The sequence below is a fragment of the Natrix helvetica genome (assembly GCF_964273705.1).
Source record: "Natrix helvetica genome assembly, chromosome: 1".
Taxonomy (NCBI): Eukaryota; Metazoa; Chordata; class Lepidosauria; order Squamata; family Natricidae; genus Natrix; species Natrix helvetica.
In genome coordinates this window covers 269059304-269169772 of record NC_138548.1, presented here as the reverse complement: position 1 = coordinate 269169772, position 110469 = coordinate 269059304, and the positions used below count along the sequence as shown (strand labels likewise).

The window sequence follows — 110469 nt, the reverse complement described above, 5'->3', positions numbered from 1 at the left end:
TTTGATCTGGTAAACTAGATTAAACCCACTTGTACCTATTATTTCTATCAGTTATATTGTTTGTGTGTATATGTACGTCCATATACACACACACATATACACATATACATACATATATATGTGTATGCATACGTATATAGACATAGAGACATACATATATACTGCCCTCATAAGTTCATTAACACTTTTTCTCTGATAAAGAGGTAGGCAAAACCAAACCCAGAAACTGGAGAACTCTGCTATTTCATACAGAAAGGAAAGAAACTTAGTATGAATCTTGTGTATTAATTCAAGAAAGATTAATGTTCCTTCCCTGAGGTACATGATGTGATCCTTTTTTTCCTCTCCAAAATGAGAGGATAAATGAATAATGAAGTGAAAGCTCTTCAGAAATTTTCAAAAGGGATATTTATAGTGCTTTTTGGATACATCCCTTATGATTCATGGAACAATGCAACCACTATTTATACATGTACATATAATTATCCCTAAGATTTTATATGGCTAACAAAATAAAACCACAAACAATAAAACATTGAAAATGGACAGGATAAAACATACAAGTAGTCCTCAGCTTAAAATCGCAATTGAGCCCCAAATTTCTATTGCTGAGTGAAACATTTGTTAAATGAATTGTGCCCCATTTTACAACCTTCCTCGTCACAGTTGTTAAGTGAATCGCTGCAGTTATTCATTTAGTGACACAGTTGTTAAGTGAATCTGACTTCCCCAATGACTTTGCGTGTCAGAAAGTTGCAAGAAGTGATCACGTGACATCAGGAAACTACAACCGTCATGAGTCATTTGCCAAGTATCTGAAGTTTGATCATGGGACCATGGGGATGCTGAACTGGTCGTAAGTATGAAAAATGCCCATAAGTCACTTTTCCCAGTGCCGCTTGAAGGTTACTAAATGAACTGTTGCAAGTCAAGGACTGCTGTAGGTAGTCTCTGAAGGAAAATAGTCCCTGGGTCAGCCGCTCCCAATTAAATTGTACTTTTTGGCCTAAAGTTTACATAAAAACACTTTTATCTTTTTCCCCAGAAAAGAAGACCTCATACTAACCTGGGATGGAACAAAGTGTTCCAAAATAAAGGGACTGATTCTTTTCCCCTTAACATCTTTCAGGAGAGGATTTTTAGCCTGCATAGAGTGGAAATACAGGCCATGTTTCCAAAGTTTCCGTTCTGGGTAAAGATTGTGTTAGACTTTTGTGTCACTGCAAATCAGGGAAGGTATGCATGCGTCTGTTGTTCAGAGATGTTTGCATAGCTGTTGCGTTTACATTTCTGCAAATGTTAACGTTCTGGCTAGGGGGCGCTCAAACAGCAAAGCACCAACACAACGTTGGATGAACCAATCAGCATTCAGGACATGCATACAGGTAGTTGAGATTTGGGGGTTGTACACATCACTCCATCTGCAACTTTTTGCAACCTATGTTTACCTATCAACCCTTCACAGCATACATATGTGGGTATATGACCCTATGCGTAGGTCACACAGTTGTGGACAAGTCTAGATCAAACATTAGGCATACTAGAAGCTAGTCAAGTGAGGAAGATGTGTGAAAAAGACACATCACTATGGTTTTGCAGTAACTGGGACTGGAAATGAGTCTGTGACAAAGCCATGGATTGTTTAACTATAGAATGAGCTACGCATGGTTGGGTTTAGATAGCATACACCACAGTTTGCATAATAGCTGGTTTATGCCACCCAGACCCTTTGGGAGAGGGTGGGTTATAAGTACTGCAACATAAATACCCATGACCATTCCAAGAAGACTTTATTATGCATATAGCATGCCCAGTGACGTGCGGTGAGGTTTATGACTGGTGAGGCACTGACACAGTGCTGAGTTTCAAATATTTTTAGACTTTAAACATATCGCTCCTGACGGGTTTTTACTGGGTATTTTAATTATATTTAATTATCTAGGGGTTTTTAAATACTGTATTTTAATTGTTTTATTTATCAGCCGACCTCCTCCTTGTGTATGTCTCGGTATATGTCTCTGTTATATGTTTGTTTTGTCCACATATTTATTTCATATGTTTCATTGTACGCCGCCCCGAGTCCTTCGGGAGAGGGTGCGGCTAAGAAATAAATATTTATTATTATTATTATTATTACTTGTGGACTTCAACTCCCAGAATTCCACAGCCAGCATTTGTTTTTCTCCTTTGCTCCTTCTTTCTTTTTCTTTTTCTTCTCCTTCCCCTCCTTCCTCCCTCTCTCCCTTCCTCCCCCTCTCTCAAACACACACACACACACACACACACACAGAAGTTGGATTGGACTATCTCTCCTACCCCTTCCCTCTCTCACTCACTCTCAAGCAACCCCCCCCACACACACAAAAGTTGGGTTGGATATCTTTTCCAGTGGCTTGAAAGCAGCTCCTCTGCCATCCCCCCCCCCATTCCCCTGCTGCCTTTCCCAAACACCTCCACCATTGCAAATGCAGCCTGCTGTCTGGGTGGGAAATGCCTGGAACACAATAAAGCCCACCCACCACCTCCTGCTGGCAGGCTGGGGTGAGAGGAGAGGCAGAGAAGCCGGAGGGGAACCAATCTGAGCCTTCCAAAAGAAAGAGGCTGGGGGGAAGTGTGTGTACTACAGCATGGCTCTTTGCCTGGCTTCCTGCCTCCTCCTGTGGTCTCCTCAGTGCTCGCTTGTGCTCTCCCTCCCCAAGTGTAGTTTGATTGCAGGCGGAGCCACGTTGCCTTTTCAAACTTGTAATCAGTGAAGCTGGGCTAGATTTTTATATAGTTTTATCCAGCTGTGTGTGTGAGAGAGAGAAATGAATGGGGGCCTGGGGAGGAAGTCACTACACTTGGGGAGGGAGAGCACCAGTGAGGTTAAGCAGAGTCATCCACGGTGAGGCAGCAACTAGCTCAGCTTTTTCCTTTTACTTTTTTTTTTCATGATGAGAGTGGTGAGGCTGTGCCTCACTTGCCTCACCTGACTGCACGTCACTGAGCATGCCGCAAGCAAGGCATGCTATACTGAGAATTACTGAGGAAAGAATGCAAAGAATTATGGAGGAAAAAATGCAAAGAGCAACAAGCATGACGCAAAATCCTAAGAAGAATAATTAAAATGCCTGAATAAATTTAGCTTAAGAAAGAGAAGGCTAAGGAGAGACATGATAGTGGTCTTCCAGTACTTTAGGGCTGCAGTGCTTATGGGTAGGACAAGAAGTAATAGGTGCAAGCATTATCGAGAGATTCAAAATGAGGAGGAATTTCCTGCTTCCTAGATTTGCAGGTGCTCCATTCCTGGAGGTTTTCAAACAAAGGTTGAAAATGTTTGTTTCAATGATCTGAGGATTTATGCCTTTAAATTGGTTGTCCTACCCTGTTTCCATGAAAATAAGACCTCTCCAGATAATAAGCTCAATCCGGCTTTTGAGCACATGCACTAAAATAAGCCCTCCCTGAAAATATTGCAACACAGCAGCAGCCAAGATGTGACCATGCTTGCCGCCTCCTGCACATCAAAAATAATAAGGCCTCCCCGAAAAGGCCAAGTGCTTATTTCGGGGGTCAAAGAAAATAAGAACCTATCTTATTTTCGGGAAAACACGGTACTAAACCTATGATTCTAAAGAAACTCAACATGTATGTGTTTCTTGTCACATAACATGCTTTAACTAAGCTTTATAACTTACCATATTGTCTCAATCCAGTTTGGCTGCCATTTGTCCTTTCTAGAACCTGGGATTTCTGACCTCTGGAATTCAGCTGTATAGGAGTAATATACTCCTCAGTATGTTCAGCAAAATTGCAGTACTACTACTGAGCAAAAGATTTTCAAAGCGGTTCTACAGAATAAAGCTAACCAACAACAAAATTAAGAACAGCTTAATTCTAATACATTTATTAAGTCATTAGTATTTCTGTGAAACTACTTCAAAGTGAAGGTATTTTATTATTTTACATTTATTTTCTTTGCAAAGCTTTTTGAGGTGGACATATCAATGTACATTTAATTTTTTTCTTAACCTATCTCATGTTGTCAATATGCATACATGACAAAATGGCTGAGATACATTTTGTGTTTTGTTTCATTTTGTTTTGTTTTTCTTCTCAATAAAACAAAATCTTACTTTCTAGATGTGATTCTTATTCCGTTTTCAATTTATTTACTTCCTAATATTTTGGTAACCAATGAATAGTAAACATATTTTGAAAACTTTGAAAGAAAATAAATAGAGCTACTGTATGTATAGCTGCAAAAGTCTGTTCATCCCTTTAAGGTCACCAAAGAAATAATGAAAAATCTCAGATTTTTAAAACTCTGATAGGGTAGCTCAAGAAAGAAGATGTTTATCACCTCAAAAAATAAAATGGGAAATTATCGTTCTTTCTCTACAAGAAGATTCATTCTTGAGGCTGAAGTCACTTCCCAAATGTCTTCATTGCTCCAGGATTGGCTGTGATTTCATACTGTAACGTCATTTCCTCTTCTACAATTCAGTCAATTATTGAAACTGCTGGAAAAGTCATTTGTTTTTGCAACTCTGTGGTGTTTCCCTACTTTTGCTTACCCCACATCCTACTAAAGCCACATTAACCAAAACTGCAAGATGAAATATGGTTTGACAACTCTTCATAAAAGTTGATCAGAGTATTATGCGTAGAGGTAGGCAATATAAAGAAAGAGTCTGTATGGACTAATTAATTTGTTTTTCTTTCTTTTAGCAACGAATAGATATGTTTTTGTTGCTGCAGTGCCTGTGACAACTTGGGACAGGATGCTGATTTTATTTTCTTAATAGTGAAGACTATGATAGTGACTTTGAGGATTAGGGGGTGAAACTCAGAGGTAGTATTCAGCTGGTTCTGACCAGTTTTGGAGAACCAGTACGGAAATTTTGAGTAGTTCAGAAAACCGGAAAATAGGCTGGCCCACCACCCCCACTGCCTCCAAGCTGATCTTCTTATGTTGCCCTGAACAGGAGAATGAAGCTGGAAAGTAGGTTAGTGAGGTGGGGAGGGAATGAGTTTTTTGCAGTAATCTTCCCCCAGGAGTGGGAAGGGAATGGGATTTTGCAGTATTCTTCTCCTGCCATGCCCACAAAGCCACACCCAAAAAGTCATGCCACACCCATAGAACCAGTAGTAAAAAAATTTGAATCCCACCACTGGTGAGATTCATTTCATAAACAAAGTAGAGATGAAGAAATATTTTGTATAAAGAGTTGCTATCAATATACTCTTGTACCACAACATAACTTTGAGCTGCTTGTATCAATTAATTCCAATTTAATTTTTGAGATTGGACTTCCAAGGATGCATGGGAAGAATGGAGATGAGAAAATGTGGTACAACATAGAAGGATGACAGTTGTGTAGGATATTAAGAAAAAAAATAATATGCAGCATTGCTTTTATGTAAAATGTTATTGTTATTTTCCTGAGGTGGGCAGCATATAAATTTAATAAAATAAATAAACTAACAATCAGAGCAACTTGACTGTTAAGAAAGTACAGAATGGGAATAAAGCAATTAAAATCCTAATAATTAACAATTAAAAGCTTGACAGAAAGATGTATTGGGTGGACAACCTAAAGACTTAGAAGAGTAGGAGCTATTCGTCCGTGGTATGGACACCACATAGGAGGTCTTTTCATATATCCTTGGAAGGGCTGCTCCTGCTGATATGAATAGTTGGGTTCATAGTGGGAACAGCAGTCTTACAAGTAGACACTTGTAAGGACTTGTTTAGGATTTTTTAACTCAATAACAACATTTTGAACAGTAGCCAATTGAATAGTCAATTGATAGCCAGTGGAAATATTTCAGGAAAGGAACCATACAATACCTGTAGCCTGCACCAGCAGCCTAGCTGCTGCAGTTTGTATTATTTTCAAGTTATGGGCACTTTCAGTTATGTTCCCATATAAGCAATAGTTCAGGTGGGTTGTAACTTGTAACGAAGTATAGGTAACTATTGCTGAGTTATGATTGTACAAATGTGCTCCTTGTCACAGTGGCATTTCCAAGTGCAAGTTAGGTATCAAAAAACTAAACTGCTAAATTCTCAACTCAGCCTCTGAGTCCAGGTTTTTCCTTATTAAGATCACCTCCATTTTATCTTGATTTAATTTGTGCTCTCTGATCCAGCCCATTATTGAGATTAGGCAGCTTTGTACTGTACTGATTGCTTCCTTGGAGTTAGAGGGTAAGGATCAGTAGCACTGAATGCCACCAGTTTACTAATGGTACCTAACTCTTAAACTCCAAATGGCCTCTCCCACACATTTTCATTTATATGTTAAAAACTGTAGAGATAAAATAGAGACCTAGGGAAAGCACAAGCCACTGACATAGAAATTGTAATTCTCTAGCATGACTTTTTGAATATGACCTTATAGGAAGGATTAGAACTACATCAAAACAGGGCCTCCAAGAATACCATGATTGATGGTATTGAAAGGTACTGAGTGGTCCATGAGAACTGGTGGGATTGCATTCCCTCTTCCAATTTCCAGAATATGGCAGACCAAATCAGCCTCAGTACCATATCCCAGATGAATCGTGTCTCCAGAAAAATCAGTTTAATCCAATTACAGTCTATAGCTTTGAGGCCACTGCATTCTCAATCACCTCGCCTCAAAATAGAATATGTGAGATTGAACTATAATTAGGTTTTCTGGGTCAAAATGGCTTTTAAAATAAAAGGATATTGTAATTTTTTTTATGTCTAGTGGTTTATAGGAATACACCCTGTGCTTCCTTAACTATGGGCTAGTCTCAACTGGGCTGATTTAATCATCCAATAAGGCAAGGATCAAATAAATAAGTAATGGCTCTTATTTCTCCACCTGTCTACATTCTGTCTACCTCAAGCTCTACAAGTTGAAAGGAAACCACTTGAACCTGACAAGGACTTTACTTCCCTAAAGGTTGCCTCAGTACAGGAGTCCAAATTAAGGTGAATCAGATCAACTTTGTGCACTAAGAAAATTCTCACAGTTACCATCAGTTCCTTCTCACAATCTCTTGACAGAAAACAGACTAATGTGGCATAGCATCACTGGCCTATTGTGTATAGGTGCAGAGGAAGAAGAAATGTAAGTCTCCTGGGTATACTCACTACCACAAAATGTGTTCTCAAGCCAGCCTGAAGAAGGAACGTATTCCATGTTCAAACCAATTCATTGCGAAAGTTCTTCCATTTGCATTCCAACCTACTCATGCATTTCATTGCACTTGTTTGCTTGGTAAACCAAGAAGCGAATGATTGAGCTCTACTGAAAGGAAGAGGGTACTTAGAAATGACAACTTGCTTCCAGAAGTCATGAATGCTCCAACACTGGAAGTTTTTAAGAAGATGTTGGATAACCATTTGTCTGAAGTAGTGTAGGGGTTCCTGCCTAAGCGGAGGGTTGGACTAGAAGACCTCCAAGGTCACTTCCAACTCTGTTATTTTATTCTATCCTATAGTGTCAAGCAATCAATCCATTTCAATATTCTACAGATTAACCAGAGCTTCAGCAATATCAACTGCTGAAGCTTTCCAAATGCATTAAAAAAGATGTCCAGATCCATCAGATACCTAGGTTAACTAACTCATCATTTCTGCAGTAGTTACTTGCAATTGCAGTCTAAAACTGCCCAGAAAGCAATCTGGCAATGATAACATAGAGCTTTGCTATCTCAAAATACCATCATCAGCCAGAATACCAAATTCAGCAGATGTCGTGTTGCACGCATGGAGCCAAATACAGATTGCCAAAGCTCTATGACCATCATAGCAGATGAACTTCCGAACCACTCCTGATTCAGTAACTGTGGTATGGAAAATGAAATCTTCCAGGACAAAAGCTCTAGAATTGTGAGACATTACAGCTCTAGAGTTGTAAGGGATTATGGCTAGCTAAGCAATAGTGTTTGTTGAGTAAGGTGACAGTACACTAACAGAATCCATATATATATTCTGGCCACCAAAATACAGCAAGAAGCACGCTGCATTGGCAGATTTTAGACTAAGCTTCTGGCCTGTCAGATACAGATGGAATTCCTATAAACCAGAGTTTACCAACAGACAGAAAAAAATATTAACTAATACTTAGTGGGATAACATCCTAAGGATCTCTCAAAGCAGGAATGTCAAACTCATGGTGACATGTTGTCATGTGACGTATCACAACTTTTTCCCCCTTCGCTAAACCAGGGTGGGGAGTGGCCAGCGCGCGACTCATTCGGCCCTGCGGGCCACGAGTTTAACACCCTTGTCTCAAAGGGACAAACATCTTATATAGGAATTTATCCTACTATCCCAAAGTGGCAATTGTTTTATCTCAGAGAAAAGGGCGATGCAACTTCTCCAGTTGGGTAAATTTAGAAATCTAATCCTGAAAACATTCTCATAGCTTTTTTCCTCCAAATGGATACTGAAAAATAGCCACATTTAAACACATTGATTTGAATTATAGAAATGTAAATCTGCAGAGTCAAACAGACTTCCTTATCAGAAATAGAGGTGGGAAATATACACATTGTTCTTTCCTACTCATAAACTTTGAAATATGTGACATCTTTATTTCTTTGTGTCCATGCTGACATTTATACCAACAACCTAGATAAATTAAACATCTGCAGTTGTTTTTAACAACCTTCTTTAGACAAGTAAATAACATGAAATCAATGTAATAATGCGAGTATATGGATGGGGCTGAGTGAAGCGGTTTTTGAGTTCACATATTTTATAGTAACAAATGCATCAGCAAAATATACTGCATATTTTGTTTTACTTTACTAACTCACGATTTATCTATTTGTGCCCTCAGCTTTTTTGTATTGTAAGTAAAGAAAATTGTATACAATTCATTGTAGTCTGTATTTTTTTCTCATATTTATTGTGTTTCTAGACTAAAAAGTGAGCTCTTGGTTTTATTTTCTTGTCCTTCTGCTTTTCTCTGTCTCTCATAACACAAGAAACAGGAAGCATCTGGTTAACAAATCAGTCCATAATTGAACAATATACATACAAAAACAATTTGCATCAACTGCATGTTTTTAAAAGTGGCTGGCTTCAATCTAGTTTTTTACTTGTATCAAAAGTGCCTTACTCAGTTTTAAGTAAAATTAAAATCTCCTGACATTTAGAAGACAAAAGGTAAGGTACTAGGCATTGTAAATTTGATCTGTGGAATAGTAAAACAAGGAATCTATTTAATCTTTTCTTGTGAAGTATTTTGTTGTTGTTGTAGTGATCATTATCTGAAGTTTTTGATCTGAAGGTCATTATATGAAGACTTGGTGGCAAAGACAGCCATGCATCTGGACCAATGACGTGCGGTGAGGTTTATGGCTGGTGGGGCACTGACCCAGTAGTGGGTTTCAATTTTTTTTAGATTTGTGGACTTCAATTCCCAGAATTCCACAGCCAGGCATGCTCAGTTCCGATTTAAAGTGACAGCATTTGTTTTTCTCCTTTGCAAAAGAAATTTCCTTCTTTCTTTTTCTTTTTCTTCTCCCTTCCCCTCCTTCCTCCCTCTCTCCTTCCCTCCCTCCTCTCTAAAGCGCACGCACACACACACAGAAGTTGGATTGGATTACACACACTTTCCCCCAGTCCCAGAAGGATCCAGCCCAGCTTCTCTCATTACAGGTTTGAAAAGGCAATGTGGTTCTGCCTGCAATCAAACCCTAACCCTTCCCTCCAGCCTTTGCCCAAAGCCCCGCACCAGGAGGATGAAGTTTGAATTCCTCCCCCTCCCTCCGACCCACACGTACCTTTCCCAGCTGTTTCAGAGAGGATTTCAACTCTGCTCTTGCCTTGGGTCCTCTGAAGAAGCCCTGCACAAACGAGCGCCGTCTACTATGAGGCAGGAGAACTGCGTGCCTCACCTATGTTAGGAATTTTTAGGCATTTAACCCTTGCTTAACTCTGCTCGAGTGATCATAAAACGCTTGAAGTCAGACTAGATGAGGCATGCAGTTTTTCTGCCTCATAGTAGAGGGTGCTATTTGGAGGCTTTTTTAAACAGTTAAGCAGAGTCATCCACGGTGAGGCAGCAAGTAACTCAGCCTGACCTCAGCTCTCGCCTTTTTCCTTTTACATTTTTTTTTTCTTTTCATGATGACAGTGGTGAGGCTGTGCCTTCCCTGCCTCCCCTGACTGCACATCACTGATCTGGACCCTGATGGCCAGTGACCCCATGGCAGACCCCCCAAAAATGTGGATGAAGAGGACATGAAATACATGGGTGTCACCCCGAAGAGGTCTTAGAGCGACCCAGGTGGAGATGGCTTGTCGACAACTGGATCCTGCCATAGCGCAGGAATAACACTAGGAAGAAGTTCATTATCTGAAATTTTCTATTTTTTTCCTTTGATGTTTTGAGTAAAAAAAAAAATACACATGCTAATATTGCAGGACTTTCAAAAAAACAAAAACCCTCCTAAAAATGATGTACAGTATATGATCTGTGGTGCCAAGTCCATATTTTATCCCACTAAACCAAGATTTGATGACCTACCCTGAGATCTTCCCACAGACATCCAGATATAAGTCTATACTGGATATTTACTAAAACTTTGAAATCTCTAAAAGCTTCTTGGAAAGATGGGTATATATGCAGATCTCTAGATTGACATCTTTATCCCATCTTATACTTCCCAGAGAATAGCTTATGAAAAGGTTTTCAAAATACTATCTCTCTAAAATAATAGTAAATCAGAAACAATGGTGTTTATATGGATTCAGCATTATTCAGGAAAGATTTCCTGCCCTTGTCCTTATTTTTTCTGAGTGTTGTTCCAGACAGCAGCACACGAGAAATAAAATCTAAGTTTGGGGAAACCTTTCCTATACAATTAAACCATTGGCTAAGACATGGCAGGAAATCCAGGAAGAATTTATCAAACCAATAGGATCAGATTTACTCGGAAGTTCTTTATTTCGAGTGAGACCTTTGTTTTTTGGCAATGGAAAAGATGGGAATGTGAGCAAACTGTTTCAGCAGCAAATGCAAAATAGAGAAGAATTCTTCCAGGTATATTGATCAATGCTCACTATTGTGCCTATGATCCGATAAATAAAGATGTCCTATTGAGAGTTGCTAACCAATTTATGTTTGCCAAAATCAATAATATTTCTAAACCATCTATGTGAAGTAGGAACAACTTAAAAACCTTTTTTTGAATACACTTGCAAATTAAAAGTGACCGTTAAAAAAAAAATCATTTAAATTAAGCACTAAGTACTATAAAACCCGAAAATGAAATGATCAAGGAGACATATTAATTTGCCATATCTTTTTTTGCCAGTAATTGTCCTGTTTCAAGGTTGCTGACATGCACACACATTGTCAGATTCCAGATCAGTGCTAGACCCTGAATCATGGCTTATAACAGTAATCTAAGCACAATCCTTTTAATAAATTGGTGTCGTCGTCCCCCCCCCCCCGGATAACGATACTCAATATCAGTATGCAGGGCATCATTCAGAGAGATAAATGTGTATGTAATGAAGCACATCTGTTTGTGGAAGGGGCTACTTTTGTTTTTGTTCGTTGTCAAATATGGCGACTTGATTAAGTCAACTGCTTAATCAAGGAATCTCAGGTTGGCATTGTCTGCACATTTATCTGGAAGCATGACCCTTTCAGTTGCACCACCCCCTGCAAACTTCAACCAACCCTGGGAGCTCAGTCCAACTATAGAGTCAGCTGTGACCCCTACATAGCACGGAAGTCTGACAACAGCCAATAGAATACATGTTTTTGCACAGGAACAGGAAGCTCAAATACAAAGCCCAAGAGAAGGTATAACACACACACACACACACACTCAACTCCATGTGATCAGCTCCCCAGAACCCAGGTGCTTCTGCTCCATCATTAAACCATCTTTCCAAGCAGCCTCCATTTTTCCAGTGTCTTTCTCCCCAGCTTGGAACTGAACCAGATGGGTGTTTCTTCCCACAGGATTGTACAGATAATTCATTCTTTACAGATAGTCCTCGAGTTACGATCACAATTGAACTCAAAATTTCTATTGCTAAGCAAGACATTTGTTAAGTGAATTTTGCCTCACCTTTTCCTGCCACAGTTAAGTGAATCACTGCAGTTGTTAAGTTAGTAACACTGTTGTTAAATGAATCTGGCTTCCCCATTGACTTTGTTTGTCAGAGGGGGGGGGGCGCAAAAAATGATCACGTGACGGTGTGGATGCTGCAATGGTTGTAAGTGTGAAAAACGGTCATAAGTCACTTTTTTCAGTAACATTGTAACTTTTATTAGTCACTAAATGAATTGTTGTAAGTCGAGGTCTACCTGAAGTTGCTCTTAAAACTCACCCACATTAGCACCTCTAATTCACTACTATTTTTGAACTCTGTGAGTTATATTTTCCCCTCTTGGTTTTCTTAGCACTTAGTATTAAAATAGCATTATACATTTGGGCCCATCCAGGCCAGTGTAATTAAATCCCCCTCCTCTTCTTGATCAACTCCTGACTGTTTTAAATTTCCCTTGCAATACGTATGCAGCATTTCCCCCTCCTGGAGATGTTTTTTTTAATGCACTCCTATTGGACTGTAAGCTGCTCTAATTTAGCAGTGCTTTGTGAACCTGATGTGTTCACACCATGTTGCTTATATTCTTTTTGGAAAGATTTCTGTTATTTTTCCAAAGCTGTTTTCTTGCAGCATTCAGAAAATTGCCTGCTTTTGGGTTCTTTTTTCCCTGAATGTTTGAGCCTCTTTTTGCTTCACACCTCTACTAAATTTCTCTTAAGTTGCAAAATACTGCTGACACAAGACTCAATTATATCTGTGAAGAGCTATCTGAAAAAGGTTTCAGGAATAGTTGATGTTTCTAATTAAAAAAAAAGAGAGAGTCATGATTAAGTCAAAAGATATTTTGTGTTAGTTTGTTTATTCCTTGGATCATTATGTACAGGTCTTCAATAACTTTTAGAAAAAGCAAACAAAGCACTTCCTATCTCTCTTTATGAATGCTCTTTATGAGATTTGGGCTATTTGGGAGCTGTTTTAACTTGACTAATACCTGCTTGCAGAATCAAGAAAAACTGGTCTCCATCTCTTGGGTTGCAGGTAGACCATATATGGTGTGGAAGAGCAAAGGCCCACATTCTAGTTTTAAATTTACAATGTTATATAATAATACTGCCACCTAATGGATACCTGCATTATTGTTTAAATCTTAATGTTGATAGTTGCTATCACAAATAAAAAGAAAAACAAAACAAAACAGATAATTACAGAATGACAGAGTTGGAAGGGACCTTGCAGGTCTTCTAGTCCAACCTCCTGCTCAAGCAGGAGACCTTATACCATTGCAGACAAATGGTCCAGTCCCTTCTTTAAAATGTCCAATGATAGACCTTTCTATCCTTGCTACAAAGCTGCTAAAACCTCAAAGAAAAAAATTGCATGGCTTTGCTTATTTCTTAAGACAATATTATTTCAGAATTGGAAACGTGTTTTAATTCAAAATAAGGTAACATTTCTAAAGAAGCTAAAAAATTCCAACCTTTACATATATTGCGGCTTTGACTTCCGGATCATATTCATCTCAACAGTTATTGCTTTTTCATAATGTTTTTATTCAATTTTTAAGGAAAAGGGGAAAAAAGGAACAAGAGAGGAAAAGGGGAAAATAAGAGTACAAATAAGAAATTTACAAACATGAAATTAGGCTAAAATGCTCAATCTTTCATTGATTTTTTAAAGTAACTGAATAAACTATATTGTTTTAAAAACTACAAATGTTAAAATCTAATATCTGAATATGAACAGTATTAATAACAGTAGAAATCATACGGTGAAGCTTTGAAGTATAGTCATTTCTGAGGAATTAAAGATGTAATGTAATAGAAGTATAAATTTTAGAATTGGTTACAGATCAAACTGGCAAACGTGCCCACCATCATCCCATGTAATGCCAGCCTGAATCTTCCTCTGGTGCTACTTACCACTCTACCTTAATTTAGCCTTATTATCTGGAGCGGTGGGCATATTTTCAAGCAAAATACTGAGTAGCATCTAATTATACACTAATACAGTACTCAATTTAATAGGAGAATGGTTTTCATCTGTTCTCCAGCTTCCTTGTGAGTAATACCAGGCATAGAAATCAATAATTGGTTATATGTTACCCTTCTCTTTTGTCTGTTTCTTGCAGTAGGAGCCACAAAATACTTAATTATTCTAAGTAAGAAACTTTTATAAAATATTACTTCCAACTGCTTTCCTTAGATGCAACTAAGATGCAACTAAGTCTAGGTGTGTACATGTTACAAGAAAATTAGTCAGGAGGAGAGCTAAATTGTTCTTAAGAGTTTCAGAATGAATATCCAAATTATAGTTCTGAACTATAGGAATAATTGTATTAAACAAATGTATGGCTAGAGAAAAGCAAGAAAACTGTTAGATTTGGGCAACGAGAGAACAGACTCCGGACACATAGTGACTTAACAGCTCTTTATTAATAGTAATAGTGATCCAGCTTGCTCTGTGGTCTGAGGGTTCCCCTTTTATAGGGATCGGGTACGCCTCTCGACCAATCAGACTGATACCTGGTTCCCGCCCTAGCGGCGGACCTGAGTGGAGACTTGTTGCGATATATGTTAATATCTAACACCCCTCTCTTCTTAGATGGAGCGTTCCTGTTAGTAACAAAGTCTTTTAAGTATGTTGGTTTTTGTCTTACACGAGTGGATCGTCGTAGTTCGGGTTGAACTGGAGTGGTTTCGGGATCGGCGTGTTCTGCTCTCCCTGTTTCGCAGTTGGGGGTCTGAAGGCTTTCCTCGTTTGGAAGCTGTTCCGATTCGCCATCGACCGCTGGTTCTACCCTGGGTTCCAATGTGTTGTGTTCTTCTATGTTTGGGCTCTCGGGTTGCTGACTTTGCGCTGGCAAATAGTCCTCATTTCCGGATCGAAGTTCTGAGTGTCCAAGGCGACCCCGGAGTTGATCTATGTGCCTTTTCCAGTTCCTTCCATCTTCTAGCTCCAGCAAATATGATCGTGGACCTGTGATACCAATTACCGTTGCCGGCATCCACAATGTTCCCCCTGCATAGTTGTGGGCGTATACCGAATCCCCTATGCTAAAACTCCGAATTTTGCTTGTAGAGTCTGGGGGCGATGTGGCAGAGTAATTTGGGTGAAGACGGTCCAGGTGAGACCGTAGACGGCGGCCCATGAGCAATTCAGCGGGGCTCCTACCCGTCGTTGCGCTGGGGGTAATGTGCTGAATTAAGAGGTAATGATCAATGCGTGTTTGCCAATCACCTGGACCCATCCTAGCGAGGGCCTCTTTTGCAGATCGCACCATTCTCTCCGCCTTTCCGTTCGATGCCGGATGGAATGGCGCGACGAGGGCATGCCGAATTCCCTGACTTGCTAAATATGTTTCAAATTGCATGGCCGTGAATTGAGGCCCGTTATCGGAAACCAGGAGGTCGGGCAGGCCATGAGTGGCGAAAAGTCGCCGTAGTACCTTAATGACTGCCTCTGCCGTGATTGAAGTCATTAGGACTACTTCTAGCCATTTGGAGTATGCATCCACAACTATAAGGAATGTTTGTCCCTGGACTGGCCCTGCGAAATCAATGTGTATTCGCGACCAGGGTGCTTTCGGCTTCTCCCATTCCATGGCGGTTGCTTCAGGGGGTGCTGGTCTAGACTCTTGGCACGGATTACAAGTGGCCACCCATTCCTCTATCTCTTTGTCCATATTTGGCCACCAAACGTAACTCCTTGCTAACGTCTGCATTCTAACGATTCCCGGATGCCCAACATGTAACGCTTCTAAAACATTTCTTCTCAAAGCATATGGAATAACAACTCGATCCCCCCACAACAAACAACCCTGTAACACTGATAGCTCATCACGTTTCGCCCAAAACAGTTTAAATTCCGGCCCCATGTTTCCCTTGGGCCACCCCCTCCAAACCCAAGTTTGAACTTGTTTTATTACATTGTCCCTAGAAGAGAATCTGGCAACATCGCAGGAAGAAACAGGTCCTGAGTCCAAACAGTCAATTAATAAAACCGGTACCTCGGGAGTGGGGTCTGGCAAAAGTTCTGGAAGTGGGCAACGGCTGAGTGCGTCTGCATGCCCTAGAGTGGAACCCGGTCGATGTATCAATTTGTAGGAATACGCTGCCAGGAAAACAGTCCACCTGGTCATGCGTGGAGAGAGTGAAACTGGTGTGGGGCGGTTTCCCGCCAAAAGTCCCAACAGCGGTTTATGATCCGTAATGAGTTCGAAATTGCGGCCGTAGAGGTATTCGTGAAAGCGTTTGACTCCAGCTACAGCGCTAACGCTTCTCTGTCCATCTGGCTGTAGTTCCTCTCGGCTGATGAAAGAGTCCTTGAATAGAAGGCGATGGGTGCTTCGTTCCCGTTTGGCATGCGGTGGCTGAGAACTGCGCCAACGCCGAATGGTGATGCATCGCAGGTCAATACCAGTGGTAACGTCTGGCTGTATTGCACTAGTAGCGAGTTGGTGGTGAGCAGGCGCTTTACTGCGGCAAAAGCGGCTGCTTCGGAACATCCCCATCTCCATGTTGCGTTCTTGGCAAGGAGTCGATGTAGTGGTTCAGCAACAGTCGCTTTCTGTCTCAGAAAAACGCTGTAGAAGTTAAGTAGTCCGAGGAAGGCCTGCAACTCAGTCTGATTTCGTGGTGTGTGGGGGGGTCCTGGATCACCTTAATTTTCTTCGATGTAGGGTGTATGCCCAGACCATCGATCCTATATCCCAGGAATTCTACGCTAGGCACGTTAATTTGGCATTTCTCTTTTTTGAGGCGGAGACCCTTCTCTCTGATTCTGGCCAAAACACTTCTGACTCTTTTTAATAGTTGCTCCTCGTTTGCAGCGGACACCAAAATGTCGTCAAAATATGGGACGACTCCTGGTATCCCTTGCAATAACCGTTCCATGACGCTCTGGAACAGACCGGGGGCAATACTCACACCGAATTGTAACCGGTTACATTTTAATGCGCCTCTGTGCGTCACTATAGTTTGGGCCTCTGCCGTGGCGCTATCCGCAGGCAGCTGCTGATACGCTTGTGCCATGTCTAATTTTGCAAATATCTTTCCTGGCCCCAACGAGTGCAATAAGTGTTGGACTACTGGCACAGGATATGCGCTTTGTTGTAGCGCGACATTAATTGTGCATTTATAGTCCACGCAGATGCGGACTGACCCGTCTGGTTTAACTGGGGTCACGATGGGGGTTTCCCAGCGCGCGTGATCCACCAGTTCAAGGATCCCTTGCTCTACTAGTTTGTCGATTTCTTTGTCTATTTTGGGGCGGAGCGCAAAAGGCACTCTTCTTGGTTTAAGTCGGATTGGCGCCACGTTTGGGTCTAGATTGAATGAAATAGGTTTACCCACATACTTACCAAGACCGGGGCTGAACACATCCTCGAACTCCTTAAAAATCTGTTCAGCGCTGCTGTTCTCCACGGCGTTGATTCCGGTGACTTCCAACCCCAGGGTTCCAAACCAATCCAATCCTAGAAGGTTTTGTAATGGCACGCTGGCGACGGTTACTGGCAGCTGGGCTACGATGTCCTTGAACTGTATTCGGAACGTGCCTTGGCCCACGATGGGGACCCTGTTCCCCTGGTAGTCTCGTAGCAGGATTTCTGGTGTGCGTAGTTGGCTCTTTTTGAGGCTAGGGATAGACTTTTTCATGGCGGACCATGAAATGATCGTTAGGGACGATCCTGTATCAACTTCCAGCTCGCAAGGAGAGTCCTCCAGGAGGACGGTGACTTTCAGCTTTTTAGGCCGCTTGGTGCGGACCTGACCTATCGTGGTGAGATAGGTTCGCAATTGCTCTCTCTGGGTCAACTCTATCTCAGCATCGGTATCCAGGAAATACTCTCGCTCAGCGTTCTGGTAATACGCTCGCTCAGCTCTTTGTGTGTAATCTCTCTGGGAATATCCCCCTTCAGCTCTTTGTGGATATTCTCTCTGGGTAAACTCTCTTGGGGTTCTCTCTGGGCGCCCTTTTTGCTTTCGCCAAGCCCCTGGGTTGGGCTTCTGTTGGCGGTACATGGGAGGCTGCCGTTGTGAGGCAGGGACTTCGCTCCGGCACACCCTTGCGATGTGCCCAGGTTTGTCGCAGTGCGAATAAACAACGTTCCTAAACCGACAGGTAGACCGGGGGTGGTTCCCTCCGCAGCTTGTGCAGGGTGGCAAGCGGAATCCGGGTTTACCCCCAGGTCTCACGTGACTGCTCCTCATCAGGTGACTGTCCTCTACTTCGGGATCCTCAAACTCTGGTTCGGTGTCCTCATAGTGAACTCTGGCGTGTCTGGATCCCGATTGGATCGCGCTGAACCCACGTTGTATAGTCTCGGAAGAACTATCTGCTGACTCGGACGCCCTTGCTTCATTTAGCGCTATTTGTAGGGTTAAATTGGGATTTGCCAACAGCCGTTTTTGTAGAGAAATGTCCTTTAACCCACAAACGAGTCTTGCCAGGATTTGTTCGTCCAGATCCCTGAACTCGCAGTGAGTCGCTGCTTTCCGTAGTGCTGCAACATATTGGTTGATTGATTCTCCTGGCTTCTGGTTCCTCGTGTTGAACTCTTGTCGGCAAACATGGCGGGAAAGTTTGGGCGCGTAGTGTGTTTGCAAAGTCTGTTGTAGTGCCGTCCATGATACCGCTTGAATTGGTGTTGGTTCGGAGAGGTCTCTGGTCGTCTTGAAAACCTCTCGCCCACAGTAGCTGAGGAAAATGTTTTTCTTACTGGAGTCTGTTATTCCTGTGTATTCGTTCGCTTCGAGAAAACACTCGAACCGGATCATGTAGGACTCCCAATGGTCGCTCATTGGGTCGAATGGAGCAGGAGGAGTGTGCATCGCCATCTTCTCTGCGTTGAATTTCCCGTGCTGCGATGTCGTGAGATGGCTGCCGGAATTTCTGCCGAATTCCTGGGCTGGATCGAATCCTGGGATTCTGGAGGTAGCTTCGTCCTATCTGTCTCTCGATCCCACCCTCGTCGCCAATGTTAGATTTGGGCAACGAGAGAACAGACTCCGGACACGTAGTGACTTAACAGCTCTTTATTAATAGTAATAGTGATCCAGCTTGCTCTGTGGTCTGAGGGTTCCCCTTTTATAGGGATCGGGTATGCCTCTTGACCAATCAGACTGATACCTGGTTCCCGCCCTAGCGGCGGACCTGAGTGGAGACTTGCTGCGATATATGTTAATATCTAACAAAAACAAAATCAAACATGCAAATGGAAATAACACAACACTTTTACTGTATATACAGCATTAGAATAAGATTCACATTGCTCTTAGAATCATCCAAAAAGCATACTCAAAATGATTTACGTAAGATTTACACAAGATTCCACTTGACCACTTTTCTATCATTTCAAAACAACACATATTATGAAGTTTATAGAAATGTAAAACATATGAATAAATAAGATACTGGAGAGGTTTACGTCACAAACATAATTTTAATCATGTTTTGTTTTAAAAGGTATGCTTTAAAATTATTTTACCAAAATTTAACAGCTTTCTAATCATTACAGATAGCTTTGCTCTCCAAAGAATGTAATCCTAAATAAAGATGGCAGATATGCATTGCAGATAATAAATCATCTCAAAATATTTTCTATTGATTTAATAAATTGAAATTAGAAATGGGTCTCAATAATTATCATTAAATTCAAAACGCCTAAATAATTTCTCCAAATCAACATTAATGGTTTCTATTGGCTTTTCAATATACATTTTTTTAAAAAAGCAAGTTGCACTGTTTACAAGCTTAAAGCTATGTTGTCTATTATCCTTAATATATTTCTGGATGGAAAGAATGATAATTTTATACTCGAATTCTCAATATTGTATCTAGTCAATCATCGTTATTCCCATTTTAGCTCTGTTATTTGCTGTTGTGCCTCTCTCTGGCTGCAGTGCAATCCCACCCAGTTCTGATCAATATAGGATTGAATTGTCTTTAGCTGTAGAATTATATTTTCATCAAGATAAAAATCTGATTGCCCCACATAATCATACAGTCAGTGAAATAGAGGCATCGTTTCTTTACTCTCTTTCTTGTAGATGTTCAGTAAAATCATTTAATATAGAAGTAAACACCACTGACTTTAATAAAAAAGTATGCCCAGTAAGTTTGCTGAAAACTGGAGAAGTCCAAGTCTATTTAACATTCAATGAATATAGTTGCCGTCACTTCTAGATAAAAATGCTAGAAATAGGTTGTAAGCTTAGTTTTTAGATATAACATTTCCTATTCACAGATATACATAGTAAAGCAACAGATCAGCATAGAAAGCTCAACATGAAAACATGAAGAAAACAAGTGTTTTTTAAAATTCTGTTTTTCTACTATTTCTCAATGAAAGGGAAAAAAAACCTGCATAAGAAACAAAGACAAATAACCGATAGGAATATTTGTACAGGTAATTCTCGACTTATAACAGTTCATTTAAGGGCCATACGAAGTTACAACACCACTGAAAAAAGTGGTTTATGACTGTTTTTCACTTTTCACATTTATGACCTATGCAGCATCCCCACAGTCATGTGATCAAAATTCGGACGTTTGGCAATTGATTAATATTTATGACGGTTGCAGTGGCTCAGAGTCACAAGATCCTTTTTAGCGACCTCCTGACAAGCAAAATCAATGGGAAAGCCAGATTCCCTTAACAACCGTGTGACTAACTTAACAACTGCAGTGACGCACTTAATAACTGTGACAAGAAGGGTCATAAAAGATGATTCACTTAACAAATGTTCCGCTTAGCAACAGAAATTTTAGGCTGAATTGTGGTCAGTAGTAGAGGACTACCTATAATGATACTTTTTTTTTTTTAAACAAAGTTTTATTGGTTTTTTGGTGTTTTGCAAAAGGAAAAGGTATGGGGAAAGTTACAAATTGTGGCAGCCGCAAACTGCGGTAGGTATACGCCCCCTCCATACTCATGGTGTACATTTGCATAGCATTCAAATATAACATAATAACATATAGTCAGTGTGGTAAATTCAAAGATAATTTCAATCAATTTGTATCATGTGGATTTTCTTACTTATTTGTGTGATCTGAGCTTTCTTGATGTCGCCCCATCTCCCCCTGTTGGCAGTGCTCCGGCCCCTCCCGTGTCTTGTGTATCTACTGGGATGTCTTCTGGTTTTTCTAGGAGTAATTTATTTTTTTCCATAAAGGCCTGCGTCTCTATGGGTGTGTTAATTCTGACCCTTGTCTCCTCCCAGAATATTAACATACCTTCAGGCAGCAACCAACGAAACCACACCCCCTTCTGGTATAATTTATTCGCCAATTGCGAATAATGTTTTCTTTTCTCCCTCACTTTCTTGGGGACCTGTTTCAGTATGGTTATCTCTTTATCTTTGTATATCAGGGCTTGTCCCCTTTGTGTATTCAGGATTTCATCTCTTGTGTTTTTCCTAAGAAATTTAATGTGCTCCTCCCTAGGGACATTGTGTGTTCTAGCATATGTGGAGTTCACTCTATAGACCAGGTCTATTTCCCACCCCATCTGTTGTTTTTCTTTCTGGGTATACTCAGCCAAGATAGTTGTCATGATGTCCCTAATGTTTTCATCATCTGTCTCCATCACATTCTGAAATCTAAGATAAAAGGACATTCTCTCAAACTCTATTTTCATTTGTTGGGTATCAAGCTCTTTGTTTCCCTTTTGCACGCCCTCCACCCCCCCCCCCTCATCTCAGCCGCCCCCTGCTCCAAGAGATCCAGTCTCTGTGAGTTCTTATCAATTTTTTCCTGGTTCCTTCTAATTTCTTCTTTCATCTCCTTCAGCTGTTTCTTAATTTGCTCTTGTCCCTGTAGAATTTGCTGAAACATTCGATGAAACTCCAAGTCTGTAGTTTTAACTTGTTTAAAAGCTGTCAATGTTGATTGTGTGCTCGGACTTGAGGTAGCAGATGTCGGGGCAGAGGCAGCAAAGCCGGACTTTCCAGGAGGTGGTCTTTTAGATGTCATTGTTAGTAATAAGGAGTCCAGTCAGTATAGAGAAGAATCAGTCAGAGTGGTAGAGCAGCCAAGGGAGTTCAGGGGGGTAGAGAGACCAGGCACAAGGGAACTCTCTAATCACCCTGGCAGGGAACAGACGTTTTTCACTCCAGAAAGTTCAAAAGTAAACAATCCACAAGAGAAGTATCCAAATAACACGGAGACAAAGACCGGAAGCCTGAAGCTAAAAGGTGGAGTCAAGTTCAGCTTTCATGAAGACAACGGAAGTGTGCCATCTTGCCCTGCCAACTTCGAGTACTGAGGCAACAAATAAAGTTTTCAGAATTCAAAGTTCCCAAAGATCACATTTTCTTAAAGCCTAAGGGTTTAGGTCTGAAGATCCATTTAGTTGGAGTGTGACCTCTTTGGTTTGGCTCTCCCCCTCCTCCTTCCCTGGGGCTATGAGCACTTTTGTTTCTAGCCGCTTGTCCAAGGGGGGGGGGAAATCCCCCTCCCCTCCAGCCGCACTTCTCCAAATTAAACAAAGGTTCCAATTAACACAACTGACAAGTTTTAGGATTGGTAATAGGTATGAAGGGAGTCTACGCCTCACCGCACCACCGCTGCATCCTTCAACTATCTTTTTTTCTTCCGGACAGCCTCACAGCGAAGACGCTTCAGCGCGCCTCCCCTTTGCGCTCCTCGGTGCCTGGAGCGAAGCGAGAGCCCCCCAACGGCCGCCGCCGATGCAGGGGTCCTCCCGCCATGCCGCTCCTCCGGCAGAATGCCTCTCCAGGGCGTCCTGTGCCCCCCAAGGGGTGGGGAGCCCACCGGGGATGCGCGGGGCGAGCAGTCTCTGCCCGTCGCCGTCAGCCGCCGGAACCGGAAGTCTCAATAATGATACTTTGTAAAGACATATGTTGATTAAGCATTCTGTAGCTATTCTTTGTGAGGAATGGAGTCTTTATGGAATTTCATCGGGAACAAATCCAGCCAAAACAGGATTTTCATCCTGTTTTCCATCTCCTGTTTTCATAGCCATATTGAGCTTGTGCCAAAACAATGGAATTTCCTGCTCATCCTCTGGCCATTTGAGGTAAGTTTTTGTCTTTAGCAATTTCCTCATTCTGTGATAGGGGGAAAGGTATTCTGTAGGAATGTCTTCCAGTAAGATAAGAACCAGGACATCCTTATGGTCATCAAAGATGCGAAAGCTTGCTACTTGTATCTCCTTGGAGCACCACTCGCTCTCCAGATAGTGATGACTTATTATACAAATTGTCTTCCTGCTTGCGTAGATATTATCTACAATGTTTTCAAGGATGGACCGTCCTGGCTCGAAGTCCCGGTGATGCAAACAAACTTTCCAGCCATATTGGCTTTCTAGCACTGGAAGTAGGTCATCCTCTACCCATTTCTCATCATGGGTGTTGTAGGAAAGGAATGCATCATAATCGTATCCTGTACCTTGCCCCTTCCTTTTTTGTTTCTTGTCAATATAATAAGCAAGCAACAGATGAAACATATAGACCATGTGCAATTTCCATTGATACAAGAAACAGGCAAGCATAAGTAAAAAAACTGCTGTTGCGTTTGCAATAAACAGGATAAATTCATAATCAATAAAGCAAGAAGATGTGTTAAAAGTCCATAGCAGATTTCCCTTATATACTGGAGGGAAAGCGCAAGTGTACTTATAGAAATGGAGCACCTGAGTTTTAGGATTCTGCAATGACCATTGAATAAACATTTGGTTGCTACATGTACAGATGAAATTGTTTTCCCTGAGATCTAGGAAAAGAAGGGAAGGTAAAGTGCTTAATTGCTCTTCTGTGATAACGTCTATAACATTTCCAGTTGCTCTGAAGAGAGTCAGTCTTGAAAGGTTGGCATTGAGAAAAAAATTGAGAGAATTCAACTTATTTCTATTCAGGTGCAGTTCTTTCAGCTTTGATATGGGGTGGAATAAAGTATTGCTTAGTGAAATAAAGTTATTGTTGCTCAAATCAAGCTCTTGAAGAGTAGGCGTAAAGGTGAATGTCTCTGGCTCTAAAGAAGAGATGGCTAAATTTCCTGCGTGGAGCTGCACAATGGATTCCAAACCGTCTAAAAAATTCACTGGGAAATATTTAAGTCCCAGGCCACCCTGGCTGTTTATTGTTAGTTTCTTTAAAGATCTCAAAAGTTTAAAGGGTGGATTGGCAAGCATTTTTGAGGATTCATAGCTGATATAATTATTAAAAAGATCAAGGTCTGTTAAAGAGCTTGCCCCTTGAAAAAAGTCTCCCCGAAAAGGTTTTGTACCTATACTGTTATGCCCAAGAATAAGAATCTGTAGGTTGCTCAGACCTTCAAAGGCTCCTGGTACTATTGTGTCAATCCTATTGTCTGCCAGATTAAGAAACCGAAGAGAAGAAAGATTCTTAAAAATTCCCTTCTCTATAGTTTCCAAATTATTGTGCCTGAGCACCAACACTTCCAGTTTATTTAGGCTTCCTGAGAAAGGTTGTGTGATTGTTGTTAAATAATTTTGCCCTAGATTTAGTTCTTGCAAATTGTTTAGATTATCAAAATTATGTGAAGAGACAAAATCAATCTGGTTTCCATTGATGTAGAAGGCTTTTAAATTATTTAAATATCTGAAGTCATCAGAAGTAATTTTTTTGATTTCATTAAAGCTAAGATCTAGGCTTTCTAATAATGATACATTAGGGGTAATAATTGGAACAAGAGTGGATATGTTGTTTGTCCAAGAAATGAAATGCAGCAAATTCAGTGACTGAAAAGATGCCATTGGTAGCCTTGTCAACATATTAAATGACATATTCAAAAGCTTTAAATGTGTGCAATTTTCAAAAGCCCCCACCTTAATGCTTGTGAACTTATTGCCTTGAAAGTTAAGACTTTGCACTTGCTGGTGCCATTGGCATACCTTTTCTATAAGATTATCTGATTCGTTTATATTTAACTGGTTTAGGTGGATAATCTCTAACTGAGAACAATTCAGCATTTGGATCACTTTTGAGATTTCAGATGGCTTCATTGCTATCCCTCCTAAATATAATGCTTTTAAGCCTTCCAGAAAGCAAGAATCTTCTATTTCCCATAAAATAGAGTCATTGGCAATGGCAAAAGATAAATCAAGTGAAAAAAGTCTTTGTAGAACTGGAGTTGTAATATTAATGAGGGAAATTGGATTATGGGATACATCTAGCTCAAGCAATGAAGTTGCACTAATAATTTCTTTGGTTGAGAAGTTCTGCAAGCCATTGTCTTTGATGTGCAACTCTCTTAAAGATCCCATATTAAAGACAGCATGCATAGCACTTAGGGTATACAGTTTGTTTGAAGACAAATCAATTACCTTTAAATTCTCCAAGTTGGCAAAGGCAGAAGGGTTGATCCTGTATATTTTATTGCTGGCAAGTAGTAAGGTGGTAAGTTTCATGAGTCCATCAAACATAGAACTGGAGAGAAGCTGCAGATGATTTGCACTAAGATTCAAAAATTCCAAGTGGCTTGTATGAATGAAAGCACCATCTTCAATTTTACTTATTTTATTTTGGGAAATGTTGAGAGCTTGCAAACGGCTGAAGTTCTTGAAGTCATTCTTCTCCAGACTTGGGATACTGTTCTGAGATAAATCCAAAAACACAAGTTTAGTTGGTAGATAGGTTGGAACTTCTAACAATTTCTGATTGTAGCATAGAACTTTTGTTTCGTTCCCAAAGGCATTATGGATCTCACACTTGTTAAATGTGTAAGAAGTTACTGTTTGATCTTGATTAAACACAAAAAGCCACATTGATAGAACTGTCTGAAAAAACATATTCTAGACAGTTTTTACAGCTCTGTGAGTTTGAGAGTCTGAAATGGTTGTTACGGGTGTGAAATATTTGTAGCTTGATTGTGTAACGAGAGGAATGTCCTGGATGAGGAACATCAAAAATAAAATTTGACTTCTTTTTTTTGAGCATGACATTTTCTTATTTTGCCTTCCTTGTATTTATTAGAGAAAAAGGAAGCAAAACTGGTGGATATGAATTTGCAATTTAATTTCTATATGTTCTGGGTTTGGTTTAGCAAGTATGTAGATACTTAGAGTGGTTTAGATTGGAAATTCAATGTAACTATCTGTAAAAAAATCTTTCTTCTTTCTTTCTTTCTTTCTTTCTTTCTTTCTTTCTTTCTTTCTTTCTTTCTTTCTTTCTTATGCTTTCATTATTTGATAATACAATTACCATATTATTTTTTTTCCAAATAGTTAATGAACTTTCTTGAGAAATACAGGATGATTCCTTGTTGAAAGATGACAAGTATTAAGCTGCTTCTTAGTATGCTTGCCCTGAATCTCACAGAGATGGCCAGCTTGTGACCTATCATGATTAGGTGAAATGACTGAGAGAGTGATGCTTGGAAGGAGGAAATCCTGGAAAAGGATTAATTTGAACAATCTGAGCTGGATTTCAGGATAGGTTAGAGGGCTGAGATTGCCTTAACCGTCCTAAACATTGAAGGAGGCAATATGGCACTGTTGGTTCTTGATCTCTCTGTGACTTTTGATACTCTTGAGCAGAATACAGTTCTGGACAACACAGAGATTCAGATCTAGGGCTACAACTTTACAGGAGTTCCATTCTTATCTGTCTGGTAGAATTCCAATGATATTACTTGGAAACAGGTTTGTTTGTTTTTTGAAAATGGAAACAATTATTCTATGCCTAAAGTGTTTCATCATCTGAATGAAACCACTGAGAGGGATCAGGAGATTTGGGAACTGGGAGCTTTTAGTATGCTAATGATACCCAGATCTATTTTTCTATGCAGAAACATGGCTCCCTGAATATTTGCCTGCAGCCAGTGAAGGACTGGATGGAGATTATAAATAAAAAATGAACCAGGTAAGATGAAGGTGCTTCTTAGGGCCCTAATTACAAAGCAGATAGGCCTTGAGAAGTGTCAGCTAACTAGTGCCCTAATAGAAGCAGGTTACCTGGAGCCCTTTCAGTCAGGGTTCAGACCTCACTGAGGGATTGATTATTCTTGTGATTGATTTTTGGACCTGGATGGGAGGGGTGGATAGAAGAGGTGGATGGGAGGGGTGGAACACTCTTTGGTCTTATTTAACTTCACGGTACCATTCTATATTGTTTACTTACTGCCTACTAGAATTAATAAGAGGGCGGTACTGCAGAGTCCAGAGTCAGTTTTCTTAACAACCACATGAAATAACTGGAGAGGTCATTTCAGGCACCATCATTTATTTACTAACAGTATTTAAAGGCTGCTCGATCTATATGGATTCAGGATGGCAGCAACAGTTCCAGTATATAATTAAAGCAATCAATAGTAATAATAAGAAACTATCGGTGATGGCCATTCAAATGCAACTAGAGGCTGAAAGCCTAATAAGGTAAAGATAAAAGTTCCCCTCACACATATGTGCTAGTCGTTACCAATTCTAGGGAGCAGTGCTCATCTCCGTTTCAAAGCCAAAGAGCCAGCACTGTCTGAAAATATCTCTGTGGTCATGTGGCCAGCATGACTAAATGCTGAAGCTGCAGAGAACGCTGTTGCCTTCCCACCAAAGTGGTTCCTATTTTTCTACTTGTATTTTTACATGCTTTCTGCTAGGTTGGCAGAAGCTGGGACAAGTAACAGGAGCTCATTCCATTACGCGGCGCTAGGGATTTGTACCATCGAACTGCCGACCTTTCTGATCAACAAGCTCATCGTCTTAGCCACTGAGCCCCAAAAGCCTAATAGAAGAGTAGTAATTTCACTTGCTTCTAGAATGTAATGGAGATTGGAATCACTCATTCTTCTGGAAACAATATTCATTAAAGGCCACCACTGAGAAGATCTATCACCTGATCATCAGCCAATGTCCTTCACAAGGGAGTGTGGCCAACAGGCTCTCACTAGATGTCTCTGCACTGTGTGGGCAGATTCAGTTTTGACAAGGTGTTATTAGTTATATACAGTAATGTATCTTTGCCATGAAACCCTTGATCTAATATATGGAGGCTGGATAAGTCTGGATGGGTTAAAATAGACTGAAAATGAAGTCTGTCAAGATAGAATTACTGTTTGTTCATAAACATCTTTCTACATCTTTTTAATGCTAGATGAGATGCCAGAATTCCACAAGAAGAAGAATTCCACAAATATGGGATTTTCTTGGATTCACTGATACTGTGGGAGATTATGGAGACTATGGCTAATAGAACCTTCATCCATCTTTAGTTGGTGCACCAGTTAATGGTCTTGTATGGAACAGAAGGACCTGGCAATGGTAACACATGTCATCATTACTACAGGATGAGACTATAGCCATGCACTGCAACCAGCCTTTGAAAAAAAAAAACTACCTAGAAAATACATTTGGTGCAACCACTACAAGCATATAAAACCAACATTGCAGACACTATACTAGTTCTGATATGTTTCTATTTCAAAGTGCTGGGATTGATCTAAGCTCTACACTTGCATGTGTTTCAGTCATGTTACACATTGGGATATAGTATGGAGACAGCATTTATTGCTCTTGTTGATGATGTGTGGTGGTGCTGAGATAATGCAGCACACCAATGCTTGTGCTCCTTGATCTCTCAGGGGCTTTTGATAGCATTGTCCACAGAATCCTCCTGAATGGCTGTGGAATTGGGAGTCGGAGACACTAGTTACTTCTACACTCTCAGCTGTTGCTCAAAGAGCAAGTGGCAGCTGAGGCCAGGAAGATCTTTGTATGGGTTTACCTTGTGTAGCCTTTGTACCTTTTCCTGAATTGGAAAGTCCTTCAGACATTTATTGATGCTCTGGTTCATCTCACAACCGGATTGTTGTAATGTGCTCTGCATGGGTCTGCTTTTGAAGACCATTCAGAAGCTAGAGCTGGTTCAACATGGTGCAGCAGGTTTCAGTAGGCCCATGTGTCACTTCTGCTACCCAAACTGCATGGGTTGGCTTCCAGGTGCAATTCAAGGTGCTGGTTGTTACCCCTAAAGCTCTTTATAACATATCTTTATAGCCTATCTCCATACCATGCTTTGGTATGCTCTGGTAGAGTCTGTGCACTCCAGGTCTCCCCTATGAAATCTGAAGAAGCATGGCTTCTCTGTCACAGTCATTGGCATTTGAAACATTATCCCCAAATGGATGACACCTACTCTCCTTGAGGTCTTAAGATTAGACTTTGGCCCTAGGCCTGGAGTCAATATATTTTTGGAAGGCCTGTTATGGTTTATTGTTATTGTTTTAAACTGTATTGTTCTTAATTGTACATACTGCCTTTGGGATTTTGTAAGCTGGCCAAAGTGGAGTGAGTGGCAGTCATTATCGTTATCATACATGGTTGGGCTCCAAAGTATTTTCGGGACTGCCTTTTCCATCTAGAACAATTCTTATCTCAGATGGGGAAGCTCAAGGTCTGCTACATTTGTTTGGTGGGGAGATGGGAACCTGGAGACTAAGTTCTCCCTCTCCCCCCCCAGAAGTGGGTTGCTGCTGGTTCGGCCCAGTTCAGTAGTGGAATTCAGGCCTGGGTTGCAGAACTGGCAGTGACCCAGGCCTGACACGACACCAAACCAGTCCCCTTGCTGCCGCTGATGTCGCTGCCATGTTGGATTTTAGTGACTGCGCGTGCGCTGTTTACTGTAAATTTCCATTGAACTGTGCATGTGTGTTGTGTGTGGGTTCCGAACTGGTGGTAAAACTGGCAGCAACCCCCCCCTGCCCTCCCCATAGAACAGGCATTTACCATGATGCGTTTTATAAAGCTGTGAAATAGGATGGTGAAGAACTTGCCTTTAGCTTTTGCCTATGCTGACATAGGATCTTTATAAGTAACTTAGAATTTATAAAATTACTTAGTTGCTACTCTTGAGATTGTGATTAGGCACATATATTTGCTTATTATTACTTTTTTGAATATTTATTATATGCTTTTAATTTATATTTTAAACTGCTAGGAGGTATTTTTATTAAGGTGGCAGACTCCTCACATCCTATTGAAACATTTAAGGCCAACATTCCAACAGTAGGAAGGATTAAAAATAATAATCTGGTAAAAGAACCAGGGATACACTAAATCTTAGTTGTGAAAGGTGCAGAACCCTCCTTGTTTTGCATAAAGATTCTAGCAGAACTGGCACCGAGAAAATCATTGGAAACTCTGGGAGTAACAAGAACAAGCCGAGCATATCTCCTCAGAAAGCGCTTGACAGGGCAAGAGGACATCATGGAAACTGAGTAAAGAATATTATTTTAATTGGAGAGCTTTGTCTTTGTGTTTCCTGTGTTGCTATTTTGCAAGGCAGCAGGAAATGAGGCAGAATAAAGGAGAAAACAGTGATTTCTCAATAATAACAAGACATGTAGACTGCCAATTGCCCATGAGGTAAAGAATTCTTGAAGCTGCAGATGCAATGTATATGAGCCACCTTGGGGAAGCCTGCCCCCTCCTATGCCAATGATTTGGCCATGTTGCTAACTAGAAAATGTTTTATAGATGTAAAATACATCTTACGTATGGAATATAAAAGTTTTGATACTTTGAATGGATGGATGGATGGATGGATGCACCAATTTGTCCTGCTTTTATCTGTTTATATCTAGGCCTTTTCTTCCACCCTTAATAAGCCCATGGTGACTTTAACTCTTGTGTAAAATGTATATTCTAAGCAGCCATTGCAAACAGTAAGTCACAATTTCTGTCTATTTTATTGTTTAATCCTCCAGCATGAACTAACATTCTACAAGTTGAAATCATTCTGAGCTGCCTCCAAAGGCATAAAAAATCAGATAATGTGTAGAGCAAAGAGGATGCACAGTTCTGTGTTATAACATATAAATCCAAACAAACAAACAAACAAACAATAACAGATTAGGGAGATAAGAGTCCAAAAAGTTGGCACAAAATTAGCCAGCTGAGTATGATGATAATTTCCAATGCACTGAATTCAGTGGAAATTGCAAAATGCTCACCGTTTTCTTCCAGACTCCATTCAGGACAGATGCAGGCAATGTCATGTCAACTCAGGGAGTTGCCATTTCAGCCATTTAGGATTTGCTATATTAGAAGTTTTTAATCTGTGCAATTGGATTAGAAAGCCTTTTCTGGGTTTTTTTCTTGTTATTTTGTTATTAAAACAAAAAGACAAACTGTAGATATGCATGGATGTACTGGAATTTAGAGATGCATGTGATCAATGCATGCTAATAAGAACTGAATTAATTTCTCTGTCAAGGTAAATTTGCAGTCTTTAAATGTCTGTGGGGATGACTCCCATATTTTGTCTATATCTAGATACAGCATGCTGTAATATTCCATCCCACATTAAATAATTTAATGTTTTTGTATTGCAGTTTGTTGCTGGGATGCTTTTAGACTTATGTGATACAATCTTCCAAATGTGATGTTTACCTTGAAGTGATACTTCAAAGTAAACATATATACTGTAGCTTTGCAGCCAAAATAAACTAGTTTGTACAAGAAACATAATGAACGCATTTCTCAATAAGAACCAATAATTTCTATGTTGTGCCACTTGTGATCAAACAGGCTCAACAACATTTGTTTCTTTCCTTGTAATGTTTACTTTGCAATCTTTCCATTCCAGGCATTTTAACCAATCAAGACAAGCAAAGATGAAATTACATATTGTGAGCAGCTCAGGAGGCTGGCCTCCTTAGCAAATCTGATTCAAAATCCTTATGGTTAGCAAGCCAACATACTATCCGGATATACTTGGGTTTCCTAAAGATACCAGAAAGAAGGCACACACTAGGGTAAGCATATTCTTGTTTTTTTTCAAATCTTTGGCCATAAATACTTCAGATTTGTGACATGCATTGGTGACAAGCAAAGGCAAATCACGGGTATAAACTGAGACTGGGGATGATTAATCTGAATTTTAGAAAATCATATTGTCATAGTTGATACTTTCCCAACCATGATTTACACTGTGGAATTATCCTGGAATAGTTCGTTCCATATATCTGAAGTTTACCATGCAAATGTTATGGCTGGGAGAGATTTTTCTGTCAGAAAGGAACTACCTATTGCCTTGTATATTTCTGAAAGTGCAGGTATGTGTTTCAATTCTGAAACTAAGAAATTAGAACAATGGTAGATAATTTCTTGTTTGAGCACTAGATGGTATCATGAAACACTTGTAGAGCTTCTCAAATATTGCCTAAACAAGTAAGAACATTCACAAAATCAACATGGCTGAAGGAGAAGAATGTAGCCTTTCTGTCATTGGCACCTTATAAATAATATATATGAGTGTGTGTTTAATAGTTTTAATAGATTATGTGGGGATTTGCACTCCTATATGACACAACATCTAGGTTTATTACTTTCAAAGACTGTTGTTTAAACATCTATTTCAAACAAGCTGTCTTTATCAGACTTTGAGGGAAGCAAGATCAAGAAACAGACATGGTTGTGTGTCTTAAAATAGTGGTTCTCAACCTGTGGTCTGCATACCCCTGTGTGACTGTGATGTTGTCACAGGGGGTCTGTGACGGCTTGAAAAAATGTTATGATTTAAATGTTGAGTTGAGTTTTGGGAGTTTGTGGCCATGGTCACACAAAACAGCACAACAAGAATTTAAATGGGGTCCATGATAAAGAAAAGGCTGAGAACCATTGTCTTAGAACGGGGTGTTAAACTGGATTTCTTCAAGTGCCAGATCAGCATTGTAATTTGCCTCTTTGGGCTGGTGGGGGGCCATGGGGAGTGAGGGGAAGATGGGACGAACACCTCCTGCAGGACTTTGTCAGCCGGAAAAGGCCACATGGAGGCCCTGTGTGGCCCACTTTCTGCCTCCCTGGCCTCCAGTAGCACTCTGCTAGCCAAAATGGATCATGCAGAGGTCCAGCAAGCCCCTGCATGGGCCATTTTTGGTTGGCAAAGTGCTGCTGGAGGCCAAAAACGGGCCATGTGGGGCCTCGTAAGGTTCTGTGTGGCCCATTTTTGGCCGGCAGAGTGCTGCAGGAGGCCGTGGCCTGTTTTGGCCAGCAGAGGTATCACAGGCTGGTCCTTTGATAATCTGCCCAGCCATGCAGGCCAGATTTAAGCACCCCGTGGGCTGGATGTGGCCTGCGGGCCTTGAGTTTGATGCCCTTGCCTTAGAATATTCTTTATTGCGGTAGGGTAAAATAACATAATGTTAAAAACCTGTCAGAATTATTGTCTGTTCCATTTTACACAGAGTTAAATCACGGGGTGGGGGTGGGGGTGGGGGGGTTATTTTGTGTTTCTTTCTTTTGCTTTCATTTTTCTTAGGAATTACTAATCTTTTGTGCACCACCCCCCCCTTTTAATGGTCCATCCCTTCTTTCTCAAGGCCTGATTTACGTTCCTTCACACCACCTCTCCCATCAGAATCACTCCCCTTCCTCAGTTGCAAATGACCCAGCGTCTCACCAAGGTTAATCGACAAGTGTGAAAGGAAAGAGCTAGATAGACTTGGAAATCGTTTCTTCCCTTCCTGTTGCCTATCAACTGCAACTGGAGTGTCCAACATGGAAAGAAGCAAAGAGGCACTGAGGTCCGTCTTATCAGTATTGGTAGCAGTTCAAGGGAATGTGAAAATTTTCGATGGAAGTACTGAACACTTCCAGTGAGTAAGATTTTCTAATTGTCCCAGCTTGCCTCATCCAGAAGATTGATTAATCACAATAAAATCATCCCAAACCATGTTCTTGCCATACCCATAGAAATCAGGTACATATTCATGAATCTAGCTCTTTTTTTTGGTTCATTTTGCAGATTTCCCAGATTTGGTCCCCTTGGTCAGATGGTCAAATGCAGCTCTAAAACTTTGCATTATCATCTAGTAATTATTTGACAATGGATCATTTCCCTCTGGGATGGGCACTGCTCATCCTCACTTAATGACCTGTCTCTTAGCAACTGATCAAAGTTACAATGGACCTCCTTGTTTGAGAATTCTGACCTCTTTCCTAGTGGTTACATGACTGCATTTCATTTGCTTGGCAATCAGGTCACCTTTATGACCAATTGAAGTTTTCCATAGTTGCATGATTGCAATTTGTGATGTTTTTTGCCACTTTCCCGCCTTTGGGGGTGGTTTGCAACAAAACCCCACCCCACTAGTAATAAATTGATTTGCATTCACTAAATGACTGCTGTGTTCACTTAATGACCATAGCATCCACTTAACAACTGCTGCAAAAAAAGTTATAAACATTGGATCTGGTCATGTGATTGCCTGACTTATGACTTTCATAACTTATGATGAAAATTCTGGGCTCCATTACAGTCATAAATTGAAGCCTAGCTGTATGTGGTGACACTTCTTATCAAACTAGTGTTAAGTGCATTAATTTAGCCCATATGTTTCAAGCTGTGTTATAATTTACAATTTAGGTGAGAGCAATTTACCAGTTATAAGATTTTAATGCAGGAATATATAAACCTGATCTGCAGTAGAAGTTCCAACTTCATGACATAGCTATTGTTAGCGTTTCAGATAACTAGATTTCCACAATGCATAAAAAAGGAACCCATATTCATTACCCTGAACCATATCTAGATGATCTGACAATGGTTTACCAATATTTCTGAGATCAATTTCCTGTCTGTTTTTGCTGTCTCTTGCTTTTCAGTAAATTACCTTTATTTCCTATATTTTTATACCTTGCACTATGATTAGAGAAGAGTTCTTTTAACTCCTGCACTTGCACTCTCCTGTTTGTAAGTATTGCTTGTGGAAATTATTGTTGTGGGGTCTGAGGCAGGGGAGAGTGTTTCATTCCTCTTTATTTAGGAAAAAGGAAAGGAGTATTATGCTCAAAACCAACTACATTCCTTTCAGTGGTGATGGATGTGAACAGAGAAAGGGGGCCATGACCAAATGCTGCACTGGATAATGCAAACAAAAAAAAATCTATGAAACAATACAATACAATACAATACAATACAATACAATACAATACAATACAATACAATACAATAGTAAAGTTAGAAGGGACCTTGGAGGTCTTCTAGTCCAACCCCCTGCCTAGGCAGGAAACCCTATACCGTTTCAGACAAATGGCTATCCAACATCTTCTTAAAGACTCCCAGTGTTGGGGCATTCACAACTTCTGGAGGCAAGCTGTTCCACTGATTAATTGTTCTAACTGTCAGGAAATTTCTCCTCAGTTCTAAGTTGCTTCTCTCCTTGATTAGTTTTCACCCATTGCTTCTTGTTCTACCCTCAGGTGCCTTGGAGAATAGTTTGACTCCCTCTTCTTTGTGGCAACCCCTGAGATATTGGAACACTGCTATCATGTCTCCCCTAGTCCTTCTTTCTCTTAAGCTAAACATACCCAGTTCCTGCAACCGTTCTTCATATGTTTTAGTCTCCAGTCCCCTACTCATCTTTGTTGCTCTTCTCTGCACTCTTTCTAGAGTCTCCACATCTTTTTTACATCATGGCGACCAGAACTGAATGCAGTATTCCAAGTGTGGCCTTACCAAGGCCTTATAAAGTGGTATTAACACTTCACGTGATCTTGATTCTATCCCTCTGTTGATGCAGCCAAGGACTGTGTTGGCTTTTTTGGCAGCTGCTGCACACTGCTGGCTCATATTTAAATGGTTGTCCACTAGGACTCCAAGATCCCTTTCACAGTTACTACTACTGAGCAAGGTACCACCTATACTGTACCTGTGTATTTCGTTTTTGTTGCCTAAATGTAGAACCTTACTCTTTTCACCATTGAATTTCATTTTATTAGATAGTGACAAAGCAATGCTTTCTTTGGTAAAGTGAAGTTTAAGTCAGAAGTAATCTAGAGCAGGGTTTCTCAACCTTTGTGGTATCACAATCCCTTAAAATAATTAATGAGTTTATGTGACCTCCTCCCCCTCATCTTATTATACTTTGTTCAGAGCCTGTTCCGCATATGGAACTGATCATTTCTAGAAGTCACACCTGGGACCTGGGCTCTCCCTCTGTAACCTTTGTGCTCACAGTTACAACTCCTGCAACACACATTTGACACACCCCAGAGCTACCCAAGTAAGGCCAAGGCACTCTTTTCTGTCTCACGTTCCTTGCCTTTCAAGGCTTCTTCCAGTGGGGAAGGTCACCCTGAGTTCCTGATGCTGAGCATGTTGCAAGTCTACCCTTAGAAATGCAAACTCATTGGTTCCTACCTGTGAAAGGGTCCATGAAAAAAAATCTGGTCATTGCTAATTACAGTAAGGAACAGAAGCTGAATGGCCCTTTTGCACAAAAAAGAGTGAGTGAAGACTCTTTTCATAGGACGGGACTAAGAAAGAGGCAACAAAAGAGTTTGAATATTGTTTCTCTGCAAAGGGCTTGCTGTTGAAACACAGCATTAACTAGAATATTTTAATTATGACTTCTTAAATTTTCTTCAGTAAGGAATGACTTATCAGGAGTACTTGAACTCTTATGAGCTTTTCAAATGGCTAATAGTCCTGCCTCTAAGTGAAATCTGACATTTAAAAGGTATCATTCTCTTCTGAGAGATGCAAGGGAAGTAGTGATGCATTGTCCAGGATTGGGTGCACCGGAATCCAGCATAAAACTCCCCCAGAAAAGGCTCCAGGAAGAGTGATTGTTGGAAAAGGGAGAAGGTGGAACACCCTGGTCCTCTCTGGATCGCCTTAGGCAGTGCTTACAAGCAGCTTGGAATTGTCCCAGGAACTGTTCTGAAGAGTGCAAAAACTCATGAAAAAGAATTCTGGTATTTAGATCCTATGCAAAGCCTAGCCTAGTGTCAGCAGTCAACAAAGTCTCCCATTTCCACACTGAAGAACTCCTTCCTCAGTTTTGCTTCTGTGGCCCAGATTTACAATTTGAGGGCTTCTGGTCTTGCGAATGTGATGGCACATGATGCATGATGTCATTCAGAACAGAGCAGAATAACAGAGTTGAAAGAGATCTTGGGAGTCTTCTAGTCCAGCCCCGGCTCAAGCAGGAGATCATATATGATTCCAGGTGATGAGATGTGTATTGTGAAATCACAATGTAGGCCCTGCAATGTAGATATTTGTATCCAATGTTGGGCCAGAAGCACAAGCAAATAGAATTTGTCATAACATCACAAAGTACTTCTCACTATTTTTTTCATCACTGTAGTTAATAGCATACACCTAAGCTGTCTTTTATTAGCAGTTCTCCAAAATAACAATGAATGTAACTTAGATGAAAAATCTCTGTATAAAGCAGTGCTTCTCAATTATTTTCTGTCATGCCCCCCCTAGGAAGAAGAAAACATTTCGCGCCCCCCCCCCCCCGCGCGACTGTAAATAGTATCATTTGTCTATAAAATTGTTATAAGTACACCTCTGCATAACATAGCACACCGGTCTTTCCTCGTCTCCCACCGTAGTCACATGCTTTCTTTCCTCTTTCCCTCTTACTTGTCTATCCTTCCTTCCACCCTCCCTTCCTCCTTCCCTTCCTTCCTGCCTCCCTTCCAGTTCCCTCCTTCCTCTTTCCCCCTGCCTGCCTGCCTTCTTTCCCTCCTGCTTATCTATGCTTTCTTCCTTCCTTGCACCTCCCTCCCTTCTGCCTGCCTGCCTTCTTTCCTCTTTCCCTATTGTCCTATCCTTCCTTTCTCCCTCCCTCCTTCCCTGCCTCCCTTCCAGTTCCCTCCTTCCTCTTTCCTCCTGCCTGCCTGCCTTCTTTCCCTCCTGCTTATCTATGCTTCCTTCCTTCCTTGCACCTCCCTCCCTTCTGCCTGCCTGCCTTCTTTCCTCTTTCCCTATCCTCCTATCCTTCCTTTCTCCCTCCCTCCTTCCCTGCCTCCCTTCCAGTTCCCTCCTTCCTCTTTCCTCCTGCCTGCCTGCCTTCTTTCCCTCCTGCTTATCTATGCTTCCTTCCTTCCTTGCACCTCCCTCCCTTCTGCCTGCCTGCCTTCTTTCCTCTTTCCCTATCCTCCTATCCTTCCTTTCTCCCTCCCTCCTTCCCTGCCTCCCTTCCAGTTCCCTCCTTCCTCTTTCCTCCTGCCTGCCTGCCTTCTTTCCCTCCTGCTTATCTATGCTTTCTTCCTTCCTTGCACCTCCCTCCCTTCTGCCTGCCTTCTTTCCTGTTTCCCTATCCTCCTATCCTTCCTTTCTCCTTCCCTCCTTCCCTGCCTCCCTTCCAGTTCCATTCTTCCCTCCTTCCTTCTGCCTCCTTCCTGCCTGCTTGCCTTCTTTCCTCTTTCCCTCCGGCGTGTCTGCTTTTCTTTCCTTCCTTCCACCTCCCTTCTGCCCTTCTTCCCTCCCTCCCTGCCAGCAGCTCCTCCAGCATCCCAGCTGGAAGCAGCAGCACAACAGTTGCCGTTACCAGGGGCGAAGGGGTGGCGGTGGCAAGATCGGGCGACCGCCGCCCCTTTGTCCCTTCCCCAACAGCGGCTGTTGCGGTGGAGCTGCTGGCGGGGAGGCGAGCTATGCGGTGGCGAAGACGGGCGGTCCCATGCTTCCCTCCCTCCCACCCCCGCCCGAGCAGGCTTCTTGCACAGCTCCAGCCCGCGGCTCCAATGAAAATCCACAGTCCGAAGTGCTGCCACTTCCAGGCGGCATATATTATGCCTCGCCCACGCCTTCGCCGCCGTTGCACCCAGATGGAAAGGGAGCCTTCGCGCCCCCCTTTACGGAGCCTCGCGCCCCCCCAGGGGGGCGCGCCCCACTATTTGAGAACCGCTGGTATAAAGGAACATAGAGCAGGAAAGAGAAACATGACAAAAACATAAAAGGGCATGGCAGAGAAGAGAATGAAGATAGCAGGTCTGCGTAAATTCTGACGTGCTACTGAATGCACATGGTGCATAAATCTTTGAAGGCAAGAATACCTTATTCTCAGCTGAGACATCAATTCCATTTTGAATTGAATAAGAAGCAACTTCAAATGCAATGTCTTCCATTGAGCATGTTTTCAATTTAAAATTGTGTTGTTGAAGAACATTTCCATATCATCTTATCACTGCTTCGAACAGCAGGACCCAAACTAGGCATTTTGGCTTTGAGTCTACAATTTATAATAATAGCACATGAAGATCTAAAACGCTAATGAGAAGAATCCTCAATCCTTCAACAAAAGCAGACACCTGCATCTTAAGAGGAAGAAGGTCTGTTTTATTTAAACTTGCATTATTTAGCAGTTCCTAAAATGTAAAAACACAACTAAGCAGGTGCTGAAACTTGGCTGCAGTTTCTAAAAATTAGAACTCTTCTTTAAAACAGTGGAATGAACCAGAAATACATCAACTCAAGGAAGAAGTGGGAAAACATGTATTTCCTTTGTATAGCTGAATCCACCATACTTCTCTGTTTCCTTCTACATTAAACTCAGCTTGATGTTATTTCAGTTAGCCATACTATCTTATTGTTAATTAAATGCAAAACTGTAATTAAGTTTCTTGTGGTTTTTATTATAATTGGATAATGGGAAAAAAATCTGCATTTCTTCTAGTAAGGTTTTTACTAAAATCTAGATTATGTGGAAAGTTGCATTTCCAAATTATATTGATTTTTTTTGCCATTTTTAAATTGCAACTCTCAACTGTACATGGGTGTCAAACTCGCCGCATCACGTTGCAGTCATGTGATGTTTTGCAATGTTTCCCCCCTTCCTGGAGTTGCGCTGGGCATGGCCTGCATGTGGTGCATCCAGCCCGTGGGCCGCGTGATGCATATGGCCCATGGTTTAACATTTCTCTCTCACCAGTGTTTTTTGCCTGGAGTTGATAGGTCATTGATATCCTCAGTCACCTCCCAACATAGACCAGTTTCTCTCAAAAGAAGTATTATTTGTTGTCCATACATAAGTTTGTTGCTATGTGAAGACAAATTCTTTGGCTAGGTTTATTCCAATTTCAACCAAGAAACATAGAGTAAAGCCCTGTTGATCCAGTCATGAGATGGCTCCACTGTAGATGCCCTTCATTTGGAAACTGAAGCCATTGTCCAAGAAGAGTTACGCATGGGTCTTGTTGGAGGGGGGAAAATATCTGTGATCTCGGTTTGGCTTCCTCCCTCTTTATAAACTTGTACTACACTGATCTCTGGCTCTAATCATAGTTCACAATAACTATCTCTTGTGAGGACTATTTTAGGTATTTAAATACAATACAATACAATACAATAGTAGAGTTGGAAGGGATCTTGGAGGTCTTCTAGTCCAACCCCCTGCCTAGGCAGGAAACCCTATACCGTTTCAGACAGATGGCTATCCAACATCTTCTTAAAGACTTCCAGTGTTGGGGCATTCACAACTTCTGGAGGCAAGCTGTTCCACTGATTAATTGTTCTAACTGTCAGGAAATTTCTCCTCAGTTCTAAATTGCTTCTCTCCTTGATTAGTTTCCACCCATTGCTTCTTTTTCTACCCTCAGGTGCCTTGGAGAATAGTTTGACTCCCTCTTCTTTGTGGCAACCCCTGGTTATAACAATAGTAACAGCTCTCCTACTTAGTATGTTCTCAAATATTCTTCCACTGTTCTGCAGTAAGTACTCTGAGTTTTACTAACCATCTGTCTGTATTGTAGTTGGGAGAACTAAATAAATGTGGGATAAAGTGCATGGGATTTCACCTTTAGTTTATATTCTTTATTATTGGCATACCACACCTCGGCAGTAAACTTAGCTTATTGCAGTCAAACCACAGCTGATACTGATGCTGTCAGCTTCAAATAAAAAAAGTTCCTACCCAATACCAGTATTTATAGTACAAAATTTAAAATTATTACATGGAGCTTACATACGTGGAACCTCTTGTATTGTCATCTCACTTGGGTCTTTTTTATTCTTAATCGTAATACTATTTTGGTTATTATTTCATAATAATAATCTCAGTAAAGATAGGGTCCCTAAATAGGGATTGTCCTAAAACATTGTGTCCCCACTTTCTCTTACAAAATGTGTTTTCTGATACAGAGACAACTGTGCAGAGCATTTTTAAAAATCACTGCGGGAATCTTTCTTATTCCAGGAACAAGGGCCATTCTCTGTGATTCAGATTAACTGGATTCCACATTCAGATCTAACTACTGATTTATAGAATGGGTTTCTTATTATTTAAATATCACTTTCTTCCTTATCCATTTCTATTCCAACATACCTGCAGCCCTATGCAAAAAATTAAGGTTGTGTTCGTTTTCCCTCCCCCAGCCATATAAGATCCTCTTTATTGATTCTGTCTTCTTTGCATTGTCACAGCAGGGAATTTGTTAAATGGTGAATAGTGTTGCCACAGTTTTCTTATTTTTACAGTGATTTTCTCTTTGTTGCTAGCATTAGAATGACATTTTGCTGTTCTAATGCTTTAATGTCAGCATTCCCAACTACAGTGGCCAGCATGGCAGCATTTCTCTGGGCCTTACATCCCTCCCACCATCCTTCTAGATGTGCTATTTCCTATAATGATCTTCAAGAAATTGCAGGCTGAGGCCTGTGGCAGAGAAAAATGACAGAATAAAATAGAAGGAAGGCATTGGAGCTAATGGAAATGCAGAGAAGAAATTGATCTGAAATAAACAACCCTCAGCAAACATTTAGGTGAGATCAGCATGGTGAAATTAGATTTAAATCCTGAAAGATAATGTTCTGCTGAATACAGGTCATATGTGCAGTCATCAGAACAATAGAACCTATTCCTCCTTTGCCAACTATAAATAGATATCTTGAAGTTAAAACATTGATATTTAATATCTGCATTCTCTTGCCCTTATAGCTACTTACTTCCTCTTTTTCTTTCTTGCCATTCACACAATGAAAATGGCCATACAATCAAGAGGGTTGGGTTGACAATATGAAGTGGTATAGGATGCTCCTGGATAGATGGGAATAAAATAACTCATCCCTTTAAAACTATAGAGTGTTACTTAGGTAATTATTTCACTGAACTGCAGTAAAGCTGTTGTGCAGACTAATGCTAATTAATTTGGGAAATTGTGCTCAATTTAAATATTAAAAATTTAAACATTTTATAATCAATTACTTAATTTAAGGCTTAATTAGCTGCAAATTATTTAGCTGGCAGCTGGTATACTAATAACAACAAACAGCCCAAATGTACTGTATTAGATTATAGGTTCTGTCATTCTCCCACCATTTAGTACAATGAAACTCAGCAGTATCAGACCGGAAAGTATGATTTCGGCAAATAAGGAATTTTAGGACTGTAGACCCAACTGTCTAAGAATTCCTGGTGGTGAAGTCCCAGGAGATCTAAAGGGATTTAGTCAGGGAAGTGGTTAGTGATAACATAAAAGAGACAGAATGTGGGGGGGGGGGGAACTGTCCATCAGATATAAAAGTGGAGCAAATGTCCTGAGATCCATTTCAATTGAAATGCTGCTAAGATCGTGGCATGTATAATAAACTATTGTTGATAATTTCTGGAAGTTTCTCAATCCTGCTGGGTCATCTTAAGGATATGATATGGTAGGAATCACAATGCTTTGGGCATCCTCATCCGCGGGGGGGGGGGAGAGAAAGAGCGGTGGGGGGGGAGGGAATTGTATCATCAAGCTGAGAAACCGGTCTGTTTGCTTCTTGTTCCTGTGCCTTGGAGCAAGATTATAAAGATATGAAAATGTAATAAGCGTAAAGCTTACCTTTTCTACTTACCTACTGGAATAATTTGTGTACTTTCTCAATCAAAACTCTTTTAATTTAGGGCTATTATGGCACACAAAAAATGAGTAATCACTAAATGCTCAGAAAGCAGTCCTAGGCGATAGCTTATGTGTCCCCCCGCCCCCCAGTTAGATATGGAACGAATAATACAGCCCATTTATATTTGTAAGGAGATTTATGCCACACAGTTTGCTTGCTCGCAGCTGTCAGAAACCCCCTTTGTCCATAAAAGCAAAGAATGCTGTCCACGGATGTTGTGCCTGGAGCAAGCTGAGGGCTGCTTGTTAGCAAAGAGGCAACGAAAGTTCTTTGGACTTTGAAGTGAGTTTTTTGTGCTTTCAAAGTTCTTTGACCTTACCCTGTTCCCCCTGTCTCCAATTGTCCCTGGTTATTGATTCCCTGGCAGGCCACCTTCCATTTTCATCCAGCAAGCTCCAGAGCTGGCCAGCTGCCACTGAATTGGTTGCCTTGGCTGCGTTTAGCTGCATAGGGAGGGTACTGTACAGAACAGAAACTCTCAGCTGACACAGCCTACTTCTGCAGTAAACAGCCCACATGCTCTTAGCCGAGGGGGCTGGGCTACCAGCCTACGTAACAACTGGAGCGCGGGGGTTTATCATTAATTCTTTTAAAGAGCAACACAGCAGCTCGAACAAGCTTGAAGCTCTGGGCTAATTTGCAGGTAAGAATTAATAAGCCAGAAGAGAAAAGTGTTTTGCCGGTAGTGAAAATATTTTCCAACACAGCAGGTCAATTCAGATGTATACTTAGCAAAATCTACAGGATAGCCATTCATCAACACCAGGTAGGTTCTCTATTCTTGCCTGGGTGAATGGAAAGGTTACATAAACACATTCTAGATTCTTCTCATTCCACTATCTTCGGGAGAAGACAAGGCCAGGAAGAATTGAGGGGGAAAGCTACTCTTGCTATGATCTTCACCAATCTATTAAGTTTTCCACCATTAATTTTCTGACAAGGGCACTGCATATTAAGTAGAAATTAAGCAGGTTCAAGTTGAGACATGATGTTATGCCAACTGGCATTGGCTAAAGTTTGTTTGTTTTCTTGCCACTATTAATAACATAAGGCACAAGGGAGAGGGGTGGAAATAAAGGAAACCAAACATGTAGGGATGCTCTTTTTCCTGGGTTGTGGTATTTACATGTTTAGAAGGAGCATGTTTTAGAGTGCTGCTGCTGGGATTTGACAGTTCATTACTAAAGGCCTATTTCAATGGCTCTCCATTATTAAGAACAGTCAGAATATAGATATTTGAAAAAAGCAGAGGGTGTGTGTGAAGAAATTTTTGTTATTCTTACAGGTCATAAATATTTGCAGGCAGAGATTTTGCCCTTGTTGTTAATACAGTCAGTAAATTCTCCACGGACACTCTGAAGTGTTACAATCCCACTGAAGTTGTGCTATCCCCCCCCCCCCCCCCATGCTTATCTGTACTGTACTTCCATGTGATTCCTGGCAAAATACCAGCTTTCCTTCATTATTTACTGTTTTGTGCTTGCAACAGGACTTAGTGTTTTAAATATCTGGATGCTAACTGTACTGTAGACGGTTGGTTTGTAGCTACATAGCCAGTGATTGGCCCAAAATTAATTCTTCAGTTGTATATAAATATGCACACACTTTTATATGTGTGTATACATGTGTGTGAGTACAGGTAATCCTCAATTTACAACAGTTCATTTAGTGAGAATTCAAAGTTACAACGGCATTGAAGAAGTGATTTATGCCCATTTTTTACAGTTACAACCTTTGCAACATCCCCATGGTCATGTGATCAAAATTCAGATGCTTGATGTGTGTGTGTGTGTATGTGTGTATAAACCATATGTGTATTGTTGAGAAATATGACATCCACTTTCAAGTTTTCTGATTCAACTCCAAGGTTGAATTCTACCAAGGTTAAGCCCTTTTATTTCCACCTAGCATTCAGGGTAAGAACCTTCATACTCCTTGCTTTCTAGAGTCACATTGATGTACTAAGATTAAAAAGTACAACTTGCAGAATTCATCTGATATAAGAAAGTTACAGCAAATTTACACTTTGAATTTTAATGTAGACTCTAATATCTTTACATCTTTTTTTCTAATCCTCAAATCATCGCTTTAAAAATATCCACATCCTTCCTTTTTTATCTCTTTTTATCTCAAATATTAAGTAATATCTTATATACTTATTTTATATTATGATTATTATTAGCAATCTAAATTAGTGTGTTTCTTTTAGGAATTTTTATTTGTTTCTTCACAGGTTATTGCAAAACAAGCTAAATTCAGAGACTGAATTATGCATGTTTTTTAAAACTCTGTTTTCAGGACACTTAGGTGTTTCAATTAAATTCAAAAAAGTTACTCTGTCAACTAAGAACTGCATTTCAAAGAAATAATTTGGCTTTAGAGCTAACTTAATCATGACTTTCTGTAAAAATTGACCATAGCAATAGTAGACAAACCACCTCAGATAACCTCAAAGAAAGGAAGGATAAGAATTATAGATAAGAGAAATCTTCTCTAGTAATCTGGCTCTAAATGTAGCATTTTACACTTGTTTGGAAACAAATTGGTATGACTCCTTATATAATAACTATAATTTGCCTTTGAGCATTTCCAGAAACCACTTTAACTGATGAGTTCTATAACATCTGAAATTTCCAGATTAGACACAAGGATAACCCCAAGTAGAACATATCACAATAGTCAATCTTGGAGGTTGCATAGTTTACTGGTGTGTGACATGTTCCAAATCATTTTAAGAATGAAAGTGTCTAAAAGATTTATCCTGGACATTGTTTCAATTTGAAAAATTGAAAAAGCAATCAAGCTTCCAATCCAGATGCATCTTCAGGCTGTGTTTCAGCTTCTTGTGGGATAGCATAATTCCATTCAGAATTACTTTTTCGCATCTTTGACATTCTGCTAAGCACCCTGATCTTTCCTGGATTCAGACTCCTTTTTAAGTCCCTCTTTCAGCCCATTGTTGAATGCAGGCAAGCATTCAGAAAAGTTACTCCATTAACTGATAAATGTTACTGAAATCTTCTGTCACTACAATTATATCCTTGCACTCAATGAATAGCTTCCCCAGATACTACCAGTAGACTAGAAGTAGGCAATCTTTGATGAATCAGACTGAATGGAGCCTTGTGATATATACAGTACTATACTAGTTGCCATTTCACAGACCATTTCCAGAAGACTCCATATGAAATCTATCTGATAGTCGGGAGCAGAACCATCGTAATAATACTTCTATTCCCAAGTCAGTCAAATGATCCAAAGGAATATTATTATTGATTCTGAAAATTGTTGAGGAGATTAAAATAAAATAAAATAAAATAATCAACCTGGTCACTTTTCCTTTGTCAAGTTCCAAACTTTAACTATTACTATGTCCAAGGTATTCTCAATCCCTATCCTGCTCTGAAGTCAGTTTGAAATTGGTAAAGGCAATCTCCTTTCTACAGAACTGCCTGCAGCTGAGAAGCTAGCATCTTCTTTACCACTTTAACAAAGCATGGCCAGGCAGGGACCAGTATATTATTGCCATTCTCTAGTTACTTCATAAGAGCTCTAATAATGGCTTTATTGTGGGTTCAGTTTGGGATGGTTCAGTATTGTTACTAAACATCTGGCAAAATGAGGACATGTCCTCCACCCAGAAGGCATAGGCTTAAAAATCAAATATTGTCTGGTACTTTGAGTATCTAAATGAGCCCCTTTTCTATGCAGTGCCTTCCTAATGCAGTATTTCTCAACTTTAGCAACTTTAAGGTGTATGGACTTCAACTCTCAGACTTCCCCAGCATCTGGCTGGGGAATTCTGGAAGCTGAAGTCCACACATCTTAAAGTTGCTGAGGTTGAGAAATAGTGTCCTAACAGCAACAGTGTTAACAGCAAATTAACAATTGACAAGACGTTAATCAATTATACCCTGAAGTCTTTTGCCTCCTAACTGCTCTCCACAGCAAGCATCCTAGGCAAACAGCTGGTGCTAGCATATACGTCCTAATCTCTCTTTGTGTGTTTACTGATTTATGATCCTTTCCTTTCCAACAAATGTATATACAAATATTAAAAAGTTAGCATATCCTGTTCAGATATCTGGAAAGGCAGGACAGAGAAGTTGGTATAGATTTCCGCCTTGAAGTATCCTATGTGTTGCTTCAAAGATGCACAGGCAATATGTCAATTTTGCTAACATAAACAACTCTATCTTATACTAATTTCCTGCAGTCAAGATAGTTTCGTATAATCCTGTCTACATAGTTTTCCATAATTCCTCTTAATTTTGTGGCCTGAAGTCAAATGACCTTGTTATGCTGTTGTTTTTTGGAGGGTGCGGATGCTATTTTTTAACTTGTTTCTTTTTCATTTTTATTGCCATTGTGAGCTACCCAGAGTCCTGATACATAAAATTGGTGACCATGTAAGTCTCTTCAATAAAGAAATGAATTAAAACCTCTACCTTTATTTCTGGCACTGCTGTTTTAAGTGCTGTAAATAATTTTCCCCCTTTCCTTAAACTGCTTTCACTTTCAATTCTCTTATTCCAATCTGTGCACAGAGTATTTTTTTTAGTCCACTGTCTCATGTTGTAGATTTGTTTCCCTCACTGTCTCTCTTTCTTGGAGATTCCAAATTGGTGAATCACTTGGAATCAAACTCAGCCTTTATCTCCGACTATAGACTGCTTTTCCTTTGCTTGCACATAGCTCTTAGCTGACTATGCTTCTTTCTGTTGCTCCCACAAACATTAATCTCCTGGCTGTTACACATTGTTCTCTTTCTGGAGTGGCGTCTTCTGTTTTTTGATGAAGTGATATGCTCTACACTCAAATATGCCCACTCCTTTTTTAACACACCCCAAACACTAGCAATGCATCCTGACCTTTAATTAGCAACCAGCAAATAGATGAAAATTCCTGTTTTCTCTAGAACGCTTTCCTATTGTACAGGGTAGAATTTGTATCGTCCAGAAGTTTGGCTTCTGTCCAGAAAACCCTGCACATTTTCAATATGTTAAAGCTGTAGTTTACATTTGAAGGAAATCTTTGCATTTTCCAAAGTCTTTAGTGTGAGCGCCTTTCCACATACTTTCATTAAACAAGAAAACACTTCTGTATTGAGCTTCCTAGTTTATCTGTAACAAAACCCTGTTTAGAAGAATCAACAGCACATTTGGGAATAATGAGAAACAGTCTGATGAAAGGAGAAATATATGTGCCATGAATAGTTTTGACCTTTTTTGAAGAAACTAGTCAATGCTAGTCTGCCTATTAACATTTTTTTTAAAAAGCTTGTATCATACTCTAAAACTTCTACATTTTGAATGATCAATAATATTATTTATCACATATTTAACATTTAAATAAACAACTCCTCAATCTGTTTTATCCCAAATCAAAAACACTTGATGATCTTGTCCTGATCTTGATGGTATGATTCTGGTTGAAAATTTTAGTCAGAGTGTTTTCTTTTCATTTGAAACAATTAAACAGAATTCAGGAACAATTTTCTTTATCTGACTTAAGTTCCTCTAATTTTCTGCCAGCTGCAAGGAAATAGAACAATAGAAGGAAGGAGGTATATACATTTTCAATGAGCATTATTCACTACTTTCTGTAGCAAACAAGATGTATGTGCTTCAAAATAATCTTCCAGCGAGACTCCTCCAGGGATGACAGATGAAAAAGAAGATTAAAAGGTTTCCAATTTTTAACAGATATAGCGTTCTTGGCTGTTTTTAAGCCTTGAGTCAGAAATTTGTGACTATCGGGGACTATTTACCTGTAGAAGAAAGGAGCCCAAGAACCATATTTTTGGCAATGATCACTCGCTGCTTTCCAAGAAAGAGGGATACCAAACAATAACAAGGTAGAGATTCTTATACACTCTGGGACTGAGAGGCAGGAAATCTGAGTAACCTGATTCCCTGCCAAGTTTTTTTCCCCCCAGGAAGTGACAGATGTTAAACAGGGGCAATCTTTTTCCTATTGCAAAACGAGAGCCTCACCTCTATGACGAAGTGGAATGCCAAGAGAACTAGAAACCCATGTTTGATTATGAGGGACTCTGTGCTCAGATGACCCTTTGGGTGGACAGGTGAGAGCTTTCTTTAAATGTGGGGGAAGCAGGGAACGTCAGAGGAGAACAGGGGAAAAGAGTTTGCAACAGGAGAAAACAGAGGCAAGGGGTGAGGGAAACAGGACATGGGAAGAATCTGCAGCCTTATTTCATTATTTTTCATCACCGACAGATACTGTTCACTGGTATTGCAATACTACTGAGAACTTATAGAAGAGGGGAATCTGTGTTGGTGAAGCATTTATCTTTCTCATAGATATTTTTTATCCTGCCTTCTTTGTTACTTTTATAAGTAGCTTAAGGCAGCGACCTATTCCTTCAATTTTCCCCACAACAACAATTCTGTGAGGTGAATTGGGCTAAGAGAAACTAAATGATTCAAAATCATCCGGCTGATTTTTCATGCTTAAACTAGAACTCTGTTTCCTGGTTTCTAGGTCAGCACGCTAAACAACCACACCAGTTTGGCACTCCTAAGCTTCATTGTAGGAACTGCTTGTGACTGAATTGCAATCGTTTTTTCTTCTGATTTCATTTGTCATCCCCTCTTTTGTTCCCATTCTTTGTTATTGACATACCACATGCCTGCATTAAACGTAGCATGTCGCAGTTAAAGAGCAGCTGGTACTGACACTGTGTTTCAATATTTTGAGGGGATTATCTACTCTATGGTTTTGATTGAGTTGTGGATATTTGGCAATTTCCTAAAGGAAACCCCAGCCAGTTTCATCCTAAGTGTCAATATGGGCAGAAAAGTAAGTGGTTTTTTTGTTCTATTGCTTGGGGTTCACTGGGCAGATCATAGTTGGTGAATGGTTTGGGTGACAAGGATTACATAGGTGTCTTATCTTCTCACAGTGCTGCTGAAACTCAGTCCTAATCTAGGTTAGGATTTGCTCCAGAATGGGGATTTCACTTCCTCCATTCCCCAATAAATGCCCAGGAAAGGAGGAAATGCAGTGACGTTTTGCCATACTGTTCTGCTGGCTCTACAGATGGCCTTCAAATATGAGGCATCATTTTCATTGTAATGCTTTCGCATATATTGAGTTGGATATTCAGCTAAAGGACATTGGACAACAAATAAATAGAGGCATAGTAGTTTAAAAGGCACAGAATAATTGAAATACCAACTCTTTTTCCATACTAACCTAATTAGGTAGCTGATGCTTGTGCTGTCCACATCCTGCCTTAGCTGTTCAAGTCTTCCTTCTCTCTCTTTAGGCACAAATGAGTTGACATCATGTAGGTGGAATACAGTGCTATTTGCGAGAGACATTCTCAGCTAGTAGTAGCTTCTGCTGGAGACCCAGGAGGAAATACAAAAGCAAACAGAAGCCCATTTTAGTCATGGAAAATCTCTAAAGGAATATTGCTCCCTTAGTTGTGATTTTATTTTTAAAGAGTCATTACAGTGATTTTATTTAAGTTGATTTTTGTGCTCTCCAACTTGAAATATCACTCCAGCTAGCAAACAACAGTTAAAATAAGAATAAAAACATCAACAAACCCCTCCCAAAGAAACATCATACCAGAGGCAATGCACATATCCATACCCCCTGAAAATTGGATTCATAAACATCCTGGCCCAAAGCCCATGAAAAAAATCAACTTTTTAATGCCTTATGGAAAGTCATCAGGGCTACAGAAGGCCACAGAGTAGTCAGGGCAATAGAAAAGGCCTGTTGCTTTGGTTCCACCAAGTAACGTAGCTTAATTGAGGGGACCAGAAGCATGCCAACTTTGTTGGATTTCTGCAGGCAAAAGTAATAGGAGACAGATGGATAACCCAATTCTGTGCCATGAAAGGCATTATGGATGGCAACCAGCACCTTGAATTTACTCAGAAACTTAGTGAGAGCCACGGTAGTTTATAAACTGGCTTTATTGCAAGGGATGAAGCAAGACCAAGGAGCCGTGGTAGCACACAGTGCCTAGAATGCAGCATTGCAGGCAAACTGTGCCCACTGCCAGAAGTTCAATCCTGACTGGTTCAAGCTTGTTTTGGTTTTCTATTTTTCCAAGGACCAAGATTGTTGGGGCAATATGCTGACTCTGTAAACCACTCAGAGAGGACTGTTAAGCACTGTGGCGTGGTATATATTGCTAAATGCTAGTCCTATTGCTAAGACATACCATAACGATACATACAATCACATTTTGAACTAGTTGGAGTAGTTGCAATTTCTATGTGGCTTAGGATATATAGGCAGTAATTCAGAAGGGAAATAACTGGGAGCCAAACCTCCTGATTGAGGAAAGTGCACAATTGGTACACAAAATGTAATTGTACAAATACCCTTCTACCCATGGCTATGCTTTAAGCTTAAGTTAAGAATTTAGGAGGACCCCAGGTTGTGCAATGATTCCATCTGGATCAGTATAGTCCTTTTCAGAACTGTCAAGTCCTGTGAGGTTGGCAAGAAACATTTCTTTCTTGTTGTAACATAATGTCACAGAATCTTGAAAGCTCATCAAAGCAATTCTCTTGTACAAAGTATATCTTGTATTTAAGACATGAGTCCCTTTCTCATCACTTGGACTCAAGAACCTTTTCTGTAACGGTGCTACTTCATCATTTAAATAACTGATCCTAACCATGTGGACAACTACTGGGTTGTAGGTCACACTTCAGGGAATTGGAGATAAAGCCTTGAGATATTCCATTAAAAAATAAATTTTGGATAACCACGACTCAGTACTTGGCAAGATGTCCACTTGCATTGAAACTGAAATGGGAGACAGAGCAATCTGAAGGATAGCAGAGAGGGGCATGGAACAATCTTGTGTTTTACTTTTTGATAGATATTAATGTTAAAAAGTATTCTGCATCCAACCTTGCTCTAAAGACTCTATAAAAGTGAACATATATCACTTCTTCCTCCTTCTATGCTTGTCATCTGACAATAACAGGTTATGTATTTATTTGATGAAGTAGACTCGTGTCCATGAATTAAATGTCATCATAAATCAGTCCTGAAAGTAAGTCAAAACTTTTTTGTTGTTTTATTCATAAAAAGAAACTGTGGTTTTACCCCCATTTTTTTGTTTCTTATACAATAAAAGTCTGTACAGTTAGACAAGGATACGTTTTTCTATTATTTAATCCTCTTAAATTGATGCAATTTAAAACAAACATTGCATAATTAGCATTCTAAATTTTTTATTTGTGATTGCTGAGATATGCTTGTGTTTTTAATTATTGTTTTATTTTGTATTTTAATCTTTTCTATTAGTCAACTTTTAACTTTTTAAAAATGTAGGTATACTTTCAGTGGTGGGATTCATTTTTTTTTACTACCAGTTCTGTGGGTGTGGCTTTGTGGGTGTGGCAGGGAAAGAATACTGTAAAATCTCCATTCACTCCCCACCCCAGGGCAAGGTTACTGCAAAATCCCCATTTCCTCCCAATCAGCTGGGACTCGGGAGGCAGAGAATAGATGAGGGCAGGGCCAGTCAGAGATGGTATTTGCCAGTTCTCTGAACTACTCAAAAATTCCGCTACTGGTTCTCCAGAACTGGTCAGAACCTGCTGAATGCCACCTTTGATGTCTTTGTATTATGATGGCAATTGGGATGAGAATTTCTGTCGTTCATTGATGCAATAATAAACAATAAACTAAAGGTTAGAATGTAACCTTAGATGATGAAAGTGCAAAGAACTGAATTTTTTAAGTTTTACACATCATCATTTCTAAGACTATAAAACTATATCAAGCAAGTGACAACTATTGTTTGTCTAGCCTGTGTGTAAATCATTAGATAGTTTACCTCACCTTTTTGATTTAAATCTACTTAAGTGAATTAACAGCTACATTTTAAAAAAAAAGATAGGTAGTAGTAGTTTGATAATGCTGTATAAAATGATAAGTACCGTACTGTATGGAATTATGCCTTGCAAATAAAGCATTTTTACCATTCAATTTAATATTGCTGAGATTAAAAAAAAAATCCATCAGTTAAAATATTTTGAAAGGTTATCTCACTATTCCAGGCAAGCAGCAATATCCTCTCCTCCATATTGATTTTAAAATGTTGATTTCATCCAAGGTCACAGAACTGTGATTTGCGTGGCTCAAGTTGCTTTAGAAACATCACTGAGAAATGTTATGTACCCTCAACCGTGGTCAGCTTTCCCATGTTTTAATAGGCAGTTTTATTACTTTCAATTCCAGGCTTAACTTTTATGTGAATGATGATAGCCACTATGTAGAATTATGTATGATGTCATGGCAAGAAGAGTCAATGAACTCTCCTCAAAATTTGAAAGCCCCTTTCCCATCAATCTGTGAAATGACTTCACTTTGAATGAAGTTGGGGGTCATGAAAGAAAGTCACAAGGAGTGGCTTGGTCTTTTCTCATCAAATCGTATTTTTGCTCAACAGTAACTGTCCTCCCATTGGTGCAATAATAAATTTAATGTGGGTGAAAGTGTCAGGCAGACCATGAGAACAGCTTTATTATTACAAGGATCTCTTGGAGAAGGGTGATCTCATTCTGCACCACAATAGAATAGAATAGAATTCTTTATTGGCCAAGTGTGATTGGACACACAAGGAATTTGTCTTTGGTGCCTATGCTCTCAGTGTACATAAAAATACAAGATACATTCATCAAGAATCACAATGATAGTCATAGGGTACAAATAAGCAGTCAGGAATCAATCAATATCAATATAAATCGTAAGGATACAAGCAACAAAGTTACTTGTATCTTGCAGTCATAAGTGGGAGGAGATGGGTGATAGGAACGATGAGAAGTCTAATAGTAATAGTAATGCAGCCTTAGTGAATGGTTTGACAGTGGTGAGGGAATTATTTGTTTAGCAGGGTGATGGTGTTTGGGGGAAAATGTTGTTGTGTCTAGCTGTCTTGATGTGCAGTGCTCTATAGCGTTGTTTTGAGGGTAGGAGTTGAAACAATTTATGTCCAGGATACAAGGGGTCTGTGAATATTTTAAATATTTGTAAACATGGTCAAAACTCTGCCAGGGAGAGGTTCTTCTTTTTAGTCAGGAATCTGTCGAAGAAAGAAATAGTTTCACATCTATATTATATTTCTTGCCCCAACCCCCATTAATAAATAGAGTGAGTTGCTGGGAATCCCAAACAGTTGTTTAGAATTAAATTCAAGTTTCATAGTAGATAGTTAAGAACAATTAAGGTTTTTCAAATTATAGGTTATCACCCAGATACAGTGCGTAGCTATAACAAAATATTGAAGTGTATAACGAAAATTGGGAAGGAATTGCTCAGTGAAGAACTTGGATTCAGTGGGAACTGATGTAGTTAAAAGCTTGTATTATTTTGATGTAATAGTTTATTACATCTGATTAATTGGTTCTGAATATTGCTTCCTACAAAGTGGCTTACTATCAACAGAGTATAAATGCTAGCCAATAGAATTCTTGCTGTTGGAAAATTCCTCTATGAATGTTAAATGATATTTACAATTGATAATCCCTTTATGAATGATAAAGAATATTTACAATTGATAAGATGTTGCCATTATATGTTATCTAACTTCTTGTATTTTCAAAATGTAATAGTAAACAAAAGGGGAAATCCCTATTAAAATACAGTCTAAGAATTGACCTGATTATTGGTCATATGAACAATGATTGAAACTTCTCATTCTGCCTTTGTAGCTTCTAGTATGGCAAATGACAGCACTGAAGAACCTCCATCCAAGGTGACGTCAGAGGATGAGGAACATATCTATGAACATATTTATGAAACTCTGGTATCTTCTGACAAACCACAGCTGAATCACCAAATGGCCATTGATGAGCTCATCACTACAGAGGCTAACTATGTGCACAGCCTTCAGCTCTGCATTTTTGATATCCATGATCACCTCCAGAAAAAACAGGTGAGAATGAGAGAGATGGTCTGTAATCATCAGCACTTGAGTTATGATTAAAAAAAAATATTATCTACAAGAGGGAATCCTGTTTTGTCTTAAGGCATTAAGGAAGCTAAGCATCAGTGGCTTGTCTCAAACTTGAGACCTCAAAGTAGACTAAGCCATTAAATGAATGGTAAGAAACAGAGTATAGGGAGAAAAGTCTGCAACTGGAAATACTATGGAAATTATGTTTAAGGCAAGAGAAAAAGAGTATATTAGTTGTTAATGTATTCTTTATCAAGTAAGGATGATTGATTGGAGATATGGCTTCACTGATTGGAGATATGGCTTGAAATGACCACTGGATCCTGTGGTGAGAAAGTTTCTTCCAGCTGCACAGCTGTTGTATTCTGCAGAGTCATTCTTCAACAATGTGCTCTCAACTTCTGCACCTGAAGAATCCATAAATCAATAAAGCAGCATGATACAGCTGCTTACAGAAATACAAAGGGGTTTTGTCAGAATGCACAACCTATATATGTTTACAGTTTTAGAAGCAATGTTGGGATAGAAATGTCACTGTAAAAAGGTAGTAACTATCTTTGTCTTGTAGAATAGGAAAAGAAACTGAAACATTGTACTACTCTATTTCAGCTGCCTGAAATTGACCTGGAAGGATTGTTCTCTAATATAGACGATGTCCTGCAGGTTTCCAAACGTTTGTTGAAAGGACTTGAAACTTCTGTGAACCAGGGGCAGGAACAACTTTTTCATATCAGTAGGTAGTATCTACAATGATGTATCTACTGCGTATTTTTAAAATACTGTTGCTATTAAAGCAATAGTATACTTTCTATTATAATAACAGGAGTACTTTGATAACTTTGATACAAGTGATATGAGGCAGTGTCGGATTGCCTAATGTCTTAAAAACTGGATTCAATATCACCTTTTCAAGAGTTGAAAGATCTAAGGGTTACTTAGCTTGATGTTAATTAGCTATTTATGTGATTCCAGAATTACTTTTATTATTTTTATCAGAACAAAATAGTTACTCTGAATATTGTCCAAAAGCGTAGTTATTTCAAAATTGTACATGAAATTATGGACTAAAGAGAACTGATTTAACTTCCAAAACAGTAAAGAACTGTTGTGCTTGCTAGGTAAATGGAAGTCAATGTTTTTTTCCTTGGATATTTTTAATTTTTTGAGTTCAAATACTGGGGACACCACAGTATGAGTCATAAAAGGGGACATTTAGGAAGCCATCTATGAAGCATCTTCAAAGCACTCCAGAGAGTGCTTTGGATAAAGAAAGAGAAGAATGCTGGAGAACCTGATGAAAAAATAGGGTGGCTAAGGGGCAAAATAAGCAGAGGATCTTAAAGTTTAAAGAAACAATGGGTAGTGAGAGACAGTAGATAAAGGAGGAGACAGTGTAAAGTGAGGTTAATATAATCTTTCATATGAGACCTAATGATAAGAAGAGTTTTGTACTGTGATGGGTAAGTAAGAAGCAGGCAAAGGATGAATCCAAGGGTTGCAATCCCATTCTTTGAAAAATCTGCCTGCTGAATTCAATTGTCACTTTTGAATATCCTTGAGAGGTGTGGCACATTCAAGGACCTGGGCAGGGGGCGATAATGAAGGGATAGCTTCTCAATTTCATAATTAGCCAGCTATACAGTGGTACCTTGTTACTCAACTGCTTTGAAACTCATCAAATTTGGTACAATGCTTGTTGTCGTAAAATTTTTGCCCCAGTACTCATTGTTTGTTTGGTACTCAATGCAGAAGCTAGAACTTGTCAGTGCTGGCTATCTTGATTTATTCCTTATGGGAAAAATTTGTTTGGTACTTATCAAGCCTCTCAAAACCAGTTAACAATGAGTACTGAGCAGTAATGGTATCTTATTATTTTCACTACTGGTTTGGTAGCGGGAGCGCACATGTGCTCTTGCTTCGTTTGCACGCAGCCCATCTAGGCATGCACAGAAGCTCCGTGACATCTGGGTGGGTGGACAGAGCCTCGTGCCACCGCTACTACTGGTTTGCCTGAACTGGTGCGAACCGGCAGCATGCCACCTCTGGTACTGATGTACTACTGTACTTCAAATGTGTAGTGTCTTTATCAGCCTGAAAAGTTATTCCTGTATCCATATACTTACATATTCGTGCATATCTATATCTATCTATCTATCTATCATCTATCTATCTATCTATCTATCTATCTATCTATCTATCTATCTATCTATCTATCTATTTGCATAAAAGTGAGATTAATTAATGAGATTTAAGAACAGTTTGATGCATTAAGGCTTTTCAAGACACAGTATATGTCTTGGGAGTCTTCATTCTGATGGTTTTATAATTTTGTTGTAGGCACTTTATTTCAAGAGCTCAAAGCAGAAATGGAGAATGTCTATAAAATTTATTGTGGAGACTATGACCAAGCTCTTTTACTGTTGGATATTTATAGTAAGGAGCCAAGATTACAAAAAGAAATCATGGAAACCTTGACTACCACTGTGTAAGTATACTTTATGATGGTGGCAATCACACAACCCAGATTTTTAGTATGCTAACCTTTTTACTTTTCAAGAAACACAGCCCTGGGTTTAATGAGGCAGTTACATCAGTCAGTGGTAGGCAGCATCTGTGCCCTTTGGTTACTACATCCCTTCAGCTTGCTGAAACAGATACTTGAGTAGGGGAGCATAGCTGTGAGAGATTGCAGCTCTTTTTCCAAATGAATCACGATTCACATCCAAACCAGAGGGTGCAAATCTTCCATGGTCCACACAGTAGGATGTGAAGCAAGTCTAATAATGCCATTTGTATTTAATTTTGAACATAGAGGCCTTTTGCTAAATATAAATCATGTTTAAAAGCAGAGGAACAAGTAGATGTGCAAATATGAGCTATACATCAACCTTCCACTGGATTTTTTATTGGATTGTACTAATTTCCTGCAATTGTGATGTTCGATTAATTTATGGCAAGATTCAATGCTTATCCTTGTCCTTCACAGAATTCAATGCCATCAGATAAGGTGGCCATTGGGCCAAATGAGTTTTTAATGGGATTAAATAAAACTGTGCTGTTTAGCATGTTTGGTTGGAGTACTAATAAAAAGGCATTGTGCAGACTACACCATGTTTCCTTCTCTAGTGGATATTATTTTTCATGGAAGGTGCCATGAAAAAATGGTATCTAGTAATGCTCTGTGAGCATAGCAACGCTATTGAATATTTAAAAAAAACATTCTCCAAAAGCTATTAGAGACAAATTTGCCTTGACACTGAATCATTATGTCCAGAGAAAGTGCATCACAGAGTACCAGGGCACAGTTATAAAGCTCAGTTGCTTAATAGCGCTGGAGATGGTCTCTGCTCCAGCGGTTTGAGTCGTAGCACTGCAGGGAAGAGTGAGCGCCCATCAGTTACCTCAACTTCTGCCCACTTAATAGTTTGAAAGCATGTTCTATGCAAGTAGATAAACAGATATCACTTTGGTGGAGAAATGAGTTGGTACTCCATACAGGCAGTCAGATACCTGCTGGCTCAGAACCTTCCCTGTTGTGGTACCCATTTGCAAGGTGGCTCCAAGGAAGGGAGGGAGCCTTAGATGCTGCTGCAGAAAGAGCCGTTTGTCTTTCTGGTGCACAGCCACCTCGCCTCCTGTGGCTCACCCTGGGAAGTGTGTGAGCCTGTCCTACAACAGAATTGGCAAATTGCCAACCAAACTACTACTTTACAATAGCACTGTGGTCTCCTGGCTAATATAACAACACCGTATGATCACAACAATAACAGAGTATCATTTGCTGAGCTCTCATCTGTTGATAAGCTTTTAGAGGCCTTGTTGGCCTTCTTTGAAACAGGATGCTCATACATAGGAGCTCAGCTTACACATTTCTTTCTGCCACTACTACCAACTAGAGCCCAGCTGCAGAAAACCCCTTCAAACTTAACAGAGAAGTAGCACTAGCAGCAGCAAGAATCCTTCCATCAGGCCTGCATTGTTAATCAAGGCTAATGTGTAATCCTCACACACACTGGTGAATTGCCCATGTTCCAGGCAATGGCATGGTTGTAGCTTACCATGGGGCTTTAAAGATTAAACATCTTAACTTTGCTGGAAATCAAGCATAACAATTGGAGGTAGATTATCAAGTGGATATAGAAGATACTTTAGAATATTATCAAGGGAGGATGGCTATTGTATTTGGTTCATGGATTTTGTTTTGTTTTTGGTGGGGTTGTTTTTGTTTTGCAGGCTCAAATAAAAAAAAAACCAGTTTGACATAGTGGGTAAAGTAGTGGACTAGAAATTGGGAGACAGGATTTCTAGTTTTTTTTTTAGGCAAGGGAACCAATTGAATGATTGGATTGGGCACCCTTTCTCACCTCATTCCATCTCATCAGATTGGGGAAAAGAATTATTATGTACACTGTCTTGAGATGTACAAAAGAAAAAATGAGATGTACATCAAATAAATAAATGGAGATGTAAAATGCAAATGCTGCCTCTCAGTTAAATACATATGAAATGTATAGTTTCCCATTTGGGACGCCTGAAACATTTTAAAGCCACTTTACTCCTGATATTTATTTATTTAGGAGACACCCATTGCGAAATAACTCTGGGTAGCTTACATAAAATAAAAACAAAAATTGAAACAAGGAAAACCAGTAAGAAAATCCCTGCGTCTACACAAACCCACTCCCTCTACCAAAAATATCGCCTACAGGGCTCCATAAACACCCCACTACAAGGCTGTGTGTGGGGGGAATCCAGATTTTGAAGGCTTTCTGAAACATCACCAGGATAAGGGGTTGAAACGGATTTCTGGGCAGGGAAGGGGATGGATTTTATTCCAGAGAACAAGCTCCGTGGCAGAGAAAATGCGCTTTCTGGGTAACAATAGATGGCGCTGTTTGCTTCAGGGGACCCTTGCTGATATCCTTATGCATTTCTTGGTCAGGCCTCACACTGGTGCTTCGAACCTGAGCTTCTTCCTGGTGATGCCAGTGCAACGAATCACAAAATACCCACTGTTGTTGCAGAAGATTGTGGAAAACACTTCACACTCTGACAGTGGCTATGGAGCCCTGCAGGCTGCAGCCACTGCTATGACAGATGTCAATGCCAATATCAATGAATATAAAAGGCGGAAGGAAATAGGTAAGAGAGATTGCCCTTCTCTGGCTAGGTCTACTGCAGAATGCCAGGAACCTTCAACTTCCAATAGCACTCAAACCCCTACAATAATTTGTTGGAAAATTGAAATCTGGTATATCTGGAGTGGGTCAAGTGAAGCAGGCTATATGGAAGTGATGGCTAACCTTTTTGTTGCCGTGTGCCAAAAGCACCCATAATGCAATGCGCGTGTGACACCCCCATGCTCCCCCTCACTGTGCATGCACACGCAACCCCCCCCTGCAAACCCCACCCCCCATGCATGCGACCCCCAACGTTCCATTTTGGGCCTACTTAGTAGGCCTCCCTGCAGCCTCCTGGGAGCAAAAATGGCCTATGAGGGGGATCCCCCCCCCACAACCCGTTTTCGGTCTAGTAGGCCTCATTGCAGCCTCCTGGGACTAAAAACGGGCTGTAGGGGGTGCAACCCCCGTGCTCGCCCTCCTATGCATGCATGTGTGAGCCCCCTGTGCATGCACGCATCACCTTGCGCATGCACGCGTGCCTGCTGCATGTGCCCTGCCCATGTGCATGCGCGGCAGAGACCTGAAAATCAGCTGATTGGCGGGAGGCACGCATACATGAGCAGTGGAGTTGAGCTGGGCTGACGGCTCATATGCCCACCTAGAGGACTGTGTGTGCCACCTGTGGCATACATGCCCTAGGTTCGCCATCACGGCTATATGGAATGTTTGATGTATTTTTTCAGGACTTTGTGATCTAATTTCCTTGAGTTTACCAAGGGATATTTAAAGTTTAATAATGGCAAACAAAAATAAAGGGAAAGCACATTTTAAAAATGTGATTCTAACATCATTTCTACCTTGGCACAGAAAGCGGTTTCCTGAGCCAGCATTCGCAACGTAGGAAATTAATCAGCTACAACTCACTTATAGCTCTGTGTCTAAAGCACAATGGGCAACATTATTCATACACATATTTTTTTTCTGCTGCGCTTCCAAACATGCAAACAACGGAGAAGTCACTTCGGAAAGGAAAGATACATTGGAAGGCATAATTCTGCTTTGGGAGAGTTGACCAGTCATGCCTGAGGAATATGCCTTACTGAATTGGAACCAGCCATTAATGAATTGAACTTCAAAGCTGAACTAAAACTAAGGGATAGGAAACAGATCATCTTTGAAGATGGTCATAATGTAGCAGTCTGTAAGTTTGTCTTGTCAGAATTGTTTTGCATAAACATAGCAGAGCCTCCCCGGTACAGTAGATATGTTGGACAACAGTTCCCATCATTCTCAATCAGGGTGCTGTCCTGGAAATGACAGAAGTTATGGTTCTGATAGAAGAGAATATTGGTAGCTCAGGGTTAAATTTTGGGGCCCTTGATGCTCTGTGACCTTGGTGGTTTTCTTGCAGACATTTCATTATCTGATAGGTAGCTGCATCCGTGTTAGGCATCAGTGCTAGCATCAGCCTAGCATTGATGATGTTAATTAGTTGGGTAATGAAATGTCCGCAAGAAAATAACCAAGCTCAGAGAGCACCAAGGACCCCAAAGTTATGGTTCACTAAATTTGGGGATTCCTAGGGAAGGAAAATCTATTATATACTCTTCTTTAGCTGAAGAGACAACGGCTACAAGGCAGCCTCTTGATCCTATATTTGATTGCTTTTTTAGCTTGTTGTTAATCAGTGTATCCAAATGTATCAAAGTTACAGTAGCTACTGAGATTCTCCGTCATCCAGGTCATGGTTGTCCCAAAGGTGCTTTTTCAAGAGGCAACTGGACTTTCTGGTTTTTCTCATCCAAGAAGCTTCTTCAGCTCTGACTGAATGGTGGGGAATGGAAGGATTTATGTTCCTAGCCAATGATAGTTTGCTGCATTAATGGACATTTGGTTGAGATGAGACCATCCGATGAGAAGGGTTTGAATTACAAAATGACAAATCCCTAAAATGTAACCGTGTCTGAAAGTATTCTGCCGCTGTTACTTTCAGATGCAGTTATGTTTCGGGGATTTGTCATTTTGGAGTTCATTTGCTTGTGAACCCAGCCCTTCTCAATGGATGATCTCATCTCAACCAAATGTCTGTTAATGCAGCAAACTATCATTGCCTAAGAGTATAAATCCTTCCATTCCCCACCATTCAGTCAGAGCTGAAGAAGCTTCTTGGATGAGAAGCGAAACGTCTTCAAAAGAAAAAAACCAGAAAGTCCAGTTGCCTCTTGAAAAAGCACCTTTGGGATATCAAAGTTATGTTTTCCCGTGGCATTCTTTTCCTTACATCTACTGAAGAATCCTTAAATACCCAGAAAATTTTTCCTCCTGCTTTATATAACTTGTTCTGTTACATTTCTCACCTTCTCCTCTTTTGGACTGAGAACAGCAGATAAATATAACAAGGCTGGGTATCTGACTCTGCGAGAACGACTGGCCCGTATCAATACCCACTCCATTGCCAAGAAGACTGCACGGTTGAGCCGCCTCTTCATGCATGAAACTGGGATTGTGACCAAGGTAAGTATATGTCATTCTGCCATATGTCTTGGTACTGAATGCCCTGCAGTGGTCTGGAATGGCAAAGAATAATGGTGAAAAGTTTCTAAAGGTTGACTCAGCCTTCCAAGGTTGGTAAAATGAGGACCCAGATTGTTGGGGGCCATATGCTGATTCTGTAAACAGTTTAGAGAGGGCTGCAAAGCACTGTGAAGCGGTATATAAGTCTAAGTGCTATTGCTTTAAACGGTACAGTTATAGACATTGAGTATTCTAGGAAATATAGACTCCAGGGCCCTCCATCTCGTCCACAGTTTCCATTCCGTTCAACTGAATTCACCCCGACGCCCTCAAGATGCCCTCAAGTTGCTTCGTGGATAGCAGTAGACGATCATACTGCAGTTTTTTAGCGTTCATGTGCTTCATTTATGGATCATGACACATTTTGGGAGAGGATCACATAACAACTTCTGCTTGTGACCTGGCTGAGGATGATTCCTTCACATGTAATGACAGGAGTAGTAATTTATGTAGTGCTGCAAGCATGCCGAGCATTTTCCACTCCTCATTACATCCCTAATTGAGATATTGGGCTTAGCACTAGTTCCTGTTTGTAGGAGATAAAGTATTATGACCCTGCTTAAAATTAGCTTATCGGAAAGCCTGTGTGGAAATATCTATTGGAGTAATATTCCTTAACTCTCTCAACTTAGTCGCTTTAGGGCAACTTGAAAAAAAAAATTCAAGAACTGAAGCAAATTTAGTGAAATCAGCTTTTCCTACTGAAATAAATTTCTTTCAATCATCTCTCTTCTCTTTGCATAGTAATTTTCCAGTGGTTTGTCTCTTGCCTCTTCCAAGAGCCAGTTGACGAGTCTATGCTTGCATGCTTTCCTGTTGATCCAAAGTATGCATTTATCAGAAATGATATAATTTCTGGGAACTCCAGAAATGGCAGATATTTGCTTTGCATACCATTCTCGCCTATTCATTTACAACATACATTTATAAGTATTGATAGAAGTTAAAAAGCTTCTGATCTCTCCACCACCACCACCACCACCCCATCTTCTTTTAACGCCTTCTAATCTGGAGTCAGAGAAACCCTATCTTCATTCATAAAATATGATGTTTTCCTTAAATATAATCAACATTTAAATGGTGTGGAAATTCTAACATTAATGCCCATGTTCTTTACACCATGTAAACCATAAAATCCATGCATCACATTTGTGTTTCCTGTTCTGGTCATAAAACCATATATCTCACTTGCATATCTTTCACAAAGGGCTCAAAATGATGTAAAAATATTACTGATGGTCTGTGGCCAACTGCCCAATAAAGAGAGACCTCCTCTTCAAGCAGCCAGCCTCTGTCAAGCTTCAAAAAGGGGCTATTGTTGTTGCAACTATTATTGCTTCTCAGCTTGCCAACGAACTATGGGGGGAGAGAAAGGGGAGATGGAATGTAGGCTTCAGACATCAAGAAAACAAGGTGCAAGAACCAAGGACACTTTGGCAGGTGTTTACCAGAGCCAAAAGACTTTCTCATAACAATACTATGAGACTGAATTAGACAATTGGACCCCTGATCTAATAGGGGGGGGAAGGAGAATCTAAATTTTAACTATGTGGATTTGCTCAGGAAGTACCGGTAGTTAGATTTAGTTTTGTCTTCATCTTTGCCAAAGTGATGTACTCAATAAAGTTTTGCATGAAGAGATTGGATCATCTCGTCCGTGCTTGCTTTGGTTGGGTTTGTCAGATGGAACGTTGATAGCCTCAGTGTCTTGATTTTAGGGATGCTTGCGCTTCTCCAGGGAGACTGCTAATGGTCTCCTTTCCCAGCTTGGAAGAAAGGAACCGAGGAAAATTCTTCCAACAGTATGATTGACATTAACAGAAGAAGTCTGTATTCACTAGCAGCGTTCTATTTTCTTTTGCATCATTGCTCTATACTGATCTTTTATTACCTGTAAGTTGCCTTCTGACAAAATGTAATTTCTTTTCTTTGATCTTTAGACAGAGGATAAAGAGTTTGATAAACTGGAAGAAAAGTTTCAGTCATTGGCATCAACTATAATCGACCTGAAAGATAATGTGGCCTGCTTTCTAGACAACACAGAGGTAACGTTTTTGTATCTAATGTTCAACCAAGCTTATTGAATTAGAGCACACCGTTAGAAACTTGATTAGAAGTGTCTTTTTGTGGTTGACAATCCAACGTTGTCTCTGTTAATGTTTCTGAGATTGCTTTGAATCATGACCAAAGAGAAGCGCACAGTATTAGATTTTAAAGTTGTTGGTAAGAATATAGTTATCTTGATCCAATACGCCTATTTTTGCAAGATGGGAAGCTGCAAAGTCTATTTAAGAAAGTCTGTGCAGATGATGTGGTAAAACAAGTACCAACCCAACCAGTATGTATCTGCTCGTTTCTACTCCTGCTTGAACTTCAGGCAGTAAGTTGTATATCTCATTTAACTCTTGTCTTGGAAGCAATCTATATGATTTTCCATCTGTATACATGCATTCTTTTTCCATCAATACATTCTGAATGTGTGGGCTGGTGTATATATTCATGAAGGAGCAGCTCAAAATGCAAACTTTCACCGTCCTAATGAGGGAACCCCAGTCTGAACCTAGCAAAACTTTCTTTAAAGGTAATGGACTTTAAAGTGGGCTCACAACCAAGCTTTCATGTTTCCCAGCTGCAAATAATATGAGGTTCAGAACACCGAGTAACCTTAGCCTTCTGTCACCTGTTACTATCATTCCTCTTTCTTCAGGGAATTGACCTTGGAAAGAGGGCAGTAGACAAAAAAGAAGGAACAGTAGCTAAGTTGGGCTTCTAAGGATTCCAGTGAACATTCAGAAGGAAAATACCAGGGGTTTTATAAACGTTTGAACAGAACCCTGGAAGCATGTCAAGATATGGTAAAGCAGGCAAAAAGTTTGAAAAAAAAACACTTTAAAAAAATAGAGAGCTCCAATAATGTCCACAGAATTATGAGATTAGATGTGCATCAAAAGTTAGCTAAAAAAGACAAGGGGCCCCACCCTGAAAAAAAGCACCCCTCTTTTATGGAGCATAATAAGAAAAGCAAGTGGAAGAGGAGGGGTGGGGGAAACACAACAGATCCTTCCAGAAGGGATGCACAATATTTTCTGGGCTGATAGCTGTTGTGTACCGGTGAGCCTGGCCAGCAGAGGGCAGTGAAGAGTTGGACTCCTCTGATTGGTCCAGGCGCACCGGCCAGCCGGCGGGAGAAATACTTTGTTCCAATTGGTTCGTCGTCTGACAGCTCCTGGTATAAATAGCTGTCAGACGACTAGTTTGTGTTCCTGTCAGTTTTGTTCAATAAACCACAGTTGCATTTATATTCGCCTCCGTCTCCTCATTCGAGACTTCAACACTGGCGACGAGGACGGGCGACGTGGACCCCTACACCGTGCCTACAATGGCTTCTAACGCTGCCTTTTCGCCGTTCCGGCCAGAGGCTGAGGCTTGGGAAGCTTTTCTCGAGAGGTTCGACTGCTTCCTCATAGCCCACGATCTCGTCAGCCTCTCACAGGAACGAAAGCGCGGCATCTTCCTAAATTACTGTGGAAGGGAGATGTTCGCCACCGCGAGGGCTCTCGCTGCTCCCGATCCGGCTAACTCGCTGCCCTGGGACGAACTCCTGGCTCGCCTGAAGCAACACTACGAGCCCGCCCCGTCTCGTTTCGCCCGGCGGCAATATTTCCGCCGGTGTATTCAAAAAGAGGGCCAAACCATCGCCCAGTACGTGGCCGCTCTCCGCGCTGAGGCAAGTCTCTGTGAATTCAGTGACTTGGAAGACGCGCTGCTAGAGCAATTTATCTATGGGCTCAGAGACATTAAACTCCACCGCCGCATCCTAGCTCGACCTGAGTTAACGTTAAAGATAGCGGTTGATGATGCCAGGGCTTATGAGATGGCTGATCAATCCACACCAGATTTCAGCCACCTCAGCCAGCACCCGCATGCCGCTTACTTGCCGCCCGCTCCCTACGCGGCACCTTCTTCTGCCTACGCTTCCTCGACCGCTTCGACGTTCCGCGCTGAGGTAGACCAAACCGCTGACCGCCTTCAAACCCTCTCCACCCGAGATGGACGCCAATGCCTCAGTTGTGGCGGCCGCCACCAACGCTCCCAATGCAGGTTCCGGCAAGCCCTCTGCCACCAATGCGGCAGGAAGGGCCACCTCGCTGCTGTTTGCCGTTCCGGCCAACAGGACCGCCGCAGCCCTCTACCGCCGCCCCGTCAACCACCTTCAATGGCTTCCCGCCGTCAGCATTCCCTCTCCGTGGGGGACCCAGCTGAAGCTTACCCTGAATGGCTTGTAGACTCGGCCTCCTCAACTTTGGAGGGCCGAGGTAAGCTGCACCTCCAAATCGCCATTGAGGGGGTTCCCTGCCCTATGGAGGTGGACACAGGGTCGGCCCGATCCGTAATGTCATGGGCCACCCTTAGCTCCTTACTGCCCTGGGTCAAACCTCATCATTTACAACCCCCTGACTGCCGCTTGCGCGACTATCAGGGAAATGTCATAGACCTCTTGGGCTGCCGATCCTTTCACGTATCTTTCGGCTCTCGCAAGGCAAAGCTTCCCTTACTAATTGTAAAAAACCCCCTCGCCTCCCTTCTAGGACTGGACTGGTTTAAGGCCCTCGGCCTTTCTATTGCTGGGGTTAACTCTCTTTCACCCCTCCCTCCTGTTTCCCCGCCCTCTATCTCCTCACTCCTTTCCGAATTTTCCGATGTTTTTTCCTCTTCTTTAGGCTGCTACACTGGCTCTCCTATCTCCCTCAACCTCGACCCTTCAGTTCCTCCAATCCGCCTGAAGGCCCGCCGGCTTCCATTTGCTTTAAAAGCAAAAGTCGACGCCGAACTAGACAAATTAATTAGCCAGGGTATTTTAGAACCCGTTGATTTCTCCCCCTGGGAGACCCCCATAGTCGTGCCTTTGAAGTCCGACGGATCTATTAGGATCTGCGCGGACTTCAAATCCACTCTTAACAAGGCCCTCCAATCACACCCATACCCTGTGCCAGTTGTGCAGCACGTCCTGCACACTCTGGGCCAGGGTCGCATCTTCGCGAAGCTGGACCTCGCGCAGGCGTACCAGCAGCTGCCTGTCGACGAATCCACCGCGCTTGCGCAGACCATCGTAACTCACCGCGGCGCATTCAAATGCCGCCGCCTTCAGTTTGGCGTGAGCGTGGCCCCCGGCATTTTCCAGGGGCTCATGGAGCGCTTGCTCCATGGCATCCCCGGGGTCACGCCCTATTTTGATGATGTTCTAATTGCCGCCCCCAACCAATTAGAACTCATCAAAACCCTGCGCCTGGTCCTGCAACAGTTTCGGGCCGCCGGCCTGCACCTCAAACCCTCCAAGTGCCAGCTCGGCGTCCCCTCTGTCACTTTCCTCGGTTTCATGATCGATGCCAACGGCATCCACCCCGACCCATCCAAAGTCGAGGCCATTCTCTCCGCCCCCACTCCTTCAAACAAGGTGGAGCTCCAAGCCTTCCTTGGTCTCCTAAATTTTTATTCCTCCTTTATTCCTCACAAAGCTTCCCTGGCCGAACCCCTTCACCGTTTGCTGGACTCTTCCTCTCCATGGGTCTGGACCAGCCGCGAGGCGCATGCGCTCGCGGCTGTCAAGCGCTCGCTCACTGCCCCGCCAGTCCTCGCCCAGTATGACGAGCGCTTACCTCTAACCCTGGCCTGCGATGCTTCTCCCTTTGGGGTCGGGGCTGTTCTTAGCCATTCTTACCCGGATGGCTCTGAAGCGCCCATAGCCTTTTACTCCCGCACCTTATCCAGGACTGAGCGAAATTACAGCCAGCTGGATAAGGAGGCTCTTGCTGCCGTTGCGGGAGTAAAACGTTTTCATTACTACTTGTATGGCCGCCCCTTCTCACTGATTACCGATCACAAGCCCCTCCTAGGCATTATTGCAGGGGACCGTCCCACGCCCCCCATTCTTTCCCCCCGCATGTCTCGTTGGGCTGAATTCCTATCCTCCTACTCCTACACCTTGTCCTACAAGCCTGGCGGCCACATCGCTCACGCTGACGCGTTGAGCCGCTGCCCTCTGCCTCTTCCTGTCACTGATCCAGCCCCTGTCCACTCTATTAATCTCCTGGCTGACCTCTCCCTACCGATGTCCGTTTTGGACATCGCTCAGGCCTCCCGAGCTGACCCCATCCTGCACCGAGCCATGACCGCTGTCACTCGGGGCTGGTCTGCAGCCTCCAATGATCCCCAACTCTCCCCCTTTTTCCGCCGCCGCCTCGAACTCTCCATTATGCAGGATTGCCTCCTGTGGGGCAACCGCGTGGTTGTTCCCTCTTCCCTGCGGCCGGCTGTCCTGTCTCGCCTCCATGACGGTCACCCTGGCATAGTCCGGATGAAAAGCCTCGGCCGCGGCTATGTCTGGTGGCCGTCCATGGATGCGGACATCGCCGCCTACGTCCAGCGTTGCACCCCTTGCCAGCAGGTGCGCTCTGCGCCACCTTCTTCCCCACCTAGGGAGTGGGAACTCCCTATGGGCCCATGGAGCCGACTCCACGTCGACTTCATGGGGCCCATTGAGGGCCGCCTCTTCTTCCTCCTGGTGGATGCCTGGTCGAAGTGGGTTGAGCTGTTTCCTATGCCCAGCTCAACCTCTTCGGCCACTATCCGCATCTTGGATTCCCTATTTAACACCCATGGCCTTCCTGACGTTATCGTTTCCGATAACGGGCCCCAATTTTCCTCCACCGAATTCCAGTCCTACCTTGCCTCCCTGGGCATCCGCCATGCCCCGGTGGCCCCCTACCACCCTGCGGGCAACGGCCTTGCCGAACGTGCGGTTCGCTCCGCTAAAGAAGCCCTGGCCCGCATGGCCGCCCTTCCCTGGCCATCCCGCATCTCCACCTACCTCCGTTCCCAGCACTCCACCCCTTGCCCCACCACGGGCAAAAGCCCTGCAGAGCTGTTGCTTGGCCGCCGTCTTCGTTCACTCCTCGACCGTTTCCACCCTCTCTACCATCCTTCCTCCCCTGCCGTTCCTCCCCCTCCCAGGTCTTTTCTGGTGGGTGAGGGGATATTTGCTCGCAATTACACCGGCGAGCCAAAGTGGCTACCTGGCAGAGTGACTGACATCACGGGGCCCTGTTCTTACAGGGTCCTCCTCGATGATGGCAGACATTGGCGGCGGCACATAAGCCAGTTGCGTCGGCGACCGGAGGGACCTGAACACAACACACCTGCAGAAAAGCAACCAGGCCCTAACGACGCCGCCTGCCGGCTCGACCGTCCACACACCACTAGCTCCGACCTCGCAACCACCCCTCCCGGTGCGCTGGCTCACTTACCATTGGCTGTCGGTGCATTGCCGGGAGGAAGACCCATCCTGGACGCTGCCAGGCCTGTTCGCCACAAGAGCGGAGCCGACACTCCACCTCCCCTGGGCGAGGCGCCATCTTCCTTGAGACGCTCGCAGCGCGTGCGCAGGCGTCCGTCGTACCTAGACGATTACGCCTGCGCAATCCAGGGGAAAGGGGTGTTGTGTACCGGTGAGCCTGGCCAGCAGAGGGCAGTGAAGAGTTGGACTCCTCTGATTGGTCCAGGCGCACCGGCCAGCCGGCGGGAGAAATACTTTGTTCCAATTGGTTCGTCGTCTGACAGCTCCTGGTATAAATAGCTGTCAGACGACTAGTTTGTGTTCCTGTCAGTTTTGTTCAATAAACCACAGTTGCATTTATATTCGCCTCCGTCTCCTCATTCGAGACTTCAACAATAGCCATGGTCAGCCAAGAGCTGCATTCCAAAAAAATATTGAGTTGTGCCAGAACAAAAGTTAAATTTGATGTACTTACATGTAATTAAATATAAGTAATATGATTACTTTCCAATGATGTATTTAATTACTGCTTCCATCTGTCACATTAAAAACTCCCCCCCTTGCTTTAAAATTATTGTACCGTTTTTGGGAAGGGAATATAGAAGCAGAGCAAACAGAACTGGGGAAGGAGAGATGTTGCTTGACTTTGTTGGTACAATTTTCCCCTTCTTTTTTTCTGTGTTTCAGTATTTTTACAATGCTTTGGTCAGGTAATCATTGTAAATAGAAGATAGAAGGGGATTCCTTACACTACTTTAAGTCTAAGTGTGACCATTTTAAAAGAAAAACAGACCATCAGTCGCTTATAAACCATGTTAATGTGACTCCTAATTCATCTTCTTCTTTCATGTGAAATAATGACTTCCACAAATGACTGGCCTGGCATTATTGTGAAATTTCACTTTAGCAGATGTAAGGGACTTTGCATGCAAGGTACCAAATGCTGATGCAATTTAGTCTATTGACGTAATGAAGTTATTTCATAATACATAGATAAAAATATGATCTTTTATTCTCTTTGTCACATCACACAAATTACATTAATCAATCTGATGATGTACCCTCCAATTTACTGGATGTTTGTGAATAACAGACACCCTTTCCCCACATAGTCCATTAAAATAAGATTTCTCTATTTAGAAACCTGTTTAGAATTGCAATTTGATGCCAACACCACACACAAGATTTTCAGCAACACATGCAGTCTTAATGTATCCTGTCACTCTCCTCTACCCTACAGTGCAATTATAAAAATACCAATTCCTGTCTAGTTCAGGTTTCGATTCCCAAAGAATCCAGACAGCTTTCTCAGTAGAGACCACAAGTAAGACATTACAACATTAACCTTTTCCGGATCTTTCTCTAGAGTAGTTCAGGGAGATTAAGAACCACTGATACACGTTTCTGCTATGAATTTGAGGATTTTTAAAATGGGAGAATCTGTTGTCAACTGCAATGTCCATCAGGAGCCATTTGCTGAATAAATACTTGCCGCTGTCAGGGCTAATTTCCTGCCAAAACCATTTCATTGTAGGCTAAGGAGATTTTGAAAAAAAACACCCCAAACTATAGTGAATTTAGAGGAAGAGAAATTACTAGCTGGTTGGTAAGACATAAACTACTTCCCTAAAATACAGCGAGAATTCATTCTGAATAATCACAAAATTATCTGAGCCTTAAGATATAAAAGGACTTAATCAATGCAAGGAAAGTTAATTCTTGGACATAATTGCTGTGCCTCTAATACTATGAGGCTGTAAATTCAAACAATTCTTCAAATTATGAAGTGGACTGGAGTGGACTTTAATGGATGGTAATCTATGCCATGCGCACAAATAGTGGGTTTTAGTAGCAGCAGCACATGTGTGAATTAACTTTAGAACTGATTCTTGTTTGATGCTCAGTGTTATAAGTACACATAGGGAAATAGCATAGAAAATGGCAACAGAGGCAGATCTTTATAGCACCACAGTTTTGAAAGGAGGGCCTGGGAGATGTTTAGCCAAGATTTTAATTTTGCTTGCTATTTCCAAATTTAAATTTACATCTGTTTATGGGTTGCTCATCTAAATCAGAATGGAGAAATATTCTTGTGAGGGAGAAGTAACCCAAAGTTGCTTCTCCTCCCCACCCTCAAAGGCAACCAGAATTTCTTGTTTTTTCTTTCTTTCAAAACATTTTGCTTCCTGGATGAGAAGCAAAACCTTTTCAAAGAAAAAAAATCCCCTAGAAAGTCCAGTTGCTTTTTGAAAAAAAGCACCTTTAGGATAACCATGACTTGGTGGATAGAGAATCACCATAGAAAGAGAGAAAAGCAATACATTTTTTGCAAGAATTCAGAGAGCCTCGTCCATTAAGATTTTTAATGTGGAAGCAAATCTTGGAAAGGGGACATATTAGCATGCATTCAACTATTCCTGAACACCAGACTTTTATGAATTTTTTTTAGCAAAGACTCTATTGCTTCAGTTTTATGTCCAAAGCAGTAGAACCAACCAAGCAGCATCAGAAGAATAGAGTATTTTGTTGTCTGACTCTCCAGAACCAAAACGGGAAATAATCTGTTCAAAATTGTTAATAGAATTTTCTGTTGAAATTAATAATGCTGAACGTGCTCCGGTTTAGTATTTGGGGAACATTTAAATTAAATGTCCAGGAAAATCATAGTTCCAACAATGGAATTATGTAAGAAGACAAAAGGAAGAAAAAAAATCTAAAACTTCTAGCATAGGATATTGGGAATATAGTATAAATATCCTCTTTGTTCTGAATTGGAAGAAATTATAGTGCAGTGACCAAGCCTCTAACATAGGCCATTAAATGTGGGAACTCAGGAGCAATATTAAAAATATGAGGAGGGGAAAGAGGAAAAGGAACAGGTGGTGGTGTTCAGACCTAGGCTTCCCAAGATCATGAAGCAGACTCCTCATCCCGATAAAACCTCTTTTATTTAGGTTAAAGGGAATTCCTCTTTAGCAAAATCCCAGCAAATAGTCTTTCATGAAATTTCACGACTACAGACCTTTATCAGGCTTGGAGAGTTGCCAATATCTTCCAAATGCCACACTGTAGCAGCAATTACTTGGCAAGAAGTCAGGAACAGATCTTCATCCTAATGAATTGAAATAATTGTCTCCTGCAAGCTCCCTCCCCTTTCTCTCCTCTTTATTCCCTATGGGAATTAAGCCATTCACCGTCCACCTGTGCCTTTATTCCGGAGTTATGCCCTTGTTCCATAGCTGTTCCCTTCCCCTGGCAGCTCTGCGCATGCGCACATTGGGAACAGGCTCAGCTGTTCTTCTTCCCCACTGATATCCAACTCCGAAGGTAGCTGATAACTGTTGGTTGGCCCTGGCCCCATCTCTGCCTCCGACACAGAGCACTCATCAGAGCCTTCCCCAGACTCCAGGACTGGCCCATGTTCCTCCCCAACCTCTTCACTGTCTGAGTCTGCCATCAGCTCTGCTGGCACGGGCGGGCCGCAACAGGTGGCACCACACATGATGTCTTCTCTGAAATCAAGGTATCCACCAAAGTAAAGAAAATATACGTTTACCAATCACAGTTGCTCCTCAGAATACGTTGTCAGACTCAATTGGTAAGAAAGTTTTCCCAGAGAGAGCATTTCCTCATCAGGAATCTACAAGAGATTTCAAATCTGATACAACAATATTGCAAATTCGTCTTAGACAACCCTTCTTCAAAATGTGTAACCACGAGGCACATTTTAAAGACTTACATTTGGTTTTTTTTAACATACAGTTTAAGTAGAGCTTAATAGACACCTGAAGTGAATTTCTATTTTTTTTTTTTTTTTTTTTTGGGAGATGATGGAGAGATGTTAGCTGTTCAAGGTAGGTCAGGCCGAGGAACTGACACTGCAGGAATTCTAGCAATGCTACTTGTTAGAATTCCTTGTTAGGGTTCATTAAGAGCCATGATGGCACAGTGATTAGAGTGTAGTACTGCAGGCTACTTCTGCTGACTGCCGCCTGCCTGCCATTTGGAAGTTCGAGTCTCACCATGCTCAAGGTTTCTATCCTTCCGGGGTCGGTAAAATGAAGACCATATGCTGACTCTGTAAATGCCTTAAAGAAGGCTGTAAAGCACTGTGAAGTGATATATAAGTCTAAATGCTATGCTATTGCAATGTTATTAATAGAATCTTGAAAGCCTATAGAGAACCTTCTCCTTTCTCAAGGATAAAGTCAAGGGAGAGGTTATCTCATTCAGATTCTTATGCTTTTTATTTTCCAAGGCTGAGTAACCATTTCCCACCTCCTTCTCAAGGCCTTCTCTTGTAGCCAGAGCTACTGTACATTCTTCAACAGAAAACTACCATGTTTATGAATATTTAATTGGAAGTAGACTCTGATCAATGGAAACACCTATGTAAATGTGCTGATGAATTTGTAAAATGATTTACTAAGGCAAAGTTTGGGAGGAGACTCATGAAACATTTGCATTAATTTATGGTCATACCAAACCAAAACTTTTACTCCAACCTCAGTACACAGAGACCAGAACTCTCCCAGAATGAGACTTCACAGCAACATCCGTAACATAAGTGCCACCACCAATTAATAATATTAGCGTATAGCATTTTCACTGACTCTTTGTGTAAGTTGCAATTTTGAAGTAGAAATACTTCAAACATTCATAACCGGACTCTATGTTTATTTATTTGATTGGTGTCCTGCCTTTATTATTTCTATAATAAAAGGTGGACAGTGGCAAATCATAACCTGTGATCACAATTCACCACTTTCCAACTTTTATGGAACCAACCAAAGCTTTCTTTTCCCCTTCTTTCCAATCTCTTTCCTGCATTCTCTTTTTCCTTTGCCTATTTTAAATAGTGTGCTATAACTCATGCATTTAAAAGTAACTTTATTTATTTTTTAAAAAATACAAAATTAAACTATAAACAAACAGAAAAAAGATTTGAAAAAAAAACCGGAAAAGAAAGGGGACAAGAGAAAAGAAAAAAAATACAAAAAGAATGCATTTTGACTTTCTTTGGTACACGTATATATATTAAACATGCATCAAACTCTTATTCTAAGATTAATATTTGCTGCATTATTTTGATGGTCCCACAAAATTTGAATCATCAAATCTCCAAATCAGTTTTTCATTTCTGTCCCACAAAAAATCCAAAAGTAATTTCCAAGTAGAAATAAAATTTGTTGAAAGTCTTTTTTTTTTTAAATCGAGGCTTCCAATTTTGCCATCTTCACCAAGTCTACCAACTTCATCATCCATTCTTCCATTGCAGGTATTTGTAAGCCTTTCCACTTTTGAGCATATAAAGTCTCGTTTTCTTTATCATACTGTATGTAAAAGCAACGTTCCAGAAGAGGTTTCCATTTGTTTGTCCATTAAGCCCCAAAGAAAAGTCTCAGTTGTATACTTTTAAAATCATTTGCATCAAAATACATATTTGATCCCAATATTTTTGTTGTAGGTCCACTAAAGATGAAAAAAATGTACACTAGTTGATTACATTTCCAACAAATATTTGAAATTTGCTTTTATACATTTTGGACAAGTTATCTGGTGTCATGTATCAATGGTACATCATTTTATAAAAATTCTTTAAAATTAAAATTTAACTTAGTTTTCAAGCCTTTCTTCCATATATCCCCCCTTTAATCAAATTGTATATTATTCCTATAACTCATGCATGTTTAACCTGAAAAATACTGCTTTTCAATAAATAATAATGGCATTTTAGAGACTGATTTCATGTGAATCACAGGATATGTTTCCGATAAAATCATGTTTTTAGGTTATCAGATTAACTTCTTTATCTTTTAGATGTTCCTTAGTTTCAAACCACATGAGGATGAATTGGATATAGAAACATACATTACCCAACCGTATTGTTCCCTTGCAAAAAAGCTTCACAGCACCATCTTTCCTGTCTATGTAAGTATCATTTCTAGTTTGCCAAATTTGGGAAGAGGGAAGGATCGGATGGATTGATTATAGCCTTGCCTTCTCACATTTGAAGACAAACTGGGATTTTGGGAGTTGTAGTCTCAGCATAACTGAAGACAATAATGATGATAAATCATTGTGAGATACAATTATTTATCAAAGGAAAAAAATATTCATCTTACCCAATGAGCCAATTTCTGAGAATTGGAACATAATGTCATATATATTCCAAAATTTCAAAGCAAGCTCTTTGAGATTGTTTTAGATTATTCAAGATTTCTCTAAATATTAGGCACATAAGCAAGGAGAAGGACCAGAGACTCTCAGCCCAAAGGCTTCTGATCTTCCACGTCGGAACAGAGCAAAGAAGGAGGTCAAGATTTGAGAAAAGTCTGCATCTCTTCCTTTACAGAAGCAGAGGCTGGAGCACCTGGTATATAAGCCACTGTGCAACTTGTCAGAGACTCTGAGGGGACCCCAGAATCTGATCAAGAAGCGTTCGGATAAGCTGCTCGACTATGAGGAATATGAGGAGAAGAGGAACGAGACGGGCAGTGTGACCTATGAGGAGGAGGCTATCATGAATGCCTATCTTGGCATTAACTCCTTGCTTGTATCTGAGCTTCCTACATTCAACCAGGTGGCCCTGAAGTGGCTGGCCTGCATCCTGTGTTCTTTCGTGACTCTTCAGAGGGATCTGGCCAAGAAAGTCCTCCGAGAGGCAGAAGGGGAGATTGTCCAGGTAAAAGGAGATTTCTATTCGATTGCTTCTCCCTGCATGCAACTAATAGGCATATCCTTGAAGAAAAGAAATGTAGCATTTCCTTGTAAACACAGAAATCCCACTCCATTTCCTAAAAATATTTTTGTGCTGCTGTGCAGCCTGTTATGGAGGGTATAAAAAGCAGAAGACCCACTACAAAGTTTAAGAAAATTAGAACTGTTTTACACATACTCTTTTTCAGTCGTTTAATTCTAGGCTTACTCTTATAGCTGCCCCATAGACATCTCTCTGCAACTGAATTTTGGAAAATGGTAATGGATACTTTAAAACAGGCAGAAGATCAGCTGTACTTTCTCCAGGAGAAGTTTGATACTCTTTTGCCAAACCCCGCTGTGCAGGTACGATGCTACTGGAAAACTAATAGGGGGAGGGGTGTTTACACGTGCACAATTTCTTCAGTTGACTGATGGCTAGTTGATTCATAAATATCTGGCATGGGGATGGAAGAAGCACATGGCAATTCCAGGTGATTTTTAAGTCTTATCCAGTGACGTTCTGTGATATTTGGACTCTTGGATTGTCTTGTGTATAAAGTTGGAATTTGAGTATGAGGGAAGTGAATCATTCAAAGGCTGCTTGTTTGTCTTTGGAGAGTTTGCTTTACCCTTTTGTGAAGAACTCAAGATGAGTCTTAGTTTATGCTGTCACATTTTTCATTAAGGCACTCAGACATCTTTACTAGACAACCTATTTGTGCATTCTATGTATTTTAGGAGAAAAGCGTACGAACCCTTTTAAGATCTTTTTTTTTTAGTCATTGACCCATATATGTTGCAATGTATATAGAAATCATTTCTGCAGCGGATGATGGTTTTAGTATAAATTGTAGGCCAATGGATGGTTCTGTAATGACTTCTGACTAAACAAATTTAGTTACTAGTAATTCCAAAACAATCTCAGGGCCAATAGAAGCATTAGGAAGGATAAAGCAGATAATCTTAGTCAGTTGATTTTGTACTGCAGTAGATTTAAATGACTTGCCATTAAAGAAATTACTGGCCATATTGCTTAAACTTTATAATTTGAGAATTGTACACATAAAACATCCGGATGGATTCTAGATATTTGCATCCCCAGCAATGGAAGGGAAATAAGTAGACAGTTATTATGCTTTGCATTTTTTAAAATGTAATTTAGGCATGTTTTATTTAGCCTACTGACAATTTTCAGAGAAGTTGACCTTAGTTTAGTGTGATTGCTTGAAAGGCTGTAGCAGTGAGGTTCAGCAGCAGCTGTCTCAAGCAAATGTATTGCTCTTGGCCCTGTAGAAGAAATAGAACTGGTAGTATTAGAAGCAGATGAAAATAACATTCCCTCTCCTTTTCCCAGTGCCCAATTTCTTGCAGTCCCACTCTGCCTCATTTGCAGAATTGCCTGTTTTTTCTCTGTTTTCTGAAACTTAGCGTGCAAAATACGTTTTGACTATCAGGATTTATCACACCTTGTTCTAGGATATTTTTGGTTAGATGCATTAGCACCTTGTTTCATTATGATTCATGCATAAGTGCATAAAACACAGCAGCCTATTTCTTCCACGGGGGATATATTTCTGACTCATTTCTCCTTCTATCTTTTCAATAGCCTCTTAGCTCTGCAGAGGAGAAGAAGGTCCTTTTGCTTCTGAACAAACATAGCCCAGATAAGTTGTACCAGGTGACAAGCGACACCGGTGGCTGCAAAGACATGGACTTGACTCTGCAGAGAGGGCAGATAGTGGCTCTTTTGCAAGGCATGGACTCCAAGGGCAACACAAACCGATGGCTGGTTGATTCAGGAGGTATTGTTATTGTTGCAACCACCCAGAACCCTTTTCTTTGTACCAATAAAGGAGAATGTATATAGCTCGGGGTTGAAATGAGGGATCCTTGGTGTTCCCTGAGCTTCAGTGGTGGTTTGTAGGCAGTCCTCCCTGGTATGGGCATATCGGTGCCTGTCCGGAGCACAAGGTACCATTCCGGTATGGTGCTCCAGAGGGCCCACTCGCCCGCCCGAACTCCTTACCTGTATTTGAGCTCTTTGGCGCTTCCGCACACATGCATGGGGCGCACAGTGCCTGTGCAACGCTCCCCCGAGCAGCTGGAGCATCACGGAGGTTTTGCAAAAGGTAAGGACGCATGTGTGCGCGTGCGTGCTGCACGTGTTCATGCGGTGGACGTCGGGCCCCGTTGCAACCGTACTGGGATCCAGAACCCACCATTGCTGAGCTTGGTGGTTTCCTTGAAGATGTTTCATTACCCAAAGTAGGTAATCATTATCAACTCTGCAAGAAAACAAGCAAGCTCAAGGAGCACCAAGGACCTATTTTCTTTGTTACCAAAAATGGTAAATTGGGATGGTCTGATCAGTCTAAACCCAGTCCGTGTGAATGGCACACATTATTCTGTTTTGTGAAATTTGAAAAGTAATGTTTTCTTTTTCCTTTGTACTTGCGCTTTTTTTTAAAAAATCCATGGTTCTTTGAAATATCTATCTCAAAAATCTAAGTAGGATCAGATCCGTGTAATATTTGAATGGGACATTACCAGGAATCCTCGGGACTTGTAAAATAAATGATGGCATGGTATACGTCATGGGTTGTTGTTCATTTGGATTTGCCTACTTTTAAAAAATTGCTAAGGATCAGATGGTTTTTACTATGTCCTGATATGTAAAACCATAGAATACAAAGGGGGTGTATTTTCTTCTTCATATGAACTGTATGTGGGTATACCCTGAAATAAGTAAAAATCAAACTCAACTGAAGGCAGTTGTTTGTAGTCAAAATATTTTTGTTTTCGGCTTATGCATCAAAATCCCATGATGGCTGAGTTGTATAACTATATTGTAACATATGCTGTTTCGTATACAATATGGTCTACCTACCTGGTTTATATGGTTTATATTTTTGAATTATACATGCTTTAATTGCAATAAGTCCTTAAGCAATGGAGGCTTGTGCAAAGATGCACCTATACATTCAAATGATCCAAAAGGACTATTTTACAAAATACACATTGGCATTTAGAACTTTTTTAGCAGGAAAAGAAGGGGTGAGTAAATTGATCTAGCTGCAGAACAGTCTTTGATGAAGTGCAGCCTTTTGATGTAAAATGAATCTGTGTCTGATATCTCTTACATCCCTACTGCATCAGATAAGAAGCTTAAACCATAACCACAGAAGATTTCATTGAGCCTAATCTGGTGAGCTCCAGATGTGTTGGATTACAACTCCCAAATCTCTAGCTGGTTATCAGGGGAATTATAGTTCATCAGATCTGGAGTTCAGCAATTTGGGGAAGATTATTATAGAGTCCTATTGCTCATGTAACATGTGATCTGATAGTCTGATTAGCTAATGTAGAAGGGGAAAAAAACGGAATTTGCAGTTCTTCCTTTGGCAGATATATATATATATGTTTTCGTAGATTTTCACGGGTGTAGGTATGCTGGTTTTGTTGTATTCGGGCCTTTTCCCGTGTAAGATTGAGATTGTCTTGGCAATATTTCAGCGAGGTCCCACTCACCATCTTCAGGTTGGTGTTTTCAGCTTCGTGCTTGTGTGAGTAAAGCGTGGTCGGAGCTGCCGTCTCTCTATAAATGTTGGTGGGTGGGTGTGTGGAGTGCTGGTTTTGTTACTGTAAGTGGGTTGATTGGCTGTGTAGTTGCATCCTGATTGGTAGATGGAGTTGATGTTTGTAGATTGGTTGGCTATTTCGTATCATCCTGTGCGGCTGAGGTGCTGGCTGTGTGCTGATTTGTCTGAGCAACTAGGTGATAGGGGAAAAAAAGATATATTTGTATACTTGCTAAATGGTTATAATGAAAGAGAGAGTTGCTTGCTCTCTGAATAGTGAAAATCAAATGTCAGGAGGAAAACTAGAGTGGTGGTAGGATAGCTGGACTCAAGTATCCCAGGAGTTGTAAGTTCCCTTACCAGATTTTGCCTGCATTAGGTAATTACAAAATACAGGAGAGATGCCTCAACAATTGTACCATCATCCTGTTAGGCAGAAAATGAGACAGCCTTTCTCCAAATTGCAGGGCTGGGGAGTAGCTACAGAGAGGGGTGAAGGAAGAGAAATATTTTCAGCATCTAGAAGATCATTAACTGAACTAAAGATTGCTTGTCCCATGGTTGAACTTTGCCTAAAGCTGGAGCAAAAGTCCAAATTGCCCTTTCTTTCTTCTCTACCATTCTTTTACACTGACTTTTCTACCTCTCTCTCTGCCTTCATATTGCAACCAGTTCCTTTCCTCTCTTTTTTCTTGTCCTTTCTTTTTCTATATTAAACACCTCTTCCTCTATATTTTCCCTACAGTGTAATTTTTTCCAGGACTCATTCTAACCCTATAGCTCTATATCTCCCCTTCTTGTCTCCATTCATCATATTTGTGCTAATTTTGGTCATCTTTCCCACTCATCTTGTTCCCTTTCTATAACATAACATATCATCATCATCATCATCATCATCATCATCATCATCATCATCATCATCATCATCTAATGTAATAATAATATAGCATGGCATGGCATAGCATAGCATAACATCAAAACGTAACGTAACATAACATAACAACATAACAATATCAAAATATTATAGTTCAAGAGCTGCGGTGTGCAGTGGTTAGAATGCAGTACTGCAGATTAATTCTTCCAACTGCCAGCAGTTCGATTCTGAGCGGCTCAAGGTTGACTCAGGCACCCATCCTTTAGAGGTTGGTAAAATGAGGACCCAAATTGTTGGGGGCAATATGCTGACTATGTAAATCACTTAGAGAGGGCTGTAAAGCACTGTGAGGTAGCACATAAGTCTAAGTATTATTCCTAACTGCTATTATTAAGTTGAAAGACACAAATAAGAAAGTACAGATACAGTACAATAAAAAGGGTTAGTATAAAATAAAACAGTTTGAGATCAATAAGTTGATAGATATTATATTAAGCATTTTAAAACACATACATTAATAAATCAATAAAAACCTTACTTCTATAGCCATAGTTAAAAGGTTAGGCTTTGTCGCTGTATCATTAGGATTTTTATATGCATGTAAAAATTTTAATGCATTTAAAAATATCTCCTCCTGGCCTTGATTTTAAAATAGGACAGATTACATCCTGCCAAAAACTCTTGTAAAAATCACATCCTTTCATTAGTACATCCCACACATCCTCTCTTCTTTCCTACAATAAATGCTGCCTTTTTGTCCATTCTTTTTTAAATCAATCGTTATTTCTACACCATTATTTTCCAATCATGTCAAGTTCACGCCACTTTCATTGGCGTTGCAGTACAGCCATCTGCTACTAGCTGATAAACAACAAGGGAACATCCTGACTCTTGTCAGCAGTCTAGCCTTCAGCCTGACCCTACCTGTCTTATGTACTATGCAGGTCCAAGAGGCTACATTTCACCTGGGAAGCTCCAACGGTACCATTATGCCCCCAGCTCAAAGCCCAGAACAACGACTGTGCCCCAGGGCGATACTGCTGGGAAAATGCCTCCTCCCTACAACTTCCCCCAAACTCCCAATCCCCCAGCATACTTCAGCACTCCAGTTTTACAGGTGAGTAAAGTACATGTTTTTCAGCCACTCTTGTCTTATTGCTTATTCTTGTTGCTTTGATTTTCAAGGACAATAGTACCGGTTGTGTACAGGCAGTGAATTTATGGCTGGAGACTGGCAGATGATGGCATTTGCTGTCCTGTTATGCTGATTTATATTTTATCAGGGCCATTTCAGGATGCAAAATTGGGCATACCTCTCAAGTGATTCCCCTCCCCCTCCCCCAGGTAGTTTGTTAGAAATAGGATCTCCAAAGGATTTAAATATGGAATAGCCCAGATATGTTGACTCATCCTTGAGACATTTATAAAGTGAAACATGAGTGTGGGTCAGATTTGGGAACTGGTAAGGTGTTGGTCAAATTAAAAAATATACTGTATTTTTTGGAGTATAAGACGCACCAGAGTATAAGATACAACAAGATTTTGAAGAGGTAAAATTAAAAAAAGGTTTTTGCACTCTGCAGACTTCCCAAACCTCTTGCACGCCTCATTTTTGTGAAAAACGGGGCATGCAGAGAGTTTAAGAGGCCTGCAAAGTGCTCCTGGAACTGGGGGGGGGGGGGCAAAAACTAGCAAAAAACGTCCCTTTTTTCATGAAAATGGGCCCATTTTTTGCCCCCCAAAAGAACATGCATACTCTTTAGGAGGCTTGTAGAGTGCTCCTGGGGGCTGGGGGAGGGGCAAAAATGAGCAAAAACCTGCCTGTTTTTCGCTCATTTTTGGCCTTCCCAGCCCCCAGGAGAACTTTGCAGGCCTCCCAAACTCTCTGCATGTCCTTTTTTGTGAAGGGGGCTGAGTTTCAGGAGGCCAAAAATGCTGTATTCAATGTATACGACACACCCAGATTTTCACCCTCTTTTTTTGGGGAAAAAGGTGAGTCTTATACTCCGAAAAATACGGCACATGTAGTGAGCAATGAAAACCAAAACAAAGATTGATAAGATGTAGCAGCCATATGAAGGATTAGTTTATATGGTTATGTCTAACAATACATAAGATCACAAGAGGCACCCAGCTAGACTTGGGCATTCACTTGCTGCTTGTGTAGGAGCTAAAAGTCAAAATTCTAAAAGGACCCTGAAAAGTTTAGTCCGCATGAATTCCGCATGAAAACTATTCACCACCATGACTAATACCATTTCTGTCTCATAACTAGAATCTGAACTGGAAAAGATCTAGAAAGCTTCTTTCCTCTAGGATCTTTTGTATGATGGTCTTCTGATTCCCCACCATCTTTCAACTATATTCTTTAAAACAGGGACGTTGAACCCCAGGGAAAATTAATTAAACATAGCCATACCCAGGAATGTCAACTGCTTTCAAACAAACAGAGAACTGGTTCGCTCTCGGCTTGCAGTCAGAGCTACCAGTTTGGGCTAACCGGTCCGAATTGGTAGAAACCCACCAGTGGCCTGAATTCAAATCACAACTGGCAACATTAAAAGTACAGAAAACCCTATCAAGTGACATCGTTTTCCAAAAATATGCAAATTCATCCAGTATGTGTGCAGCCACTTTGTCTTGTTCACCTTTCTCTAAAAGGTTGTAATTTAGCACAAGAATGAATCTTTAGCACCAGATGAAATAAGTGCAGAGAGAACTGCCACATTGCAATTCTTATCACTATTGTGTAGGCTGAAACATGAACTTCCATTAATGTTTGGTGTTATCTGCTTCTGGTTTTATACCTTTACTGCTTTAGTTCTCTTTTCCATCACTCCGCTTATATTAGTTCTCTAGTAAACTAAGGAACTTGAATCAATAATTGGGGGAAAGCCTCCAGGGAGTAATCCCATCATCTCTTGCCACCTCTGTGTTCTAAGGATTGACTGCAGGATTGAGATATAACAGTCTGCCAAATTGTGGGGCACACCCAGCGGTGGGATTCATTTACCTTCCCTACCAGCTTGCGAATGTGAGCGCATGCGCAGTGCTTGTGCATTATGTTGGGGTAGGTGGGCGGAGCCTCCCACAGCTGCCACTACTGGTTTTCCCGAACCGGAGAGAACCGATTGAATACTTCCCCTCAATGCCATCTGGATACCTTGTGGGATTTGAATTTTGTCCCTTTAAGGTTAAAAAAAAATTGAAATAATATAGAGAATTCTCTTAATATGAATTACAATAAAGATTAATAAGTTAACAAGAGCATATATTATTCCCCACAGCAAAGAGAAACAGAGACGGTCAAATTGATTCTTGTATCCCAAGAAGAGAATATGTCTAACCTTGTTTCTATTTTGAAATTGCTTCCAGATTTTGTGCTTGCAGTGGGGGGTGGGGGAAGAAACGTTGATTTTGTTTTGTCTAATTAGATGGTGTATTGTTATAGAAATGGCTTGTGCATGCTGTTGTGTAAAAGTAAAAAGTTGTGGTTTAATGTTGTTATCTTCCACTGAGAATCGGAAGACAGTGCCTTTCTCTTTTCCTTTCCCGCTTTACACCTTATTTTTTCTCCTACCCCTCCTAAGTTTTCCTTACTTTTTTGAATTTATATTTTGATAAACCAATTACAAAGCTTCAAAAAAAAAAAACCCACCCCAAAAAACCCCCAAAGAGCTACATCAGACTCATCTCCCAAGATATGAAGGTCAAAGTCATCCAAGAATAAAAACCTCAAGAATTCCAGCAACTGCCACAAGACATCAAGATGAAATCCAAGAACTTGCAACGCAGCTCAGCAACTGGTATACCAGCAATCTCTATGGTGAACACACTCACTACAGTGGACTTCTGCCGTCATGCTACTGTAATTGGTCCATGCATATGAGCATAGAGCAATTGTAGTCATCCTGGCAGCTAGTGCTATTAAGGTTATAGTGTTGTAGGCAAATTGGCACTCCCCCAAACAACATAAATAATGACAGTGCATTGCAGAAGCTGCTGTAGGAACCGTGACTTCAAGAGACTGGTTCTGGGAACATTGAGCAGTGAAGGAGACTATTGTACAATTTTGTAACAGTAATGAAACCAGAATGCAACAAGGTTCTTTTCCTAAAAGTTAATCCTATTGTATTGGGAGAAGCTCACTCCCATTTTATGAATGTCCGTCCTCTGGACCTCTCAGATGAACTGCTTTTGAATTTCAGTCCAGGGGTCTGAGAAAGGACTAGGTCCATAGTTACAAATAGTCCATTTAAAAGGTAAGAGGCCCAGAAGGGGAACACGAGGTAAAGGAGGAGAATGAGCAGCAATAGGGACCATGCATGAGCAAGAAATCCAGCTCTAATTTTGTGATTGGCAGCACCAAGATAGTGTTAGTATGCAGCCATATAAGCATGCAAGGGAGCTTGGTCTGGGCATACATAATATCATCACCTAATGCTGCTGAATCCAAAATGGAGTGAACAAAATTGTTTTTCACCCACTTCCCAAAATGATAATAGTAAATGGTGTAGCAACATGAAACTCTTTACTGGTAAAAGAAACAGGAAACCTGTAATGCACCCAATGGGGACAGAACCCGCAACACTGAATAATATGTAGTATCTGGCATTTCTTTCCCATTTAAATCAATCTCTGCAGCACACAACAAGAGCTTTTTCTCAAGAACAGTAGGTGAAATATTCTTTAGAAGAGCAATAAAGCCATAGAATAGAATAGAATAGAATAGAATGGAATAGAATAGAATAGAATAGAATAGAATAGATTAGAATAACAGAGTTGGAAGGGACCTTGGAGGTCTTCTAGTCCAACCCCCTGCTCAGGCAGGAAACCCTACACCACTTCTGACAAATGGTTCTCTAACATCTTCTTAAAAACTTCCAGTGATGGAACATTCACAACTTCTGGAGGCAAGTTATTCCACTGATTAATTGTTCTAACTGTCAGGAAGTTTCTCGTTAGTTCTAAGTTGCTTCTCTCCTTGATTAGTTTCCACTCATTTCTTCTTGCTCTACCTTCAGGTGCTTTGGAGAATAGCTTTACCTCCTCTTCTTTGTGGCAGCGCCTGAGATATTCATATTCGTAAGGAATCTGGATAAGGCCTGGAAAGTACCAGTCAGGAGTAACACAGACAAAAGACTCTGCAGAAGGCAGCTCTTCCCTGCAAGCCTAACTGTGGATAAGATGAAGACAACATCATGAGGACAGGGAGGAAAAGTGCAGTTACCAGAGATGCATTGTTAAGCAAAAGAAATCAAAATAACAGTTCACTGGGTTCTCAAATCTTTTGTCTGAAACCAAATCCCATGGTTTCCTGAAACAGACTTAAGTATAACCAAAGCAGGATTATCTCCTGAATCGGCACCTTATTCCTGCTTCTCTGGGTGAATGTCAGTTTCCTCTTCCATCTTGTTCAATGTCGTGAGACATAGAAAGGGCCCCTCATTGACAACGCACATTTTGGGTACAGTCCTAGGAAAGTATCAGAGGGAATAATCTAGTTCCAGATTCCACTCCCCTTTTTCCCACTAACCTCCCAGATGGGTGCCTGGGAGCAACGCCCAATTTGAAAGCCCCAAAAGGGAATGTGGTCAGAGCCAAGCTAGATCTTCCTCCCTGAAGATCTTTCTTTGTATTGTCTGGATCTGGAAGGACTTCTTTAGTGGGGAAGAGGGGTTTATATTGCCCTTTCCCTCCTAGCGTCACTAGGAAACTCCCCACTGTAAACTGTCAAGGGTCGGGTTAATGTCAGAGTTCCAAGTAAACCCTCCCCCCTCCAACAGAACCAAAACTCCAAGACTGGCATGCTCCTCAAAGCTTGGATTTATTAGGCAGGTCATACTGGCACATCTGGGGAAACCCGACTCTAAAGCCCCTTTTGGGTTACCCCTTAGCTAAAAGTACATTTTCTCTCCCCCTGTCCATGCAGTCCATCCCATGGCCCAATTGGGTCACAGTCCAAAGTTCATCTGGCCTCATATCCTGCCTTCTTGCACCTGGTGGGAACGACCTGGTTCTCAGAGGAAGGAATTTTATTTTGGTTACAATCCCTTTGCTATCTCTACTCCCCACCCCCCACCCCCCTGTTCTCACAGCTCAACCAGCCTCCACTGTGGCAGCCCTGCAGATGCCAGGAGAAAAATGTCTCCGGGGCTGACACAAACTGCATTCCAAGGCTCAAACACTCTGGACATTTACTTTAGGTTTGCTGTGAGCTTGCCTAGTATCCAGAACTGAGTTGAATAATTCACAATTCTATATGCCTGTCACTACTTCCATTTGTTTTATTTTCATTCATGCCTCTTACTGCTCAGCATTCACAAATTCAACAAGGTCCACATAAGTCCACATACTGCAGAACATTAGGAAGCCATACAGGCAAGAAAATTCATCTAACAACACCCTGGAGAAAGAAACCGGGCCCTTTATATATGTTAGTCTCAAGGTTTAAATTCTGGCTCTTTTTCTCTCCTTCTTGTTTCACTATTTTTCTCTTGGCTTTGAAAGATTCTGCTTCTTCTTCTCTCTTATTTTTATAGTATGCCTTTTTCTGGTTCTAAAAATGAGAGATTTCTGCCTCACCAGCTTCAAACTTACCCTTTTCTGTAGGCTGACAATTGACAATCAAATGTTCTCGTGTCTTTGGACTGGTAGCTCATTTGTGTCCTGTATATAATGCCACAAATTTAGATACCTTCTCTGAGCGTGGCTACCTATCATAAATTTCAGAATAAATTTCTACTTCTTCAGGATGTTTGCAGAAAGGCACCCCCAAAAGTTGCTTTGGCTATCTGGATAGGACTGAGTTGTCCATGTTTAATTAATTTTTTGGTATCTTATCCTGTAATGTGATGATCAAAACCTTATCATATCCAGTATTATAACTGTGTTTTTGTTTCTGTGTTTCTGTTTTTCTTAGGTAAGTGCTGCTTATCCCTTCACAGCCAGGAGCAACCAGGAAGTCAGTCTGCAAGCAGGCCAATCAGTGACTGTGCTGGAACCCCACGATAAAAAGGGAAGCAACGAATGGTTCTTAGTGGAAGTGAATGGACAGAAGGGCTACGTGCCTTCCAACCACCTGGTCGTGTTACCACCACAATCACCTGGATGGGTTTGGCCATTTCCAGCTCAGTAAATGCAACTGTTAAGAGATGCTTGGTTTAGAAGTCAGCTACATTTTCATTGCCTCTTTTTTCCTTTTTCTTTCATGACATTCAATGGGCAAAGAGGCTGACAATGAGGCCAGGAGTCCTCTGGAATATTATGAGTTTCAGTTTCAGAAATTCAGAATGAATTTGTGCCATATTTATTGAAAATATATATATATATGAAGGAATGTAGGTACATAAGCTACTTATAATTGTAATGGTATTTCTTGATCTAAAGCGGACAAGGGATCTTCCCAATATTAGAAAAGAAGGGTTCCTGTGGTAATCTAGAATAATTTCTGCACCTTTAGCATTACAAGTAGTCCTCATTCAGTGATCTCCTTTGGGACCCACAACTCAGTATTAAGTGAAGTGTTTGCTAAGTGAACCCACAACTGTGCTTACAATCTTAATTCAGCTTTCCTTTGCTTTACAAACCTGTAAATGTCGCAGAGCTACTTTTACAGTACCTTCATAACTATGAATTGTTGCTAAATGAGATTTGAAGTATTTGATAAATACATGGTCTCAAACCAAAGATTTCTGAAGGACACATACGTGTAACTGTGCTTAGTGCAATAAGGGCTTAGAAGGGGAATGTGTCTCTTCCTAACTCATTCCAGAATACCCATCTCAATCAGTTAGCAACCCATCGTGACAAAGAAGCTGTGAACCATAGGCTAGTTGAAGCCCGATTCTTCTTTCACTGATATAATGTCCTTTTGGTTTTATAATAGTGAAGAAACAGCTAAAGAAACCAACTCAGCATTTTCCAATCTATGGTAGAACTCCCAGAGTACTGTTGTAAACCCAGTTGTTCTCTTCAGTAATATATCAGTCTTAATAATCTGAACAAAATGGCTGTGGTGTGATATAGTGAGTAAAGTACCAAGAACAGAGAAACTGGTTTTGAGTCTACCCTCCACCATGGAAACTCAGTGGCTGATTTTCAACCAGTTGCTCTCTTATACCCAACTCACCTCGCAGGGGGAAAAAGAACAGTGCTATGAAAAGCCATATTTAGTTCCTAGGAAAAAGGTGGTACAAAAATCTAAAATAAATATTTGCTTTAAGTGGCCTTCATTGAGGTGATACAATGCCTATTCTCAATATTGGAGAGAATGAGTCCTGGTGGCGGAGTGGTTAAAGTACAGTATTGCAGGCAAACTCTGCTCACAGCCTAGAGTTCGATCCTGATGGGGCTCAAGGTTGACATATAAATCCAATAAAAACAAAACAAAACAAACAAACAAACAGACTCAACCTTACAAGGTTGGTAAAATGAGGACCCAGATTGTTGAGGTCAATATGCAAATAATGCACCTTGTAAAGTGCCCAGAGAGTACTGCAAATTATGGGGTAGTATATAAGCCTATAAGCTATTGCTGTATCAGTACAATATAATAGCAGAGTTGGAAGGGACCTTGGAGGTCTTCTAGTCCAACCCCCTGCCTAGGCAGGAAACCCTATACCATTTCAGACAAATGGCTATCCAATATCTTCTTAAAGACTTCCAGTGTTGGGGCATTCACAACTTCTGGAGGCAAGCTGTTCCACTGATTAATTGTTCTAACTGTCAGGAAGTTTCTCCTCAGTTCTATGTTGCTTCTCTCCTTGATTAGTTTCCACCCATTGCTTCTTGTTCTACCCTCAGATGCCTTGGAAAATAGTTTGACTCCCTCTTCTTTGTGGCAACCCCTGAGATATTGGAATACTGCTATCATGTCTCCCCTAGTCCTTCTTTCTACTAAACTAGACATATCCAGTTCCTGTAACCATTCTTCATATGTTTTAGTCTCCAGTCCCCTAATCATCTTTGTTGCTCTTCTCTGCACTCTTTCTAGAGTCTCCACATCTTTTCTACATCGTGGTGACCAAAACTGAATGCAGTATTCCAAGCGTGGCCTTACCAAGGCATTATAAAGTGGTATTAATACTTCACGTGATCTTGATTCTATCCCTCTGTTGATGCAGCCTAGAACTGTGTTGGCTTTTTGGCAGCTGCTGCACACTGCTGGCTCATATTTAAATGGTTGTCCACTAGGACTCCAGGATCCCTTTCACAGTTACTACTATTGAGCAAGGTACCACCTATACTGTACCTGTGTATTTCGTTTTTGCCTAAATGTAGAACCTTACTCTTTTCACCATTGAATTTATTAGATAGTGACCAATGTTCAAGTTTGTCAAGATCCTTCTGTATCTTTAGCCTATCTTCTGGAGTGTTGGTTGTTCCTGCCAGCTTGGTGTCATCTGCAAATTTGATGAGTTCCCCATTTATTCCCTCATCCAAATCATTGATGAAGATGTTGAAGAGTACTGGGCCCAAAACAGAGCCTTGGGGTACTCCACTGCATACCTCCCTCCATGTAGTTGCAGTTCCATTGAGGACTACACGTTGAGTGCGGTTGGTCAGCCAGTTATGAATCCATCTGGTGGTGATGCTGTCCAACCCACATTCTTCTACTTTATCTAGTAGTAGGTTATGGTCTACCTTATCAAGTAAACTATATCAACGGCATTCCTCTGGTCCACTAATTTTGTCACTTTGTCAAAGAATACAATAAGATTAGTCTGGTATGATCTGTTTTTGACAAACCCATTTTGGTTTTTGGCTATTACTTTGTTTGCTTCTAGGTGTTCGCAAATTTGTTGCTTGATTATCTTTCCCAGAATCTTTCCTGGTACTGAGGTCAGGCTGATAGGTCTGTAGTTTCCTGGATCTAATTTTTTCCCTTTTTTGAAGATGGGAACCACATCAGCTCTTTTCCAGTCCTCTGGTAGTTCCCCGGTGCTCCAGGATCTCTGAAAGATATAATTCAGTGGTTCTGAGATCTTGTCTGCCAGTTCCTTCAGAACCCTGGGGTGTAATCCATCTGGTCCTGGTGATTTGAACTCGTCTAGGGTAGACAGATGCTCACTTACCATTTTCTTCCCTATTTCAACTTGTGTTCCTAATCTGATTTTTGTGGTGCTGTAAAATAATATCAGTCTGGTTATGGTTAGAAAACTCTAGAAGATACTATAACTTATTAGTGGAGATTCCACCATATGAAGTATTGAGCATTGCTCTAACATGCATTATGAAAAATTGGAAGCATGTTCAACTAAAATAATATTGGAGAGCAAAGAAAAATGGAAAGATTATCTTTTGGCATGAAGATATCAACTTTCAGGTAGAAATATGGAATGGCAAAATATTGCTACAATTGTGAAAGAAGTAGACTGATAGGTACACAGAAAACTAAATTTGTATGCACAAACAATATATGATTTGTCTTTACTTTTCTCCAAAAAGAGGAAGAAACTATGCATATGAAAAATAATCCGAGGTCCTTCTAAAGACAATGAAATAGATGGTATACACTGTAGGGCTGTCATTTCATGGGGTGAAAATTATTTTTTGAAATTTTTTTCCCGAGTTACAAAAATGTTTAAGCGAGTTTCATCAAGTCTTGTGTGGATTTGTTCTTCGACATTAGCCTCTATGTTTCTTGGCCTCTGATATGACCCTCACATTTCTCATGTGTATACACTCTCTTGCTGCCTCTGTGACCAGTTTCATACATCTCTCTATTGATTGAGCATGAAAGGGCCACTGTGGTCAGGGGTGGGGTTCATTTACTCTCCTACTGGTTCGCAAATTTGAGTGCGCGCACATCCACGCATGCGACATCCACGAAAGTTGAAAAATGTGACATGCCCTAATTAATATACAGAAACTTATTGTTAAGGAATACTTCCTTATTAAAATACCCCCTTTCCCTTCAAAACTGACACTCTAAAAATAAGGAGAAGAATTGCAGCTCCAGAGATCGATTTCCACTGAAATCAGCATGTACAATAAAGGGGACTTGTGCCTGTCAGATTAACATGAGGCATAATGCAATTTTTCACTGCCCTCCATCAGAGACTGTGCTTATTCTTCCCACATCCACGTACACCTGTAATAACATCAAATTACTTTTGGAATCAGCATAGAAAACAAATGAATAAACTGATCTGAAGGCTCAGGGTGATGTGAAATATTAAAGTTTTAATGCTTCTGAGTGCAAGGGATAAGACAGCTTGCAGTGTTTAAAAATGAAACAAGATCGTTTCAAGTGTAGCTCCTGAAGAATGCATGGGTTTGCTGTTTGACATACAACATTTTATGTGAGCTGGAGAATAAAATGAATGGGTAACATTATGTTTTAACTGACTCGTAACACAGCCCATCTGTATCTTGATTTTGTCGTTGTACATCCCAATGCAGTTGCAGTAGATTCTTCATAATGTGGGAGGTTTGGGGATAAAGGTCAAGAAGCAACTTTTAAACCCCAAATCCCCTTTCCTTTTGTCCTTTAAATATTGTAGTATTTAAATCTAAATAGCTGCTGCTTTGTTTGTCAACTATGCAACAAGCAAGGTTGTTTGGGCCAATTCTCAACTTCAAAGTTAATAACCTGTTGTGACAATATAACTTGTACATTATAGTTGATGTGCTTACATGGGTGAGAAATGGCCTTGTATACATCTTGTAATCTGTGGGAACTTCCTATGGTAGTGTTAGAATCATTTACTAACTGTCATCATCAAAACTAACTGTCTGAACTGTTGTGAACATTGTCTTAAAGTCCAAAAATTGAACACTAAAAAGAATGAGACCAGAAATTTCAGATTCTTTATATTTATAACAATGGTATATTTGCATTACAATAACTGTGAAAGAAATAAACAGTATTGATTCTCTGCTTAAAGATGCTTTTCAAACTGTTCTGGTGTCAGCGCATGTTTCTTGTCTGATTATGTGTCTTCTTACTTTCTGTTGTTATGCAGCTGTTTTACCACCAGATGGCTTACTTCCCCCATTTGTCTCTTAAGCATACCAGGCAACATTGGAACTGGCAATCTATCCCTTTATGTTTCGAATAGAAAGGAGTAGATTGTTGGCATTAAAAGCAACAGTTAATATTTATTGCCTTGTTTCCCATTGCTGGCTTTCATGACTAATCGTTCTAGTACATTGCTTTTCAGAATAGTTTGAACAGTTGACAACGGTATCTTATTTGTTTACACTGGAAGACTGAAGATACAATCATACCTTTCATGATTTTATGCCCTCTACATGGATTGGACTACAGTTCGTGTGTGTGTGTGTGTGTGTGTGTGTGTGTGCATCTCTCTCTCCATCCATCTACACACACATATTCATACTTACACACACATGCACCCAGAGTATATAAGTGTGTGTATATATATATATATATATATATGTATGTATGTATGTATGTATGTATGTATGTATGTATGTATGTATGTATATGTGTATATATATATATATATATATATATATATATATATATATATATATATATATATATATATATATATATATATATATATACATACATACATACATACATATATATATATATGTTTTCTGAGGTTTTCGCGGGTGTTTGTATGTATGTCTTTGGTTGTTCGGGTTTTCTCCCGCGTAGAATTGGAAGTATCTTCACGACGTTTCGATGAAGTCTCATTCATCATCTTCAGGCTGGTGCTTCCGGCTTGGTGCTTCCGGCTTGGTGCTTCAAGCCGGAAGCACCAAGCCGGAAGCACCAGCCTGAAGATGATGAATGAGACTTCATCGAAACGTCGTGAAGATACTTCCAATTCTACGCGGGAGAAAACCCGAACAACCAAAGACATATATATATATATATATATATATATCCACCTGCCATCTTCAAGTTGTGGGCTTAAAATGTGATCACATTTTAAGCCCACAGCTTGAAGATGGCAGGTGAGATCCTGCCGAAACGTTGCAAAGACAATCTCAACCTTACACGGGAAAAGACCCGAATACAACAAAACCAGCATACCTACACCCGTGAAAATCTACGAAAACAAATATATATATGTATGTATGTATGTATGTATGTATGTATGTATGTATGTATGTATGTATATATATATATATATATATATATATATATATATATATATATATATATATATATATATATATATATATATATGTACATGCATATCTAGTATATGTATGTGTGCATGCACATGTATGGATGTGTATGTGTGTGTTCCTTTGAGAGTGGGTATCAGAATTTTATTTTAATGTGTGTCATTATGCACAGAGAAAAGTGACAATAAACTCTTCCCTTCATCTCATCTCATCTTCTCTCTTTTTCTTTTCTCTTATCATCTTATCTAGTTCCCATCATCCTCAGATAGCAGGATTCTGGGAGTTGTAGTCCCAGGTTTCAGGACAGTGGCAGAGAAACTAGTACTTTGGGAGGGATGAGGTGAGAGGGTTAGGAAACACAGAAAGTCCACGTGAGGAGCTACAGGGTAGATATTTTCATGTAAAGATGACTAGGCATGGGTGAGTGTAGAATTGGTTGCATGCCCCGTTCTCTTCCACGCGTAAGGAATTCTCATCACCGAAGGCCGTATAGCTGCCAAAGTTGTGGATCACCGCGTAGACCATGCTGAATCTACATATAAGAAATGGATTGTCCTGAGCTGCCTTTAGACAGTATCATAACAAGGAAGAGCCCAGTTCCCTTTTGAGATGCAAATGCCAATCTAAGAGGCTTTATACTGTATATAGCAAGATTCAGATCAGGACACCCTGGCCATTTCAACTGCCAGCCTGAATGATGAGTTGTCATTTGTGACGTGCTTGATATTATATGCCAGTTTCAAGGATAGGTCTACTGCTCCCAATGTCAAAAAGATACTTGGGCCCTGGTTTGATAGGCATGTGCAATTCTGAGGCCTGCAGCAGTCAACGGTAGACCTGCCAAAGTGTAAGTGACACCAGAATCTCATATTTGTTTCAATACAGAGGCAGCTAAGAAAGGGTTTAAGTTATTGTGTCCATTTGTCATTACGGACCATTTACACCCAGATCTCTTGCATGCACCTGCACGCACGCAAATGCACGTACACACACACACACACACAGCTGCTTTTTCTACTATCACATCACATGTTTCAGTTGAAGTTGTCTTGGTCTCTACCTAGGGCTACATAAGCAATCATCCCCAAGCTAGTGTCCTCCAGAAGCTTTGAACCACAGATTCAAGGATGTCTAGCCAACACTTTGGGAATTCAATACTTTTTGAGCACCAATATTAAGGACAAAGTAAATAGAGTGATCAAAATGATAAATATCCATGACCTGAAACTGTGTAAGCCATAAATATGCTCACACTGGGGGAGGAGCTCATTTGTGTCTAGGCCATAGTATTTTATGTTGCAAGTGGGAAGGCAGGTGGCAGAATATTCCACCCTAGAAAACAAAGCAGTTACACCAGGAAGCCAGCATGTTAGGAAGAAAATGGTTGCACAGCCTGATTTTCTGCCTGCTGGTTGCATTTTTCTATTACAAGATTATTCATTTTTGTGCGAGAATCATGCAGCCATGTCAATATCATCCTCTGGACCGAAGTGATATAGACCAAGCATAGGTTTATTATCCCACTAACCACCAGGTCTCAAGATAGCTATGGGAAAGCAGATCAATCAGAGGCTACATGCTAGGAAAAATATGGATGCTTTTGAAAGCATAAATCACACTGAGAGAGGGACTGATGGGGAACCTTTTGATGAGAAACCAGGGAACAAGCTAGCAATCATCTAATCTAACCCACTCTTTCAAAAACTATTTTCTCGGGCAGGGAACTGCCAATCTTTACTTTGAAAAATGTCACTCCTCAGTCGGGTTAGGTCTGATTTCCCTTCTTCAGTATTGAGTGGCAGGTCATGCACCAACTGGAAGAAGGCTGCTGAAAGAGAGATAAAGCCATCTGGAAAAGTTCAAGCTACTTCATCAGCTAGCAGCTGTCTTGGCTCCAACCTGGGAGACTGAGAAAAGACATAGTGGCAGTTGGGAATGGTTTGAAGATAATTTAGGAGAGCAGCAGTAGACTCCACAGTATTTTAAGTGGCATGGCACTGGGACTCAAAAGTGTGGCAGTCCATACATTTTGGTGGCTTCATCTTTGAATTCGATGCTAATTCAGCTATGCAATGCTATATATTCCTCAACAGTTTGGAAACGGGGATAGGAAGGAGGATAAAGATAGGCTCAAGGATAGAAGTTTCCCCTCTGAGTGGCCAATTCTTGCCTTCTCTAAGCTAAGTGCAAGGCTCAAGTCTCTTTCAACCAACATATATGGACAAATGAAGGGTAGCATGCATGCCTTTAAATAGCATGGCAAGGACATACCCTTCAGTCAGGAATGCTCTGGCGGTCTTAATGGAACGTGTTGTATTTGTAATTTGGAGCCAATGAACAGTGCTTGGACAGAGCCTGACCCAGCTGGTTCATGTAAGTCATGGATGTTAGGACAAGGATGAAAATCTCTGGCTTCACACTTAGGATCTGGTGCGGCTTTCATTACAGGGAACCTTCCTTCTATCCCGTTCCCTCCTATTAGGGCCCAAGGTCAGAGCTAAGACAGGTAAACTCACATTGCTCTGTTTCCAGCACTCTAGACTTATTTCAGGCTAGAAATGCTCCATAGATATCCACAGTCGTCAGCAGTTCTCTCTGTTAGTGAGCTGGGAACTCTTATTTCCTCCAAAGAAACAGCCAGGGAATTTACTTGAACTTGATACTAATTGAGAGATGTTTCCATAGGCCAATTGAAAAACAAGAGAGTCAGCTAAAGAAATGCAAAAGATAGGGAACAATTTTGCCCGAGCAACATTGTTAAGCAGATTGATTCAAATTCCTCTTTTTCTGAACTAAAATTCTGATCAGACCAAGCTATTCCTCTGATGTGTGTATCTGTAAATGTTTGCAATGCTGTTTTCACCTTTTTAAAAAAATGAACAAAGTCTCACATTTTAGATAAATTCTATACAAAAATGTATCTTTTGTGGCAAAATGTTTTTTAATGTGAGTTTGACGGGAAAGAGAAAAAATAAATAAAGATGCACTATTATAAAAAGAAGGAATATAAAGTTGGTCTATCTGACCAGGGATAAATTTTTTGTTTGAGATTTTTGGTGACTCCTAATGGACTTCCTGTTGACCTAGGATAAAAGTTAGGCTATAGGGAGAAGAGTTGGACAAAAAGTATTACGTTGTTGTATAATTATAAGTATTAGATTAGCTTACGCTGGCTGTGATGAAAGTTGGAAGCCTTTTATTATTGTCATTATTACCATTTTATTTCCCTTGTATATTTTTCTGCACTTTCGCAACTGTTATTTCATTATTATTTCTTCTTCTGGTTTAGTTTGCATTAGTTTTACTAATATATTTTAAAAAAAGGGGGGGGGGGAGAATCCTTTATATATAGAAATCTTCAAATTAGATCATGACAAAAGAATGGTTGATGGATAATTTTTTAAAAAGTAATTGTATCATGTTTCTCAGAGTTTGTCTTTTCTATCCTGAATAATGTCTTTTCGTTTCTAAGGATGCTAGTAGCAAACCTTTCTTAACTGGAAGAATCCACGACATAAAAACTACACTAACTTCTGCAGCTTCCCAACCTTTTTTTTTTTTTTGCTTCAGGAATCCCTTCAGAGGTGTTATTCAGCAGGTTCTGACCAGTTCTGGAGAACTGGTAGTGGAAATTTTGAGTAGTTTAGAGAACGGTAAATACCACCTCTGACTGGCCCTGCCTCCATCTATTCTCTGCCTCCCTAGTCCCAGCTGATCAGGAGGAAATGGGGATTTTACGGTATCCTTCTCCTGCCAATGTCTACCAAGCCACGCTCACTAAGCTACACCATGCCCACCAAGCCACGCCCACAGAACCAGTAGTACAAAAGTTTTGAATCCCACCACTGAATCCCTTGTAGTTATATTAGAATCTTGGGGTATCTTGGCCTGTGATAAAATGTCCTGAACTCTCTTGTCAGTCTTGGTGTTGAGGTTATTGCATTGTTTCTGGAGCTTTCTCTTGTAAGCTGGGAACCAGAAAAGGCTTCTACACATGTTGCATAAACCCTTTCTGGGGTTTCAGGGAATCTAGTCTATGAAATACACTTCTGCATAGTCACAAGGCCCTTCTTACTGTTTGACATTCAAGAAGTCGCAGAAATGAACTCATGAAGCATCTTTGATTTATTCATCTGAGCTGCTTTGTTTTAAAAGCTGCTTTTGGATGCTTTTCTTGAAGCTTTGGTCATCCCTAGCTGTTTTCTTTCCAACCCAAACACCAAGATTTAGTTGTCAAGAATTCACTTAGAGTGTGTGCCTTTAGAGGACAGAGAATAACCTGGCACCTTTGAAGTTAATTAGTTTATTGTAGCAAAGACAACAGAGTGGTGGTTTGTGCATATGGAAACTGACAACTGCAAGGCCAACCAATTTAACTGCTTCTCAGAGCCTTCACTGGGATGCCAGCTATGCATTGCCGAACACATGCATGCTATTTTATATCTTGATTTTTCCTGCACATGTTTAGGGACACTTGTGAATTTGGTAAGGCAAAATAAGACAGAGGATTGTGGGCAATAACAACTCTGGCAAGAGGAGAAGGGAAGGGGCTTCCTGATGAGCTGAACTGTTGCTCAGAGCAACGCACAACAATACAGGCCACGAGGTTCATTAGAGTCAAGCATGTGGGAAGAGATTCGTTTCTGACACATACTTTAGGGGTTTCTAATTTCTGCTGGTTTAAACAATATGAAATAAACAACCAAAGAGTTGTTCTGGTGTTCTACCAGTAAGTTCCATCCAACTGGGCTTTTAGGCAGATTCCAGAGGTGGTATCCAGCCGGTTCTCTCCGGTTTGGGCGAACCGGTAGCAGCGGCTACAGGAGGCTCCGCCCAGCCGCCCCGACATAATGCATGAGCATTGTGCACGCGCAGAAGATGGTGCGCATGCACAGAAGAGGTACATGCGAGCGATGCAAGCGCGCTCACATTTGCAAACTGGTAGGGAAGGTAAGTGAATCCCACCTCCGGCAGATTCCCCAAATCATAGCTGGAACGCTGGACCGAGGTGGAATATGGTGTGCTAAAAGGAAATCAAATCCTTGCCTTGATCAGGTATGAGCAGAAAAGAGCCCAGAGCCCAGAGCTTTCACATACAATCCAGTAGAGGTGCTTCATGGCGGAATATTTTTTTCGGGAACATGAAACCAGGAGTGAAGCTGTCACTTTTGTAAGAGGGAAAAAAAGGCTGAGGGGTGAAAGCCACATGCCCTCCAAGAGAAATTCTCAGTCTTCCCTCAGGGCTCTGCAGCAAATGCGAGGCCTCTGCAGCCTCTTAGGGGAAGGCAAGCAGCATTTCATGGTTGGATGGGGCCCTTCGGCATCTGATCCTTCACTACACTGCAAGCAATGGGCAAGGAAACTGCAGCTACAGATTTGACAGTAATGCTGGCTTCTCTGATTGCCGGAACTCATGCTCTGTTGCTGAGTGAGGGGAAGGGCAAAAGCTAGCAAGACGTACAATAGTAACTCTGAAGAGCCAGGAAGACTCAGGCAGTTTGAATAGAAACGGTTTCGTAAAATGGCTGAACTGCTCCTTCTTTCTGTGCTGCTGCGGCTGCTGCTGCTCTGACTCATTGCTGTGATTTCTTCAGCTTGGTTCCTTGGAAGTAAATCCCATTGCTCAATCACCCACAATTCACATGACTAGACATGTAATAGGGTTGTAGCGTAAAGCCTGATCCCACCCCAAATAAGACAGTAGAGGATGCTTTTTGAATCTTTTCTCTGTTTTCCCCTCAAAATGTAGTTCTGAAGGAACGCTTTGTTCCTAGCAAAGTCTTCTGGCGCTTTGCTTGCTGCATTAGAAGGCTTCTCCAACGCCAAGGCCTTTTCTGCCCCATAGTAACTGTAACAGTGGCAGCCATTCTGAATTTTCCTACATACAAGAATTCCGTAGTAGGTTGTTGGGGGGAAGATCACGGTAATGGCTGTTCCAGTTCTTTTCCTACCAATAATATGTTTCTCCCCCACCCCCGAACATTTTCAATAATAAAGGCAACCTTCACGGTGGGCAAATTGCTGAGAAATGCTTCTTAGTTCAACCTGAGGTACAGTACAGAATGAAGGGAAATTATGAGGAAGCCATTTTCTTCACCTGTCCTATAGCAAATAACAATATATGTTCCGGCCTTCGTTTCATCTTTGCTTTTATCTATTTTGAGGAGTGTGCTTAGATGCCCTTCTCAGTGGACTGCCTCTAAATGTATTCTATTTCAGGTCAGGGATGGAATCAATGAGAATTGGAAAATGTAGAAAGGAAAAGCACCTTAAAAAAAAAACCAGAGGTCAAGACTAATTATTAGAACTGAGAATACAATGAAAATGATTCAGAATAAGTTCTCAAGACCTTGAATGAGCCGAACCCCTTTTGTCCTGCATAGCACACATCCTCCCCCCACCCCCAGGCTTCTGTGTTTTATCCTGGAAAAAAAGATGTTGCTGCCTTAACATATTGAATAATTAAAGCAGTGAGTTTGTAATTTGACTCTTAAATGACTAACATCTTTTTGTCAGGCTCATGCAGTAAGCTCAGAAATCCTGACAGACAGAAGTTGAAATTCCTGGACATGAAGAAGACTGAATGCAGACTTCTGATTTCAGACAAGGAAAGAATAATTGAAAATAGAGGGGAAAATGAAAGGCATTTATATAAGATCAGAAATATAATAGGAAAATTTTCACCTAAGATAGACGTATTTATGAGCAATCATAGGAACAATCTAGTATGGCAAATAAAATTACAAGAAAATTCAACTGAATATACTAAAACCTTTTGCAAGGCAAATTTGAGAAAACAGAAGCATTTGCTGAGACAGAATATGTTCTAAAAATGATTCCATTAGGAAGTGAAATATAAAAGGCAATAGGTCAGCTTTCAAAAAAATTAAGTACCATATACAGATGAAATATTCGCTGAAAGTTGTGGGGAAAGAGGCAGCAAAAGTAGTAACAATTCTAACTGAACAAATAAGGAACAAGATTAACTGAGAGATGGGGAGAAATGAATCTGTAAAGAATACATTACTAAACAAGAGGGAACACAAAATTATAGGCCCATCCCACTAATTCTCCATACAAGCAAATGTTGCTTAAGATCTTACAAAGAACAGCTTCGGATTGAGAAAGGAATGCCAAAGAAACAGACAGAGGCACATAAGATGGAAAGGAACATAAGATCAGATATCTAACATAAGATGGAAAGAGCAAGATAATGTCATTTATGGATTATAGCAAAGGCAGAACATAGAATTTGTTAAGCTAATGGATGTTCCAAAACATTTGACTATTCTACTGAGGATCTTTTACAATGGAGAAGAAGCTATTGTATGTACATAAGTAATTTGGAGAAACAGATTGATTCAGAATAGAACCCAGAGTGAAACAAAGACAATTACTGTTGACTTATTGTCATATTGTTAACTTATACCATATTATCAAAATGACTGACACAGCTGGAATCAAAATAGAACGCTACAATATTAAGAGCTTGAGATATGGAGAAAATGCCATTTCATTAGCCAAAATCAGAACAATTAGAAAAAGGATATTATGAAAGTAAAAATGGAAAATGCACACTGGGTTAATATTATGTATTATGAGGTCAAAGGTAGTGTCATGAAACAATCCTCAATGAACTTACAGGCAACACAGAAAAGCTAAAAACAATAGACTAGATAAAGATTGGAAACATGGGAAAAAATGGGAATCCTTGATGGATACAAAAAGGTAATGTTAGCAATAGCAATAGTACTTAGACTTATATACCGCTTCACAGTGCTTACAGCCCTCTCTAAATGGTTTTACAGAGTCAGCCTATTGCCCCCAACAATCTATCCCCTCATTTTACCCACCTCGGAAGGATGGAAGGCTGAGTCAACCTTGAGCTGATGAACTGCTGAACTGCAGCTAGCAGTTAACTGAAGTAGACTGCAGTATGGCACTCTACTGCACTCTAACCTCTGCATCACCTTGGCTCTAGCGGTAAACATAGCGGTAAAGGCTTCCCCTGTCTACGGGGCAGTGCTCATCTCCATTTCTTAGCCAAGGCAGCCAGCATTGTCTGAAGACTCTTTCTGTAGTCATGTGGCCATCATGATTATACACCAAGGAGCACGGAACACAGAACACGGAACACAGTAACCTTCCAATTCATCTACTCACATTTGCATGTTTTCGAAGTGCTAGGTTGGCAGGAGCTGGAGCAAGGAATGGGAGCTCACCCCATCATGCAGTGCTCAGGTCTTGAACCTAGGCCGTCAACTTTCCAGCTCACAAGCTCAGCACCTTTAACTGCTGAACCATCAAGGCAGGGTATAAATCTGATAACAAATAGTTAATAGAATCAATTAGTTAACTGTGAGGAGAGGGGCAGTGATCATTTTAAATCAGATTTAGAGAAAATGGTGAAGACTATGATATTTCAAAAGCAATACCATCATCACAGAAGCCAAAACCGTGGGGATGCAGATTAATCCTGGCCCTGGAAAGGGGGAATGGATGAATGAATTGTTCAGAAGCAGTTTCCGGAAAGGATACTCAGCCCTAGAAATGAAGAAAACATGAGAAATAAATTTAAACTATCTCCCCCATTCTTATTTCATTTGGTATAAGTGTGGTAAACAGAAACAGACTTTCAAGATTATATTATTGTACCTTGAACAAATTCTGAAACCCCAACTATTTCTATTTCTTGACCTTGCCTTCCTTGACCATCCTGGTCTTTCAATGTGAGAACTAAAAGCTGAAAAAGAATGAAGAAAGGAAGCAGAAAACTTTGCACTGTAGGTCTGGAGGCAGTTACTAAATGTATTATAGACTGCAAGATCCAAGCTATTAATCCTGGGCCAAATAAATAATGATTACAGGCAGGGGTGAGATTCAGCCAGTGCGGACTGGTTCGGGCGAACTGGATGCTAATTTTGCATCCAGTTCACCAAACCGGTTGTTGCAAGGACCCTCTGGCCCAGCCCGCTTTGCCCCTCCCCTCCCAGGAGTCTCCACGTGGCCTGTTTATCATGCCAGGTAAGTACAGGGCCCGCACGGAGGCTCTGGGAGGGTGAAAAACGGGCCTACTAGAAGGTCCGGAAGTCCAGAAAAGGGCCCATTTCCTGTTTCTGGAGGGCCTCCGGAGCCTGGGGGAGGCCTTTTCGCCCTCATGAAAGCCTCCAGAGCCTGGGGAGGGTGAAAATTCCTCCCCTCTCCACTCTGAGGAGGCCAGGTTGGCCACGCCCCCCATGACCATGGCCATCCAGCAACCCGGCAGAGAACCGGTTGCTAAAAATTTTCAATCCCACCCCTGATTACAGGAAACCTTCATCAAGTATAAATTCACATATTTTCAGTAGGTGATAGAAGCAGATGAGAAGGTGGGGTAGTCAAAGAAATTACAGACTGGCCTTTTTAGGCTTATTGGTTCCTGTCGGAGATAGGTTGAGTTAGTGTTTGTCCATCCAATTATCAGGAGTCAAGCCTGGCTAGATGTTGCTTAACCAACTAGCAATCTGGGTAATAACCTCAGGTATAGTTTGCTCAAATCAATGCAGCTAAATATATCCAGATATCCAGCCCTTAAAGGAATGATTTGCTCTGGCTGGTTGTTATGCTACAAGGATTAATCTTTGCATGATGCTACCGATGCTCATTATGTCGTATTCTGGCATTATAATATCAAGCGTACTAACCCCACAGCATCTCTGGATATGCCTCACTTCTCCCAACATTGTTCAACAATGTTTTTCTCCTGTACTATTAGGACCCAGCTCACATGAAAGCCAGCATATGCATATACAGTACAAATGCTTTTCTCCTACACACAGTTGCGTTCAATCCACGCCTGCTGGAGCAATACTACAGAGGCAGGAAGCCGGGTGGGTTAAATAGCACTGGTGTGCATGTTCTCTTGTAGTCCATAATCAGAACCCTGCATGTATTCAGAATTCAAAATATGAAGATCTTCCAGAGTGCCTGTATGTTTACATCCTACTGAATACACTAGTCTCAGCAGGTGCCTGCTTTCCCCGGTGGATTTTCTTTACTGAGCTGGGGTGGCCAGGTTTAGTTAAAGTTAATGAGACGAAGGAGAGATTAATTCAGAGGTGAATGCCACTGCTTCTCCAGGCTATGCAAACTGAACGGGCTCGTCGTGATTGTTATAATGCAGCACTTTCTCACAGGAAACTTGAAAAGGCATAAGTAGTATCAGAATGAAACCAAGTCTTCTTTTCTCCCTTCTGTATTTTCAATGTTTTGTTCGCATGCCATATCGGGGCCATACAACCCACATCCAGGCCATATTATGTTGCATCCAGAGGTTGTATTTTACAGGTACTGACCGGTTCGCCCGAAATAGCAGGTGGCCCCGCCTACCTGCCCTGGCTCTACAGCATCCTATTTAGAACCCCCCACTTTTTTCCCCAAAAGCACGTACAGTCCACATTTGTGAACCGGTAGGGAAGGTAAGTGAATACCTTCCTATGGTTGCATCTCTTCCTTTGTCTCTTGTCCTATACACTGGAGTTAATTCTGCAAGGAGTAAATTATGTGATGCTTATGGAGACGAGAGATTTTGTTCAGCTCTTTGAGTCCTCCTCCCAAAGTTATAAGAATTTGGAATGTTTTGGACAGGATTGCCTATGGAAATGTTCAAAACCGTCAGCAGCTTTTGCAAAAGATGGCTTCAAGGTCCATTAAACTGTTTTTTTTAAATTAAACTCTATTTTAGGCCTCAGTTGAATAATTTTAATTCTATCATTAATGTGATGAGCTGTAAGCTATTTTTTTTTTTTAGTTTAAACAATTATGGGAAAGTTCATGTCTGCCAACAAACAGTATTAATTACAAAACAAAGAAGGTGTTAAGTATTTACTTAGTTTTGCTATCAATAATAAGCTGGGTGTAATTCTCCTGCTGGGCCCACTCTATGCCCATTTCACACCAAAGAATCACCTGCCACATTTTAAATCAACTACAAATAATTTTAGCAGGAGAGCCATGAATAAGTACACTGTGGATGCCTCTGATGAAGTGAAGTGCAGCTCAGAAAAACTGCTTTTTAATAAACTGTGTAGTTGGGAAAAGTGCTGTGGGATTCCTTCTGACCATCTACAATCAAAGTCCTTCCCAAGAAACAGAAATAGCAATAACCCCAACTGTATGTCTGCTCTTGAAACTATTATCCATATCTAAGTTCAGGGACGTGCAGTCAGGGGAGGCAGGGGAGGCAGAGCCTCACCGCTCTCATCATGGAAATAAAAAAAGGGAAAAGGGAAAAGGAGCTGAGGAGCCTTCTGCACACGTGGTCCGGGAATGGGACCACGTGTGCAGGAGGCTCCTCTAGCCTCAGCCTCCCTCCTGCACACGTGGTCCCATTCCCTGCCTTCCTGAGTCAACATGAAGGGGACCGCGGCTTGCGCGGATGATGTCACCAGCCTCACCAGCCATAAACCTCACCGCACGTCACTGTCTAAGTTATACTTGATACTGCAGTTATTTCTGACTCTTTCTTTCCCATTATGAACTATGCTATACCCAATGTCCACCAGCAGAGGGAAGCACTAAATCCCACACCTGCTGAAGCAGAGATATGAGTTGGAACTTACTGTCTTAACAGTAACTCTTATGTCTACTACACAGTATTCATATTTTGACTTGTACCGATGGCTGGAAGAAATTGCACAGAGAAGGGAAAGCAGTCACTCTGACAGTGTGAACTGAGCCTGTCTGTCCCTATAATGTAAAGTAGGAAGATAAACTAAAACTTTGGGGCTCAATAAAAGATTTTGTTATATAGAACAGAATGGAATTCTTATTGACCAATTGTGATTGGACATACAAGGAATTTGCCTTTGGGCCATAAGCTCTCAGTGTACATAAAAACTATAAGTGATAAATCATGATCATAGTCATCATAAAAATACATTCATCATAAATCATAAGATACAACACTTAGTGATAGTCATAGGATACTAAATAAGCTACCAACATAAATCACGCTAGGAAACGAAATAAAACAATACAAATTATAAAGATACAAGAAACAAGGTTATAGTCATAAGTAGAAAAGGAGGTAGGTAATAGAAAAGATGAGAAGAAGAATAGTAATACAGCCTTACTAAATAGTTTGACAGTGTTGTGGGAATTAGTTGTATAGCAGAGTTGCATGGGAGAAAAGTTATCCTTGTGTCTAGTTCTGGTGTGCAGTGCCCTATTGCATCATTTTGAGGGTAGAAGTTGAAACAATTTATGTCCAGGATGTGAAGGGTCTGTAGATATTTTCACAGCCCTCTTTTTGACTCATGCAGTATGCAGGTTCTCAATGGAAGGCAAATTGGTAGTAATTGTTTTTTTTCTGCAGTTCTAATTATCCATTGAAGTCTGTGTCTGTCTTGTTTGGTTGCAGAGCCAAACCAGACAGTTACAGAGGTGCAGATGACAGACTCATTAATTCCTCTGTAGAACTGAATCAGCAGCTCTTTGGGCAGTTTGAGTTGGCACAGAAGGAACATTCTTTATTTTACTTTTTTGATGACATTTTTGATGTTAATGGTGTCCATTTTAAGTCTTGAGATATGATAGAACCTAGAAACTTAAAAGTCTGTATTGTTGATACTGTGTTGTCTAGTATTATAAGAAGTGGTAGTATAGGAGGGTTTCTCCTAAAATCTACCACCATTTCTATGGTTTTGAATGTGTTCAATTCCAGATTGTTCCAGTTACACCATGAGGCTAGTTGTTCAACCTCCCGTCTGTATGCGGTTTCATTGTTGTCTTGAATGAGACCAATGACTGTTGTATCATCTGCAAACTTCAGTACTTTAATTGAGGGATTTTTTTGATATGCAGTCATTGGTGTATAGAGAGAAGAGAAGTGGAGAAAGCACACAGACCTGTGGGGGGCCCTGTGCTAATTGTACAGGTATCTGATGTGAATTTGCCTAGCTTCACCTGCTGCTTCCTGTCTGTTAGGAAGCTTATGATTCATTTACAACTGTGATTAGGTTCAGCTAGCTGATTTAGCTTAGTTAGAAGAATATTTGGAATGAAGGTATTGAATGCTGAGCTGACGTCTACAAAGAGGACCTTTGCATAGGTAGAAAAAATAAAGCAAGGTCTTTTCCATTCTATAGATACCAACTGGGGAGTTTACATCAGCACTGATGGCAGCACAGCCTTAAAATTCTGGCTGGTTTTGAAGGATGAAGATTATTTCCTCCTTCAGTTCTCGCTGCGGTTTATCTGAAAGAGAAGCAAAGCTGGTGTTTACTTTGCAATGCTATGGCTCATTCTTTTTTTTAAAAACAAAATTTTATTGGTTTTCAAATATATAGGGGAGGGTAAATAGGTATACAAAATTTTTTGGCAGCTTTCATACTGCTGGTAGAGATCCCAGCACGATACTCACTTATATAACATTGTACAACAAATTTATAGAAGAAAACAGTAAACCAAATCTTACTCTATATTGTTAGTCTTGTGTTCCTACATGTTTCTCTTTGTCGTTTTCTAATATATCACTAACTGCTATTGTTCCAAATAGTTTTATTTTTGAGATCTGAGCCTTTTCGATATTGCTTCTTCCTCCCTGTCGCCAGAGAGGGCCTCAGTGCCCCCCTCCTTCCCGTCTTGGATCTTACTATCTTGTGTTTTACTGTCTCTTTCACTACTCCCACTCAATTCCTCCTCTGAGAGTGAAAAATTCTTTTTATTGAAGGCCTCCGCCTCCTGGACTGTATTGATTCTGATCCTATTTCCCTCCCAGAAGATTAACATCCCCTCCGGAATCAGCCATTTAAACCAGATCCCTTTTTCATATAAGTTTTTTGCTAGGGAGGAAAATTTCCTCCTTCTATCTTTTTTTTTTTCGGGATCTGTTTGAGAATGGTGATCTCTTCACCCTTGTATTTCAATGGTCCCCCCTTTGGGTCGCAAGTACCTCGTCCCTTGTGGATCTCCTGACAAACTTAACATGTATCTCCCTTGGAACATTGTGTCTTCTAGCATATGCTGAATTTATCGTATATACTAGATCCATATCCCACCATACTTGTTTTTTATCTCTCTTGAGATAATCTGCTAAAATTGTACTCATAATATCTTTAAGGTTTTCATTCTCTGTTTCTGGTAAGTTCTGGAATCTAAGAAAAAAAGACATTCTTTCAAATTCTACTTTTGTCTGAAAATTTTCCATATCTATGTTTCCCTTGCGCATTGTTTTCACTTCTTCCCCCAGCCCCGCTATTCCGTCCTCTAGCACCAAAATTCGCTGTGTATTTCCAGCTATATGTTCTTTAACCACTCTGAGTTCTTCTTTGATCTCAGCCCACATTTCATTCTGTCCCTTCATAAGTTCTTTAAACATTTCCATAACAGATAATTCCTTAGGATCCTCCCCAGCCATTGCTTTCTGCAACATTGACGATATCTTGGACTGTTGCATCGTGGGGCTTGGGGCAGCCGATGAGGGGCTGAGTGCGCCTTGCCGGTCGGGGGTTTCCTTGCCGCCATTTGTTTAAGTTCAGAGATGCAAATCCTTGCCAAGAAAAGTGGTGTCAGAGGGTTTCGCAGCTACGCTGGTCTCCAAAGGAAAACAATCGCAAAGGCACCCAATTTGCAGTTCCAAGAGTAAAATACACCAAGATGAATGAAAAGTCAGCCAAAGATCAGAAGATCCATACACAGGAGGAGGTCCCAGTTTCCCTTTGGGAGAGTAAACAAACAATCCACTTTTCTTTATTCTCTCTTTGGGAGTAGCTTCAAAGGACAGACTTCATTTGCATAGGGACAAAGAAAGAGGGGCGAGCGCCATCTTGGCCCTCCCTTTCGCAGGGAAAGAAGTCATTGAAAGTTTTTTATTTTAAAACAACAGTTCAGAGTCGTTTCCAGCAATTGTGAAAGTCATTTTCAATTAAAAGTCAAACAAATCAGTCTTTTAACCTCTCTCTTCCCGAGGGTCCATTTTCAAAGCCGCTTAGTCCGAGGGGGGGAATGATAAAACCCCCCTCTAATCTCTCTTTAAGAACAGAAACACAAAAAACTCACAAAGTGACTGTTGCTTTTCTCCTAAATCCTCCAAGAGCGCCGGTCAGGATCCCCACCTTCAGTCTCCAGCTGCACTTTTCCGACTCTTCTTTTAACCTCCGGAGCCATCCGACGAGAGGGCGGGCAGCGCGAGGCTGTCTCTCGCCCCCCCCCTCCGCTCCCCAGCTCCTAGGTGAAGCCGAAAAGCACCCCAGCTGGCTGCCGCCACATGCGGGGTGCCTCGGCCGGCCGCCCTTCGGCAGGACCCCCCTACAAGGGCTCCTGTGTCCCCTAAGGGACCCACCGGGGAGACGAACGGCAGACAAACACGTCCATCGTCGTCCGATCCCGGAAGTGACGTCCCACTATGGCTCATTCTTGTGGGAGGTCCGTTTTCTCTTTGGTGGGTACCCTTGATTAATCTTCACTCCCTGTTCCTGATCTCAAGTCAGCCTCTTCCCCCATCCCTAGAGAAGTTCAACTGCTGAGGCATCATCCTGAAATGTTACTATTTCTTTTAGGTGCAAAAGAGGGATAGTACATTGGCAACTTTGATGGCCCTTCTTTCAGCATCTATCCTGTTTCATGAAGAGAACCAAATTGGGGGGGGGGAATGATAATTCAAGGCAGGCCAGAAATCGATTGCCTTTTAAAAACGTATTGCTCCTTTAAAGCATGCCAACCCTTCCAGGTAAACTTGACAGGAAACACAACCGTTAGATGAGCTAAGTCTACTTTATTGTAAGGCTACATAAATAGAAACTTGCCAGTCTGAAAATACAAATCCGTTGCCCTCTCATTTGACAGTCTTATACAAGGCAGATCCTTTTATAGTTTTGTCTCTCTTTTTTTGCTCATTTAACTTTTGTGGCCTTTCCCCTCTTTTATCTGATCATTGCCTGAGCAGCATCTTTTCCTTTTCCCCCTCAAGGTTATTCCCACATAGCATTTCAGAAGGAATGGTTCAATGCTCTCAGTGCTTCCCAGAGTTTCGAAGCTAACAAATGCAAAGATGATAACTGCTGGACCTCAAAATGTTTTGTAGGGACAATTGAGCGACCCTGGTGGTAACGCGGATATCCACCTCATCTGTAAAGGGTAGACTCGATTGGAGGTTATGGGTTAGGGCCTAACCGTTAGGCTATGAGGAGCAATAGACCTGTCCTTCAAGAGAGAGGAAAGGTCAAGAGACTGGCTGGGGGAAATGTCATTGCTTTATTTGATGATAGAGGCCTGGGAAATCCCAGAGAGCTGCATTTCAAGCTTCTGGGTGGCACACAAGATTAAAGAAAAAAAAGCAGAAAGAACACTGTTGCTGCCTTTTCAAAATGGTCCCACATCAATGAGAAGGGGCTGTATGAACAGGGACAAAAGCGTTGTTTAAAAACTTAATTTAAATCCGAAGACAGACATAAACATTTGGGGTGGATGGGATAAATGACCGATAAACAGGATACGTAACTGAAAATTAAGGTAATCATGATAATTATGTACCAAGCAAGGATTTATCCTGGAGACCCCAGTCAGCCCTTCAGATTGTCCATAAAGGGAGAATTGTC

The 110469-nt window shown here is 40.9% G+C and overlaps 2 protein-coding genes across 6 annotated transcripts; one reads left to right on the top strand and one right to left on the bottom strand.

Moving 5' to 3' along the window:
• Window positions 1–22882: 22882 nt before the first annotated feature.
• On the bottom strand, window positions 22883–25828 carry LOC309384705 (uncharacterized protein). The gene has a single exon (XM_081938447.1). The coding sequence runs from the start codon at window positions 25809–25811 to the stop codon at window positions 22947–22949; it is 2865 nt and encodes a 954-aa protein (XP_081794573.1). The 5' UTR covers window positions 25812–25828; the 3' UTR covers window positions 22883–22946.
• A 5851-nt stretch (window positions 25829–31679) lies between these two features.
• Window positions 31680–92685, top strand: ARHGEF37 (Rho guanine nucleotide exchange factor 37). Of its 5 annotated transcripts, none has more exons than XM_081935516.1 (13): window positions 31680–31771; window positions 54351–54574; window positions 55205–55328; window positions 56933–57080; window positions 59538–59737; window positions 62102–62232; window positions 64233–64337; window positions 75446–75556; window positions 75981–76310; window positions 76562–76690; window positions 77934–78129; window positions 81724–81896; window positions 87702–92685. In XM_081935516.1, the coding sequence occupies exons 2-13, from the start codon at window positions 54359–54361 to the stop codon at window positions 87915–87917; spliced, it is 2079 nt and encodes a 692-aa protein (XP_081791642.1). In that variant the 5' UTR covers window positions 31680–31771; window positions 54351–54358; the 3' UTR covers window positions 87918–92685. The 5 variants fall into 5 exon arrangements, with proteins under 5 accessions (XP_081791642.1, XP_081791641.1, XP_081791644.1 ...); XM_081935515.1 differs by lacking the exon at window positions 31680–31771 and adding an exon at window positions 43204–43279; XM_081935518.1 differs by lacking the exon at window positions 31680–31771 and adding an exon at window positions 43284–43402.
• The last annotated feature ends 17784 nt before the right edge of the window (window positions 92686–110469 follow it).

Bases quoted from the DNA above. Each gene is read 5' to 3' on its own strand.
- LOC309384705 (XM_081938447.1), bottom strand. From the start codon at position 25,811: ATGTTTTTTCAGACAGTTCTATCAATGTGGCTTTTTGTGTTTAATCAA.
- ARHGEF37 (XM_081935516.1), top strand. From the start codon at position 54,359: ATGGCAAATGACAGCACTGAAGAACCTCCATCCAAGGTGACGTCAGAG. The intron at 59,738-62,101 runs GTAAGAGAGATT...GACTGAGAACAG, and splicing joins TAAAAGGCGGAAGGAAATAG to CAGATAAATATAACAAGGCT. The intron at 75,557-75,980 runs GTAAGTATCATT...CTTCCTTTACAG, and splicing joins GCACCATCTTTCCTGTCTAT to AAGCAGAGGCTGGAGCACCT.